Source organism: Cupressus sempervirens, chromosome 9 (genome assembly GCF_028749045.1).
Source record: "Cupressus sempervirens isolate cs-2001-9-10 chromosome 9, ASM2874904v1, whole genome shotgun sequence".
Lineage (NCBI taxonomy): Eukaryota > Viridiplantae > Streptophyta > Pinopsida > Cupressales > Cupressaceae > Cupressus > Cupressus sempervirens.
The window spans coordinates 211,350,823-211,495,001 of NC_143126.1; positions in this window are offsets into that span (position 1 = coordinate 211,350,823).

Consider the following 144,179-nt stretch of genomic DNA (forward strand, 5'->3'; position numbering starts at 1 on the left):
TTCATCTAATTGGTTTATCACAGAACATAGCGATCTATGATCCACATCATAAAATATGTAATAATCTTCGTAACAACCTCTACAATAATTAAATATCTTATATATATCGACCTAAAATGGTTTACCTAAAATTTGGTATCATTCCTAACTTGAATGTCAATTCTATTTTTCTTGAAGCACTTACTATACATGTTGTTGATGCTCAATCTTTACTATGCTCAGAACTTTTTGTGTAACTCAGTATCAATTTACTCAAACTTCTCAGCAATCATTAGATTTAGCTTATGGTGAAAATAATCAGCGACCAAAGACTTGCTCGACTCCTATAGAGCTTGGAATTTACATATTTTATAAATAAATCTTTACATGACTTGGCCTATATAGAGTAGCTTAGTCATAGTGATGACAATCTGACTCTACCTAAGTGTTTGACACTAATAAACAACAATAGTTAGAGATGCCAATAAGAATAGTCTGTGGATTTTTGAAATCCACTTAGAAAGTTCATTTAGGATTGTCCAGAACTCCTTGAATCTCCCTATTAAACCTAGTTACTCAAAATCTAATTCATTGTCAAACCTTTACATTTGTATATCTTCCTCGATATTGTCTATAATTATTTTAATAAATTTCTACTCATTCAAATTACTGCAACTAATACAATGTTATGCTTATGCATTTATCATAGAATATTTACCTAGAAGCTTCCTATATATCTAAAGCTCCACCCATTCTCATCAACAATACCAGGGTCCCATTTATTGTAATAGATGATTATGCTTCCTTACTCATGTTGGGATATCTTAAGATTCCTCCATTCTTCTAAAAAAATTCCTATGAGATGGATTTTGTTCATTTTTGTAGTCAAACATCCCTCTTTGGTTTGATCTTCCACCATTGAAGACTATGTATGCCACACTAGGAGATCTTATCACTATCTTTAGAGATCCATTTCATCCATTAAATACCCCAAATTAACAATCCTAAGGTGAAAATGCCCTAAAAGTGGGAGGTACATGCATTTAAAATAGGGTGACCCTACAATAGTGGGTTACACTTTTTTGAAGATCTTCATTTTTGTTGAAATCACACATTTTAAATAAAATATGATGTTCTAAGCCTTGATTGATCATATTTGAAGAAACTAATTAAAAATCGCTACATCAAATTGTTTGTATGTCTAACTATTGTTGTCTATTAGTGTCAAACACTTAGTCCTTTAAAAGGAAGAATTAGACAACCATCACTACAACAGAGCTACTCTATAGAGGTGGAGTCATGTACATAATTTGGTATGTACCGAGCTCTATAGGAGTTAAGTAAGTGTATGGCCACTAAGTATTTTCTATACAAGTTGAGCTCAACATCGACCAAGCAATTTCAAGAATACAAGTGTTGAGTCACATAATACGTGTTGAGCACACTACATACTGAGAAACAAAAATGGTGAGTATCAAAAAATAGTAAAGGCTAAGAAATGTAGAGTTTACATGAAAGTCATGAATGATATAGATTTTGAGGTAAATCATTTTCAAGATGACATCAAAGGAACATTTAATATATGTAGAGGTTGTTACTGAGGGTTTTGTGCATTAATGACTTGGATCATAGATCCCTATGTTTTGTGATGAATAATTTAAATAAGAAGAACTTATTCTAGATTGTATGATGAATGGTGTGGTGATGAGATGAGATGAGAAGAGAAAAGTGTGTATGTGAACAAGGAGAAAAATGTGAATGTTGAAGTGAAAGATCAAGATCGGATCAGAAGTTAGTGAAAGTGTTATGTTATATCTTAACAAAGAAAGTGACTTAATCATAGTAGTGAAAAAAAATAAAAGTATTATCAGATCAGAAGAGAGGATCAATTAGCAAGGAGAAGACTCAAAATTAGCCTATAGAGCATACCGAGAGTCAAGTACTGAATCAATTCTAACCAACTTGAATTAGAGTAAATCTCTTACCAGAGTGGTCTTATTAGATCTTTCCAAATATTCTAATAGGGTCCTTACTTTATTGTAAGTGTTAAATCCTCTAAAAAGGTGAGACCTAGCAGTCTTAAACACTTTTAATAGGGTAGACCCCTCATAGGGTAGATCATATATTATGATCAAACATTGTAACCCTAACAAGCTAATTTTATTACAGTAGTGAAGATTTGTGGGTGTCATTATTGGAAGCATGAATTTTGATGATATTATTATGGGGGAGAATTTTGGATATGTTATCATGATGATATGTTAGTATGATGATATGTTACATCCATGATAGAGTTTCTCATTGATGTCAACATAGTAGTCTTTTATGGCATCTAATAGAAGAATAGCAGACATATCAAGTTGGTACAAATGGATAGATGGGTATTCTCACTATCCAAGGCTATAAGAGATACTTCTGAGTATCTAGTATATTTAGTCAATGTTGGGTGAAGAAATATTAAGTCTAGAAGAAGTTATGTAAGTTTTGGTAATGTCTATTCTAAGATAGAGTTTACAGAGGCATGTTTTGGTAAACTTGTTGCAACTCTTAGCAAAATTGTTATTTTGAGAATCAAGGTTGAGGATGGAAGAAGACATGTTGATGATGTTGTAATGAATCTCACTCATCATAATATTGCACATACAAAAAGTTATTCAAGTTGCAAGCCAAAATATTAATGTTATCGCTAAGTGTAACGTGTTCTTAATGTGGTCCTATAATAATTAATTGAGAAGGTGTAACAGTCAACTCAAGGAATTGTTTTATGGATTTAGTATAAAGGAAGGACATTTTCCTTTATCTTAGTAGTATTATATGAAATTATTGTAAGCAACAAAAAGAGTAGAATGCAAAGTTGACCAGAGCAAAGTAGAAGGGAAGGAAACTTCATTGTTGAGGTTTTATTGTGTGATCCGAAGTTGGATACTTGGATCTGAGGTTTGTGACTTCTTCTACAAGGTATGATGGTGATTGGTTTATTTGACAGAATAGAGGAAAGAGAAACTTAATAGTAAGTTACTTGTTTGGTAGTGAGCTCTTCTTGTAACTAAAATTGCATGTTTGGGCAGCAGACTCTTCTTGCATACATTGTACTACTACTCCTAACAGGGTTAGTATCTCATAACAAGGATTCATAGCCTCCTAACAAGGAGTCTATGTACTAAATGTTGTAATAGTCTCCTAACAAGGTACATCCTCTAACAAGGAATATTTCTATTAGTATATCATCTTTTGGGCATCATTCCCATTGGGGTTTTCCCTCTGATCAAGGGTTTCCCTAGTTAACATATCTAGTGTAATTGTCTTTGTGCATCTTGTTATTGTTTTTTTCTACTTTGGTTGAATGGATAAGATTGATTAAGGTTAATAAATATTTTAATTATTGGATAACTAATTCACCCCCCCTATGTTATCTTGGTGGATTATTGTTTCTAACAATTGGTATCAAAGCATCAAGTCCTTGAAGATAAAGTTTAATAATTTTGGGAGATCCATTGCAAGCATGTTCAAGAAAGATAATCTAAAGTTTGATGGAGCAAATTATGAGAGATGGAAGGAAAAGATGAAGACACATCTATTGTGTATGGGTCTAGGATATTGGATCTTGATAAAAACATCAAAGACAATCATTGCTGAAAAAGATTTGGAAACATGTACTGAGGAAGAAAGAGATCTTTTTATATGCAACGTGAGAGCTAGAGAAGCACTATTGATTAAACTTCCTAAAATTGAATAAAATAAGGTAAAATCACTTGTTACTTCACATTTGATTTGGAAAGATTTAGAAACTAGTTTTAAATGATGGAAGATGAATCTCTAAGATCATATGTAGGTAGAATATCAGAAATCACTACATGTATTAAATCCCAAGGAGGAACTAAAGAAGATGATGAGGTTATATGGAAGAGATTGAAGACTTTAACACCACCATTTAAGTCAACAATTCAAATGATATAGTTTTTGATATCTTCTACCAAGAATTTCACAAAGGAGACATTTCTTGGAAGACTTGAATTAGTTGAGAATGAGCTTAGACAGTCTGAAGAATCGACCAAAATAGAAACAAATTTTAGTACCTTGAATAATCAACCTAATATATCAAGGAGCACAAGTGCTGGAGGAGACTTTGCTAGTAGTAGAAGATCTAATAAGGACAAAAGGGTTGAAGAAGGAGTAGCCCTTTCTAGTAAGAAAATCTTTAAATGTTGGACTTGTAATGAATTTGGTCATTATGCATCTAAGTGTCCTAAAAGAGAGAAAAAGTATAAAGAAAATTACAAAATTAGAAGAGATAGAGAGTTTTTGTATGCAAATGAAGAAGATGAATCTAATGAAAAAAGTTGTACATGCTAGTGATAATGAAATATGATTTTTAGCAATCAAAGAAGAAAGCCTAGAGAAAGTAGTTTTGGTATCACAGGTTGAAAAGAAATATGATTGGATAATTGATAGTAGTTGTTCACATCATATGATTGGTGATATGAACAAGTTTGTTGACTTTAAAAATTAGGATGGAGACATTGTTAGAGTTGGAAACAATGCATCATACTAAGTTAACGGTATTGGATCTATAACTCTTGATGGTAAAACTAACATTGAGGATGTATATTTTGTTGATTGTTTGAAGCACAACCTTCTAAGTGTTGGAAAACTAGTGGATAAAGGTTATCAATTGTAGTTCATAGAAAAGACATGCATGATCAGAGACAAAGATGGAAAGGTAACTGGAATAAGAACCAGATCTAGAGGTAATGTATTTCAGTTAAATCCTATTGAAATGACATGTTTGGTTGCAAAGGTAGATGACAGTTGGTTATGGCATAAGAGATTTTGTCATATAAACTTTGAAAACATTATGAAGACTAGTAGTATGTTTGCAGTTAGAGATTTTCCCTAAGATTGTAAAACCTTCTAATACAATTTGCAAGGAGTGTGTTTTGGCAAAGCATAATAGAACATCTTTTCCCTGCATGAAGTTTACTGCTACAGCAAAATTAGAGATTGTACACACAGATCTCATTGATCCTATGAAGACTAAAGGATTTTATGGTGAAAGGTATTTCATGATTTTAGTTGATGACTTTCCTAGAATGATTTGGGTTGAATTTTTTAAAGAAAAATATGAGGCATTTGATAAGCTCAAGATATTCAAGAATAGAGTTGAGAATGAATCAGGCATGCAGATTAAATGGTTAAGATTAGATAGAGGAAGATAGTTTACTTCAAATTAGTTCAACATCTTTTGTGAAGATAATGGAATCAAAAGATAGTTATTGGCTCCGAGAACCCCTAAACGGAATGGTATAGCAGAGAGAAGAAATAGATTAGTAATAAAAGATGCAAGAGTTATGTTAGCAGAAAATAATGTATCCAAGATGTTTTGGAGAGAAGGTGTGAATACAGTAGTCTACACTCTGAATAGAGTACAGATCATGAAAGACACAAATAAGACCCCTTATGAACTATGGTTTGGTCACTCACCTATAGTTAAGTATTTTAGAATTTTTGGCAGTAAGTGTTATATCAAAAGAGATGATGATATTGGCAAGTTTGATGATAAAAGTGATGAAGATATGTTTCTCGGTTAGTCATTGAAAAGCAAGGTGTATAGATGTTGCAATCAGAGAACTAAGACTATTATGGAAAATGCAAATGTGAGACTTGATAAGAAATTCATGATACAAGAAATAATAGTTTATTACAATTCAAATGATGATGTTGTTACTAAACCAAGGAATGATAAATTATTTCTTAAGACTAACAATGATTTGCAAAATCAAGGAAAGCCAAGGCAAGAACAAAGCTTAGAAACTTCAATATAGACACTAGATGAGATAGAAAGTCCTACTTTGAGTAAGAATATGACAAAGAATCATCCACTTGAGTAGATCATTGGAAGTAGAGATAAAGGTGTGATTACAAGAAGTAGAGTCAATGAAAAGCTATGTTTGATATCTCAAGTTGAACTTAAGAGTGCAAATGAAGTATGTAAAGATGACTATTGGAAGCAAGCTATGAAAGAGGAATTGGATCAAATAGTAAAGAATGAGACATGGGAATTGGTCCACAAACTAGTAAACAAGAATGTGATAGGAACTAAATGGGTATTCAGGAACAAGATGAATGAACAAGGTGAAGTTGTAAGAAACAAAGCAAGATTGGTATGTAAAGGTTACTCACAACAAGAAGGGATCAACTATAATGAAACATATGCTCTTGTGGCAAGAATAGTAGTTAGATTATTCTTAGCATATGCAACATACAAGAAATCCAAAGTGTATTAGATGGATGTCAAGTCAACATTTCTGAATGGAGAACTTGAAGAAGAAGTGTACATAGAACAAACTAAAGGTTGTTCTTTAATAGATGATAAGGACATAGTATGAAAATTGAAAAAATCATTGTATGGCTTGAAGCAAGCACCTAGAACCTGGTATGCATGGTTGGAAAAGCATTTGACAAAGCTTGAATATAGCAAAGGTATGGCATATAACAATCTCTATTGGAAAGAAATTGATGAAGGATTGATAATTTTGGTAATATTTGTTAATGATATCATATTTGGAGGAAATGATGATAAAAGTGATAAGTTTGGAAAAGAAATGAAGAAGGAATTATAAATGAGTATGATAGGAGAAATGAAATTTTTTTAGGATTATAGATTCTATAGGATAATGAAGAAATATTTATTTCTAAGACTAAGTATTTGAAGGATCTACTAAAAAGGTTTGGTTTGAAAACATTTAAACCTGTTGGAATACCTATGGTAACTAGACACAAGTTATCTACACAAGATGAGACACCTACTATTGAGAAAAAGAAGTATAAATCTATGATTGGAGGTTTGCAATCTAACTCACAGAAGGTTGGATATAGAAAATGAAGTTGGAGTTATTACAAGATTCCAAGTTGATCCCACAAAAGCACATTATGTAGAACTTAAAAGGATATTTAGATACCTAAAAGGAACACCTGAGTTTGGATTGTGGTATGATAAGTTTAATGATTCCACTCTATATGCTTATACTAATGTTGATTGGGTAGGTAATATGGATGATAGAAAGAGCACTAGTGGTGGAGCCTTCCTTCTTGGAGGAATATTGGTTTCTTGGTTAAGCAAGAAGTAGGATTGTACCTCACAAAGTATAGTAGAAGCTGAATATGTTGCAGTGGCAAACAATTGTAATCAAGTGGTTTGGATGAAGAAGATGTTGAAGGATATAAGGATAGAATTTAGTGAACCTATTGTCATACATTATGACAACACAAGCACAGTAAATATGTATAAGAATCTAGTGTTGCATTAAAAAACAAAACACATTTCTATCAAGTATCACATGTTGAGAGAGAAAGTTGCAAAAAAGGAAATTAGATTGGAGTATGTGAGCACTAAAGAGTAGATTGTAGATATATTTACTAAGCCTCTTCCCAAAGAGACTTTTGAGTATTTGTGAGGTATGCTAGGGGTAATGCCCCTTCCTACATCAGAGTAGAAGATGCAAGTATGCATCAGTCCAATGTAACAGAGCACCATTGTTTATCTAGACTGAATGTTGATGCTTCCTATATAGGGGAGTATCTATGATGGACAGAGTCATCTAGGACTTTTGTTGGATAATTTTTTTTTTTTAAATGTCTTTGGACACTTGAGCTAGTCAGAATCAGTTGTTGCAAAGTTTTCATGGTTGCTAAAACCTTTGGCATTGATGTCAATGGGGGGAAGTTTAGCATGAAAAACAAGCAAGTACATGTATGGCATGTTTGGGAGAAGTACAACATGGAATGACAGTTTGATTTAAAGCACATTGAGGTATATCAATGGAGGAGAATGATTGAAGAAGAGGATTTGAAAAGAATGATTAACAATCTTTTGTAGTTGGTATTCTTGGAACTAGATGTTTTTCATCTATATTGCCATCTATGCCAAAGGAGGAGATTGTTGGAAGTATGAATGCTGATGATATTTCTATGGGGGAGTATTATGGATATGTTATCATGATGATATGTTACATTCATGACTAAGTTTGTCATTGATGTCAACATAGCAATCTTTTGTGGTATCTGATAGAAGAACAATGGAAAGATCAAGTTGGTAGGGATGACTAGTTGAGTCTTCTCACTATCGAAGGTTATGAGAGATACTTCTGAGTATCTAGTATATGTAGTTAATGTCAGGTGAAGAAATGTAAGTTTTTGTGTTGTTTGTTTTGAGATAGAGTTTACGGAGGCATGTTCTAGTAAAATTGTTATATCTCTTAGCAGAGTTTTTATTTTGAGAATCAAGGTTGAGGATATGAAGAATACATGTTGATTATGACATAGCTAAGCTTGTGTGTCATAATATTGCACATACAAAAAGTTATTCAAGTTTCAAGGCAAAAGATTAATTTTATCACTAAGTGTAACATGTTCTTAATGTGGTCCGATAATAATGAATTGAGAAGGTGTAATAGTTGACTCAAAGAATTGTTTTATGGATTTGGTACAAAGGAAGGAAATTTTTCTTTATCTTAGTAGTATTACATGAGATGATTGTAAGTAGCACAAAGAGAAGAATGTGAAGTTGAGCAAAGAAAAGTGAAAGTGAAGGAAACTTTATTGCAGATGTTTTATTATGTGATTTGAAGTTGGCTACTTGGATTCGAGGTTCGTGACCTAGTCTATTGCATGTTTGGGAAATGGGCTCTTCTTGCATACATTGTTCTACAACTCCTAATAGGGTTGGAATCTCCTAACAGGGATTCAAAGTCACCTAACATGGACTCTATGTACTAAATGTTGTAATAGACTCCTAATAGGGTCCATCCTCTAACAAGAAATATTTATATTAGTACATCATCTTGTGGGAATCATTCCCACCAAGGTTTTCCCTCTGATCAAGGGTTTCCCTAGTTAACATATTTGGTGTAATTGTCTATGTGCATCTTGTTATGGTTTTTGTTTTTACTTTGTTTGAATGGATAAGATTTCTTAAGGTTAATAAATGTTTTAATTATTGGATAACTTATTCATGCCCCCCCCCGCCCCCCCCCCCCCCACTCTCTCAATTATCTTGGCAGACTATTATTTCTAACAGTCATCCCCACCCTAGTTTTATCATCACCTTGGAGGGTTTTTGGGTAACAAATATTATGTTTTGTATTTATTTTGATGCATGTGATAGATCAAATTTACATGTTACAAAAATTTTATTATTACAAGTTTTACATGCACAAGTTAATTGGTGGATGTGTAAATGAATTTTTGAAAATTAAAAGTGCTTAAGATTTTGATGCACCCCCCACTCCACCCCTTCTCTCAATATCTTGTTATCCTATTTATACTTCCATCAATAAAAAATAAATCTCTTAATAGAGTAGTCTTAACAGATCTATGTAAATCTCTTAACAAAGTCCTTATTTTATTGTAAGTGTTAAATCCTCTAAGACACTTTTAACATAGTGGACCCCTTACTAGGTAGATCATATAATATGATCAAACATTATAACCCTAGTAGGTTAACTTTATTAATATAGTAGTGAATATTTGTGGGTGTCATCCCCACCCTAATTTTACTTTCACCTTAAAGGGTTTTCGGGTAACAAATAATGTGTTATGTGTTTATTTTCATGCATGTGATAGATCATATTTACATGTTACAACAAGTTTATTATTACATGTTTTACATCCACAAGTTAACTTGTGAATGTGTGAATGAATTGTTGAAAAGTAAAAGCGCTTAAGGTTTTGATTCACCCCTACCCCCCCTCTTAGTATCTTGTTATCTTCTTTATGCTTCCATCAACCAATAATTGGTATCATAACATTGGTTCTTTGAGAGAAGCTTAATTTCTCAGAGATTAGATCTTGGAGATGGAGGCTTTCAAACTAGAAAAAGTTATTGACAATCAAGTGATTGGCATATAACTCATACTAAAAAAACTTGAGAAAGAAAGACAAGATCTAAAGAACTCATCAAAAAAAAGAAAGGAGTTAGCTATCCAAATAAACAATTTTCCTATGAAGAAATTGAGACTGAAAGATTATTTGAATCAATCAATCCAATGACAAAGCATCTACAAATATGCTTAAAAAGAACAAATTCATAAATGAAGAAATAAGAGGACTAAAAAGGGAACATGAAATCTAATTAGTAAGATTTTTTGAAGTGACTAAACAAAAGAAGAAAGATGAAGAGGATAGGACTATAGTTGAAGAAGACAAAAGGGTAATGGTCACTAGACTTGAAGAAAGGATATTAGATGTGCAGAATCTCACGAACACATAATTGGATATGATGAATCAACTAATTCTTGCAAATCAAGAATTGAATCAGAATAATGTAGAAATTCCAAATCTCAAATCACAGAAGGACATACTGAAGAATGAACTAAAATTGATAAGGAATCTATGGAGAGACTAAAAAAACCAAAAGAGGCAATGAAATACTTTGAAGAACTTACGAAGTCATCTAGCAATATTGATGGGTCAAGACATTCATACAGTAAGCAGGGAGAATCATCCTAGAATGGAGAGATGAGGAATGCAATTTCAAAGGAAAAACCTACATGCTATCATTGTGGAAAAAATTATTATACTGAAAAATTTGTTGTAGAAAACATGGTATACAAAATCCTAAACCTAAGTTTATTGGTTACTATTTTGACTGCAAGAAACAAGTACATCAAATATTACACCTATTACACCTAAATTTGAAGGATATTGCTATAACTATCTATCATGACCCCTCCTAAAGATAATCCTATGATTATAAAATATAATAATAATAATTCTATTATCAATCATTCAAAGAAGAAATAATATTGATAAATATTTATGATCTATTCATTTTACTTAATCATTTGTATTATTCATAATAATAATATAAATTATTATCATTCATGATAACAATACTAAGATATAAGAATAAATGTATAATTTTATTATAAATCAATAAGACAATAACATATATAGCTATTATCACATTTGAAAATAGATATTATGAATGATTAACATATTTAAATAATAAACATATTAAGTACTTATTTATAAATATGATGCAATAGTTAATGATAATACAATATAGCGATATACGAGTCTTATAAAACTATGTCTCATAAATTATATTCAAGTATCCCATTGTATAAGAATTTGATATATAATAATAATAAAATAGCATATTTTCCAAAGACACGTCCTTTCACCCGTATTCAGCCTAGTTGGCGGTATTTATAGAGATAGGAAAAGCGCAGAAGCGGCGTTTTTCATACCAGGGTAAAACGAACGGCATTGAATTAGATTGAAATAGGCATGCACGGAGAGAAGAAAATTATCAATTTACACACGGAATCATCGAAGGCAGATCAGATTCCTTATCACAGATCGGCATGGACTCTCATAACAACACAAAGGACATACATCAAAAACCATAGAGCAAGGGAGATAATGTTGTCCATATCGGCATAGAGCAAGGGAAAATTTGAAAGGGGTCACTTTAATAGGGAGACCAATGGGAAGAGGGTATTAAGTTGATGAGATGATTTATCAATGAAGGGCATAAATCTATTAATAAGAAAGGAGTACAAGTAGAAACTTAATTAGAAGAGAACCTACTTCAAATATCCTTTATCTTATACAAAGTTATCATTTATATATATAACTCAAGAATTTGGATATTCTTGAAAATAAATTTTTGAGTATCGAACGAATACTTGGAGTCAGTCATAAGACTTTTTTTAAAATTGGAAACTAATAGCGATTTGAAGGACATATAAAAACGGGTCATTACACTATCAGAAGTATGGGCATAGAGAATATGAATGCAAATCTTAGACAAAACCTCATTGGAAAAATCATATAGAGAATTATGCACCTAGAAATGGATGTTCTAAATGTCATGAGTTTGGAGATATAAGAAAGCATTGTAGGACTCAAGTACATTCAGCAAATCAATCAAGAGACAAAGGAAAAGTAAAAGTAGACATTGAGAAAATTAAGAAGGAATGATTCAAAAATGAAAAAGAAAGAAAAATATGGAAATAGTAGAGCAAATGGAGCTGAGGTTACTCAATCCAATGGAGAAGTTGATCATGTCATCTCAAACTAAGAAAGAAAGGTATGTATGGAATTGTATATTCAATTGATATATCATAGCTCATTTCTTTACATAAAATGTACCAAAGTTTATATTTGCATGTATAAAGATGCATAAGAATAGGTTTATGAAGGCTTGTCAAATGTCAGTAAAATTGTCTATGTTGATTGAGCATTGCAACATGGAACAAGAACTTTAGAAGTGAAATGGTAGAGACTGAGTGATATGGAAGAGACTAAGATGTAAAGAAAAGACCTAGTTTAAAGGCACCAATATCAACTGAGACAACTGACTTACACCTACCTGAGTACACATTATTAATGGAGACCCTAAATCAACTAAAATAACATATATATCAAATTTTGAAGACATTGTCTCATTTCTTATATACATATTTCAAGAGCATAGAGCAATTTGATGATTTGAGCAACTAGTAATAGATTTCAAGAGTGATTTGGATGAGAAGCCTAAACATGTGAAGATGTGAACTATGCCGAGTAATTCAAAAGAGAAAGAAAACACTTCAAACCCTAAAAGAGAATATGGTAGCTCATCTACCACTAGAATGAGCCAAGAGGTTAGTAAAATTCAATTGGTGAAGAGTAGCACTTATCCTCCACTAAAGTTCCATTCTATTCTAGAAATTGTAATGAAAGGAGACTCAATGGGAGTGCTATACTCGATACTGCCCAAAGTTATTATGGTCCATGATGTTAGAATTTGTTATATGTATAAGATCAAAGAAGTGGGAGACTATGAGACTAGAGAAGAATATGAGAAGATATATAATGAAGTAATCTTGAATGATGAATTTAAAGTTGTTGAAAGAAAAAGGTTAACTTGTGCCCTAGAATTTCCAAAGAATTTTAAGATCGAGTGGATTAAAATTGTTTTGATTAGAATCCATGATATGAAGTATTGGTTATAGAATGGACCCATGGAGATCACAAAGATAATAATTAATGAAATTGCAAGCTATCAAATCCTAGAAAATAAGAAAACCATGCAATGCCTAAGTCGAAAGGAAGTTGAGGAAAACACAGGTGTTTAGTGGAATGGACGAAGTTTGTCCATTACAAATATTTTTTATCCACTAATTAAATTTTTTATGAGAATTAAAGCTCACAAATTTTACTAGTCAATTAGATTGAATAGTGTTTTGTGTATGGCAGTGGGTCAAGCATGGAAGATAATGATGTAAGATCATGAATATGATCTTATTGAGCTGCAAAGACTACACTTAGTAAAGAATTTGTCATCTATCATAAAAGAAAAAAATTGAATGTATAATTTTGGATCGCTCATTGTATCTATTTTCATTTATATCCAGAAGTATTTTCCTAGTGTTGGTGAAATTATTGGGAATAGAACAAATTAGTGACTAGATAGATAAGTGAATACATTACTCAATTAGGAGAAAATTTTGAGAATGTCATGGATGCTTACTTTGAGGAATTCAAGCAAAGAATGCAGATGAGGATGAGGGTACTAGAAGAATTGGTTACAAGGTATTACAATGACGTATCTTTTCTTGTAGATACATATAACACATTTGTATAGGTAGTAAAGTTGAGGAAGGCTTGGCTACAAAGTTTTGATTATGAAATTGATAGTGATTTAGTGAGTGCAAATATTGTTGCACTATTGAAAGAAGAAATATGCACTAAGGTTGAACCTTTTGGAAAATATGAGGAAGCTAAGGCTAGAATAACTATAAAATTTGAAGATATCTTCTAAGGAGAAGAAAAGGAAAAGAATTATTGAAGACCTAGAAGAAAAATTGGGTACCCTAGGTAAGGGGAAGGAACCATTGCAGATAACACAAGGTCTTGGAGAGGGTGAAGAAAAAGATAGTGGTGATGAGGAAAAGAAAGAAGAAGAAGGTGACAAGGTTAAAGCCCTAGTTGTTGTCACTCCACTGAGTAAGAAGGCTAAAAGAACTAACAAGAAACCAGTATTGACACACCTCTCTCCTCCACCACCAACTAAGCCAAAAACTAGGGTAGTTGCTAGTGCTGAGTAGATTGCATAGCAAAGAGTAGTAGAGACAACTAAGCCTAGTGTATCTAAACCTAAGAGAAGGAGATTGGTTAGAGGACCACCCAAAGTGCACACAAAGTCTATTGAAGAGGTATGTGAAAATCTAAGAAGATCTTTAGGATTATCCAACTTTAGATTTGTAAAATATGATACACTGGATAATACTAACAAAACAAAATTTGAGGAGGCTATGGTACATATGATTGCTAATCATAAGCTAGCTCATATTCAAATTGAGAAAAATATACCCAAGGACTTATATGAGAGACTGGAAAGAAGATGGAAGCAGGTAATGTAATACCCCAAAATTGGCACATTGCCATCAATTCTAGTCTATTTGAGCAACCCTAAAGTCCTATGTCACTAGGCAATTCTCCTTCTAATTCTCGCTGCTTGACTCAATTGTCAGATGTAGAAAATCCTAATATGCATTAATCACACTATTTTAATTCCTAAAGAATTGACTCGAATTAGCTACATTAAACCTATTGATCAGATTTAATTTGATTTAAAGTGTCTATACTTTGGTTAAACTAAATTATCTCCTAAAGCTAATATACTAAGGAATTAAATTTATTTGATTTAATAATGTCCTTATTTTAATTGTTGGGTTTAATTACTCAATTAATTAAATATGCATATATGAGGTCATATCTCATTTTATTAAATTAAATAACCTTCTAAATCCTTCTCTTCAATTTAGGAGTGGGAATTCTAAGTGATCTATCTCTTGAATTGGAATTCACTTTATCCACTTCTTCTCACACTCAAGTGAATTTTAGTTAACTCTCCATCACACTCAGGATTTGAGTTAGTTAACCTCACCTACACTAGGAATTTTCCATCCTAACTAGATCTCATCTTCAATCCTGGCCATTAATTTGAGTTGATCTCAATAGTTGACTGATTTCACGAATTCTATTTTAGAGGCTTCTAATTCCTCATTATGAAGGTTGGAATTTGAATTGCATCGAATTACTTCCAATTTGCATACTCATTTGCTTAAATATTCTCATAGCTTTCATTGTTTTGTTTTATTATCATATAGATTAAAATGCAATCATATAGTTTAATTTTCGTTATCTATTATTAGATTAATTGCATCTTTCATCTAGATTAATTACATTATCATTTAGCTGCATAAATCCTTCATACTAAAAGGTTTGGTATCCCACTTCTCAGTCTGAAAGCATGGCAAAATCCTTCTAGTTAGAAGGCAACAGGTTGTGCTGATTAGATTGCTTGGATGAACAATTCAATGTTTATTTTAGGATGATCTCTCAGGTAAAGACTATGTTGAAGTGTGTGTGAGAATCCAATGCCCACAATTCACCCATACATTTATGGCACTCACCGTGGGGCTGAGAGAATCAATTTTTCTAGCCTCATCTACTTAGTTTTCTTTTATTTAATTATTTCTATCACACATGTCCATACAGTTTTCCATATTTTCACACGAGAAATCTAATTTTTGCGTGAAGATCTAAGGATTTTGCCCCTTTCTTCACATTTCCTTGCATGAAAAAGTGCATAATTCCATAGTTTCTTGCGTGGTGCACAATTTTTTCTCGCATGGGCATGGTAGGATTTCACGTGAAATTTTACAACAGCATGCAAATTACAATTTTTCCATAATTTAGTTTATCATTTCATTTTCTAACATGTTTTCTCTAAAGCATTTTCCTTTTGATTTTTGGTTTTTCTACAACATAGCAGTGGTTTGCAAGATGCTTTGACAAAGACACCTTTATATAAACATTTCAAACATGTACTGGCTATGTGATTGTAGGACATTGTCAAAGAAACACATGTCGAAGACCAATTTCAATCCCATTTTAAATGTCATGTTTTTTTCTTGCTTTTTCACACAAAGTAAAATTAAGGCTTGTGAACTTCATAGGATGCAAGATAGGGGAATAGGGGACTATGCTCTTTACCATTTGGAAGTCATGACCAAGGGTAAATCAGAAACCTAGAAGCCTCTAAAAGAACACTTCTAAGGGAGGCAAGTAAGTTAGTGGTTCTCTAGTATGAGTCGTCTTCTATGAAGGGATGATGATTTCCTTTTAGGGAATCAAAATCTTGAGAAAGGAGAAGTCTAGATCTATTAATCTAACTTGGTGATTAAAATTTCTTGCATGTTTGGGTGAGGTGATGAGGTAGAGGAGTATGCTCTTTCCCATTGAGGGAAATCAGAAACTCGAACACTTAGATCTGGACCACTAGTCTAAGTCAACCCTTAAAGGGATTGCCAAAGCAATCCAACCTCTGAGAGTGACCCAGGTGAGAACACTCCTTTCATCGAAGATTCCAACTCACTATAATAAAGAAGCTTTGTAGAGAAAAAGAATCCAAACCCATATTAATTTCTTCCTCTTGATTCTTGATATCACATATCAAGAGGAGGCTCTATCTGTTGCATTGGCTAGCACTGGCCCTAGTCTTGCTAGTTAAGTGTGTGCACTTTTAGATGTTGGTGTGGGTAGCATAGTCTCAACTCCACTTGTGGAGCCATAGGGATTAATATGAATGGAAGCTAAGTAAAAACCTTTTAGTTAGTTGCTACATGTCAGTTCACCTTCGAAAGGGGGCATAATCTTTGTGCAAGGAGGGGGGAGAATCTCTCCTATAGAACTCACCATAAGCATGTACTTGGGAATTTGAAAGTTTTATATACATTTGACCCCTAACACAAGGGTGTTCATTCAACATATATGTTATTGAGCCCTTGGAATACACCAAAAACACAAGCACCCTCTAGTGGGGTGACATGATTGTGTGAGGTGAACACATGCACATAAGTTGTGGGACAAAGGTTTCTTCCTCTACTATTTTTGGTTCTATGGATAAAGCATGTTTGTTATCAAGTCTTAAACTTGTCCAAAATTGTCTAAAAAAATTGAAATTCAAGACTCCCCCGTCCCTTTGAGTTGCCTTGTCCTTGGTTGGATTGTATTAGACTACTACTTGATTCCTGTGTCTTTCTAAAAATAACTTGTCTTGTTCAAAACCAAATGTTGTCTAACAACTTGAAAACCAACCTTGCTATCTATCTAAAATCTATCCAAAGAGCCAAAAAATCTGTCTAGAATAGTCTAAAACCTTTAAAATCTCTTCAAAATCAGTCTCTATTATCAGTCTATTCCCTATTTTCACGAACAATTTTGCAAAAAATTTCCTGAGAACCTTTTGGTTAGCACTTCTTTGTGTAGCCTTGTCCAAGTTTTCACATGGCCCTTTGCAAATCTCCATTTGAGATCTTGTAGATTTATCCTTTTGTGTCAAGATCATATTTTCTTGTCAGTTTAGCACATCCTCCCATGGCTTTAAACAAGTCTTCATGCAAGAAACTTTTGCAAAATTTGTTATTCTAAGTCTTTGCCTAGTTCTTTAAACTTTCTCATGCACATCCCTATGAATCTTTGTGCAAGATCTTTCCTTGCAATTTCCAAAACTATCTGTCAAAGCTATCTATGCTCTAGGTCTGGTTTGTATTTGCAACTTGTTACCTCTTTTCTATCTACAAACTATCTCAAACAATAGCATCTTGCTTAGATAACCACTCTTGACCTACACTTAAACTAGTCTCATCTCTCAATTATCTTGTTCTTGTTCTATAATGCTTGTTATACTCTGTTTCATGTTAGTCATAATTTTTGGCTATTCTATCCCTTACTCAAACTACTCGTACCTTAGTATACAACACTCTTATCTTGTTTCCTTGAGACTACATTCTAGTGTGGTCCTTGTTTAGGTTTTTCTTTTTGTCCTTATCTATGACTATGGCAACAAGAAGCAAAAATGTGTTTTATCCCCTTAGACTTAGATGAGGTAGAGCTAGGGTTCATAATTGTGGCAGCAGTTTCTTTATAGTTCATACATGGTCTATGTCTGGTTCATCTAGTGATGACTCTTCATGATATCCTTCACCCATCAGATCACCTTGTGTTCAGAGAACATTCTCTATCAACTTACAACAAACCAGGAACCCCTTGTATCAAGAGGATCCTAAAACCAACAAAGGTCCTACATCTCCAAACAACATGGCTGAATTCTTATTCAGAGGACCTTTCCAACAAAACATACTGAAACTGTTCACATTCCTACGATGGTTGATCATGAACCTAAACATGGCGAACATAGTAGAGACCAAGATCAACATAGGAATGAATGACATAAGGAACCCCTCTTTATTGATGAGAATGAAGAAGAGGTAGACATACTCCTTGATCATATTGAGAAATTTCATAAGGAACAAAATTTCCAAAAGGTCATGGAAATATTTCTTAATGAAGAGAAAGAGAAATACTTTCTCAAGCTTTCCCAAGAGGGAGCCAAGTTGCCTCGTCACTTTAATGTGGAAACCATCATTACACCTGAAGAGGAAACTAAAACTTCAAATTGCAAAAATAGTTGAAGATCATGCAAGACTAACTAGCCCAAATGAGGTGTGATAAAGATAAACCTGCAAGAACATACACCTTAGATGCTCTTTGTCCATTCCCATTTGACAAGAGTATAGACATCCCTCCTTTTCCAAGAGTAGTTGAGTTACCTAAGTATGACAAATAATTTGGAACTACTGATCCCTAAGATCATCTAACCAAAATTTAGGGCATTATCTATGGAATTTATGCATAATCAAACATATCTCATGCATCTATTCCCAAGAAGTCTAGGAGCTCAGGCTATGGAGTGGTTTTCACACTTGCCTCCTAGTATCAAAGAATTTGATGAGATTGCTAACCTTTTTGTCCAATAGTACTCTCACAACATACAACACCTGATTAACATTCGAGATTTTTTAAATCTTAAATAGAGAGTTGGGGAACCTTTCTTCACATTCCTTCAAAGATGGAGACAAATTTACACCAAATATTCATGAAAGATTCTTGAGACCAAAAAGCTTGATATCTTCAATGATAACCTCCTACCTAATTTTGGGTACAGAGTTCAACTTCAAGTTCCACATACCTTCAAAGATATGGTCACACATGCTATCCATATAGAGGAATTAATTGTCAAAAAGGGTGAACTTACCCTTCAAAAGGACACAAAATAAGGATACACCTCTAACAAGGACAAACCCAAGTACATGAACAAAAACCAAGAGGTTTTACATGATGGGGTTGTTGACAATGTTACTCCTAAACCTTCCAAGGAAACATTCAATTTTATAGATAATCTCAAAGCATCTAAGAATGTTGAGAAACCTCTTTTGAAAATAAGGCATCTAGAAACAAACTGAGGAACTCTTGGGTCTCATGGCCAAAATGAGAGTATACACCTCTTGGTGAACCTTTGGATGTGGTTTATCAGACCTTGCTACAAAACAAGCTCATTTCTCCATTGGATAACTCTCAACCTTATGATCCGCAATCATGACCACCATAGTGGAATGAAACTACATTTTACGAATATCACCAAAACAAGGGTCACAAAAGTAGCAACTTCATAAACTTGCATCACAAAGTCTAGGACTTGATTGATAATGGTAACATCATTGTGGATAGACATAATAAGAACTCGGATCACAAGGCTTTCTAGGAACCATTCCTGTCTTATGAAAAAAGGAGAAACCTCAAAATAGAAATATCATAACAAGATCAGCTATATGTACTCTAATGATGAAAATGTGATCAACATGGTTGAACCTATGGGTTTTGAGTACTATGATATTATCACCATCAAGGGCAAGCAAGATAACAATAAACCTAAGACACCATTTGTCTTAAAGGGCCCTACTAGCAACATATTTGACAATGAATCATTGCAATCATGTGCTAACATTGTTATGTGTTCTTGTGCGAGGTTAGTCCTTAAAGGCCTTGCACCTTGTACTTCTAAGTTAGAACAAAACAAAGAGAAACCCCTTGCTAGTCCATCTGGAAAAGGTGCAAAACTTGTAACAACTTCTATGGCTACTAGCTATAGTATCCTCGATTAGTTATAGAGAACTAATGCTCAAATCACAATCTTTGAACTGCTCAAAATCTTTCCTACTCATAGGCAGAATCTTGACAAAGCCCTCACTAAGGAAAATGTACCCCAAGATCTTGATCTTGAGAGGTTCCAATCTATGGTAGGTCATCTAATCTCACCTTACTATATTTCCTTCTTTGAGGAGGATGATAATTCACTAAGTCACTCGCATAATCTACCTCTACACATTGAGGTCATGATACACCAAAAATGTGTATGTCATGTGCTCATTGATAGTGGAGCTGGTTTAAACATTGTCTCTACTACTTTTCTCAAACAACTAGACTATTCTAAAGAGTCCATTAATCCCCATCACAAGATCACTATCAAAGCGTATGATGAAGCCAAGCAAAAATCTTTAGGTTTGGTGGTGTTGCCTCTCCATGTTGGTCCTATAGAAAGGGATGTCACTTGTCAGGTCCTCAACATTCCCTTGGCTTACAATATTATGCTAGGGAGGCCATGGATACATAATATGCAGTTTTGCCATCCACATACCATCAATGCATAAAATTCCCCATTTCATGGCTCTGAAGTCACCACACTTACAAGCACTAGATATACTTGTAACATGTTGAAATCTACTAAAAACTTTGTGCCTACTAATAGGGAATCTATGAACTATCATGATAACAACCTAAAGAAAATTGAGTAGTCACTCAAGCTGAAGGAAATTGGAATGGGTAAATATCACATGGAACTAGTTTTATCTTTAACATCTATTCCTAAGCTTCCCTGTCATTATGGGAGACCATAAAAAATGAAGAGACCTTTTTTGTTGACACCTCAAACTAAGTTTGATGGTACTTTTGTCAAAGCTATTATTCCTCTTGAGGAGGAAGTTGAAAATAGAACCATTGTTCAATGGATCTACAGAGAGGAATTCCCAATTGACCTCACCAAACAAGCTCATAAAATTACTCCTTAGAAATATGGTCCAGGTCTTAGACTCATGAAACACTTTGGCTACAAGGGAACTAGTCTTATTGGATGCAACCAAAATGGTCTAATCGATCCTATCAAAGTGATAGCTAGAAGGAATCAAGACACATCTAGTCTCGGCTTCAAGAAGGTTCCCTTCCATCTAGGGAGTAATAAATTCATACAACCTGAGAGTTCATCTAAACATGAGTCATAACTCAATTTTGATGACCATGAAGACAATGTTGATGATGAGGATCCTTATCCTTATCCAATTCCTAATGATTTGTTGAATTCCTTGCAAAATTGGGTGACTTTGTACCATGTGTCGGTGCCATGGATGGTGATAGTGATTCTTCTGAGGATACTACTTGTTCACATCATACCCAAAAAGAACAAGGAGATTCTACTCATGCTTTACACATTGAGTACCTTTGCAAAAATCTAGATTATGAATGAGAGTTTGTTCCTATTACTATTGGGGAATTCTATAGTCTATCTCCATGCAGTACAGATTCTCAAGAGTATGAATTCAACTCTCTCTCTTTGAAGAAACTACAGAAAAGACATAGATCAAGTTCATGTCTATGAAATCCTCCTCAAAGTAGGAAAATCATCTAGGGTTAGGTCAAATAAGCCCTATCCAACTAGTGTCCTCGAGTCTTCGATTGATGATGTTAGTTTTCAAAGGAATTTGAACACACTTTGTGGACAAAATCGCTCTAGGTCTCTAATTGCTTGTCCAAGAATTTGATGATTATACCATGAATGCACTTGAAATTGCCACATCTCTTTCACTCACCTATTCTAAGCTCATAGAATAGAATTCCAATGCATCTAGTGAAGTCCTCACATTCCAGAATGACTATGCTCTTAACTGCTACTTAAACATTGTTGAACTAGTAATGTCTTCCACGAGCAAACAAAGCATCAATGTGACTAAAGATGACAACAAATATCTCCGTCATACAATCAAAAAGAAAAGAAATAAAAGGTCTGATGGTGAAAACCACATTGTGCCATTTTCAGAACCTAAAAAAGTAAAAATAAAAGACGTATCCAAGCGTGAAAACCTCTCTAAGGTGCCTGTCGATGAGATATTTGATGCACTTCCTAGTCATTTTTAGGAAAGATCATCAATGCTAATAGAGCCAAAATAGCCAATAAACATGGGAATAGAGGAACAACCTCACATGATACATCTTGCATAGTCACTATCTCCTAAAGAGAAAGAGGAATTCATTGCTTTCTTTTAAGAGAAAATGATAAAAGTTTCATGGATATTCTCAAACATGCTAAGATTAGATCCTGATCTCATTATGCAACACTTGTCTATTGCTATAGGAGTTAAACTAGTCAAATAGAAACTTAGGAAAATGCATCCTCATGTTGCATTGCTCATCAAAGCTGAATTAGAAAGACTTTTAAAGGCTAGTTTCATCTGGGCTATTGATAATGCTGAATGTATATCAAATATTGTTCTAATTTCCAAGCATGACAAATCTATCAGAGTCAGTGCAAATTTTTGAGATCTAAACTTAGCATGTCTGATGGATGATTTTCTACTCCCTAACATTGATATGATAGTGGACATGATAGTAGGATATGAAATGTACTCACTCATGGACAATTTTTCTAGTTATAATCAGATCAAAATTGCACCAGAAGATTAGGAAAAGATTTCTTTCACTTGTGCATGGGGAATTTTTTGTTGGAATGTGATGCTATTTGGTCTAAAAAATGCCGGTGCTACATATCAGAGGGCAGTTACTAAAAAATTTCACGACATGATGCATAAGACCATGGAAGACTATGTTAATGATACCTTAGTAAAGAGCACAAAATGCCACACTCACCTTCAAGATTTGGGACCTATCTAGATTGCAAGGAGAAATTCAGTTGCAGAATTAATCCCAAGAAATATAAATTTGGCATAACATCAAGGAAACTACTGGGCTACATTGTGTTTGCAAAAGGAATCGAGGTTGATCTAGAGAAAGTTCAAGCAATCATGGATATGCTTCCACCCCATAATATTAGTTAGAGGAGGGGCTTACAAGGAAGACTCCAATCCATTCATAGATTCATCTCATAGCTAGTGGATACATCACAACCTTTTACCAAGACTTTGCATAAAGGTGTGAAATATAACTAGAGCCAAGATTGTGATCAAATTCTAAAAAAGATAAAGCAATACCTTGCTGATCCACCAATATTGATGCCTCATATTTATGGGAAGCCTCTTATTCTATACATCTTAGTAATAAATGCATCTTTAGGAATCTTTCTAGCTCAAGAGGACAATGATAACAAGGAAAGAGCCATCTACTATCTAAGTCACACATTGATCTCTTATGAAAAAAATTATAGTATCATCAAGAAGGCTTGCTTGGTAGTTGTCTTCACTTCCAAAAACTTGAGACACTACATGCTTGCCCATATTACACTATTGGTTGCTAAAATTGATCCACTAAAGTACTTACTCAACAAAGCAACTCTAATAGGAAGGTTGGCTAAATGGGTCATGATACTAAGCAAGTTTGGCATTCAATATGTTGAATGAAAGGCTATCAAGGGACAAGTGATCGAGTCTTCTCTGAGTGAAGATTGATTTTCCTAATGAATCAATTTTGACACTCACACACCAAACCTAGGTGATGTTCTTTGATGGTTATTTTATATAATAGAGATCTAATGCTCGATTACTATTCATAACACCATAGAGGTATTCACTTCCTAAGGTGTACAAGATTATGTTTCCTTGCATGAAGAATATCATAGAATATGAGGCTCTCATTAATGGCATGAAGATCACAATTGAATGGAGAGTCTATCAGTTGAACATCTTTAGTGATTCACAACTCATAATCAACCAATTCAATGATGTATATTAGAAAAAAGATGACAAAGTGATTCCTTATAAATGCATGGTGGATGATATGAAGAAATATTTTTCTCATATCACTTTTCAACAGGTTCCTCAAGAAAACAACAAAGCGGTTGATGCCATGGCTACTCTTGCTTCCTTGTTGTAGATGTTAGAGAATGATCTCTAACATGAGTTCTTGATGGAAATGTTACTCTACCCTACCTATGATACCTTTGAATCTCGAATGATCTATTCTATTGTAAGACATGATTCATCATGATACCACTACATATGCTTCTATCTATGAGACCAAACCATTCTAGATGGTCTAACTCGGAATGAAAAATGTCGCCTTATCTACAATGCTTCATGGTATGTCATTATTGTTGATGACTTTTTTAGGAGAGGTCTCGACAGAACATTCCATAGGTGTTTAGAACTTGATGAGTCCAAATGCACTTTAATCGATGTCCACGAGGGCATTTGTGAATCTCACTCTAATGGCTTGACACTAGCTCGTAAACTTATTAGAGTTGGTTACGATTGGCTGAATATGGAGCAAGAGGAAATCAAATATACCAAGTTCTAAAAATAATGCTAGCTCCATAGGAATTTGATTCATGATCTAGCTAGGGAGCTAATTCCATCTATCAAACTATGACCATTTCAACAATGGGCCTTCGATTTTGTGGGTCAGATTCACCTGTCTTCTTCAAATGGACACAAGTTCATTATTATAGCCATAGAAGACTTCACTGAGTGGGTAGAGGTAATACCTCTCTCTATAAAAAATGGAAAAACTATAGCTTTGTTCATCACAAATTACATCATATGTAGATATGGTGTACCTTCTTCCATTATTACTGACAATGGAGGATAGTTTAAATACAAGGATCTTAAGGAGTTATGCAAAAAGTTTAGAATTACACAATATTGGTCTTCTATCTATTATCCTCAGGGTAATGGTCAAGGAGAGGCCTCCAACAAGGTGATCCTTAAGATCTTGCATTGCACAGTCAACAAATTTGGAAGTGACCGGCACCTTCACATTAATCCAGCTTTAATGGCTTATAGAACAAGTATTAGAACTCTAATGGGTAAAAAGCCCTTTGCTTTGGTCTATGGAGTGGATTTTGTGCTACCAATTGAGATTGAGATCCCTACTCTGAGAATCTCCATGAAGGGCCTCATTATTGATGATGACTACAAAATATCTCAGCTTCAAGAGCTAGTATTGTTAGATGAATGTTGGTAAGTGACGTGTGATCATCTTCAAGCTTATCAACAACGTATGTCTAGAAGTTATAACAAGAAAGTTAAGCCACATGACTTCCAATTGGGTGATCTTGTTCTTAGAGAAAACCCTAAGAATTAGCAATAAAGGGTAGAAAAGGGGAAGTTTGAACCCAACTGGCTTGGTCCCTACATAATTACTGCAATGTTTGGATCTGTTGCTTACCAACTTTCTACAGCCAAGGGAGAGGTGCTCAAGGAGCCCATCAACACTCTCCACCTAAAGTTGTTCTATAGCTGATCTGGTTTTAAAAGCTCTTTGTATATATCTAAATATCCTTAAAAAAATCTAAAAATTGCAAAAAGCCTTAAAAAAAATCATTACCTTGGTGAAAACCTAGCAATAGGTGTTTTGGTAATACAAAAAAATTAAAAAGCTCAAAAATACAAAAAAAAAAGAAAAAAAAAAGAGAAAAATACAAAAAAAATGAAAAGGGAAAAAAGTGTCATTGATGAAAACCTGGCAAACAGGCATCATGGTAGCAAAAAAGGAATCTTTGCCAAGAAGGTGAAAACCTGGTAAATAGATGCCACTTGTTCCCAATATTACATCTTGTGATGCATCTTCTAACTCATCTATAGTTGCTTTCCTGCTTTACTTTGTTGCTTTCACTCGTATCCATGAATTGAATCTTGTCATAACTTAGGGGCAACACCCTATAGTGTCATAGGAATATCTTGCGACAATCACCAATTGTTCTAACTGCAACCCCCTACTATTGCTATTGTCACTTTTTGAGATTCCTCTCATGGACAATCTCTTTCGTGACAATCACCAGTTGTTGTAACTACATCTGCCTACTGTTGCTAGTTTCACTTTTTGAGATTCCTCTCATGGACAATCTCTTTTGCAGTAGTCACCAGTTGTTCTAACTATGTCTGCCTATTATCACTAATGTCACTTTTCGAGATTCCTCTCTACGAAAATCTCTCGTGATAGTCACTAGTTTTTCTAACTACCTCTACCTACTATCACTAGTGTCACTTTTTGAGATTCTTCTCATAGAATATCTCTCTTGCATCAATCACTAGTTGTCCTAACTATGTCTATCTACTGTTTCTCAGTTTCCTACTAAGGTTCTTCTTATTGAAGATTCTCCTTTGACTTCAGTCATTAGTTGTTCTAACTATGTCTGTCTACTATCCTCACAATACTAAAGAGATTTCTTTCATCCATGTTCTAGACATTGACACTTGACATCAATCCTATAATATAGAAAATGAACTCAAAACAATTAATTTTCTTGGGATATGTTGAACTTTTCTTTTCTTTTTTTCTTTTGCTTTATCATGTCTCTTTGAGCAGCTCAACGATGTCTCTTTCAACTAGAGAAGAAAGGACTGGGAGCATGATCTTTTCTCTATTTTATGTTTGTGGTTTAGTTCAGATGATCTAGAGCATCCATATAAGAGGGGTGTCCACTATAAGAGCCATCCATCTCATATTGGATGGTTGTGAGTACCTCAACTCCTTGTATATGGACTATTCATTGAGGTTGGTTATTTTCCTTACTTGTTTGAGTGAATTCTATATGCTATAGTAAATGCTAATACTCATCCTACTAAGTGAACATATGGGTCACTACGAGTATATCTAGTACATTTTTGTCTTAGGTTATGGATGCAAGGGTCGTTGTGGATAGAAAACTTACTAAATACTTAGCATAAGAAAGATCTCTCATGTGTCTTGTGTGTCTGTACACAAGAAATATTCTGGTCATCCTAGCATTTATGCTTTGATACTTATGTTAACTTGATACATTAAAAGGAGCAAATATTCTAGTCATTTTGGCTTCCTATGCCTCGAATGCTTACATTTAATCCCAACAAAACTAGAATATGTGTCATATTCATATTTCTATGATTGCAACATCAATGGGAATTGTATGACATGTGGGATTTATCTAAATGCTCAGTGATGATAATTGTTGAAGCTTAGAAACCAGATCTAGGTTTGCATCCAGTCTAAGGTTGCATTTAGTAGTGGCTTACATTGCATAAATACATGGTTTGATGACTAATTCACTTACATCCTTTGTGATGAGGGATTGTTTGCTCCTTCAAAGTATCATGTTTCTTCATGGCTACATAAGCGTTTGGTTATTTGATTTTTCATCTCACTCCTCAACAAATCCCTATCACTATCAACAAAAACATGGAATACTACATGAGATGTTAGTCCATTCACATTTTTCATTTCATACATAATCTCTTAATCCATCTCATCTACACTTCATTCATACATCTCATCATATTTGTATCACATAATCATAACATAAAACATCTTATGTACATCAAAATAAAACATAGAACGTGATACATGCAAATGGTACTTAGCTCAAAATCTCATGTGTGTGTGTGTATCAAAAAGAGTACATTAGTGCAAAAAAAGGGCTCTACTCGAGCACTATTGATAAAAAATGGTACAAAATGGTATTGGTACACCAATGGATTCAGAGCCAAATCAAAATCGGAATAAAAAAGAATCTAACTCTCTCCTTCCCCCTCACCTCCCAGTGGTAGAGGAGGAGGAGGAGGAGATAGAGGGGGCATATCTAGTCTCACTGCAGGGTGCACACCTCTTAACTCTCAAGCATATCATGAAAACCAAGGCACCTACTCTGCCTCATCTAGCACAAACATTGAATAAGCCAAAAAATGGTAGGTAACTTGGGCTGACTGTAGCTAGATCTCATCCTACTACTACTCCAATATTTGTACTACTTGCTCTAGCTACTCTCACAGCTCTCAGATCTCACACTCTCGATCTGCGATTTGGGAATCTCTAACAACTACCTAGATATGTAACTCTCCAAGCTATTTATGTTTGACTTGTATCCTCTCTTAGACTCTCCTCAATGTATCCTAGGTCTATACTAGGAGATCTCTGCCCTGAGCTCACATAGTAGGCTGATCTTGCATCTCCTCATTGTTCTCCTCACTTGGCTACTACTCCTCTATGTGAGGTCTCTGTGGTCACCTCTGACCTGTCCTGCTCCAGCTAGAATCTAAGTCTAATCCCATCTATCTTAGTGAAATCTAAACCTATCTAGTATAAGGTCTCACCTATGGTGGTTGCTTTGGTTGTTGTGGTGGTGGGTAGGGAGCTTGCAATGGCTATTTGGGAGCTGCCATCCCCACTAAATCTATTAAGTGTGGAAAGGGATGACTCACAAAATACACCTAGTAAGCTGGCATCATCCCTCTATCCACTACCACTAGTAAGTAGTCCCACTATGTTGCAACCAAGTTGTGCACATCTATCATAGACCTCCTAGGATCCAATCTCTGGGACCATCTACAATCCGAATCTCTCACTATTCATGCATAGGAGTAGTACTCCTATGAGATATCATGTGGCCTCTTATACTATTACCACACACAAGTAAGTAGAAATCTCTCCACTTTCTACACAGATCAACCTATCAGTGGTCACAATGAGAACATATAACTTAGCTCCCAGGGTGCATCATCCCAGTCCTCAATCTCTCTCTAGGGCTACCACAAAATAGATACCAAGTCATCAAGATGGGCCCTCTTTTGCTTAGTCTTCCCTAAAGCTATCCAGGTAAGCTAGCCTCTATATCTACAAATATAGGGCTCCATAGGCTGCCTCTCATTTTTAAAAATGGCCTTGTAACTGGTAGATGCTCCCATGCTCAGATTTAGAGAACATAGACCCCAGTGGCCATGCTTTTTTTCTCATGATAAACTATCTCATGCATCTCATAGTATATATGTGCAAGCATACACTATCGCCACCCATATCTCTCTAGGGTCTCTAACATCATCTAGAGAATCTTGATCCATCCACACTCTAATTCATGTTGGCCTCTGTTAGGCATCATGAAATAACTAATGAAAATCCCCAAAATTGATGCTAACCTGTGAGTGGGACCATAGGTATGTACAAGCTCATCCCATGTGATTTCTCTACCTATAATCAAGTTCTACTAAAAAATGGTCTAGGGTGCCTCTGTGCCTACCTGGGGAACTGTGTCAGACCAATCTTGGCCTGTGGAAAGGGATCCTTAGTATCTAGTAGATGTCTTTTGATGTGGTAGTCATCTCCCCCTGTAGAAGATGAAAGGTGTTTGTCTCTGAATGGAAATGCTCCACCAATGCAATTAGCAAGTTGTGATTCACCAACACTAGTGGAATCCAACATAGATACAATAACTCAAATCTATCAATATGTGCCATATCTACATCATTGAGTTACTGCAACAAAGATCCATATAGCGGGTAATGGGATTGAAATCCTATATCATCAAAGGTAACCTACACACATGAACAAATACAATAGGCAAACAATCAATCTCCACTCAACAGAAAAACATGATGAAAATAAAATCATAAAAAAATGCAACGAAAAAACCAAAATTTCAACTTCAAAATTTGCAAAGAACACCAGGATTTTGCATGAAATCACAGGTCCTCATGTGAGATTGTACATCTTTGCATGAGGAAACAACTATTTACACAAAGAGTGATCAAGCACTCAGCGAAGAATGCCCAATATCTAGGGTTCCTCGTATGACACATGGGCATCTCACATATGATAAAACACACCAAACTAGGAAAAGAAGTTGAAGCTTGGTACTTCTTTGCACAAGAAGAGACTGGCTTCATGCGAGGAGAGACATCCGTGTGCGAGAACTGACATGAAACTTTTTAAAAGCCTAAAAACATGCTAAATGTACATCATAAAGCATGAAAAAGTTAATGCATGGCAACATTATCGACCACTTACTAGAAGCCCATAGTCTGTTGGTTAGTTGTGTCATTGGGAGTGTTCAAATTGATGTGTAGACAATGAGATCACCATCTTTGCCTCAAATGATTTGAAAATGACCTTGTGGGCCCTTATATAGGTTTTGACCTAATTTCTCAAGTACTTCAATTGGCATGAAAATTACCCTTGGCTAACTTGACCATTTTAAATCCTTTTTTGGGATCAAATTCAAAATTTGACACACTTCATCGCTCAAAAATGCATTTTAAAATTTTGGGATCAACATGGTTGAACGCTTGTGTAGCCAAAAAATTTTGATACTTTGCGAATCTTGGAATCTTCTCAAATCACATTTTTTTAATTTCTCTAAATTTTTTGGAAAAAGTCAACTTGAGTCAACTATGGTAAACTATAGTCAACCTTCTGTCAAACTTGGTCTTCTGGACCTCAAAATCACTCCGGATTGACTTCAAATTTTCTCCTAATCATTCTGATCTCTTCTATATTGTTTTCAATATCTAATTTCTTCTATATCTATCAATATACTCCTCTATATGATATTTCTGGTGTGTCATCTTTCAATTTCAATCTCGAAGGGGCAAGATGATTACATCATTGAATCTAAATCTCAAATCAATCTGAATATTATGTCCTCGTCACTCAGAGCATCTCTTCATTTAGGGCATCTTATACCCTTCCTATCTAACATCTACATCATCTATCTCATCTTTTGATTAGCTAATCACATCTTATAATATTCTTTATCAGAGTTTGATGGATAGGTATTGAGACAGTCTAAATCCTAATTTCTAAGGGTCAAGCCTTGTTTTGGGGATGATTCTTTGACTCATGATGGGATCTTGCTATCTTCTAATTTTGGTATTTAGGTGTTCTATCTGGATCTCCTAAGATTAAGCTCCATTCTAGAGAAAATCTTTAAAAGCTTATCAATCTAGGCATTTAGGTGTTTTATCTAGATCCCTTAAGATTAAGCTTCATTTTGGAGATAATCTCTAAAAGCTTATCAATTTAGGTATCTAGATGTTCTATTTGGATCCCTTAAGATTAAGCTCCATTCTGGAGATAATCTTTAAAAGCTTATCAATCTAGGTATCTAGGTGTTCTATCTAGATCCCTTAAGATTAAGCTTCATTCTGGAGATAATCTTTAAAAGATTATCAATTTAGGTATCTAGGTGTTTTATCTGGATCCCCTAAGGTTAAGCTCTGTTCTGGAGATAATATTTAAAATCTTATCAATTTTGATATCTATGTGTTCTATCTGGATCCCCTAAGGTTAAGCTCTATTCTAGAGATAATCTTTAAAAGCTTATCAATCTAGGTATCTAGGTGTTCTATCTAGATCCCTTAAGATTAAGCTCCATTCTAGAGATAATATTTATAAGCTTATCAATTTAGGTATCTAGGTGTTCTATCTAGATCCCTTAAGATTAAGCTCCATTTTGGAGATAATCTTAAAAGCTTATCAATTTAGGTATCTAGGTCTTCTAGGTAGATCCCTTAAGATTAAGCTCCATTCTGGAGATAATCTTTAAAAGCTTATCAATCTAGGTATTTAGGTGTTCTATCTAGATCCCTTAAGATTAAGCTCCATTCTGGAGATAACCTTTAAAGGCTTATTAATTTTAGTATCTATATGTTCTATTTTAATTCGTTAAGAATAAGCTTCATTCTGGAGATAATCTTTAAAAGCTCATCAATCTAGGTATCTAGGTGTTCTATCTAGATCCCTTAAGGTTAAGCTTCATTCTAGAGATAACCTTTAAAAGCTTATCAATTGGTCTTTGTATCATCAATTTCAGAACCAATCTCATTTCTTGATCTTCCCATCATACTTCTAATTTTCTTTGAATTGAATGTGTTGATCACACATTCATTCAAAGAGGGGAAAATGTAATACGCCAAAATTGGCACATTGCCATCAATTCTGGTCTATTTGATCAACCCTAAAGTCCTATGTCACTAGGCAATTCTCCTTTTGATTCTCGCTAGTTGACTCAATTACCAAATGGAGAAAATCCTAATCTGCATTAATCACAATATTTATTTAATTCCTAAAGTATCAACTCGAATTAGCTACATTAAACCTATTAATTAGATTTAATTTAATTTAAAGTGTTTATACTTTGGTTAAATTAAACTATCTCATAAAGCTAATATACTAAGGAATTAAATTTATTTTATTTAATAATATCCTTATTTTAATTGTTGGGTTTAATTACTCAGTTAATTAAATATGCATTTATGAGGTCATATCTCATTTTATTAAATTAAATAACTTTCTAAATCCTTCTCTTCAGTTTAGGAATGGGAATTCTAAGTGATCTATCTCTTGAATTGGAATTCACTTTATCCACTTATTCTCACACTTAGGTGAATTTTAGTTAACTCTCCATCACACTCAGGATTTGAATTAGTTAACCTCGCATACACTGGGAATTTTCCATCCTGACTGGATCTCATCTTCAATCCTAGCCATTGATCTGAGTTGATCTCAATCGTTGATTGATTTTAGGAATCCTACTTAAGGGGCTTCTAATTCCTCATTGCAAAGGTTGAAATTTGAATTGCATCGAATTACTATCAAATTGAGTACTCATTTGCTTAAATATTCTCATAGCTTTCATTGTTTAGTTTTAATATCATATAGATTAAAATGCAATCATATAGTTTAATTTTCTTTATCTGTTATTAGATTAATCACACCTTTCATCTAGATTAATTACATTATCATTTAGCTACATAAATGCTTCATACTAAAAGGTCTGGTTGCCTGCTTCTTGATCTAAGAGAAAGGAAAATTCCTTCTAGTTAGAAGGCAATAGGTCACACTGATTAGATTGCTCGGATGAACAATTCAATGTTTATTCTGGGATGATCTCTTAGGTAAAGACTATGTTGAAGTGTGTGTGAGAATATGAGGCCCACAATTCACCCATACAAGTAGAAGAAGAAGAGAAAAAGATAAGGACTGACACCTTAGTTAGTCATGCCTAATTTGTCCCTGGATCAATAGGAATTTTTTTTGGTGAAATATAGGAGTAGATTTATTCCTAATTATAGAATTTTTTTTATTTTATAGAATAAAATGTAAGTTGTAGCACAACAAGATGAACTGCTTTGGAAAATCATTTTTGGGCTATCAACCAAGGGACTAGAGACAAATAAAGAAACTAAAACTATGACCACTGAAGATGATCACATCAGTTGAAAAAGTTCAGGTGTACCAAGTCCATAAGGAAACATGTCATTAGTATATGATGACACCCATACCACCTTAGAGGCTAAGCAATCAAGGCTCATAGGTATACAGATAAGAACCAAGGTAAAAGACACAAGTATAGATAGTCAAACTATTTTAGCATTAAGGAAAATAAAGAGATAAGTAGATTTTAACTAAGTTTGACCATTTTTTTCTTGAGCATTGATGCACGAACATGACTGAGTGATGAAACCCCCTCACCAACTCCCAAATTAGTGTCGAATAGTAGCACTCCTACACCAAGAAGAGGAAAATCAATAAAGGAAAATTCACCATATATTGAAGTTAGTTTGGATGAAATAATTGAGATGCCACAATTAGATTTGCCAAATCTCACCTTGGAGCAAACAATTTTGTTACAAGAGATTTTGGCAAAAAGGAAATGGAAAGAAGAGTTAAAGAGATAGCTAAACAAAAGTAGATACTTTATGATGTGAAAAACATTTTTGTTGATACTTTTGATATTGAAAATTTTGATGAAGCCCCAATCATTGCCCAACTTGTACATATTGTTGAACAAGTGAATGCTAGTAATATGGAATCAAACAAATTGATGGATTGGTTAGCTAGAAGATTTGAGAATAAGGTTGTGGTTAAATTTTTCATAATCATTGTTGAGAAGAAAGTACAATTGCAAGAGCATTTAGAAGTTATGGTAGAACTTATATAGAAAGTACAAGATTTGTACAACATTCTTTCAATGTACCAAGATTCACAAATGATATTCAAGCACAAATACACTAGATTCAAGATGAGATGAAGAGATCCAACAACATTATTTCATAGTCAGTAGGATCTAGTATTGATCATTATAATAATTTATAGAATTCTCAAGGCACATTGGCTAAGCTTCAAACAACTGATAACAACATGTTATCTAAATTGATATTTATGAACAAGCAATGTTGATACCTCAATTAGAGTTCATGCAAAGGGAGATGCAATTAGTCCAAGATCTTATTAATGAAGATCACAATCTTTCAGTGGATGACAACTTAATTGTTTTAGCTACAAGATTATAGTTGCAAAATCACATTTTGGAGGTGGCAAGAACCACATGGGATCATGCACTATCCATGATCACCCAAGTTCATAAGACATTCATTAATAAATATGGTAGGTTTTGACCCACTCAACCCTAGTAGCCATGACATGAGTCTTCAAAAATAAAAGGGAAATGGATTTGTTGAAGGGGAAAATGAATTTTTTGTCATATTCATTTTATATTATTTATTCATTATTTATTTTGGCATAAGTCATAAGACTTAGGGGGAGATCTCAATATCAAATTACATTTGTAACAATGTACATATCTCAGTATTTTTTCTACTAATGTAAAAGGAAAAGATTATTGGTCAAGATATTGAGATCTCCCCCTCTTAGTCAAGATATTTTTTCATTTACAATAGGAAAAGATGATTTTCTATTAGTGTCAAACTCTTAGTCATTTACAAGGCAGTGCAAGACAATCATCCTTAGGACTGAGCTACTCTTTATAGGTTGAGTCATATACATAAGTATGTATTGAGCTTTATAAGAGCTAAGTAAGTGTATGGTCACTGAGTATTTTCTATACAATTCAAGCTCAACATCGACTAAGTAGTTTCAAGCATACAAGTGTCGAGTTACATAGTACATCTCAAGCACAATATAGACCAAAACAACATTTTTGAGTATCAAAAAATAGTAAAGGTTGAGCAATGTAGAGTTTACATGAAAGTAAGAAATGATACAAATTTTGAGGTAAATCATTTTTAAGCTGACATGGAAGGGACATTTAATATATGTAGATGTTGTTAGAGAGAGTTTTATGCGTTAATGACATGGATCACAAATCCCTATGTTTTGTGATCAATGATTCAGATGGAGAGGCTAATAATGGATGCATCTATAAAAAATTTTTATGAAACTCTTTAAATAGAGAAGATCTTAACCTAGATCGTATGATGAGTGGCATAGCGATGAGATGAGAAGAGAAGAGAAGAGAAGAGTGTGTATGTGAACAAGAAGAAATATGTGGATGATAAAGTGAAAGATTGATATTAGATCAAAAGTCAATGAAAGGTTTTTGTTATCTCTTAACAGAGAAAGTGAACTAATCAAAGTAGTGAAGGGGAGGAAAAGTATTATTAGATCATAAGAGATGATCAGTTAGCAAGGAGAAGACTCAAAATTAGCTTATAGAGGTACTGAATTAGTTCTAACCAACTTGAATCAAGGTAAATCTCTTAATAGAGTGATCTTAATAGATCTTTGTAAATCTCCTAAGAGACTCCTTACTTTATCATAAGTGTTAAATCCTTTAATAAGGTGAGACCTAGTAGTCTAAAACACTTTTAATAGGGAAGACCCTTCATAGGGTAGATCATATATTATGCTCAAACATTGTAACCCTAACAAGTTAACTTTATTACTACGATAGTGAAGATTTAAGGGTGTCGTCCCAACCCTAGTTTTACCTTCACCTTGGAGGATTTCTACGTAACAAATATTGTGTTATGTGCTTATTTTCATGCATGTGATAGATCAGATTTACATGTTACATCAAGTTTATTATTACAAGTTTTACATGCACAAGTTAACTAGTGAATGTGTGAATGAATTGTTGAAAAGTAAAAGTGCTTAAGATTTTCATTCACAACCCCCCCCCCCTCCTAATATCTTGTTATCCTATTTATACTTCCATCAATCAACACAAAGCCTCTTAGATGAAAAATATTTTCTATAACCTCTCTACTCCTTATCCATGATTTCCATAGAGTCTCCCTTATACCTATCAAAATGCTAACAAAAAATATCTTTGAATTTAGCTTTTGGAGGATCAAATGAATTCATTAAAAAAATCTATATGCAGGATGGTACTATCTAAACAAGCCTTTCTAATTATTATAACTTTAGCATATATAGTTTATTTTGAATTTATATTTTTAGTCTTACTTAAAATAGATTTTTCACTATGTTTCAAGTTCTATGTTAAATACTTATGGAAAATAGTATGCTAAGACTATATATATATATATATTTATATATGAACTAGGTATTGATGTCCTCTTTCTAAAACAAAAAAGAAAAGTTGAATTTTGATACACACAAAAAAGTTATGGATTACAAAATGAACCTATGTCTAAATTATGTTTACTGTAACTTAAAATTAAAACATACAAAATGTTAATCATAGTCAAATTAAACCACTTGAAATCACTAGATTTTAGTGTTGAAAATCTAAACTCAAAAGAATCTTTTTTTTTTCCCTTTTACAAAAACTGTTATGAAGTATCAAGAGACTATTACTCCTAAAAAATGTTGATTTCTATTTAAAATTAGTTTTTGAAGGAGATAGAAAAATGGATGAAAATAAATTCTTATTTTTTTCAAAAAAACATGTTTTGAATCTAAACAAAAAATTTCAAAAGTCACTTTTACATTATCCTCATATTACTATTGGTTTTGCAGAAATAGGTATCTAAATGTTAGATTTTTCATCAGAATATTTATTTTAATGTCAAAGTTGGCAAAAGCTTGTAACCAATTATCATGGTACCACCCTTCATCATTGCAACCCAAAGTAGAAAAATCAAGCTTTCAAATAATTATTAAGAAACAAGGACTTAGGAATTTTCAATTCATGTACAAAGGAAATACCATTGAATATGCATGAGTACGACTCTAAAATGTACAATCTTCTTTATAATATTGAAAGACATAAAACTGTATACTCACAATATTTGATCAAGACTTATTAACCTAGGTAATTATAATGTTGTTAGAATGATTAGAATAACTGTGAGGATGAATTGGTTATCCTCAAGTGCAAATGTACCAATTCAACTTTTAACAAATTTAAACCACTCAATCTAATTCATAAATTCACTTGGTCCATATAGAAAATCATCAAGAACTTAACTTATTCATATCAACACATAGCTCTATGTTTCAGTGTTAGCTGAATTGTAGAAACATCTAATAGTAAATAGCATGAAACATGAAAATAACATTCACTCAAGTATGACACTAGGTTTTAACATGGAAACCCAATTTGAGAAAAATCACCAAGTAACATGCTACCACTTTTCACTCTTTTGAAGTGATCTCAGTTAAGAGAAAACCTTGTTAAAGGTTACAAAACACACTATTGGGTGTGACACTATTAAAGGATTTAATGATCACCATGTAAGTAGTGGCCTTGTTAGAGGTCTTTAAAAACATCCCATCAAAATGAAGACCTACCCTAGATCCTTACCCTATGTTCGTAGAGCTTAATTCCATCTTATTGAAAATTTATCCTTCTTCCTTGCTTCAGGCATGTTCTTTCTTCATGTATCAAGTAAAATGTGGTAATTGAATTTTTTGAGGTCCTTGAGATTTCATGGCTTCTCGTGGCCTTAGGGACATCTTCTTGGATCATGGGTGGACCTATCTTTGTGTTTGTGAGTGTTAGTTTTCTTAGTTGTGTGGTTGTTGATTTCCATTTGGGATAGGATCTACATTTTATAAAAATTGTATCTGTTAGGCCAAATTTTGGTCTTGATGGTTATATGTTTGAGAAATAGAATGAGAGTAGATGAGAGTAGAACACTTAGAGGAAAGATAGATGAATCTTGGATCTGTAAGCATGAGCTTCTAAGCTCACTGATTGTAATTCTATTATGTATGTTTGTAGCTAGGAAAGCCTTATGCTTGGCACATTATAATGAATTGTCTTAGCATAGCTACATTGGAATAAAGATATTGTTTTTTGTTCCATCTTCTTGGTTATGCTTCTATATGTAACTCTAGCAAGGTGGTTGGTGAGTGCTTCCTTGGTATCCATCCCCCTACCATCTTTATGTTAGGGGCTATCAGAAAAAAGTTTTTTCCTTGTGGAGTCTTGGGATTGTGGAGAAACCTAACTGGATTGGTTATAAGGTGACAAACCTAGATTCTCACCTATTACTTGTAGAGGGTTATGATTCTTATAGGAACTATTATCAAAATGGTTTGAGGTAGAGGAAATGTAGATAATTCTATTATGGATATGTTGAGGAAAATTGTATCAAGGCTTGAAGTTGTTGAAACAACCCAAAGAAGAGGAGTATATCTTGATGATATAGTGATGAAGAAGAAGTAGTTTTACCTAATCCTAAACCTAAAGTGGAACAAGATGAGGATAGGCTCTTGAGAACTTTGACTAGAAAAAATTCTAAACCTTTGTTTGAACCTTCTAGCTGTTATTATGGAAAGATAGATACATATTCTTTGTTTGATTTAATCTCTGAGATGGAAAAGTAGTTTGATTATAAAAATTCCCTTGATGACAAGAAAGTAAGGGTAGAAACTACTAAATTAAAATGTAGTGCTTCTCTTTGGTGGGAACAATTGAAAACTAATTGACAAAGTAGAGGAAAGGAAAATATAAAGACTTAGGTGAAAATAGTTGAAAACTTGAAAAATAAATTTCTTCCTACTGATTATCAAGTTAATTTGTTGAGGAAAAAGCAAAATTTAAGGCAAAAATACATTATTGTAAGGGATTGCACTGAAGAGTTATAAAAATTGGACATTAGATCTAGACATGTTGATGATGAGGTTGAAAAGATTTCTAGATATCTTAATAGGTTAAGGACTTCAATTCAAGAAGAAATCATTTTTTTGAATATGGAAAGGGTGGAAGAAACATACTTGTATGTCTTAAGAGCCAATTAGATATATGCAAAGAACCAAGAAAAAAGACAAATGACAATAGACAAAATATTTATTCAAAGTAGAGGTTGATCTTATGAAGAAAGTAGAAGATCTGATAGTACATCTCATAACAACAGAAAGTCAAAGGATAATGTTAGTAGAGGAAGAGGTAACTACACTAGAGGAAATTTTATTGGTTACTCTAGGAATAAAAATAATGAAAAAAGGGAAGATAGATCATGGTTTAAGGGAAATTTTTTTAAATATGGAGAAAAAGGGCATATGGCCTTTGAATGTACCTTTTCTAGTAAGAAGATGGAAAATAGTTGTAGACATGCCTTGGTACAAGAAGAAGTTATTGATCCACCTAATGAATCTAAAAATGGAGAGAACTTAATGATCAAAACAACTTTGCGGAATGAAGAACCCATTTTGAGGACAAGTCTTTTCAAGACTAGATGTAAGTTTGTAGGAAAATGTTGAAAAGTAATCATTGATAGTGGTAGTTTAGATAATTTGGTATTAGAATAATTGGTTTCTAAATTAAAATTATAGAGATTGAAGCACCCAAATCCTTATCACATTGCCTAGATCATGGATGAGCACAAGTTATTGGTGAGTGCACAATGCTTTGTGAAATTCAAAATTGGGAATTACTATGGTGAAGTCTTGTGTGATATTATGCCTAAGGATTATTGTCATGTTCTTTTGGGAATACCTTGGCAATATAATGGACAAGAATTTCATCATGGTAGATTGAATGAATATACTATTTGGACTAATGGAAAGAAGCAAGTTTTATTACCTTTGATGGAGAAAACAAAGGAAAATAATTGTAAAAAAGTCAAAGTTTTCTTGGTTGAAGGAAGTTAGTTTGTCAAGTATATGAAGAAACATAATGTATATTTTTCTTTGATTTGTAGGAAAACAGAGAAACAAGATGAACTTGAGCATGCACCTGAGATCAGATCTTTGTTGAAAAAATTTAAGACATTATTTCAAACAATGTACCACATGGGTTTACACTTGTAGAAAGTGGAGATTTAAATAGACAAGTGTAAGAACTATGTAAGAAATATTTTATTAGAGAGTTTGATTCCTTATGCAAGATCTATATTATTGGCACCTAAGAAGAATGGATGGCGAAAAATGTGCACTAATTCCATAGTCATAAATAGAATAATAGGTTTCATCTTCCTAGGATGGATGATATTATGGACATTTTTACTAGGTGGGATATTTTACCAAGATTGATTTGAAAAGTGGGTATCATCATATCAGAATTAGAGAAAGGGATAAACAAAAGACTCCTGTTAAGACTATTGAGGGTTTATATGAGTGGTTGGTTATGCATTTGGGTTTAACTAATGTACCTAACACTTTCATGAGGTTGACAAATGAGGTATTGAAGAAATTCTTGGGAAAATTTGTGATTATGTATGTTGATGACATACTAATACTTAGTAAAACCAAAGAAGAACACCTAATGCATATCAAAAAAGTATTGCAGAGGCTAAAAGAGGAAAAATTGTTGATAAACTTGAAGAAGTATTCTTTCATGAAAGAGGAGATTTCGGACCTTGGTTTTCTGATCTTTGTTTATTGACATAAGATGGATCCTAAAAAGTCAAAAGTTGTACTTGAATGGCCAACACCTAAGAATGCTATAGAATTTAGATCATTTCATGGATTAGAAAGTATGTATATAAAATTAACCAAATATTTTGATTCAATGGGCAATGATATGAAATAGAAAATGAGAGGGGATAAAAAGAATTCAAATGGACATAGGGTGCAAACAAAAGCTTTGAAACATTTAAACAAAAACTCATAGAATTGTTAGGTGTTGATTTACCTAATTTCACTAAAGCTTTCATAGTTAATTGTGATGCTTGTAGGAATGCAATTGGAGCTATTTTGAGTTGAGAAGGTAAACTCATGGCTTTCTATAATGCAATGTTGAATGATTCTAAGAGGAAATATTATATACATGACTAAGAGTTATATGCAATGGTTGAATCTTTGAAGAAGTGGAGATATTGTGTAATGCCTAATGAATTTCTATTGTACACCAACCATAAAACCTTGTAGTACTTGGGTAGTCAAAACAAACTAAATTAGAGACACATGAAATGGGTAGGGTCCATGCAAAAAAAATCTTTTGCATTGAAGCATAGAAGTGGATAGTCAAATAAGGTAGGAGATGCTTTGGGCATAAGGAGAAACTTTTTAACAAAAATGAGGGTTGGAGTACTTATATTTGATGGTTTAAACAACTTGTATGAAATTGATCATTATTTTTCATAACTTTGGAAAGCTTGTAAAAATCACATAACAAATGAGAAGAAAAAATGGGTTGACTATTTCATTTAGGAAGATATATTTTTCAATGGAATTTAGTTATGTATACCAAGAGGATCTATGTAAGATAGCATCATTGAATAGAAACTTAGTGGGGGAGTTGGAGGACATTTTGGGATGGATAAAATAATGAAATTGATTTCTGAAAGATACTTTTGGCCGTAGATGTATAAGGATGTTCAAAATTTGGTAAAGAGTTGTAGAATTTGTTAGATAACTAAGGGAACTAGTCAGAATGTGGGTTTTTATACACCTTTACTTATTTCTAATAAACCTTGGGAAGATATAAGTATGGATTTTTTTCTTGGATTACTTACAACCTAGAGGGGTAATGATTATATTTTTGTGGTAGTTGATCATTTTTTTTAAATGGCCCATTTCATACCATATAAGAAGATATATGAGACTACATGGATTACCAAATACTATTGTTTTAGAAAGAGATATTAAGTTTATAGGTTACTTTTGGAGAACACTTTGGAAGAAGTTGAATACTAATCTTAAATTTAGTTCTACATCTCATTCACAGACAGATGGACAAACTAAAATTCTGAATAGAAGTTTGGGTAACTTGTTGAGATGTTTGATTGGAGATAAGCCTATTGGTTGGGATTTTTTTTGGTACAAGAAGATTTTTTGTATAATAATTCAATAAATAGAAGTGCTAAAAAGACACCTTTTGAGATAGTGAATAGTATTCACCCTAAAGGCGTAATAGAGTTGAGGAACTTGAGTAACAAATATATGATTAGTGTTGAAGTAGAGGATTTTGTGGACTTCATGAAGAATTTACATGAGGAAGTAAAAATTAATCAAGGATATAAAGAAAGGGTAGATAAGAAGGGTAGACATAAAACTTTTGAGGTTGGAGATAAAGTAATGGTACATCTAAAGAAGAATGTATTTCCATTTGGTACATATAGAAAGCTAAATATGAGGAAATTTGGACCTTGTAAGATCTTGATGAAATGTGATAGTGGAAATTATTTTAAAGTAGAGTTACCTAAGGACATGAATATATCACCTATATTCAAAATTTTAGATATATATGAGTATTTTGAAACTAATGAAGAGAAAATTGATAATCTTGATTGTCCTAGGAAGAAGACATGGGAAATTGTATGAATCTTGGATATTATAGAGAGAAAGAGCACCAAAAGAAAAGACTACAAGGAATATCTATTATAGTGGTAGAATAAACCAGTTGAAGACAATTCATGGACATCTCAAGTTAAGTTGGATATTTATGATTTTGTTCATAATATCAACACTTCCCAATGTAGATATCAATCTTTATTTATCCCAAGTGTCTGATGCAAGAGTATCTTGGGTCTTGAGAAATCTTGCATCAACTAAGAATATTTCCTTGTTTCCTGTTGCAGTCTTTTGTTTGAGGGACAACCCTTTTTTTAAAAAAATTCTTTTCCATGTTGTTGGTTACATAATGAATACCTATTTTGGATCCTTTCCCTTTGTTCACAAAACTTAATTCTATCTCACTAAATAATTATCCTTGTTCCTTGCTCAAGGCATGTTATTTCCTAGTGTATCGAGTAACATGTGTTAATTGGATTTTGCAAGGATATTGAGATTTTATGACTTCCCACAAACTTGGGGAAATCTTCTTGGATCATGTGTGGGCTTATTATTGTGTCCAAAGATGTTAGTTTTGAGTTGTCTGGTTAATGATTCCCCTTTGGGGTAGGACCTAGCAAAATTTGGTCTTAATGACTATATATTTGAGATCTACAATAAGAGTGCATAATATTAGGATAGTTGGAGCAAAAATAGTGGAATTTTGGATGTGCAATAAAAATCTTCTAAGATTTATGATTGTAATTTTATTTTTTATGGTTGCAACTAGGTAGGCCTTGGGCCTAGCACATTGTAATGAATTGTCTAAGCATAATTGCATTAGAATAAAGGTATTGTTTATTTTTCCATATTTTTTGTTCTTATTCTATGTGTAACTCTAGAAGGGTGGTTGGTGAGTTCTTCCATGGATTCCATTCCTGTAACATTCTTGTGTCATGGGCCCCTTTCAAGAAAGTGGCATTTGGAGTCTCAATAAGAGAAAGCAAAGAGAAATCATAGAATTTTTGTATTCCCAAGGATGAGCATATACCTTAATGATGTATACAATAAATAATATTTTTTGAAACATTGTAAAGTATCTAAACCCTTTCAACTTGTTGCATACAAAATTTAGACCCATAAATGATAGATTTAAATAATTGTACCCCTCAATAACATTGCATGTAGTTTAAGAAAAGACTTATATGAGATCATTTGGACTTCTTTTACCTCTCTTAATGCAAGGAAATCACTCTTGATACCCACAAAAGGGCCTCACTTTTCATAAATGTACTATTTGAACCATTAGAATGTCTCCTCCAAATAAGATATCCCACTAGAACATAAATCAATATAACATCCAGAGAAATAAGTACACTTTAACATGAATCACTCTAACATCTACAAAAGGGCCATGACATATTTTGCTAGAGGGCTACCTTATTTAAAAGTAAACATAGATTCTATGCAAATGGGGATTAAATTTATTGAAACATGTCTAAATTTTTTGATAGATTTGGAAATGATAAAAGTTTAATCTTTCAAGAAATCTGTCAAAAATAATTTACAGATTGGTATCTAGAAAAAATATCATCATATTAAGGATCAAAATCACTTTGGAAAACCTTTGTTAAACAAAAATCTTGCTCAAAACCTTATCCAAATTTCAACATGATAAATACATATCTATCCACCAAGTTCAATGAGTTGAAGGAAATAACCTTCACAAACAAATGTATGGAATGCAATAATCCAACTCCCAATGATAGAAGTGGGTGACAAATATTGCTATGATATCTTTGAAGGATCAAGTTTTTCCTCGAAGGAACAATTATAATTCAAGGTCAATTTATATATAGGTTCTTATCCAAAGGAATCCCCTTCCCACAATAATTTTCCTTTCTTTATTGTTTGCAATAATATGTGGTGCATTTGCATATACTATTTTTTTAAGGTTTTGAAGTAGTGGACTAAGTTCTTCCTCTAAAGTTTTTTCCTCCTCTCTTAGCCTTCAAGGTGAGTTCATTCTCATCATTTCCCTCTTTTTCTTAATTTTATGCTTTAGTAATAATATTATATCTTTCTAGTAATCATCTCTTTAGTCATGGAATAAGTGTCTTTCTTTCTTGTACATATCATAACCAAACACTCTATTTGTATAGGGATACCCAAATCTGCATTTTCCTAAATTGAGTACCCCTTTATCCTTTTGGGTATGCTTATCAGATTTGGCCTAAGGGAGGGTTGTGTGTATGTGTGTGTGTACACACACACACACACACACACACACACACACATATATATATATATATACATACATTAATATATACATATATATATATGATATGTATATATATACATATGTGTGTGTGTGTGTATATATATGTATGTATGTATATACACATACATATATATATTGTTGGAAATATAAGAAGAGTAACTAAGAGGGTAGGGGTGAATTAGTTGCCACTAAAATAAATATTAGATCCCTTTAGATGTCAGTACAAAATAAACTCTAAAAATTGAATATTGTTGATGTTCGACAAACACACATAAAATGTTGTAACTCGGTAAATATCGAATATGCTTGGTAATACTTAACATACAAATCTTAGATGTTATATTTGATTATCATTACTTTAACTTAGATGAAAAAATATAAAAGAAAATATCATGAACACATTTGATACTGAAACCTAATTTGGAAAAACTACCAATTGCAACTAGTTACTATTTTCACTCTTCTAAGGTGAGCCCTATTAGAAGCCAACACACACACACACACACACACACACACACACACATGTATGTATGTATGTATGTATATATGTATGTATGTGTATATATATGTATGTATATACATACATATATATATACATAAATATATATACATATATATATATATATGCATATATACATACATATATATACATATATACATATATACATATATATGTATAGATATATATGTATATATATGTATATATGTATGTATATATATACATATATACATACATATACATACATACATATATACATGTATGTATATGTATGTATATATACATACATATATATACATATATATGTATATATATGTATATATATGTATGTATATATGTATATATATGTATGTATATATATACACATACATATATAAATATCATGAAGACATTTGACACATCTAATTTGAAAAAACTACCAATTGCAACTAGTTATTATTTTCACTCTTTTGAGGTGAGCCCTGTTAGGAGCCAATACACACACACACACACACACGTATATATATATATATATATATATATATATATATATATATATATATATATATATATATATATATATATATATATATATATATATATATATATATATATATATATATATATATATATATATATATATATATATATACACACATATATGTATGTGTATATATACATACATATATGCATACATATATACATATATATGTGTATATATATATGTATGTATATATATACACATACATATATATTGTTAGAAATATAAGAAGAGTAACTAAGAGGGTAGGGGTGAATCGGTTGCCACTAAAATAAATTTTAGATTCTTTTAAATGTTAGTACAAAATAAACTCTAAAAATTTAATATATGTGATGTTCGACAAATACACATAAAATATTGTAACTCGGTAACTACTGAATATGTTCGATAAGTACTTAACATAGAAATCTTAGATGTTAGCTTTGATTATCATTACTTTAACTTAGATGCAAAAATATAAAAGAAAATATCATGAACACATTTGACACCAAGATTTAATTTGGAAACCTAATTTGGGAAAACCACCAATTGCAACTAGTTACTATTTTCACTCTTCTGAGGTGAGACCTGTTAGGAGAAAACCCTATTAAAGGTTACAAAACAAAATTTTAGGTGTGAGACTATTAAAGGATTTAATCACCTTATTAAGAGTGGCCTGGTTAGAGGTCTTTAGACAATTCAATAGAACTACCACCTTGTTAAATTTTTAACAAATAGCTATTAAGCCAACTATGTTAACAAATTTAGATCACTACTACAATGGTTGGAGAACAATAATGAGATGACCTAATTTATGATGCAACTGAATTATTGATTATAGATCTTTGTTATGGCTTGTACTTGATTCTTCATAATCAAATATATCTTCTTAGCTTCATGAGGATATTCTACTTATTCTTCTGATTCACTTCCTTTCTACATCATTAGATCTTAAAACTCTTCCATGCATTCACACACTTTCACATTTTTAAATTCTCAACTTGACCTTATACTTATATCATTCATATTGTCAAGTCAGCTCATATATAACTTAGAATAACTAATATTCATCACCTCAATCAGCTAGAACCAATAGATAAATTAATTAAACTCAATATGAAAAAATAAGAAAATCCTTTGTTAGTCAACCCTACTTGATAGACACTAACTTAGAAACAATTTTCTTGTGTTAACCAAGTGAACTCAATCAACACTGTATATTCGCAAAGATCCTTTGGTAATTGAGTGAGATTATTTAACATTGGTTCCATCCAAAATTGTCTTCATTAATTGAGTGAGCTCGGTTAACATTCATCTTCTATAAAATTTCCTTTGATGCCTGAGTGAACTTGATAGACACTACCTTCTGAACTAGGCAAACATAGGAATGCTCAGTAGACACAAAAAACTATCTTCACTACTTGAGTGAGCTTAGCATGCACTAATTGGTAATGTTATGATATTTGTATAACATCAAAGATAATGCACAATTAATCAATCATATCCAACAATCTCCCTCTTTGGCATTGATGACAACACAACATGTCTTAACACAATCAAATTTTGGAACAAGAATAAAGTAAGGAACATATCCTTAGTTTCATTTTGATTCACATCTATAAGAACTTTTTCTATCAGTAAATGAAATCTTTTTTCCTTTAGTTTCTCCCTCTATCTACAACTTTTTCCAAGTTCATTTTCCCTCATAGACATCTCTATGATAGAATACTTCTCCCTCTTACAATAAATTTCTGCTTCTAGTTAAAATTTCTTATGAGATATGATAGTAAACTTCTCCCTCTTTGACAACACATGACAAAGACATCAACTTTGTTAATATCAATGTACCTTAAGTACAAATTCATTTGCAATATACTCTTGTCAATATTGCACCAACTAATTGATCTTCAACAAGTTCTAGTTGATGCATCACTAAACTTCATTTAGTCAGCTTCAGATAGGTGAATGACCCCTACCTTACCTCTTAGATATAGAAATGCATCCTTAGGGAATGGCTTGGTAAATATGTCTGCAATCTTTTCTTTTGTATTTACATATTCCAATTTGACTTCTTTATCTTACATCAATTCTCTTAAGAAGTGATATTTTATAGCAATGTGCTTTGTTTTGGTATGCATTAATAGATTCTTTGATATATTGATTGCATTAGTGTTATCATAGTATATGACTACTAGATCTTTGATCTCTATCTTTATTCCTTCCAACAGTTGTTTGAACCAAACAATATTAGAGCAATTAATTGTTGCTACTACATATTCTACCTCTACTATCGATTGAGAGATGCAATTTTGTTTCTTGCTTGTCCAAGAAACTAATCCTTTACCAAGAAAGAATGCTCCACCACTAGTGCTCTTCCTGTCATCAATACTTCCTGCCCAATCAACATCAGTGAACACCTTTAAGTCCAAATTGCCTCCAAATTCGTACCATAAGCCGTAATTCTTTAGTGCCTTGTAGATATCTCATGATTCTCTTGACTGTCATCATGTGATTTTCTCTAAGATTTGCTAAGAATCTTGCCACCATACTAATTGCTAATGCAATATCATGCCTTGTGTGCACTACATACTACAATTTTCCATTCATTGATCTATATGTGTAAAGTAGAGATAAACTCAATGGAAGCAAAAACAAAAGGAACCAGCACCAAAAAGAGATAGATAATAATATTTTTCTAATTGATTCATCAAATGAACAATGTGTACACTTGCTCTCCTACAAATTCCTTCTACCCATAACTTTGTATCCAAAAACTTGACTTAACCTAAACCTAAATACTCTATTTATACTTGTTAGGATGTTCTATGGAACATTCTAGATTATTACAAAATAGGAAAACTGACCCAAAGAGATCTCTTGCCAAAATGGCTTACAGAATGTTCTAAATCTTGCCAAAACAGTTTATAGAATATTCTAGATTATTACATAATAGGAAAACTGACCCCACAATGGTCTAGGCACATCCCAAGAATAGATCTTTATGTGCTTGTTCCTACACCATACACTCAAGGACAATAGAATCCAAGTCCCTTGGATTTTCCTTCCTCTTTCTTTTCTTCCAATTCCTTGGTATTTGTTGTTTGTACTCTTGCCAAGTACCCAAGTAAACTTTCATATTTTCATAAAACTCTTCCACATAAGAATTCAGGTAAAACTCTTGCAAACCTACAATAAACGGATTAGAAAAAGAAAATGGGACCTCATAATATATGAATTCATCAATTTGGTTCATTCTAGGAACCTTTGCATTTGTTTTTCCGATGTCTTTATGCTGCAATATCTCCATGATTGGAGACAAATTCATCACTATTTGATCCTTTTCTATCCTCTTAGCTCCATCATAAGTCTTCTTCCTTGCTACAACTATTATCCTTTTGATAGGCCATACCACTTTCTTTCTTAACTTCAAATGCCATCTTTTGGTTCCATCAAGAACAAGCACATCCACCTCTTTTCCATCTTTATGAACCTTTTCATCACAAGGCTCATCAAAAATTACCACTTCAACCTCTTTCCTATCTTCAAGAACCTTTTTATAAGGTTCATCAACAACTATTTGCTACAAAAAATTTATATCGGCATCAATTTGTTCACCTTGTCCTTCCAATGGACAAGTCTTCTCTTCATTGGCAACTAAGTTCTCTATTCCATCTTCAAAAGCTTCAATAATCTAAATGGATTGTTATTCCAAATCACTATTTTCTTTTTCTATATTTTTCTTCAACTCCTCTTTTAGTCTCACTAAATTTTCTTTGCCTTTTTTAAGTTCCTTCGTTAGGAATCTCATTTTCTCTTCTATTTCTTGATTCATTCTAGCTTCCTCTTCTCTTTTCTTTTCTTTTTTTCTTCCTCTCTTTTCTTTTTTTGAAAATCACAATATGAAACCCATGCATCTAAAAGTATCCTCTTATCATGAGATAAATCTCCTCTTGTGACCATTTTTTCCTATATAGGTTCTCTCCACTCAACCTAGTCTTTTGGCCACTCTACAAGTTCTCTTCCCAACAAAGACAACCGCACAATTCACCTTTGCCCAGACCTTTTGCTGAGCTCTGATACTAAAAATGATGTAGAGATAATCTCACCAAAAGGAACCAGCACCAGAAAGAGATAGATAATAATATTCTTTTAATTGATTCATCAAATGAACAATATGTACACTTGCTCTCCTACAAATTTCTTCTCTCGTAACATTGTATCCAAAAACTTGACTTAACCTAAACCTAAAAACTCTATTTATACTTTCTAAGGTGGTCTATAGAACATTCTAGATTATTAAAAAATAGGAAAACTGACCCAAAGAGATCTCTTTCCAAAATGTCTTACAGAATGTTCTAGATCATTACAGAATAGAAAAATTGACCCCACAATGGTCTGGGCACATCCCAAGAAAAGATCTTTATGTGGGTGCTCCAGCACCAATGTGGTTTGATCTACTTCCTTTGAATCATTATTTTTGGAAAGCTTATGTCTAGTAGACATAGGGGTTCCAACTAGTCTTGAGTCTTCCATTCCAAATTTCTTTAGTATCTCCTTGATATATTTGGATTGAGTAATGTATAAACCATTTTTGTTCAGTTGAATTTGCAATCCAACAAAGAATTTTATCTCTCCAAACATAGACATCTCAAATTCTTTCTCATTTCTTTTGAAAATGCTTTGCATAAGTCATCATTTCTTGTGAATAAGGTATCATCAAAAAATATTTATACCAACAGAATCTTCTTGTCTAGTCCTTCTTTGATATAAAGAATATTGTTATCATTTCAATCGGTATCAAGTAATTATGAAGTCTTTCATACCAAGCTCTAGGAGCTTGCTTGAGGATATGTAATGCTTTATGTAATTTTTAGACCATGTCTCTTTTGTTAGGATCTACAAAATCATTTGGTTGTTCAATGTAGACTTCTTCATCAATAATTCTATTTAAAAATGCAAATTTAATATCCATTTGATACACTTTAAATACTTTGTGTGTTGCATATGCTAGTGGAGTTCTAACACCTAATCTTGCTATAGGAGCAAAGTCTCACCGTAATCAACACCTTCTTCTTGAGAATAACCTTTGCACACCAATCTTGCTTTATTTTTGGAAACTTTTCCATCTTCATTAAACTTGTTTTTAAACACCCATTTTGTGCCAATTATATTTTTATCGGTCTAGGAATGAGGGTCTAGGTTTTGTTCTTCTCTATTTTTTCTATTTCTTCATTCATTGCTTCAACCCGACTTTCATTATCCAAAGCATCTTTAACATTTCTAGATTCAAATTCAAAAAGTAAACATGTACCTTTTAATTTTATTCTTGTCATTGTTCCATCAGATTTGTCTCATTTTGCATGATGCCTTCTGACATATCTTGCTAACATAGGTTCTTTGGATTTGGAATGAGTTCCACTATCTTCATCATGAACTTTAGTATCAAGATTTGGTTCCACTATTTGGGACTCGAGTCCATCAAACTTGGTTTAAACTAGCTTAGTAGCTTCTAACTACGACACGGGTCCTTCAGACTATGAATCAAGTTGCACTAATTGCAACTCAGTAACTGTTGGAGATTTTGGAAACTTGGGGGATGAAACTTCCTTAGATAGATTTCATAGGGTATCAGGTTCATAGTAAACAAATCTTATGTAATCCTCTAGCTCTTTGCTACTTTCTTCTTCTATGATTTTATGAGTGGAAAAATTCAAACATTTGTATAGTTTACTTCTATAGGAGTATCCTAAGAATATGCCTTTATCACCCTTGACATCAAATTTTCCTTTTATAGATTCTTTCAAGATATTACATTTTCTACCAAATACTTTCAAGTAACTTACATTAGGTTTGTAGCCATACCATAGTTGATAAGGAGTTTGATTTGAATCTTTCTTCAACTATACTCTGTTCAAGGTATGAACTACAGGGCTAATAGCTTCCTTCTAGTATTTGATTGCAACATTCTTTTCAATCATTAGTGTTTTTGCACAATCCATGATGGATCTATTTCTTCTTTTAGCTATACCATTCTACTGAGGAGTACCAGGGGTTGATACTTGTCTTTTGATCCCTCTTTCAATGCAAAAATTATTGAATTCATTGGACATGAATTCCCACCTCTTTCTGATCTTAAACATTTCAATCTCTTTCCAATTTCTTTTTCTACTCTTGGTAGATAACACTTGAATTTTTTAAAAGCCTCAGATTTTTCATTTAGATACATCATACTCATCATTCTAGAATAATCATCAACAAAGAGAATGAAAAAAAATTCTACACTATGACACTCTATTCTAGTAGGTCCATATAAGTTGGTATGCACAAGTTATAAGACTTCTCTTGGTTGATAATTCTTGCTAATAATATTTCATGTGCTCAAATTTTGATTTGTCTCTAGTCATATGATGTGAATAGATACTATCAATAATCCATGTATCATTTTTGCTAACATGAGAGATAAGTTCCATTTTATCTTCTTCATAATTAGATTCATCTTTTACTACAATATATACCATTTCATCTTCACTACTATCAAAATCTTTAGCCATAAAACAAGATTTCTTACCTTTGTCCTCGTAGTTCTTGTAGTTCTTAGAATCCTTCTTGCCTTTGTGCTTATTGTTTTTCTTTTCATCATTGTTTTCTCTATTTGGACACCTTGTAGTAATGTGACCAACTTCTTCACAAGAAAATCAGATTAGAGGAACTTTACCTTTGTACTTTCCTCTGACTTTGGAATACTTTCTTACAAGTAGGGGTTCAAAAACTTCAAGATCACTATCTGAGCTTTTTTTTTATTCTTCTTCTTTACTTCCTAATTGACTGGACTTTGGTTTCTTACTCTTTTTCTTGAGCGAGAGTCTTTCTTGCAAGTAGGTGTTCAACAACTTCAAGATCACTGTCAGAGCTTTTTTCTGATTCTTCTTCTTTACTTCCTAATTGACTGGACTTTGGTTTCTTACTCTTTTTCTTGAGTGAGAGTTTAGCTTCAAATGCAAACTCAATACCTTTAGAGCTAGGAACATAGTTATCAAAGTTATCTAACTCAGAAGTTGTCAATCTTCCAACTAGAGCATCCAAAAATATTTTATTATTTGGATCACATCTCATTTCTTGAATAGTAGATAGTCTAATTGCATAAATAGGAAGAAGAGTTCTAAGTACCTTTCTTACAACTATTTTTTCTTGAATGTCTCCTCTAGATGCTTTGATTGCACTCACACTTGTTTTGATTATTTTCACATATTTTGCAATGTTCTCATCTTCTCTCATTTTCATCTAATCAAAATGACCTCTAAGACTTTCATTCTTAGCTCTTCTTACACTGTCATCTCTTCCATAAATTTCTTTTAGTTTGGTCCACATTTCATGAGCTATTTTACAATCTTTTACTTCATCAAATTCAGCATAACTGAGAGTAGGTGCAATATCAATCATCATGATGTTATGATTCTTCTTATCAAAAATATCTTCAACTAATAATGTTCCAGTGGGAGTCTTGTATTCAACATCAAGATATTTACAACCTGAATAATTGATGGTAGCCAAATGTAACCTCATAAGTCCATGCCATGCTACAAAATTGTCTGTACTCAACTTGGGAATCTCTCTTCTGTAAGACATCCTAATCTATAGCTTATGTCCTTGAAACCTTCTCTACAAGCACCAAGAGCTCTGATACCAATTTTTGGAAATATAAGAGGAGTAACTAAGAGGTGAGGGGTGAATCAATTACCACTAAAATAAATCCTAGATCCCTTTATATGTCAGTACAAAATAAACTCTAAAATTTGAATATTGTTGGTGCTTGGAAAACACACATAAAATGTTGTAACTCAATAAATATTGAATATTCTCGCTAAGTACTTAACATGAAAATCTTAGATGTTATCTATGATTATCATTACTTTAACTTAGATGCAAACACATAAAATAAAATAGAATGAACACATTTGACACTAGGATTTAATGTGGAAACTCAATTTGGGAAAACCACCAATTGCAACTAGTTATTGTTTTCACTCTTCTCAAGTGAGCTCTGTTAGGAGTCAACCCTGTTAAAGGTTACAAACACATTGTTAGGTGTGACCTTGTTAAAAGATTTAATCACTATGTTAGGAGTGGCCTAGTTAGAGGTCTTTAGAAATTCAATAGAACTACCACCTTGTTAGAGGTTTTACAAATAGCTATTAAGCCAACTCTGTTAAGAGATTTAGATCACTACTAAAAAGGTTAAAGAGTAGCAATGAGATGACCTAATTTATGATGCAATTGAACTACTAATTACAAATATTTGTTCTGGCTTGTACTTGATCCTTCCTAATTAAATATATCTTTTTAGCTTCATAAGGATATTTTGCTTATCCTTCTAATTCACTTCATTATTGCATCATTAGATCTTCAAACTCTTCCATGCATTCACACACTTTCACACTTTCAAATTATCAACTTGACCTTATACTTATATCATTAATATTGTTAAGTCAACTTATATACAACTTAGAATAATTAATATTCATCACCTCAATCAGCTAGAACCAATAGATGAATTAATTAAACTCAATATGCCAAAATAAGAAAATCCTTCGTTAGCTGACCCTGCTCAGTAGGCACTAACTCAGAAATAATTTCCCTATGTTAACCAAGTGAACTTAGTTAACACTATATATTCAAGAAGATCCTTTGATAACTGAGTGATCTTGGTTAACATTGGTTCCATCCAACATTTCCTTCATTAATCGAGTGAGCTCAGTTAACACTCATCGTCTATAAACTTTCCTTTGATGCTCGAGTGAACTCGGTAGAAACTACCTTTTGAACTAGGAAAATACAAGAACACTCGATAGACACAGAAAACTATCTTCACTACCCAAGTGAGCTCGACATGCACTAACTAATAATGATATGACATTTGTGTAACATCAAAGATAATACACAATTAATCAATTGTATCCAACTTATATAAAGTGGAGGTTTATCATTGATTGCTATTTTATATATCAATTTTTGGTGAACCTAACATATAAAATTTCCATTGTGATTTTGGTGTTATACCCTCTTTCTATGCATCTATATCTACTATGTATACATTTACATCATATTTCTTCAATTTATGCATTTGGATATTTTGTTGGTTCAATCCTCATTGTCTATATTTACTTTATATGTTGTATTCATATGTTCCTTGTATTCTTTTATTTCATGTTTACATTCTTCAAAAATAAATAAAATATTTCAATAGTGAAATAGATCATTTCAATTCTTCATTGCGCATTTTCATCAAAAAATAAGCATATAATTTCATACAGTTTGAATATGCCATCATGAATTTTTTTGTAGGTTAATCTCATTTTGTTCTCCTAAGGATCCTCCTTCTCACGAGGGTATCTTAATTCAAGATAATAATCTATATCTTCATGATATCCTTATTTGGCATGATCCATACAAGAAAACAATGGTTATTCTCTTAATATGCATCTTCTTGGTGATGATTTATCTCATCCCCTTAGGGACACTTTACCTTTAATTCATCTCAATCATTTTCTCTCTATTGTTTATTACTTTATGGATAATGATAGTTTTCCTATGATATAACCAATTTATGAGATATCTTATCACAAGAGGACATCATAAATACTTTTCTTAATATCACGTTGCATTTATTTTATACTCTTTACTAAGATGTTCTCATTAAATAAAATCTATAATCCCTATTATAAGGACATCTTGGAAGAAGATGATCCTATTATTACTAATTTCCTTGGTTCTTTCCCTTGTAGGTAGAAGCCCATGAATAATTAAGAGCTTAATCAAGTTAATATTGTCAATATTCATGCTAACCATATGGTAGTCAACAAGCTTGTGATAACTGTCAAAGAATGCACTTAATAAACTTCCCCTCAAATGCACAATAGGCCACATTATTGTTAAGGGTTGTCCTAAAAAATCTACTCCTTAAAATTTTAGTACACTTTTGATTATGGTTAGAGCATATTGTAATGTCCCCACTATTGAGGACAATAATTCTTAAAAAACCAATGTTAGAATTTATTCAATAATAAAATATATTTTACTATTCTACCTCTTATCATAACCCAAACTTAAAAACTTCCCTAGATCAAGTTTCCTAACCCTTAGTCATTTAACCTTCTTTTCTAGATTGCAACCCTTAAGGCTCACATATGCATATGTTGACACCATCTAAATATTCTTATCATAATATTTCCTTGGGCATGTTAGTCAAATAGAGATAAAATTTCTTGCATACAAACATTGTTGAGGTCATATCCTTTTAGGTAGTGTTTAGCCAAATGAGAATTTCACCCATCTCTGATACCAACACTATATGCCCTTCTCTATTGTGCCAGCCAAATGGATAGTTATACCCATTTCTGATACTAACACTATTACCTTGTGATCTACTTCATTGTGTTAGCCAAATGGGAGGTTACACCCATCTCTGATACTGCCACTATAGAAATTATGATCAAATTTTCTCCCCATAAGAGATTTCATTGATCAAGTAACCTTTAATGAACATTAAGATTATTTATTAATCTTAAAAGGGACTATCTTGATATTAAACCATTAACCGTTAAGTCATGTGCGTTACCCATTTCTAATTTCACCTTTACATAAATTTTATGCAAGTATGATTCATTAATATAAATAAATTCATAAACATAATTAAACAAATATAACCATTACTATACCTTTATTACCTTAATAAATATAAATAAATTCATTAATATACCTTTCTTACCTTCCTCTTTGCTTGGTTCATGTGGCTTTATCCTTAGTTAGCCCTTCAATGAATTATTTCTTCTGGATGATCACAACTCTATATTTAATCTCTAAAATTGTTCCTTTCAAATTATAAGGAAATGATAAAATGTACTTTTTTTGTTTCTTCTTTTCCAAGAATCACAACCTTTCATAATACAAATCTTTTAGGAAGCCACAACACTTCATGGTTATAATCCTTTTGAAAAGTAACAACACTTCATAACTAAAATAATTTGAAAAAGTCTTTATACTTTATAATTACAATATTTTTGAAGAGTCTCAACTATTCATAATTATGACCAAGGTTCACATCCTTTCAATATCATTGATACCTTTTTCAAAATGTAACTTCCTTATTTTCTTCATATTACTTTTCTCTTCCATTTTCCCTTTATCTTATCCTCTCTTTTTTTCCCCTCTCTAAACTCTCCTCCCTTTTATATCTTAATGTTAAGGAATCGTGTCTATTTGTTAAACACCTCTTTACTTTTCATTAGATTTAGTTCATTTGTAGTATTCCATTTTATATTATTTATTTACTTACTTATTTATGTTTATTATTATTTGTTATTAAATTCTATTTAGAATGTTAACATACTTTCTACAACATTGTTTCTTGTACTTAATTTTATTTCTTTATTTACTCATTAAAATTTAATAATTATTTTTAATTATTTAAAATATTATACTATATATTATTTCAATGATAATAGAGATTAAATAATTATATTTTAGTATTAGTTTCAATATAACTTTATTATCATTATTTATTTGGTAATATTGCATTATCCAATTATTATTAAAATTCTATCTTAAAATGTGGATATGACAGTCCACTCTTCCTCAAATTGCTTGTCCTCAAGCAATTAGATAATTTCTTCTTTTGAGTTGAAATATATATTTCTTTTAGTCCAAATTCTTAGGTTGCTATCATAAATATGTTTAAATTATTTCTAATAGTCATTAACTTTCTACATTAGTCTTTCATATAAATTATTTTTCTAAATCCTCTTTTACCCTACACGATGACAAGATCATGCTCTAGTACAACTGTAATATTCCCATTATTGAGGATATTAATTCTTGCAAAACCAATGTTAGAGTTTATACAATAATAAAATATATTTTACTATTCTACCTTCTATCCTAACCCAACCTTAAAGACATCTCTAGATTAGGTTTCCTAACCCTTAGTTATTCAACCATCTCTTCTAAAGTGCACCCCTTAAGGTTCACATATGCATATTGTAATGCCCCACCAAGGGATCCAAAGAATTAACCTAACGTTTCACTAAGTTGGGTAACATTTTTTTATATTTTATTTTGAAACATGAAAGTAAAACCATTCATAACATAGTAGTGAAAGCAATAACGTCATTCAACTATAAGTAAACATAAACATACATATCAAGTTTCATTCATCATGGATCCCTTAACATTGAATTACATATAAATCAACTAATATTAATGATTCCATCTATTACTACATCCTCATAAAATAATAATGAAAAGTCCAATGTTCATACATTACATTTCTGAATGCTCAATCATCCACTGTACATGCTACAGGGTATGAAAGGCTTAAAAGAATATACATGATACATCATCATAAAAGATATAAACATCCATCATAACAGATAACCATAAATCACAAACATAACTAACTAAGTGCATGGTTCCTCCCAGCTGTAAATAGCATCATTAGACCATTGTGGGCCCTAGCCATCCCTCTATGCATAACATTCCAAATTACCGAAGAGATCATTGGTATTAACATAGTAGGAATGTCACTCCTAATTCATACTACATCATATGCAGAAAAGAAATCTAACATGCAAAGTAAAGCATAAGATAACATCATCTAACATATGCAAATCATCAATGTAAGGATACGTGTCCACCATCATAATCCATGAAAAGAATGAAAATATATGCCAACAAAGAATGTATCCACAACGGTGTCTCAAATGGATCTCAAATGATAAGAGTGAAAAAGCACTACCACCCGACCACGTGAAACCTAAACAGTCCACTCCCACCACACTGAGGAGATAATCTCAAGTCCCAAACAGGTTATCAAATCACATAGCACAAATACTCTCTAAGTCCATGAATCCTAAAAGTATACTAACTCAAAAGTTCCAATCACAAATCAACATCTAATCCCAGAGACACACAAAGACATGTAGGAAACCTACTATGCAAGCAAGAAATTGTCATCGCACGGATCATGCTAGAGTTACCCTGGTAGTCTCTCTATAGAACCTGACCCTCTAGTGATCCCTATGTGGCCACTAGTATCCTCTCATTAAGATGAGGCATACTACAGAATACAAGGTCACAACCAAGCATTCTCTCTACTCCCATCCTAGTCTGTACTAGCACTTGAGGCATGGGCAAGAACAAACAATTATCTTATTAGGTTCATTAAGTCAGTATTTAGGTGTAATGTTTTCACTTATTAAAATAACTTACAATGAGTTAACCTGGCAGCCTCTTAGGGCCCCGGCCCCCATTGCAAGCCACTTCTCAACACTACAAGTAGATAACCTACCCTAAGCTCATGGAATCATAAATCACAAAATCACTACAGTCCTATATGAGTGACTGAAAAAATACCAAAAGATAATCCACAATAAGAGCATTGAATCTCCATGAGCAAAAAGAAAAGCATCCATAGATAATCATGACCACAACACTTCTCTATTCGCAACTGAAGGTATCACTGATAATCACAATAATCATTGGTTCTTAATAAGCAACCAAAAAGCATCTTAAAATAATACTGATTGAAGACTCCAAAATGGTTGAGTCAAAACATGTCACAACATGATATCATCAAGATCAAAACAAACACTTTAGTCCCATTAAGGTGACTAGAAAGTAATCCAAGTATAACTGATCGATGACTCAAAAATGGTTAAGCCAAGTGTCTCAGATACATATAACTCAGCTTCACTCAAGAAGACTGATGAGCAATAACAATCAGTAAATACAAACATCTCATAGAGCATACCATCACATTACCATGGTTGGGTTTAGAAAGATCGAAATCAAAAGACATCATCATGACATCACAATCATAACTCCCAAGCCTCTGGTAGACGTCTTATAACTGGTCAACAACTAGTCAACCCAAAATAAGAAGCATAGAGAAAACACAATGCAAGCACATGTTTGGGTTCATTAAAAACTTATAATTGAATTAAGTGTGGGGCTCCAATTTTCAAATGAGGGAATGTTTATATGTTTTACTCTAACTCATATATTTGTTTTGGTAAAAGTTTTTCCCATAACTCTTAGAATCAATTTTCTAAATGTTCTAAGAATGTTTACATAATCACTATGCTGAGAAAGATCCCTCCTTCCATATTTTGAAACAATTTTTCTAAAATATATTTAGAAGATAATTATCTACTTATTTAATTGATTGAACTAACCCCCTTTGCCTTAAAACTATTCACTTTATTTTACTAAAATCAATGTTGCTAACTAAATAAAATTTCCTTAGTATTTAATTCAATTCTTCTGGAAACAATAAAAGAACGAGTAACCATCTATTATATAAATTATTAAAATAATGCTCTATGACTTTTCAAGAAATTCATCTTGACTCTTATTAACTCAATACTATAATAATTTTAGAACTAGAATTAAACAACTTCCCTTATTAATTAATCTTAATTAAATAATATTTAATTATGTTAATTAATAAAATATATAATTCACGATCTACAATTCTAAATCATTTAATAATAATTGAAATCACTTAATCACTATAACTAATGATCTCTTAATGGATTAAATTCCAAATTTATTAAGACTCATTATTATTATAAATAAATTAATACCCTTCAACTATTAACTAATCTTAACTAAATCAAATTAGTTAATAATGTATTTAACTAAAAGTAAAACTTGATAAATATTATCAAAATATTGTTACTAGATATTATTAATTTAAAATAACAATATAAAACTTTATCACCAAAAATTATTAATAGAATGATAATTTTAAAACTTCATAACAATTTATATAACATTTAATAATTATAAATTATTAATATGTAATATTAATAAATATTATAATTAATAATTATTAATAATATTTAATATTAAAATTTATTAATATTAAATAATGAAAGTCAAAATATTAAAAATTGATTTCATATATATCATAAAATATTTTTTTTATTAAACACATAACATAATAATAAAATTTTTAAAAAAACACAACTCATATAATAACAACGTTGTCACGGCACGCAGAGACCTATTGTTGCAGGGCCTACAATGGCAATGGGTACATAATACCTGCTGACATCACAGTACCTGCGACAACAGGTACTCTGCACATAGCAGAGCGCGTGGGCACGGGATTCCGTCCCTCCATTGCGCATTAGTATTTTTTTTTTTAATTCTTTTTTTTTTTTAATGTTTTTAATAAATGTTCGGCCATTATGCGATTCGTAAATTTTTTACAAAGAATTTCATTAACATTTTTCCATTGCAATTATAAAAGAATAGCATTTTTTTAATTATATGTATATGTATATGTATATATATATATATATATATATATATATATATATATATATATATATATATATATATATATATATACATGTATGCAGATTCGTAATATATATGTATTTTTAAACAAGGAAAATATTTACAATAACGCTTGCAAATATAACATATTTTTTTTAAACAAATAGGGCTTTTCAATTATATAAATTTAGAACTCTCCCTATAATGATTGATCTCTAGATTTACCTATTAGTCCATCTAATAGGTTCGCCTATAAACTCTTAAGCTCTAGTCCATAGAATTCTTAGATCTACGCATGTGAAGTTTTCTCAACTATAATTTAACTACCCATGACAAAATGCATACAACCAAGATATTCAATATATGAAAATCCTCAAAAAGCATTCAGAAGACACGAAGAAGGAAAGAAGTGCAAGAAGCGAAATATCACATGCAAAAATCACAAGTGTCTACCTAGATACTGATGCTAAATCACTTCTCCTTAGAATTTCCATAGAGCAAGCTCATTCCTTCTCCAATGTTCTCGGGTCCTCCAAAAATGCTCCCTAAGCTTCTCAGAGTGCCTGAATATAAAAAACTCTCAAGAAGCACCTAGAATGTCTCTAGAAACAACCAGAAGGTGTTGACAACTAAGCATGAGTCTTTTCCAACCTTCTAGATGAGTCACAAGGTTGTAGATACCATGTGCTTAATTTGTGCACTAACTCCTGTGTTGTTGACATATGTGCAATCAAGAGGTGCATTTACTCCTAGTCAAGCTTGTAACTTTTATTTTAATTCTTTTATTATTTCTATTATTATTATTTATTTATTATTTTTATTATTATTAATTTTAATTTCTTTTATTTAATTCTTTTTTCTTAATTAATTCTCATTTAATTAATTAAAATCAAAATATTTAAAGATCATGATATTATATTAATTTTTCCCAAAATAATTAAATTATTAATTAAATCTTTTAATTTAAGACTTAATTAATAGAAAATTCACCATAGACCTCCAAGATAAAATATGAAAACCCATCATAGAACAATCCATACAAAATCAGTCTAAAGGGTTAAAATCATGAATTATGTCATCTGACACATTCGAAAGGTAAAATATCTTAGATACTTGTCCTACCTCTCTAAGACAAAAAGGTTTAAGGGTTTAGGATTTGGACTTGAAAATTTATCTCCCCTCTCTTACCATTGAGATAGTGTGATAGGGTACGCTCATCTTGGCAATTCAGGGAAGTCGATACCCGGCACCTTCAACCTGCATAAAATTCATGCATGTACATACAATATATATGCTAAGCTAAACAGGCAATGTCAAGAAGTGGTGCATCGTGTAGATCCTAACTAGCAGGTGACTACAACTCCCTTCCTTAACCACATTAGAAACACCATACATAAGAACAAACATGCACACCATACACAATTCTAAATCATTTAATAATAATTGAAATCACTTAATCACTATAACTAATGATCTCTTAACGGATTAAATTCCAAATTTATTAAGACTCATTATCATTATAAATAAATTAATACCCTTCAACTATTAACTAATCTTAACTAAATTAAATTAGTTAATAATGTATTTAACTAAAAGTAAAACTTGATAAATATTATCAAAATATTGTTACTAGATATTATTAATTTAAAATAACAATATAAAACTTTATCACCAAACATTATTAATAAAATGATAATTTTACAACTTCATAACAATTTATATAACATTTAATAATTATAAATTATTAATATGTAATATTAATAAATATTATAATTAATAATTATTATTAATATTTAATATTTAATATTAAAATTTATTAATATTAAATAATGAAAATCGAAATATTAAAAATCGATTTCATATATATCATAAAACAATTTTTTTTTATTAAACACATAACATAATAATAAATTTTTTTTTAAAAAAACTCATATAATAACACTGTTGTTGTGGTGCGTAGAGCCCTGCTGTCGTAGAGCCTGCGGCAGTAGCAGGTACATAGTACCTGCTGACATTGTAGTACTTGTGATGGTAGGTACTTTACACATAGTAGAGCGCGTGGGCACGAGATTCTGTCCCTCCACTGTGCATTAGTATTTTTTTTTTTTTAAATCTTTTTTTAAAAATGTTTTTAATAAACGTTCGGCCATTATCTGATTCACAATTTTTTTTACAAAGAATTTCATTAACATTTTTCCATTGCGATTATAAAAAAATAGCATTTTTTTAATTGTGTGTGTGTGTGTGTGTGTGTGTGTGTGTGTGTGTGTGTGTGTGTATATATATATATACATACATACATATATATGTATATGTATATATATATATATATATATATATATATGTATGTATATATATATATATATGTGTATGTATATATATATGTATATATATATATGTATATATATGTATATGTATATATATATATGTATATATATGTATATGTATATATATATGTATATATATATGTATATGTATATATATGTATATATATATGTATGCAAATTCATAATATATATGTATTTTCAAATAAAGAAAACATTTACAACAACGCTTGCAAATATAACATAATTTTTTTAAACAAATAGGGCTTTTCAATTATATAAATTTAGAACTCTCCCTATAATGATTGATCTCTAGATTTACCTATTAGTCCATCTAATAGGTTCGCCTATAAACTCTTAAACTCTAGTTCATAGAATTCTCAGATCTACGCATGTGAGGTTTTCTCAAATAGAATTTAACTACCCATGATAAAATGCATACAACCAAGATATTCAATATATGAAAATCCTCAAAAAGCATTCAGAAGACACAAAGAAAACAGGAAGTGCAAGAAGCAAAATATCACATACAAAAATCACAAGTGTCTACCTAGACACTGATGCTAAATCACTTCTCATCAGAATTTCCACAGAGCAAGCTCCTTCCTTCTCCAACGTTCCTGGGTCCTCCAAAAATGCTCTCTAAGCTTCTAGGAGTGCTTAAATATAAAGAACTCTCAGGAAGCACCTAGAATGTCTCTAGAAACAACCAAAAGGTGTTGACAACTAAGCATGAGTCTTTTCCAACCTTCTAGATGAGTCACAAGGTTGTAGACACCATGTGCTTAATTTGTGTGCTAACTCCTATGTTGTTGACATATGTGCAATCAAGAGGTGCATTTACTCCTAGGCAAGCTTATAACTTTCATTTTAATTCTTTTATTATTTCTATTATTATTATTTATTCATTATTTATTATTATTTTTATTATTATTAATAATTTTAATTTCTTTTATTTAATTCTTTTTTCTCAATTAATTCCCATTTAGTTAATTAAAATCAAAATATCTAAAGATCATGATATATTAATTTTTCCCAAAATAATTAAATTATTAATTAAATCTTTTAATTTAAGACTTAATTAATAGAAAATTCACCATAGACCTCTAAGATAAAATATGAAAACCCATCATAGAACAATCCATACAAAATCAGTCTAAAGGGTTAAAATCATGAATTATGTCATCCAACACATTTGAAAGGTAAAATATCTCATATACTTGTCCTACCTCTCTAGGACAAAAAGGTTTAAGGGTTTAGGATTTGGACTTGAGAATTTATCTCCCCTCTCTTACCATTGAGATAGTGTGATAGGGTACACTCATCCTGGTAATTCAGGGAAGTCGATACCTAATACCTGTAACCTACATAAAATTCATGCATGTACATACAATATATATATGCTAAGCTAAAGAGGCAATGGTAGGAAGTGGTGCATCATGTAGATCTCAACTAGCAGGTGACTACGACTCCCTTCCTTAACCACATCAAAAATGCCATATATAAGAAAAAATAGGCACACCATACACATGCAAGTATGGGGTAAGTATCCATAATAAAACACATGTGATAATAAACCATCTAACTAATCATCATCAATAATTGAAAATAATGTAATAATCATCATGCATCCATAAAATGTAGAGTCTAAATAATCTCATCACATATTAACTGAATCCATAGCACAATATTTGATAATCTCAAAATAATGTTATTAATAATCATCAACATAAAACTAGCCCTAAAAGAGTTTGATAATGATAACAAAAAATGCGACCTAGGGGCAGGCACTACACATATGTTGATACCATCCAAATATTCTTACCATTATATTTCCTCAAGCATGTTGGTCAGATGGACATAAAAGTTCTCAGATACCAACATTGTTGAGGTCATATCCTCTTAGGTATTGTTTGGCCAAATGGACATTTCACCCATTTTTGATACCAACACTATATGTCCATCTCTATTGTGTCATCCAAATAGGTACTTATACCCATCTTTGATAATGACATTATTACCTTGTGATCTACTTCATCGTGTCATCCAAATGAGAGGATACACCCATCTCTGATACTGTCACTATAGAACATTAAGAATATTTGCATTAATGAGCATTAAAATTATTTATTAATCTAAAAAGGAACTATCTTGATATTAAACCATTAACCATTAAGTCATGTGTGTTACCCATTTCTAATTCCACCTTTACATAAATTATCTGCAAGTATGATTCATTAATATAAATAAATTCATAAACATAATTAAACAAATATAATCATTAATATATCATTCTTACCTTAATAAACATAAATAAATTTATTAATATGCGTTTCTTACCTTCCTCTTTTATTGGTTCATGTGGCTCTATTCTTAGTCAGCCCTTCAATAAATTATTCCTTCTAGATGATCTCAACTCTATATTTATTTTTTTAAATTCTTCTTTTCCAATTATAAGGAAATGATAAAATGCACTTTTTTGTTTCTTTTTTTCCAAGAGTCACAACCTTTCATAATATAAATCATTTGAAAAGTCACAACACTTCATGGTTATAATCCTTTCGAAAAGTCACAACACTTCATAACTAAAATCATTTGGAAAAGTCTTTGTACTTTATAATCACAATATTTTTGAAGAGTCGCAACTATTTATAATTATGACCCTTTCGAATGTTCATATCCTTTCAATATCATTGATACCTTTTTCAGAAAGTCACTTCCTTATTTTCTTCATATTACTTTTCTCTTTCATTTTTCCTTTTTGAACTCCTATCTTCTCTTCTTCTTTTTTTCCCTCTCTAAAATAAACTCTCCTCCCCTTTATATCTTAATTTTAAGGAGTCATATTTATTTGTTAAGCATCTCTTGACTTTTCATTAGATTTATTTAATTTATATTTTTCCATGTTATATTATGTATTTACTTATTTATGTTTGTTATTATTTTTTATTAAATTCTATTTAGAAAGTTAACATATTTTGTACAACATTGTTTCTTGTATTTAATTTTATTTCTTTATTTACTCATTGAAATTTTATTATTATTTTTTATTATTTAAAATATCATACTGTATATTATTTCATTGATAATATAGATTAAATAATTATTATTTCCTATTTTTATATTTTAGTATTAGTTTTAATATAACTTTATTATCATTATTTATTTGATAACATTGTATTATCTAATTATTATTAAAAAATTATCTTAAAATGGGGATATGATAGATATACTCAACAAATTCCTTTTAAAACTTTAAATAAGCCAATTATAAAAATGAAAGGAAAATCTTTAATTCATTTTTAGTTTATAGAGGATTGTCACAAAGTGGCTCACACCTATCGTACAAGAAATAATCCTCAACATACTAGAATCTAGTTCTTCATACTTCTCTTCCACCTTTTGAATTTGTGCTTACTCTTCTGCCTCATCTTCCTCAAAATCTTGAAAAGGAGTATGATTTGATACAATAACTACATAATACCCCTTTTAATATTTCTCATTGGGAACCTCTTTAAAGTTCTCCCACTTATCATGAATTCTTACAAAAGGATTAATTGTTATTCCCACTCCACCCCCTAATCAAGACAACAATAATTCATTTTTGTTATGCATGCATGCTACTCTTGTTGCACCTCAAATTGTGTTTACTTAAGATGATTTACCCTCTAAAGAAGTTCAAGATTGCTATGATTCCCTTATGGTAGAAATCCATATCATTAATAATCTCATTCAATATAGGACTTCAATTCATAATGGGTTTGGCCTAAAAAGATTCATATAGACATGCTAAAATAAATCTAAGATAATGTTCAACCAGAAAACCTTATTACACTCCTATTTGTAGCTTTGACAATAATTCTAAGAAGATGTTGGGAATTATCATGTTACCTATTAAATAGGCTCAATCACTCTATAAACTACTATTCATGTGACACATATATACCTCTTAATTATAACCCTATTTTTTAGTAGACCTTTGTTACATACTATGAATGGTGTTCCTTCCACTTCCCATAAAAAATTCAAGACACTTATGATAGATGATAAACTAAATAGATGTTTGAATATAGAATCAAGTAATAAATCTACATTTATTGAAGAAAAATAGGATCAAGAATCTATGATAATGTCCTTTCATATGATGATTGTGGTTCCTTAGACTTTAACCTAGCTTATATTGGAGAATACAAAGTCTCAACATTGAACCTTAAATAACCTAAATCTTAAAAATAATCCAACACAACTCCTCTTTCTAATGATATTAGGAATAATTTTTTTACTACTTCCACTCTTAATAAATATTTAGAAACCATCAAACCTAATTTCATTACGTAGTGACTTATGAGACTCCATTAACTCTTTCTAATATGGCTTCTCATTATGGCCTTACTTATAATTTATTAGTGAAATAAGGGTTAAATGGGAATGACATGAAAATTTGTAACAAGGAATTCAAGTTCCCTTAGGAAACATGGGGCATGAAAATTCTTATGGATTAGAATTTAATCCTTACAAATAGCTACGAATAGTTACTTTTAACAACATCATGAATCACAATTCCAAACATCATTTATGATGTGTACAACAAAGTGTAGTGATGAACCCATTGAATATTTGGTTTTGAGTATCCTTCTTTTTTCACATCCTCTACTAAATCATCTAACATCCCTTATAAATATACCTTTAATCAAGAAATAGTTTTTCCTAAAATTATTCATGCTATGGTGGTTACTACAATTAAATGACAAAATAAGTCTATTAAACATCTTATGACTCTTCCTACATGTATCATCAATATCATGATCACTCTATTAATGAATATCAAGATTTACATTACAAAAATTAAAAATTCATTAATAATTTTTTTATTTACATGTATGTAACAATGAGTTATTTTTCAATACTAATATCTTCAAATAACATCTCTATTATGTTTTTTCATACTATGTAACATTGTTATCCTATTCCTTAGGGTTTCATTATCATGCATAATGTCACATATTTTACTAGTAGCATGATAAGTCCTCTTTCTCTTTATCCTTATATTTTGGGAAAGGGAATTCTATTAATCTATCGCATCCACTTCAACTCAGTCCACCTTTACTTTGGTTAAGTGCTATCTATTTTCCAAGTGATATCAAATATACGTAAAAAAATTTCTTTACATCAAGGATTCTCTTATATACAAGGGATATACATCCTTGATCATAACCTTCTCCATTTTTCTCAATTGGGTTTCTATGGTAAAAAAATTATTTACGTCAGAGATTAAAAAATGTTGTATCTTTCTCAAGAATCTCTTTTACATTTCCTACATGGTATCTTTTTGTATTTGTTCCTTTCATGGCCTCATAGAAATTGTGCCCTCTTTGATTTGAACTTAGTATTTCTTTTGGATATTATCTTGGTGTCAAAGGTTCTTTATCCTTGTTCTTTTCTTCCTTAAGAAGACAAAATATTACTTGTTTTCTCATATTAAGGGGGTGATTACATATATCCCTTATTGCATAAACTTTATTGTCTTTGATCATGGTAGGAAGAGCACACTATGATAACACAATTTTCTAGGGCCAATTTACTCTCTTTTTTGACATATTTAGGATTGTTCAACTAGAATAACATAATTGGCTATACCATTTGACCTTTCATTTTTAGTAAGAGTGCACTAGCATAATATAGTTTTGTAATGTTGGATCTTTCTCCTTCATACATTCCTATCATATTTCCTTTGATGTGATATTTTCCCTAGGAATCCATGAGAATCATTGAACTAGAATAATACAATTTGCTAGATCATTTGACCTATGTTGACAATATAATTATGTTAGTAGGCACAAAGAAAATTTCAAACTAGCATTTATGAAGTTGCAACACACACAAAACCACTGGTAGATGCATAATAGTCAAATTTAATGGTAGGGGCAACCCTCTCAAGATAGAGTTGACTAGGATAACATAATTTGCTAGACTATCAATTATTCTTCCTATGTCTCCTATTTCTCATGGATAATCTAATGCAACATAAATTTCCTAACCCAACTCATCCATGACCATCTTGATATCTCCTCAATTGTTCCATAGCATAATTAAAATTTCTAATAGATCAAATCATGGAGTCTCATCTTATCCTTGATGTTTGCTCTTTCTCTTTTAAAGTGACCACTTGTACTCTTTTAATAGCTTCCTTTGTTTCATATTAATGGTTGATAAATTTTCTCTAGTAAGGTCTCTTCAACTTGCTGACTTGGAATCTTAGTAAGCTCTAGGCATTTTTTGTTATTTTATATATTATTGTATATTGTTATTTGCTATATTCTAAATTTGATTTAAAATATGTTATATTGTGTGTGTGTGTGTGTGTGTGTGTGTGTGTGTGTGTGTGTGTGTGTGTGTGTGTGTGTGTGTGTGTGTGTGTGTGTGTGTGTATTTATTTATTTATTTATAAATATAAATATTTTCGTGCTAGAGGACAACTATTGCTTATTGAAACTATTATTTCTTGATGAAGTCAAATATGAAGTTTTCTCATTACTAGTAGATAAGGCCCCCTGTCTTTATAGTTTTACTACTTTTTTCTTTCAATGAGCTTCTGAGCTCATTGGATTTGATTTATTTCTTGCAATGGAGGATTCTTGAAAAAATTCCTTCATTTTTCTCACTTTGATCCAACTAACATGGCACACATCCTAAAAATTAAACAAACAAATACATTTGCAAACTTTAGATTGATCTCTTTATACAACCCTATCTACAAATTTTTCTCCAAATCCATTTACTTAAGACTTCAAGGCATGCTATCTAAACTCATCTTAGTGGAACAAGGTGGCTTTTTATCAAGTAGAGAAAGTATGGGTGGTGCTCTTGTTGCTCATGAAGTGTTGCACTCTATTAATAGGCATAATATCCCTTCATGTGTAATTAAATATAATATGATAAAGGTGTGTGATAGACTAAGATGGAACTTTACAAAGTGTACTAATCAAGTTTGTATTTTCTAATAAGTGGTGTAAATGGATCATGGCATTCTTGAAAGGGGTTCAATTTTTAGTTATTGTTAATGGCTCCATAAAAAGTTCATTTTATGCCTCTCAAGGAGATAGGCAAGGGGACCTACCATCTCCATTCATATTCATCATTGTGGTAGAGGTATTAAGTTGGTTGTTGTTAGCTTCACTTATTCAAGCCTTTGGAAAGGAATTATGATTCCACATATAGATATCACATCAATTCTCTCCCTCTTTGTAGATGACACTAGGGCATATGCACCGAGTTGTGGTGCCAAAAAGATGACAAGTTTTTTTTTTTTCCTAATTTTCAATAGCGTGTACGCGCTATTCTGATGTCCAAAAAGTTATATGATGGGCTGCAAACCTGCGGCCCATCATTTGCAATTTTTTTTTTGGCTCTCCAATAGCGCGTATGTGGGTTTGACAGCAAAAATTCACCACCATTTGCCAAAATGCCTCCTCACCGATGAAATCCAAGACAACAAGCACACCCACGATGATGAAGTAAGTGATATAAACTTAACTTTGTATTGTTTAATATGTTTTCCATATTGTTTTATTGGTTTTTGATATTCTTTTGTAGGGTTTTTACAAATTTCATTTAGATTTATTTATTTAGTTGGATTTCAATTGATTTTTTATCAAGAAATTTCCATAATCAACCGAAAAATCCACAAAACCCTCAAGAACCTCAAAATCAAAACCCTCCTCAAGAAGAACAAAAAATTCCACAACCCGAACCAATTGCAAGACCTCCGCCAGGCACACAAGAAAATATAAGAAATGAAATACAGAGAGGCAAAATTGAATTAGAAAGACTCATTGCTCGGTTGAAAGACTCTGGACAAACCAATCCAATGAGGGCTCAATTGGCATCATCCCTCAAATCCATCAACACTCAGATAGCCTCAGTTAGTGGTCAGTTAGATATTTGGCAAGCTAAGAGGGATGAACACAAAAGATTTTATGCAAATAAATTGTCATATGAAGATGTTAAAAAAAAAGAAATATCAAAAGGTAGTATATGTGCATTATTTAGAAAACTCAATGAGCCAAATACTGTTAGAGAGGGTACTAAACGATTCCCCATCCATTGGTGCATACACGATGCTATTAGAAATAATTTTTGGGATAGATGGTGGATGGTTTTTGATGCCCCTCCTTGCAACAATCACGAGGTCCCCATGTATTTTTTGAAGAAATTATATTGTGATTTTTTCCTTGAGGAGATCTCCAATTATTTTGATATGTTAGACTCCCAGGGTAGAGGTGGGGGGTCATCATTTGAGAGGCCAGGAGCACGTCGTGACCCTAATGCAGTTAGGGCACCTGTGGTCCATCCACAGCATGAGCATGTGATTATTCCTTCAGTTGTGAAGGAACCTGTAGAGGCCAGCACTCTATGGACCATTAATTCTTTGACACAGACCCTCATCCATTCCACGAGCCCATTAGTTCAAGGGGAGCCTTCTAGGTGTTGTGGTCACATGTACACTTCATGCGGATCCCTATGCACATTTGGCACTCATGCCAGAGATGCTGCGGATGATGGGCTTGTCACCGATGAGTTCCTAAATGAGACATTTGGCATTGACACATAGGTAAATTACTAATTTGATCACATTTCATATGTATAGTGAATGATTAATTAATTAGCATTTATTGAAATTGTTCAAAATTTAGGGTCAAAGTGTTGCTGGGCCTAGCAGTGATCCTCCAGGCCCATTTTTTGTCCCTTCGACGAGTCCTGAGGTATGTATCAATTTAATCATTTTAATTAATACATATATTTATTACGTAATCATATTAAGGATTGACAAAAAAAATTATGCATGTGCATCAGTTCTCCATAGGACCCTCAACCTTTACCACAGACACAGAGCAGAGACATCATACGAGCTTCACACAAGTAAAGTTGTTTCATGTTAATTTAATTCATTTGATTATATTTATTCCATGTTTCATGTTAGATATAATGTGTATTGTATGACATGTAGCTCATGATGTCGGACACACCTCCTCATCTGTGATAGTCTGTTGATAGTGGAGTGGCCACAGTTGTGGCTAGCTCACAGCTGTAATACCCCAAAATTGGCTCATTGCCATTATACCAATTCTGGTCTATTTCTGATAATTTCGAAGTCCTATTCTAATAGGCAATTCTCATTCTGCTATTCGCTACTTGACTTAATTGTCAGATGCAGAAAACCTAAATCTACATTCATCATGCTTATTATTTAATTCCTATAGTATTTACTCATATTAGTCACATTAAACCTATTGATTAATATTTAATTTAATTATTAAGTATTTATACTTTAATTAAATTAAATTATATCCTAAGGCTAATGTACTATGGAATTAAATTTATTTAATTTAATAAATATGCCTATTTTAATTAATTAAATGTAATTATTTAATTAAATGGGAAAGGTATTTCTAATTAATTAAAAGAAATTATTTAATTAAATGGAGTACTTACTTCTAAATAATTAAACAAAGTTATTTAATTAAATGGGAAGCCATTCCTAATTAATTAAATGAAGTTATTTAATTAAACAAAAGTGTCTCTAATTAATTAAAGATTATTTAATTAAATAGAAAAAGTAATTATGAGAGCATATCTCATTTTATTAAATTAAATATCTCAACAAAATCTCTCTTCAATTCAAAAAGGGAAATTTCCAGTTCACTATTGATGAAAAATGAGTTAAATCGGTTAACTCCTTTTTCTACTCAAATTAAAATAGTTAACTCCTTATTTTACTCAAATTAAGTTTGTTAACTCCCTTTAATTTGGGAATCTCCCTTTATGACTGAACCTCATCTTCAATCTTGATCGTTGATCTGAACCAATCTCAACTGTTGATGGATTCCAAGAGAGTCTATTTAAGAGACCCTCATCTCTTCATTTTGAGAGGAATGAATTTTGGAGAATTTGCATTGAATTGCTGCTGGAATTCATACTCACGTTTGCTTACATTTCTTGCATACATTCTCATTCTTAGTTTAATCATGCATATGCTTAATCTAGTTTGCCTTATTTGTTCTTAGATTACATTGCATCTTTCATTTTAGATTAATCTGCATACTCATTCTTAGCTTAATTTCATTGTCAAATCCTTCGTTCTTAGAGGGTCTAGTTGCCTGCACCTTGATTCTGAGGATATTAACAGGAAAAATCACTTCAGATAGAAGGCAACAAGTTGCTTTGCAGGTCAATTTTCGGATGAACAATCCAATGTTCATTCCGAGATGAATTCGCATGCAATGACTATGTTGAAGTGTGTGTGTTAGCATAGGCTGCATTTTCACATATACATTTCTGGCGCCCACCGTAGGGCTCGAAAATCAATTTTTCTAGCCTCTTTTTGTATTTTTTAAATCTTTTTTTTGTTCTTTGACCGTACTATTTCGTACAGATTCAAGAATCTTCATGCGAAACTGTTCATTTTCGCGTGAGGATCTAGAATCTTCATGTGAAGATTCTTTTAGCATCGCGCGAGAAAGTTCTTTGGCGCACGAAACTTCGCACGAGACCTATTTCTTCATGCGAGCTGAATTTAATTTCGTGCAAGCAAAATTTTATTTCACGCGGGCTGTAAAATTTCTTCATGTGGACTGCCAGGAATTTCGCGCGAAACTCTACTGACAGAGGCATTTTTTTGGCATTGATTTGTGTGTTTTCTAATTTTTTTGCTGACTGTTCGAGGTTTCTAGTGTTTCTGTGTTTTTTGATTTTTTTGAACAGCATAGCAGCGATTTGTGAGACAATGGGAAAAGTGTGCTAAAGTTGCCAAAAATAGGTAAAAATCTACTAAGTGCATTACGAGGATCACCAGGTAATCTTCCTCAGCTGATAACACTTCATTTGGATCTAAAACAAACATCTTTCGTGTTGAGCTTGTGTGTTTCCTTCTGTATTTTCATTTTACAACACATGCATAAATTGATACTAGGGTGTGATCTCTGTTAGTATTCATTTAGTAGGCTTAGTCTTTAGTGATAGATCTAATTAGCTATCTTAGGTTATTGGACTCGCTAATCTGTCGGCCCCTCGTTCCACCCTGTGGTTGCAAGCTTAGCACCACGTTAAATAGGGGAGGGGCCTATAGGACATAAGCGTTAAAGGCTCCACAAGGTGACCCTTTTGTGCTTTCTAGAACTCACTAATTTCTGAGTTGTGGACTCGTTTTGGCTTGTGTGAGGGGTTAAATGTTCCACATCTTTAGACTCACCTCACATTAGTTAAAACGTTAAGTGTACCACCTTGTGCTTTTTGATTACTTTTAGATAGATTTGTTTTCAAGAATTAACATCTGTACACACATAGTAATTAAGCCCCCATGAACCCTATTCGTGGATCTTGAGGGAGTGGGTTCCTAGTGAAACTCCTCTCTAAGATAGATTCCTTATGGGTGGGGAGGATACTTTGAGCATCTTGTAGATAGATGAATCTTCAACTTGTTGATTAAGGCATCATTTCTCCGGAGAGGATGAATCTTCGACTTGTTGATTAAGGCATCATTTCTCCGGAGAGGTTGATAGATCACAGGAAGATGATATCATAGATCTTTAAGAGATAATCTTAGTCTAGCGTGTTGGATTAATCTATTTTTTTTGATTGGGCTAAAGGTGAAAAGGTGTCAAAACCTTGAATCTGGAAGCTAAGTCCCCTTGTCATATACTATTGTGAGTCAGTCACCTTTAGAGAGGGTTAACCATAGCAGACAATCCCTCTACAGGGAAAACTGCATTGACGGAACCTCGAGCGGTAATAGCCATTTTCGCCATGGTAGTGACAACCGCTATATAAATGTCCTTGTGGAAGAAATCTCCATGGGTGTGGTTCATTGTGGATTGTCAGATCTCCCTAGCAGCTCTTGAAGATTAAGTTCTCAGACTGTGTCAAAACTTCGGTGCGCCAGGATTGGAGGTCACCCCTGTGAGTCATAAAAGTTGTAGAGTCAAACCATTACTAAATACCTTAGAGAAGCCAACTTTTATTTTTTAGGAATGTGTGCAATGATTGCAAAACTCTTTGCAAACGTACACAAATAGCTCTCTTAGGGATTAGCACAAACTAAGTCACTTGATTGTTCATGCGCAAGGTTGCTTTTTCCCTTGCTCATTATTTTTAGACGTGCTTGAAATCACTTGCTTATTGTTCTACGTGCCTGTTTATCTGCCTGGTTATTGGAACGATTGAAAATTTTGTCAAAATCAGTCGTTGTTGTGAAATTGTTCTGTCCTTTCGCGCGAAATCATTTTAGTCTCGCGCGAAATCATTTGGCTCTCGCGCAAAGCCATTTTTCCTCGTGCAAAATTAAAATTCTATTGCGCATCTTCGCGCGATCCAGAAAACATTCTCACGCAAAATTAAAAACTGTTACTGACCTTCGCACGAGATAGAAACATCTTCACATGGCCCGTAAAACTTCTTCGTGCGACCCGTAAAGGTTTTTCGCGCGAGACTTTGTATCAACATTTACAATCTGGGTCTGTTCTAGCTATCTGTGGCCTGCACGCTATCCTTTTCTACATTTTTTTATCACTCTTTGTTTGCAAATAGTCCTGAAATAGTGACACTTTGCTTAACTAAAAACTTGTGTCTTATACTTTGACTAGTCTTGTCTCATACGTAATCTTGGTCCTCGTCTTAATGCTTGTCATACTTTGTGCCGCAGTGGTCATAATCTCTGGCTATTCTAGTCTTTAAATCAGACCATTTGCGCCTTAGTGAATAGCATTCTTGCTACTATCTTGTTCTTTTTGAGACTCAGTCTTAGTATAGTCCTTGTCTAGGTTCTAGCTTCTTGTCCTTGCCTATGACTATCACAACCAGAAGCGGCAACGTATTTTATCCTAATAACATTAGACATGGTCGTGCTAGGGGTCATAATCACGGTAGAGGTAGCTTACCTTTTGCTACGCAATCTATATCTAGTTTGGCTAGTGAGGCGTCTTCACGGTCTTCCTCACCTGCAAGGTCACCTCAAGTTCAACGAACATTTTTCAATTTGCAACAAATTAGAAATCCTTTTTACCAAAAGGATACTGAGACAGGTAGGACTCCTGCATTCTCAAACACAATGTATGATCCTTTCTCCATGGACCCTTTTGAAACACAACATACGGAAACTAAACAAGTTCCTATAATGACTAATTGTGAACCTAAATGGGGTAGTCATAGTCAATATCAAGAACAACCTAGGGATGACAAGGAGAAAGAGAAAGAAAATGACACTGATGAAGAACAAGAAGAGGTGGAAATCCTTCCTGAACACATAGAAAGATGTCGAAGAGACAAAAACTTTCAGAAGGTCATGGGAATCCTACTCAATGAAGAGAAAGAAAAGTACTTCCTCAAACTTGCCCAAGAGGGAGCTAAACTGCCCACACATTTTGATGTGGAGACCATTATCACACGTGAAGAAGAAACTGAGACCACTAAACTCCAAAAAAAATTGAAAATTATGCAAGACCAATTGGCTCAGATGATGCATGAGAAAGAGAAACCCAAAAAGACATACACATTGGATGCTCTTTGTTCATTTCCATTTGACAAAAGTATAAACATGCCGCCTTTCCCAAGAGGCATAGAACTACCCAAATATGACAAGTACTTTGGTACTACTGATCCCCAAGATCACTTGCGAGAATTTGGTGCTTTGTCTATGGAGTTTATACACAATCAAATGTACCTCATGCATTTATTCCCTAAAACCCTAGGTGGTCAAGCTTTGGAGTGGTTCTCACATTTACCTCCTGGTATCAAGACGTTTGACGAAATTGCTAATTCATTTGTTCAGCAATATTCTCATAACATTCAACATCCTATAAATATCCAAGATCTATGCAACCTTAAACAAAAGGTTGGTGAGCCTTTTCTCACTTTCCTCCAACGGTGGAGACAACTTTATACTAAGTACTCCCATAAAATCCTAGAAATGGAGAAGCTCGACATTTTCACTGATAACCTCTTACCTGATTTTGGGTATAGAGTCCAACTACAAGGTCCACGTACCTTTGAAGACATGATTACGCAGGCTATCCGTATTGAAGAATTTATGGTTAAGAAAGGTGAGCTCACTCTTCAAAGAGACTCAAAACAAGGTTCTACTTCCAATAGGGATAAAACCAAACATATCAACAAGAACCGAGAAATTGTACATGATGGGGTTGTTGATAATGTCACACAAAAACCTACTAAAGCAGCATTTAATCTCACAAATTGCTTCAAAGCAGCCAAAAGTGCTGAGAAGCCTCCTCTTGACAATACGACGTCTGGGAACAAATCGAAAAACTCATGGGCAACACAACCCAAGTGAGAGTATACGCCTTTAGGAGAACCTTTGGATGTGGTTTATAAAACATTGCTACAACACAAGCTTATCTCACCAATGGATAACCCTCATCCCTATGATCCACAACCACATCCACCATGGTGGAATGAGACCTCATTCTGTGAGTATCACCAAAACAAGGGACACAAAACCAGCAACTGTATAAACTTGCGTCATAAAGTCCAAGACATGATTGATGCTAGTGAACTTGTGATAGATGGGCATAACAAAAACTTGGATCACAAGGCGTTCAAAGAGCCTTTCCCAACTTATGAAAAAGGAGAGACTTCGAAACCAGAACCCTACAATAAGGTCAACTATACGTATTCCAATGATGACAATGTCATTCACATGGTTGAACCTGTAGATTCTGAATACTGTGATGTTATTACTATAAAGGGGAAGCAAGATAACGATAAACCCAAGACACCATTTGTCTTGAGAGGCCCTATTTCCAATAACATGGATAATGTGTCTTCACAACACTGTGCTAACGTTGTTACTCACTCTCATGCAAAATTGGTGCTTAAAGGCCCTACACCTCCTACTTCAAATCTTGAACAACACAAGGACAAAGCCCTTGCTGGTCCATCCAGTAAAGGTGCAAAACACACGACGAACTTGACTGCAATCAGTTATAGTGTTCTAGATCAATTGAAATGAACCAATGCTCACATTTCCATATTTGAGCTGCTTAAAATCTCACCTGCTCATAGGAAAATTTTGGACAAAGCCCTCACTGAGGCAAACATTCCTTAAGATCTTGATCTTGAGTGATTTCAATCCATGGTAGGTCACTTGACCTCACCTCATCTTATGACCTTCTTTGAGGAGGATGACAACTCACTGAATCACCCACACAATCAGCCTCTACACATTGAGTTTATGATCCACTAGACACGTGTTCATCGGGTACTCATTAACAATGGCACTGGCCTAAACATTGTTTTTGCTACTCTACTTAGACAATTGGATTATTCTGAGGACTCTGTTGATCCTCGATGAAAGATCACTATTAAAGCGTACGATGAAGTAGAACGAAAGTCACTAGGTCTTGTGACTTTACCAATTTGCATCGGTCCTGTTGAAAGGGATGTCACCTGTTAGGTACTTGACATTCCCTTAGCCTACAACATTCTGTCGGGACGGCCATGGATACATGAGATGCGCGTTGTGCCATCCACATACTACCAATTCATTAAATTCTCATTTCATGGCTCCGAAGTTACTATTCCTGCTACTACTAGCTACACTTGCAATATGCTCAAAGCTGCTGATTCTTTCATCCCTGCTAACCGTGAGTCTACTGATTGTCACAACAATAAGCTGAAACAAATTGATGAGTCATTTAAATTGAAAGAAACTGGTATGGGAGAGTACCACATGGAACCAGTGATGTCATTAACATCTATTCTAGAGTCCCCTCGACATTTTGGGAGACCCTCAGTAGAAAAGAAGCCATTCGTGTTGACACCTCAGACCAAGTTTAATGGCTCTTTTGTCAAAGCTACAGTTCCCTTAGAAGATGAAAGCAAAAATAGAGCCATTGCTGTATGGCTTTACAAAGAAGAGTCTCCAATAGACCTAACAGAACAAGCTCAAGAAATCACTCCTAAGAAGTATGGACCTGGTCTTAAGCTTATGAAGTGTTTTGGCTACAAGGGAACCATCCCTATTGGGTGCAATAACAATGGTTTAATAGATCCTATCAAAGAAACGGCTCAAAGCAATAGTGACACAACTAGCCTAGGGTTCAAGAAGGTCCCTTTCTATTTGGGATCCAATAAATTCATACCCGTACCTGAGAGTTCATCTAAAAATGAGTCACAATCTGAGTTAGGTACTCGAGAGGAGGAATTTGATGATGAGGATTCTTACCCTCATCCTATTCCTTATGACCTTGCTAAATTCTTTGCTGAGTCAGATGACTTTGTGCCATGTGTTAGCACTGTGGATGATACTAGTGATTCTTCTGAGGAAAATGCTGAGGACTTAAATATCATTCAGAAAAGGGAGAATCTAGTCAGTCATGCCATATTGAATATTTGTGTAAGAATCCAGAGGCTGAAGGAGAGTATGTCCCTATCACTGTTGGGGAGTTCTATAGTCTCTCACCATGTAGCACCGATTCTCATGAATATGAATTTGACAATCTTTCATAAGCGACTACTGATAAAGACATTGACCAAGTGCATGTCTATGAAAATCAAATCGAAGTGAGTGAAACGTCTAGGGATAGGTCACAGGGGTCTGATCCAACTAGTGTCCTAGAGTCATCAATTACTAACATTCATACTCTGAGACATTTGAATACACCTGTGGGTGAGGTCATTGTAGGTCTCAAATTGTTGGTCCACGCATTTAATGACTATACTGTGAATGCAATTAAACCAGCCACTACTCTTTCACTCGCACATCCCGAGCTTATAGATTGGAACCCTAATGCATCTAACAAAGTCCCCACATTCCAAAATGACTATGCTCTTGCCTGTTACCTAAATGCTATCGAACCTATAATGTCTTCCACCAATGAACAGAGCATCAACATGACTGAGGCCAAAATCAAATATCTCAATCACAAGATTAAAAAGAAAAAATGCAAGAGGTCTGATGGTGAAAACCACATTGTGGCAGTGTCGGATCCAAAAAAAGTAAAAACAAAAGATGTATCCAAGGGTGAAAACCTCTCTGAGGCACCCGCGGATGAGATATTTGATGTCCTTCCCAATCACTTTCAGGAGAGATCATCAATGTTAATAGAGCCAGCACAGCCAATTAACCTAGGCACAGAAGAACATCCTCATGTGATACATCTGGCTCAGTCATTGTCAACTAAAGAAAAGGAACAATTCAGTGCCTTTTTCAAGGAGAAGAAAATAAATTTTGCCTGGACATATTCTGACATGCCAGGATTGGATCCTGATCTTATCATGCATCACTCGTCCATAGCACCAAGCATCAAACTAGTTAAATAGAAGCTTCAAAAAATGCATCCTCATGTTGCATTTCTAGTTAAAGCTGAATTGGAGAAACTTCTGAAGGTTGGTTTCATCCATGCAATTGATTATGCTGAATGGATATCCAATATTCTCCCTGTGTCCAAGCATGATAAGTCTATCAGAGTTTGTACAGACTTCTGTGATCTTAACTTGGCATGTCCTAAAGATGATTTTCTGCTCCCTAATATTGATATGATCATGGACATGATGGTTGGTTATGAGATGTACTCACTTATGGATGGTTTTTCTGGATACAATCAGATATAAATTGTGCCAGAAGATCAAGATAAAATAGCTTTCACATGTGCATGGGGAACCTTTTGTTGGAATGTGATGCCATTTGGTTTAAAGAATGCTAGAGCTACATATCAGCGGGCTGTTACTACAATTTTCCATGACATGATGCATAGAACTATGGAGGACTATGTTGATGATACTTTGGTCAAAAGCACTAAACACAGTACTCATTTGCATGATTTGGGACCAATCCTAGATCGTATGGAAAATTTTAGTCTTCGGCTCAATCCTAAAAAATGCGCATTTGGTGTCACATCAGGAAAATTGTTAGGATATATTGTTTCTGCAAAGGGAATCGAAGTAGATCCAGAAAAAGTACAAGAAATAATGGACATGCCACCACCTAGAAACATTAGTCAAATGAGAGGACTACAGGGAAGGCTTCAATCTATTTGCAGGTTTATTTCACAATTAGTAGATAAATCACAACCCTTCACAAAGACCTTACATAAGGGTGTGAAATTCAATTGGAGCCAAGATTGTGAGCAAAGTTTAACACAGATTAAACAATATCTTGTCAATCCACCAATCCTAATGCCTCCTATGCATGGGAAGCCTTTGCTTTTATACATTTCAGCCACTGAAACATCTTTGGGAATCCTGTTGGCTCAGGAAGACAATGACAACAAAGAAAGAGCTATTTATTACTTAAGCCAAACATTGGTCTCTTATGAGAAAAACTACAGCATTATTGAGAAAGCTTGCTTGGCAGTTGTCTTTGCTTCCCAAAAGTTGAGACACTACATGCTTGCCCACACTACACGGCTTGTGGCTAAAATAGATCCATTAAAGTACTTGCTCAGTAAGGCAGCTCTCACAGGAAGATTGGCTAAATGGGTCATGATACTAAGTGAGTTTGACATCCAATATGTTGAACGCAAAGCCATGAAGGGATAGGCAATTGTAGACCAGCTGGCCGAGGCACCCATACAGAGTCTTCTACCAATAAACATTGATTTTCTAGATGAGTCAATTCTAACACTCACTCATCATACATGGGTTATGTTCTTCGATGGGTCCTTCACATAACAAGGATCAAGTGCTGGATTACTTTTCATCACACCATAGAAATACTCATTGTCCAAAGCATACAAGATTATATTTCCTTGTACAAATAACATTGCTGAATATGAAGCTTTGATCAATGGTATAAAAATTGTAGCTGAATGGAGAGTAGATCAGTTGGATATCTTCAGTGACTCTCAGCTTGTCATCAACCAAGTAAATGATGTGTATCAAACAAAGGATGAAAAACTGATTCCTTACAAATGCATGGTTGATGACTTGACAAAATATTTTTCACACATCACCTTCCAACAGGTTCCACGCATAGATAATAAAGCGGCTGATGCCATGGCCACTCTGGCCTCCCTTCTACAAATGCCAAAAAATGATCTCCAGCATGAGTTCTTGGTGGAAGTGTTACACTACCCAGCCTATGACACACCTGATTCCAAGATGATTTGTTCTATTATAGGACAAGAATCATCCTGCTACCATCACATCTATTCCTACCTTTGTAATCAAACCATTCAGGAAGGTCTAACCTGGAATGAGAAACGTTACCTAATTTGTAACGCTTCACATTATGTCATTATTGCTGACGATCTGTATAGGAGAGGTCTCAACGGAGCACTCCTTAGGTGTTTAGAACCTGACGAGTCCAAACGTGCACTAATTGATGTTCACGAAGGCATTTGCGCATCTCATTCCAATGGCCTAACACTAGCTCACAAACTCCTTCGTGCTGGTTACTACTGGCCTAAAATGGAGCAAGAAGCTATTAAATATGCTAGGTCCTGCAAATAGTGTCAGCTACATGGGAATCTCATTCACGCTTCAGCTAGAGAGTTGATTCCCTCTACTACAACATGGCCATTTCAACAATGGGCCTTTGACTTGGTGGGACAGATTCACCCAACCTCTTCTAATGGACATAAGTTCATTATCACTGCTACAGATTATTTCACGAAATGGGTAGAGGCAGTCCCTCTCACAATTGCTAATGGCAAAACTGTAGCACTTTTTATCACAAACTACATCATCTATAGATATGGTATACCATCCTCAATCATTACTGACAATAAAGACCTTAAGGAACTATGCAAGAAATTCAAGATTACACAAAATTGGTCTTCCATTTATTACCCCCAAGGTAATGGCCAAGCTAAGGCATCCAATAAGGCGATCCTCAAAATTCTTCATCGCACAGTTAGTAAGTCAGGGAGAGACTGGCATCTCTAGATCAATCCAGCCCTGTGGGCATATAGAACAAGCATTAGAACTCCAACAGGCATGACTCCTTTTGCATTGGTATATAGGGCGGATGTTGTACTTCCAATAGAGGTCGAGATTCCTACCTTGAGAATCTCTATGAAAGGTCTTATCACAGATGATGACTATAGGATAGCCTGGATTCAAGAGCTTGTGTTGTTGGATGAACGACAACAAGTGGCATGTGATCATCTACGAGCATATCAACAAAGAATGGCATGAAGCTACAATAGGAGAATTAGGCCACGTGACTTCCAGCTGGGTGGTCTTGTCCTGAGAGAGAATCCTAAGAATCAACAACAATGAATGCAAAAGGGAAAGTTTGAACCAAACTGGCTAGGTCCTTACATCATTACTGCAGTATATGGATCTGGTGCCTATCAACTTTCCACAACCAAAGGAGAAGTGCTTAAAGAGCCTATGAACACTCTCCACCTGAAGCAGTTTTACAATTGATTCAGTCTCAGCAAGCTCTCTATACATATCTAAATGTCTTGGAAAAAATTCTAAAAATCAGAAAAAAGTCCTAAAAAATTGTTACCCTGGTGAAAACCTAGCAATAGGTGCCTTCGTAACACCAAAAAAATTGAAAAATCTCAAAAATACCAAAAAAATGAAAAAGAGAAAAATACAAAAAAATTGAAAAACAAAAAAAAGTGCCATTGATGAAAACCTATAAATAGGCATCATGGTAGCAAAAAAAAAAAAAAAGGAAAATCCTACCAAGAAGGTGAAAACCTGGTAAACAGGCACCTCTTGTTCCCAATGCTCTGTCTTGTAGCGCATCTTCTGGCTACTCTGTATAGTCGCTTTCATGCTTTCACTTTCTCACTTTTCCTGCTCATGTATCCATGGATTGAGTCTTGTCATAGCTCAAGGGAATTCCCCCCTTAGTGTCACTTTTTTTTGAGATTCTCCTCATGGAATCTCCTTCATAAAAATCACCAGTCATTCTGACTACATCTGCCTACTGTCACCAGTGTCACTCTTTTTGAGATTCTCCTCATAGAATCTCCTTCGTGATAGTCACCAGTCATTCTGACTGCATCTGCCTACTATCGCCAGTGTCACTCTTTTCGAGATTCTCCTCAAAATTTCCTTCGTGAAAGTCACCAATCATTCTAACTACGTCTGCCTACTGTCACTAGTGTCACTCTTTTCAAGATTCTCCTTATAGAATCTCTTTCACAACGGTCCCTAGTTGTTACAGCTGTGTCTGCCTACCATTGCTCGGGTCATGTCTCAAGATTCCTTTATGGAAGATCTCTTTTGCGTCAATCACCAGTCATCCTGGTTGTGTCTGTCTACTATCGCTTAGTCCTTTTCTTAGGTTCTTCATCGTGAAGATTCCTCTTTGACCTCAGTCACCAGTCATTTTGACTGTGTCTGCCTACTGTTGTCACCCTACTGAAGAGATTTCTTTCTTACATGTTCTGGACATTGACACTTGACATCAATCCCAAAAACATTGAACTCAAAAAAAAGAATGATATACTTGTTTGGATAGGATGAGCATTTTCTTTGTTTTCTTTGTTTTACTTTATCATATCTCCTCGAGCAACTCGATGATGTCATCTTCGACTAGAGAAGTAATGACTGGGGGGATGATCTTTTTCTTTGCTTTCTGTTTGTGATTTAGTTCTAATAAGTTGATCTATTCCTATAAGAGGGGTGTCCACTATAAGAGCCTCCATCTCGTATTGGATGGCTAGGTGTACCTTGACTCCTTTTATACAGATACGTCAATGACATTGGTTCTTCTCCTTGTTTGTTGGAGTGAACTCTTCATGCTATAGTGCATACTGATAAACATCCTATTAAGTGAATGTACGGGTCACTGCGAGTATATCTAGCACACTTCTGTCTCAGGTTACGAACGCAAGGGTCATTGCGGATAGAATGAATACTGAATACTTAGCATAAGAGGAATCTCTCATGTGTTTGGTGTGTCTATCATGCAAGCAACATTTAGGTCATCCTAGCATTCATGCTTTGATGCTTATGTTAACTTGCTACATTAAAAGGGACAAATGTTCTAGTCATTCTAGCTTCTTGTGCCTCGAATGCTTACATTTAATCCTGACATCCCAATAACGTATGTTATATTCATATTTTCATGATTGCAATGTCAGTGGAAATTGTATAACATACGAGCTTTATTTTATATCCAATGATGATAAATCATCGAGGCTTGGTAACCAGACCTAGGGTTGCATTTAACATAGTCTTGCATACTTCATTTGCATTAGCACGTGATTCGATGGTAATCCTATTCATACTCCACATGCATCAGATTCCTCCATGGCTGCACAAGCATTTGGTTCATTGATTCTCATTCCTCAATGGAATACCTGTGACTGTCAAACAAAAACACACAACACTATGTCAGATGTCAGTTCATACATATGCATTCTATCTAAATACAACATGCATCTCATATACATCAAAGCAAAACAAAAAAATAGACAATGACATGTACATAGGAATACTCGGCTCAAAATCTCGTATATATATATCAAAGAATGGGTCAATACAAAAATGGGTGCTACTCGAGCACAATCGATCAAAAAAATGATACATGTGGTGCTGGTACACCAATCGATACATAGCCAGGGCTCAAAATCAAAAATCAAGCACAGAGCGTCTAACTCTATCCTGAACTCTCACCTCCAAGAGGAGCAGAAGGAGTAGGGGCAGCAGGTGGCGGAGGCAGTGGTGGCATATTTGGCCTGATAGGAGGTCGTGCACCTCTGGACTCTCGTGCATACTGCGAAAATTGCTACACCTACAATGTCTCATCTGGCATGGCACTGGTGTATGCAGGATAATAATATGCAGCCTGAGAAGACTGGAAGTAGATCTCATCCTTTGCCAGCTCTAGCCTCTGCTCTACAATCTTCGCGCACTCTCTCTGACGATTTGTCTCTCGTTGTCACTCTACCAGCTGTGCATCCCTGATTGCCAATGCAATCTGCAACTCTCCCAACTGTCAGGAGGCCGCACAAACTTGCTCTCAGTACCGATGTACCGCATCCTGTACCCCACTTGCTAGCTGATCCAGCATATCCTCATCAACCATCTCTGATAGAGGTACCTGTGGCTATGGGGGCACCTCCTGCTGAGGGGCCTGCTCCTCTGTCCTCTGCCTCCTTCGCTGACTATGTCCTGCCCCACTCCCCCTAGCACCTAGGTCTAATCCCATTTGATGTGGAGGAATAGGTATCTGTTGTACCTGGTGTCAGACCTATGGTGGCACCTGTGGCTATGCCTGCTGCTACTAGGGCACCTATCCCTGCCATCCCTAGTGGATCTGTGAAGTGTGCAAATGGATGGCTCATCAAAAATGACTGATATGTAGGCATCATCCCTACATCTACTACCTCTAGCAGGTAGTTCCACTGAACAATAGCCAAACTACAGATATATATCATGGATCATCCTGGATCCATCCATGGCGGCCATCCACGCTCAATATCCCTCTGCACCCTGGCATAGGCATAGTACTTAGCTAAAATGTCCTATGGTCGGTCGTACTACCACCACACTCGTGAGATCACGAATCTCTCTATGACTGATGTCGTCCTACCTGCCAGCGGTCGAGAACTAAACATCCAGGGCAGCTCTCTCGGGGCATCATCCCAGTCCTCTATCTCTCTCCAGGGTCACCATATAATAGACACCAGGTCATCGAGATGTGTCCACCAGTGCTCAATCTTACCCAGGTGGGCCTAGGTAATATGCCCTTGATATCTGTAGATGTAGGGCTCCATGGGCTCTCGGGAATCCTCAAAAATCAGCCTACATATAGGGAGATGCTCCTAGGCCCAGATCTGTAGAACATAAACACCCACTGCCATGGTCTTCTTCTTGTGGAAGACGACCTCATGCATCTCATGAAAAAGATGGGCCAACATGCACTAACCCCACCCAAAGATCTCAAGTGCCTCAACCATCCTACGGAGCATGACACCCCATCTACACTCCAATCCATGTTGTCCCCTGTTAGGACATAGGAAGCAGCTCAAGAAAATACCCAGGACGGATGCCAACTTGTGTGTGGGTCCATAAGTATGCATCAACTCATCCCAGCTGATGGCTCTACCTCTCAATAGCTCTCTCCCGAATACAATGGAAAGTGCCTCTGTCCCTAATCGAGGCATTGTATCATAGATGACTCGGGCACCGTGAAATGGGATCCTCAGTATCCTGCATATATCCTCTGGGGTAATCATCATCTCACCCATCAACAAATGAAATGTGTTTGTCTCTGAATGGAAATGCTCTACCAATGCAGTGAGAAGGTTGTGATTCACCATCACGGCTGGAATTTGGCATAGTGAAGACAAATCCAATCGGGCAATGTGTGCCCAATCTATGTCATCCAAACTTCGCAATAACTCTCCATACGGCGGATAATGAGATCTGAATGACACGTCTCCAAAAACCTCTTGCATGCACAACAAAAAAATGACAAAAAAACGCTCAGTATCAAGTCAAAATGATGCATCAAAATGAAATAAAATGCAATTTCTAAATGCGAAAATCACAAAACTAGCACAGAATTTCGCGCGAGATTTGTGAAATCTCGTGTGAAGACATACAGTTTCGCATGAAGAATCTAGCCTTTGCGTGAAGAATCTAGCCTTCGTGTGAAAAAAGATCTCCTCATGTGAAGATAGATCTTCTCACACGAGAAAAGAGGTTCTCGCGCGAAACACGAATTGCCTCGCACGAAGAATCTCCACTTTTGCGCTAAACCAAAATTGCCCCGCTCGAAGATCCTCCGGCCTCGCACAAAGAAACAGCGCATCTTGTTTCTTCGCGTGAAGAAAGAATATCTTCACACGAGAAGAGATCGGTCTCGCGCGAAGAAAGATTTCACAAACCTAAAACATGCTAAAAATGTGCATAAATGAACTCGAAATGCGTGAAAATGAAAGTACGAAGATGGGAAATCGATGACTCACAGGTGGTCCGTAGTCTGCTAGCCAGCTGTGTCATCTGGAGCACTCAAAATGATGATATCTCATGTTCACTGCCATGTCTCTATCAGAGCTCAAAATCACTACAAGACAAAAGCAAAAATGAATTGAAAATGACCCTTCGAGCCCTTATATAGGTGTTGACCAAATTTTTCAAAGTGCTCGAATTTGCACAAAAATTGTACCCCTGGCTAATTGGACCATTCTGGATCCATTTTCGAGATCAAATTCAAAATCTGACACACTTAAGAGCCTTAAAAATGAATTTTAAAATTTTGGGGACTGACATAATCGAACACTTGTGTAGCCCAAATCTTTTTGATACTTTATGATTCTCGAAATCCTTTCAACTTTACATTCTCCATATTTTCATAATTCATTTTGAAAATAGTCAAACTTAAGTCAACTATGGCTAAATCTAGTCAACTTTTGGTCAAACTTGGTTTTTGCGACTTCGCAATCATTTCAAATCAACCCTAAATTTCTTTAGATCATTCTGATCTCTTCTAGCTTCTGTTGAATCTCAAATTTCTTCTATATCTCATGATGTACTGCTTCAATCATATTTTTGGTGTGTCATCTTTCGATTTCGTTCCTGAGGGGGCAGGATGATTACATCATTAAATACTTATTGCTCGGGGCATCTAGTTCCCATCTTATGTCCTAGTCACTTGGGGCATCTCATCACTTGGGGCTTTTTGTTCCCTTCTATCTGGCATCTCTACTATCTATCTTATCTTTTCAGCAATTGATCAGCCTTATAACAACTCTTCTCAGAGTTCGATAGACAGGTATTGGGATAGTCTAAACCCCTTCTCCTGAGGATCAAGCCTCGTTCTGAGGATGATTCTACGACTCATGATTGAACCTTGTTATCTTTCTTTTATCAATTTTGAGTATCTAGGTGTTCTATCTGGATCCTTGAAGGTTAAGCTTCATTTTGGAGATAGTCTTCTAAATTCTTTCAATCTCAGGTATCTAGGTGTTCTATCTGGATCCTTGAAGATTACGCTCTATTCTAGAGATAGTCTTCTAAATGCTATTATTCTTGGGTATCTAGGTGTTCTATCTGGATCCTTGAAGATTACGCTCTATTCTGGAGATAATCTTCTAAATGCTATTATTCTCGGTATCTAGGTGTTCTATCTGGATCCTTGAAGATTATGCTCTATTCTAGAGATAATCTTCTAAATGCTATCAATTTCAGGTATCTAGACGTTCTATCTGGATCCTTAAAGATTACGCTTCATTCTGGAGGTAGTCTTTTAAATGCTATCACTATTAGGTATCTAAGTGTTCTACTCAAATCCCTTAGGATTAAGCTCTATTCTAGAGATGGTCCTTAAAAAGCTTATCAATTGGTCTCTATATCATCACCTTCGGAACCAATCTCATCTTTGCATCATGTTTTTTGATTTTCTTTGAATTGAACGTGTTGCTCGCACATTCATTCAAAGAGGGGCAAAATGTAATACCCTAAAATTGGCTCATTGCCATTATACCAATTCTGGTCTATTTCTGATAATTTCAAAGTCCTATTCTAATAGGCAATTCTCATTCTGCTATTCGCTACTTGACTTAATTGTCAGATGTAGAAAACCTAAATCTACATTCATCATGCTTATTATTTAATTCCTATAGTATTTACTCATATTAGTCACATTAAACCTATTGATTAATATTTAATTTAATTATTAAGTATTTATACTTTAATTAAATTAAATTATATCCTAAGGCTAATGTACTATGGAATTAAATTTATTTAATTTAATAAATACGCCTATTTTAATTAATTAAATGGGAAAGGTATTTCTAATTAATTAAAAGAAATTATTTAATTAAATGGAGTACTTACTTCTAAATAATTAAACAAAGTTATTTAATTAAATGGGAATCCATTCCTAATTAATTAAATGAAGTTATTTAATTAAACAAAAGTGTCTCTAATTAATTAAAGATTATTTAATTAAATAGAAAAAGTAATTATGAGAGCATATCTCATTTTATTAAATTAAATATCTCAACAAAATCTCTCTTCAGTTCAAAAAGGGAAATTTCTAGTTCACTATTGATCAAAAATGAGTTAAATCAGTTAACTCCTTTTTCTACTCAAATTAAAATAGTTAACTCCTTATTTTACTTAAATTAAGTCTGTTAACTCCCTTTAATTTGGGAATCTGCCTTTATGACTTAACCTCATCTTCAATCCTGACCGTTGATCTGAACCAATCTCAACCATTGATGGAATCCAAGAGAGTCTATTTAAGAGACCCTCATCTCTTCATTTTGAGAGAAATGAATTTTGGAGAATTTGCATTGAATTGTTGCTGGAATTCATACTCACGTTTGCTTACATTTCTTGCATATATTCTCATTCTTAGTTTAATCTCATTTTAGTTTAATCATGCATATGCTTAATCTAGTTTGCTTTATTTGTTCTTAGATTACATTGCATCTTTCGTTTTAGATTAATCTGCATACTCATTCTTAGCTTAATTTCATTGTCAAATCCTTCGTTCTTAGAGGGTCTGGTTGCCTGCACCTTGATTCTAAGGATATTAATGGGCAAAATCCCTTTAGATAGAAGGCAATAGGTCACTTTGTAGGTCGATTTTTGGATGAACAATCCAATGTTCATTCCAAGATGAATCTACATGCAATGACCATGTTGAAGTGTGTGTGTGTTAGCATAGGCCGCATTTTCACATATACAACAGCCACTGACGGAGGTATGAAAGAATTTTCTTCATTTAGTTGTTGTTTATAATAGTTAATCTCAAAATTTCTAATGTTATTTATAAGTGATTATATTTATTGAATTGTTGTAGGGTCTTGTCACACCTGATCATCCACGAGCATTTGAGGTGGACTTACAAAGTGACTATTTGTTGGCGGTAAGAAAATAATTGATTTTGTGTGTACATATATTTGATTTCAACATATAATAAATATTGATTCATATCTACTTTCTTTGTATCAGTTGGACCTGGAGAAGAGCCTCAACAAGAGGTCAAGTGAGCGTGTCAGGAGGGCCCCATCATCTCCACTGTCTCCCTCCACACGACGGAAGAGGATGTCAAGAGACTTGTTTCCTTCCCCTCGTGGGAAGGAAAAGATGTAGTTGAGATATTCGATACACACACACACACACACACACACAAATATATATATATATATATATATATATATATATATATATATATATATATATATATATATATATATATATATATATATATATATATAGAGAGAGAGAGAGAGAGAGAGAGAGAGAGACTTGTTTCCTTCCCCATGTATATATATAGGCATCAGAGAGACATATTCGACATACATTTGATGTACATATGACATTCTATATTTGATGTATGACATTATTGGTTAATATATGATATTTTTGTTCATATACGACATTATTGGTTATCATAATATATTATGTGTTTGTTAATGTATATGACATTATTGGTTATCATTTTATATTATATGTTTCTTCATGTATGACATTAAATTAGATATGTTTGTGTATGACATTAAATTAGATATGTGCATGTACGAAATTAAATTCAATTGCTAGAGAGTTGCCATTATGTCTACCAACTAGTAGATGTTATTTTTTGCTTTATTAGTATTTCTCAAAAACTGCAAAGAAGTTATTTCTGGTGAATAGTTGTAAATAATTGTGATCATCGACTTCATGTACTCATGGCTTTGGTTGCGAACACTCGTAACTTTGGCTATAAGCATCCATGGCTTTGGCTATGTGCACTAGTGGCTTTGGCTGTGAGCATTTATGGCTTTGGTTGTAGGCACAATATAGCCTTGGCTGTAGGTTATCTTTCTTGCTGCATGTCAAAGTTACCTTCAAGAATATCATTAGTCTGAGATCATTACAATTAAAATACTATGACATAATACCTTGGAAATAATAGTCTTTAACCCATTACTTTATTTGTTAAAACATCATGTAGTATCTACTATAGTGCTTCTACTCAAATATGTTTTCAAAAATACTTAGTATGGCAAAGAAATGTCTATGGAAAGCTTGTCAAATAGGATATTGAAGAACTAAATGTGGATAGTCATTAGTACCCATCAATAAGAACATGGACATCTTTCTCAAGCAAGCCATATGACATTAGCTTAATTTATAAATTTCCTTTGCAAATAACTAGAAGATGTTATGAATCTTAATGCAGAGTTAATCACGAACTCATTATTCCATCCAAGAAGCATATATCACCCTAAGCCAATTAACCAACAGGATAAAAATTAATTCAATTTCAACAAAATTTTGAGTATAACAAGCATCATTGGGATTCTTACAAGAATTAACATGATGTTCGCAAGAGCATTACAAGTTCTTGTAATGCTATTTCACATATTGTAATCATATTCAATTTTGAATGGCCATTTGTGTTACAAGCATAAATTTTCTTTAAGGTCTTTTAATTCTAGACATGAATTTTATTCTAAAGCTTTTCTATGACAACCCACTCAATGCATATATTGTTGTTTCACATTATGCTGATTTGACTTTCATTGGTTGATTTGGGTCTAGACATGACGTTATTCACTACCTTTTTTATATATTATTTTTTTGTAGTGAGGTTCTAGCCTGAATGAATGTATTAATCATCGAAGTTGTGAACCTTGGTCGAGATCCTTACAAATATATTTTCAAATTGGACCTCAAATAGTTTTCTTGGTCACCCCCTGTACACAGATACTGAAATTGTAGTTAATTACAAAATTAATACTAAATTAACACAAGTTTAATTGAGAAGTATTATGTACCTCAATAGGCTAGATTATTATTGACCAGGAACCTTTATCTTAGATCAGTTGGTTTCCTAAATCTTTAGCGCAATGACACTCTTATGGAATGTGGAATTAGCTATGCTAGCTAAGGAACGTTCTTTAAAAGGCAGAGGAAACTCAAAACTCACATATTTCCAATCAATATAAATGTTTAAATTGCTTCTCTAATTTTTTCTATTTATGATCTTCTTAAAACTTAACTTTCTAAATGCATTGATCGGGAAATAAAGATCTTCTAGGAACTAAAGGCTAATCATGTTTAATACTTACAATTCTTTGTTTTTATCTAATAATTTAAAAAAGATTATACAAGTGTTTTCAAAGAGCAACACTTGTCACTAACATCATAAGAAGGAATATCCAAGGAGAATTACCACTGATCCCCCACCACCAAATTCAAGAGAAAACAAAAATCCACCACTAAAGAGATAGTAACAATGATCATCCCTAGTCTCTCCCTTATCACAAAATGATTACCATCAAAATTTGCATTTCCAATTGTGTCATGTGCGTTGAAGCGATAGTAAAATTTTTGCTCTCTTACCTAATGTCTCCAATTTTTGAAACTCCTGGGGATGGGCAAGGCCATCTTCTCAGTACTTCAAAATACAACGAGTTCCATTTTTTCCCATATTGATAATCGTTGACATAAAGTATAGTCAAAGTATTGACAGCCCATAGGAACTCAACCTTTGAACATCCCATTTGTAAATGACCTCATAAAGAAAGTTAAATAAACCCACAAGAAATAGTGAAACAAAAGTTACATACTTGTGAAGATGATCAGACTGCAGGTGATCAATATGTCTCAAATCTATATTCAATTCTTTTACTATGCATATAAATGGTTTGTTATATAAAAGACTTATATCCACCAGATAAATAATCATTTTCTTACTATGTTATCCTTATCCTTGTCTAATTTGTGGTCTCTACAACATGGTCCTATAGGAACTGGAATCTCATCCATATCTCGCACGAGCTCCGAGATATGCCCAGTCAAAGATTGCAGCCTTGTGGGATTTAGTGACCCTTAGGGACATTCTGATTTAGCATGCCTAAGAACGTTTGAGCACTAAAGGGGACAAGACAAGGTTGTGGATAGGGTTTACCTGACCACCCAGAGCTAATGGAGCAGACAGTTTGATCCCACGACGAAAGATGAGAGAGATTTGGCAGTTGACAACTTTGTACTAGCCAATACTGCAAGTTTCAGCATCACCCGAGATGGCGTTGTAGAATGAAAATAGAATGTGATCTCCAAAAAGTGAGAGAGGTTATTGTAGGTCTCTACAACACAGTCTTGTAGGAACTAGAATCTCATCCATATCTCACACGAGCTCCAAGATATGCCCCGTCAAATATTACAGCCCTGTGGCATTTAGTGACCCTAAGGGACATTCCGGTTGAGTGTGCCTGAGAAAGTTTGAGCACTAAAGGTGACAAGAAGAGATTGGGGATAGGGTTTACCCAGCCACCCAAAGCTAATGGAGCAGATAGTTTGATCCCACGATGAAAGATGAGAGAGATTTGGCAGTTGGAACCTTTGTACTGGCCAACACTCCAAGTTTCAGCATCACCCGAGATGGCATTGTAGAATGAAAATGGAATGCGATCACCAAAAAGTGAGAGAGGTTATTGTAGGTCTTTGCAACATGGTCCTATAAGAATTAGAATCTCATCCATATCTCACTCGAGCTTTGAGATATGCCCCATCAAAGATTGTATCCCTGTGGCATTTAGTGACCCGTAGGGACATTCCGGTTTAGCATGCCTGAGAATGTTTGAGCACTGAAGGGGACAAGACAAGGTTGGGGATAGGGTTTACTTGGCCACCTAGAGCTAATGGAGTAGAAAGTCTAATTCCATGACGAAAGATGAGAGAGATTTAGCAGTTGGCAACTTTGTACTGGCCAACACTGCAAGTTTCAACATCACCCGAGATGGCGTTGTAGAATGAAAATGGAATGCAATATCTAAAAAGCGAGAGAGGTTATTGTAGGTCTCTATAACATGATCCTGTAGGAACTAGAATCTCATCCATATCTCACATGAGCTCCGAGATATGCCCTGTCAAAGATTGCAGCCCTGTGGGATTTAGTGACCCTTAGGGACATTCTAGTTCAGCGTGCCTGAGAATTTTCGAACACTGAAGGGGACAAGATGAGGTTGGGGATGGGGTTTACCCAGCCACCTGAAGCTAATGGAGTAGACAGTTTGATCCCACGACGAAAGATGAGAGAGATGTGGCAGTTGGCAACTTTGTACTGGCCAACACTACAAGTTTCAACATCACCCTAGATGGCATTGTAGAATGAAAATGAAATGAAATTTCCAAAAAATGAGAGATTTTATTGTAGCTCTCTACAACACAGTCCTATAGGAATTGGAATCTCATCCATATCTCGCACGAGCTCTGAGATATGCCTTGTTAAAGATTGCAGCCCTGTGGCATTTAGTGGCCCTTAGGGACATTCCCGTTCAGCATACCTGAGAATGTTCGAGCACTGAAGGGGACAAGATGAGGTTGGGGATAGGGTTTACCCAGCCACCCGGAGCTAATGGAGTAGACAGTTTGATCCCACGATGAAAGATGAGAGAGATTTGGCAATTGGCAACTTTGTACTGGCCAACACTGCAAGTTTCAACATCACTCAAGATGGCGTTGTAGAATGAAAATAGAATGCGATCTCCAAAAAGTGAGAGAGGTTATTGTAGGTCTCTGCAACATGGTCCTATAGGAACTAGAATCTCATCCATATCTTGCACGAGCTCCGAGATATGCCCCATCAAAGATTGCAGCCCTATGGCATTTAGTGACCCTGAGGGACATTCCAGTTCAACATGCTTGAGAACATTCAAGCACTGAAAGGGACAAGATGAGGTTGGGGATAGAGTTTACCTGGCCACTCAGAGCTAATGGAGCAGACAGTTTGATCCCACGATGAAAGATGAGAGAGATTTGGCAGTTGGCAACTTTGTACTGGCCAACACTGCAAGTTTCAACATCACTTGAGATGGCATTGCAGAATGAAAATGGAATGCGATCTCCAAAAAGTGAGAGAGGTTATTGTAGGTCTCTACAACACGGTCCTGTAGGAACTAGAATCTCATCCATATCTTGCACGACCTTTGAGATATGCCCCGTCAAAGGTTGCAGCCCTGTGGGATTTAGTGACCCTTAGGGACATTCCAGTTCAGCGTGCCTGAGAACGTTCGAGCACTGAAGGGGACAATACGAGGTTGGGGATAGGGTTTACCCGACCACCTGGAGCTAATGGAGCAAATAGTTTGATCCCATGATGAAAGATGAGAGAGATTTGGCAGTTGGCAACTTTGTACTAGCCAACACTATAAGTTTCAGCATCACCCGAGATGGCATTGTAGAATGAAAATGGAATGCGATCTCCAAAAAGTGAGAGAGGTTATTGTAGGTATCTTTAACACAATCCTATAGGAACTAGAATCTCATCCATATCTTGCATGAGCTTTGAGATATGCCCCATCAAAGATTGTAGCCCTATGGCATTTAGTGACCCTTAGGGACATTCTGGTTCAGCGTGCCTGAGAACATTTGAGCACTGAATGGGAAAAGATGAGATTGGGGATAGGGTTTACCCGGACACTCGGAGCTGATGGAGCAGATAGTTTGATCCCACGAAGAAAGATGAGAGAGATTTGGCAGTTGGCAACTTTGTACTAGCCAACACTGCAAGTTTTAGCATCACCCGAGATGGTGTTGTAGAATGAAAATGGAATGCAATCTCCAAAAAGAGAGAGAGATTATTATAGGTCTCTATAACATGGTCCTGTAGGAACTAGAATCACATCCATATCTCGCACGAGCTCTAAGATATGCCCCATCAAACATTGCAGCCCTGTGGCATTTAGTGAGCCTTAGGGACATTTCGGTTCAACGTGCCTGAGAAGGTTTGAGCACTAAAGGGGACAAGATGAGGTTGGGGATAGGTTTTACCCAGCCACCCAAAGCTAATGGAGCAGACAGTTTGATCCCACGACGAAAGATGAGAGAGATTTGGCAGTTGGCAACTTTGTACTAGCCAACACTCCAAGTTTCAGCATCACCCGAGATGGCATTGTAGAATGAAAATGGAATGCAATCTCCAAAATGTGAGAGAGGTTATTGTATGTCTCTGCAACATAGTTCTGTAGGAACTCGAATCTCATCCATATCTCACACAAGCTCTGAGATATACCCCGTCAAAGATTGCAGCCCTGTTGCATTTAGTGACCCTTAGGGACATTCCGGTTCAGCATGCTTGAGAACTTTTGAGCACTGAAGGGGAAAAGACAAGGTTGGGGATAGGGTTTACCCGGCCACCCAGAGCTAATGGAGTAGACAGTTCAATCCCACGACGAAATATGAGAGAGATTTGGCAGTTGGCAACTTTGTACTGGCCAACACTGCAAGTTTCAACATCACCCGAGATGGCGTTGTAGAATGAAAACAAAATGCGATCTCCAAAAAGTGAGAGATTTTATTGTAGGTCTCTGCAACATGGTCCTGTAGGAACTGGAATCTCATCCATATCTCACATGAGCTCTGAGATATGCCCCGTCAAAGATTGCAGCCCTGTGGGATTTAGTGACCCTTAGGGACATTCCAGTTCAGCGTGCTTGAGAACGTTCAAGCATTGAAGGGGACAAAACAAGGTTGGGGATAGGGTTTACTCAACCACCCAGAGCTAATGAAGTAGACAGTTTGATCCCACGACGAAAGATGAGAGAGATTTGGCAGTTGGCAACTTTGTACTGGCCAACACTGCAAGTTTCAACATCACCCGAGATGGCATTTTAGAATGAAAATGAAATGCGATCTCCAAAAAGTGAGAGAGGTTATTGTAGGTCTCTGCAACATAGTCCTGTAGGAATTGGAATCTCTTCCATATCTCGCACGAGCTCCGAGATATACCCTATCAAAGATTGCAGCCATGTGGCATTTAGTGACCCTTAGGGACATTCTGATTCAGCGTGCCTAAGAACGTTTGAGCACTGAAGGGGACAAGATGAGGTTGGGGATAGGCTTTACCTAGCCACTCAGAGCTAATGGAGTAGATAGTTTGATCCCATGATGAAAGATGAGAGAGATTTGGCAGTTGGCAACTTTGTATTGGCTAACACTGCAAGTTTCAACATCACCCGAGATGGCATTGTAGAATGAAAACGGAATGCGATCTCCAAAAAGAGAGAGAGGTTATTGTAGGTATCTGCAACACAGTCCTGTAGGAACTTGAATCTCATCCATATTTCACATGAGCTCCGAGATATGCCCTATCAAAGATTGCAGCCCTATGGGATTTAGTGACCCTTAGGGACATTCTAGTTCAGCGTGCCTGAGAATGTTCGAGCACTGAAGGGGACAAGACAAGGTTGGGGATAGGGTTTACCCAGCCACCCAGAGCTAATGGAGCAGACAGTTTGATCCCACAATGAAAGATGAGAGAGATTTGGTAGTTGGCAACTTTGTACTAGCCAACACTGCAAGTTTCAATATCACCCGAGATGGCATTGTAGAATGAAAACAAAATGCGATCTCCAAAAAGTGAGAGAGGTTATTGTAGGTCTCTACAACACAGTTCTGTAGGAACTAGAGTCTCATCCATATCTTGCACAAGCTCCAAGATATGCCCTGTCAAAGATTGCAGCCCTGTGGCATTTAGTGACCCTTAGGGACATTCCAGTTCAGCGTGCCTGAGAACGTTCAAGCACTGAAGGGGATAATACGAGGTTGGGGATAGGGTTTACTTGGCCACCCGGAGCTAATGGAGTAGATAGTTTGATCCCATGACGAAAGATGAGAGAGATTTGGCAGTTGGCAACTTTGTACTGGCCAACACTGCAAGTTTCAGCATCACCCGAGATGGAGTTGTAGAATGAAAATGGAATGCGATCTCCAAAAAGAGAGAGAGGTTATTGTAGTTCTCTATAACATAGTCCTATAGGAATTGGAATCTCATCCATATCTCACACGAGCTCTAAGATATGCCCCGTCAAATATTGCAACCCTGTGGCATTTAGTAACCCTGAGGGACATTCTGGTTCAGCGTGCCTGAGAACGTTTGAGCACTGAAGGGGACAAGATGAGGTTGGGGATAGGGTTTACTCAGCCACTCAGAGCTAATGGAGTAGACATTTTGATCCCACGACGAAAGATGAGAGAGATTTGGCAGTTGGCAACTTTGTACTAGCCAACACTGCAAGTTTCAACATCACCCGAGATGGCATTGTAGAATGAAAACGGAATGCAATCTCCAAAAAGAAAGAGAGGTTATTGTATGTCTCTATAACATGGTTCTATAGGAATTGGAATCTCATCCATATCTCACATGAGCTTTGAGATATGCCCCGTCAAAGATTCCAGCCCTGTCGCATTTAGTGACCCTTAGGGACATTCTAGTTCAGCGTGCCTGAGAATGTTCGAGCACTGAAGGGGACAAGACAAGGTTGGGGATAGGGTTTACCCGGCCACTTGGAGCTGATGGAGTAGACAGTTTGATCCCACAACAAAAGATGAGAGAGATTTGGCAGTTGGCAACTTTGTAGTTGCCAACACTGCAAGTTTCAACATCACCCGAGATGGCGTTGTAAAATTAAAATGGAATGCGATCTCCAAAAAGTGAGAGAGGCTATTGTAGGTCTCTACAACACAGTCTTGTAGGAGCTATAACCTCATCCATATCTTGCACGAGCTCTGAGATATGCCCAGTCAAAGATATTTGAATTCACAGTGTTTAATGAGAATATAGTTTAGGCTTGCTTTACTTTTCTATGTTAAGTTTGGCTTTCAATTTTGGTTTCCCTACTTATCTATGTGAAAGTTCCACTTTCATAAGTAACATGGATGCAATAATACTAAATTAAGTATAGGTCCATGGTTCTAGAAGCTTCACATAGCTTCTCTTCAACGATGGATCTTGTAAGCATTGTACCATGACTATTGGTGTTGTGAGAATATACAAAGCATATATATTGTTTGACCAAATGTCTTCAATGAACATGAATTATATGGAAGAAGAGAAGACATGTTGCAAATTCTTTGAAACTTTTCTTCAAGAAATGTAAGGAGCCATGGGTGATTCATCCAAATTATTTGGTAAAATAAGAGGAGGAATGAATCAACCTTGATGATAGAGGTAAATGCTGAATAATATTTATTTAATCACATTGTTTGAAAAAACTTTAATGACCTTTAAATACAATTGAAAGAAATGGAATTGATCTCCCTTACTCATGTAGATGAATAAAATTGGAATTTAAAAAAGAGAGGGACATCCACCATAAAACCATGCAATCATGCACTTCTTGATGGGAGTATCATAAGTTCATTGTTAGATGGATATGCCAAATGTAGAAAAATTAAAAGGAAAATATGTTGATTGATTGAATACAAGCATCAAACCAATGCGATAAAAAAAATTAAAGTTGATTCCATAAGGTCTAACAATATCATATAATTCATTTATCAATAATTCGAAACATCATAAGCATATGTCTAATAATGTCATACATGAAATATATGTAAAAAATGACATACATAGAAAAAATTATACAAAAAATATGCCCAATAATGCCATATAGGTGTAAAATGTACATCATTAGATATATACTCTTTCCAACTAGGGGAACAAAATAAATCCCTAATTGTCTTTAATTGCCAACAAGTGGGAGATGACCAGTGTATATAATGAGGTCTTCCTAACATGCTCACTAGTCCATTAGTCTAGAATCTTCTGTAGTCTAGAATCTTCTGTAACTCGACATGTTACAATCAAAATTATATATGAATAAATAACTATTTTATATAAAAAATAAAATATATTTACACATAAAACTTAATACTTTCTTACAGCTAGCTGATAATTCCTCTATATATACACCTCAGGGATACACTGATGGTCAGGAATAATAAGACTCTACAAAAACCATCAAAGTTACCACTCAATTGTGCCTATGAATTTTATATTGAATTTTAGTACTAATGAAATTTTAATGTAAACTCTTTCATACCTTAGTCATTGGCTTAGAACTAGTGAATGCAATAAGGACTCATTGATCAATACAATGATGAAGATGTAAAGGTATCTCTGATGTCAATAGCTGAAAATGATAATACATGAGACTCAAATGCAGTTATGAAGAATACACATTTTCTTTTGTCTCCGTATCAAATAAAATATTTTGGTACCTCTATGAATGTAGTATGACATCCTTCATTTTATAGTGTTGATCCCAAAGCTACAACACTTATTATTTATTACACATGTATTTAAATCTATTAAGCATCAAATTCAACACCTTTGTCTACAAAATAATGTACTAAATGTTAGAGTAATAAATTCATTTCCTTAGTAGTTAAATTATATTGATATAATTACTAAGTTACTTATTATATTGATATAGTTTACTTATAATTCCTTTCAATTTACAACTAATTGAAATGGAGGGTCATGGGAAGGAGGGTCATGGGGGCAATGGATTCAAACCCACAACCAAGCTTTTATACCATTATACAAATTACAAATTATAAGACTATGCCTTTCATGATAGTCGCATTTTCATATTGGCAAATGAAGAATGACTTTTGGAACAAACATAATAAATACTTCCAAATACAAATGAAGCCAATGTATTGTATTATAAGCTCGAATGGTAAAGACCAAGCCCAAACATTTATTAAGGTGTAGCATTTATAATTGTCAGGTTCATGTGAAGAAGTCATCGTTCATATTCTCATTGTTGTGTAATTTGATGATAAGAAGAATACAATGATATAGAGGTTGATAGTGACTTAAAACTTTACAAAATGCAATCAATGAGAATTTTACATTGAGGAGGGAGTAATAATCAATGTTTCATTCTCATTGTTTGACAAACTCTTATATAAAGAGGGAGTAGATAGATGATATGGTTTAGTCTTCTTCCGAGAATCTTAGTCATATTGGTTCAGAAGGATTCATGATACAACTAATATACTTAGCATGACCAATTGATGCTAAAAACCTTAGTATTGATGCTATAAACCTTAGTATTGACATACTTTAACTCTGCAATTCCAAGCATAAGATGATTAGCATAAAATGGTACTTGAACAAAGAACACTAATAAATATTGAGGATGTGAATTGATAATACCATTTCGCAAATGATTTTGGCATCTCACCCTTTATCACTTGTGCGTCAACTTTATTAGCCCTCTTCTTTGGTGACCTACAAATAAAGAATTAGCACAGTAACAAATCTAAGATAAGATTAAAAAAATGGGTCCTATTAAAGAATATAATATAAATTCAAATAATGTAATATATTCTAAACAAATCAAAACTAAATCTCATCACTTGCACATCATAACAATACGGTCCACCTTGGTCATCTAATAGTCTTGGGGAAGAGGTTGTAACATTGTATTTGGATCCAATTGATCACTTTTTCTCTCTCTCCCAATTCAATCTAATGAGCCAACTAGATCTGCTTGACATTTTAATGTCTCAAGTATTGCCTCATGGTCTAACTCGTGAACTTTCCAAAGAATCTTATTATGTGGTTTTCCACCATATTTTATCAAGTGGACATTTGATGCAACAACAAGGTTTGAATAATGAAGAATATTCCTCTCTATTTGCCAATCCTTGAATAACCACAAGTTAGGATTCTTCACAGGATATTGTCTAAGCCATGTGCATGTTACAACCACCGCACCGACAGGGTACTCTAAACCTTCACCATCTATAACCGAGTGATACAATTTTTGTTTGGCTTCAACACAACAACACAAATAATAATCTATCCCTTCTTCATTGTCTTCATGTGCAATAACAACAAAAACATGGCCTGCAGTGACAAATGTACAAAATGCAGTCATTAATTCAAAAAATTGGGTAAAAGTTATAGAGTTACATATTGAAATTACAAAGATATATATATATATATATATATATATATATATATATATATATATATATATATATATATATATTACCAGGTTGCACTAAATCTAACAAGCAGTCAAAGTCAATAGATGAATCCATCTCTACCATTTCCAGTGCTTGTGGGGGACGATAGGTGTCAATTGGGTCCAAAACCTATATATCCTATTTGTCCACCCATTCAGTTGACTTATAGTCATCCCAAATTTCCTTTGCACATGATGGACAATAGCATGCCATTTTTCATGTGTGGATACTCCATGAACCTGCATTAGAGCTTCTAAAAGAGTGTAACTCACTAGATCCTATTAGTGTGCAACAATCTTGATATGGTGCAATGTTAGTATTATCTATCAACCAAAAAAATCTATGAACTATAGACTCACCTTCCTTACCTGAACCCATTGTAGTGTTACACCATTGGACGATGGATTTTGCATCTATCAATATTGCTCCATCTTTGTACTTTAGTTCTTCACGAGCCAAGGCTCTTTTAATGCATGCGCCTGCACCATCGTGCTCTCCCTTACCATGACCAGCCTCTGTGAAATTCCACATATATTGAATTCTACACAACTTGTGCATCATGCTCAACCAATAGAACATCCGTGCATTCTTGAATTGAGATGCACAATTGTCTAACCAAATAATGTGTTGACGATATGATATGCCCCTGTTAGCCAAATCTCCATAAAATAGTTGAAAACAACCATGTACAAACTCCGTAGAATGTGATCGATCATCGCTGATGTAAAAATGGTACTCCCTCAAAATCTTCTTGTCATCCTCTGTACTTGTAGGTGAATGCATGAATGTTATGTGAACAAATATGGAAACCTGTTGAGAAGTATAATACTTTGCTTGCACCTCATTTTGTGGTTATAGTGTGTAGTTCTCTGCAAAATCTACAACTAAAACAATGGTACCCAATGGAAATGTATCCTTGCACAACTTGAATTGCAAATCCAACCATCAAGCTCTATGGGTATGCCTTGCATACTTGTACATAATCTTTTCACAAAAAATCTTCATGAACTCATACACTAGAATCTTTTCAATAACTAGATCACATCTTTTACCATGTTTCCCATCTTTTAGAGCATATGTCACTGTCTTGAATTTTCCGTAATCTACTATTTCATTTCCAATTGCATGTGTACTATCCATATGTTGACAAGTTGATAAAAGTTGCAAAGAACCACAAAATAAGCACGTACCATCCAAGCATGATGTCTTGTAAAATTTTTGGCCATCCCCTATTTCACGTAAAATGTTGGATATGAATTCCCTTGAATATCTTGGTAGCTCTTTTATGTCACAATCTTGCAAAACAAACTGAGAATGCAAAACCACGCATATGTTCCTAAAAACATCAAAATGGTTAGAAAATTCAATATGTATCCTACAACAACAAGTTGTGCATGTGTGATTTATTTTCACATAAAAAGGTTTACCCATCTCAAAAAATCTTTGACTTATTTGAATTTGAGGATACATACCAATAAATTTTGCAAAAAATTGTGTCTGAGTTGAGTCAAAAAAATGTTTTGCATGTGGCTTGCGATTTCGGCTACCAATCCTTCTTCTTACAACATCTCTTTGATTAGGAGAAACATGTGTGTTATTTTTCCAAAAATCTTTGATCAATGATTTCAAGGCTTCACTAATTTCTTTATCCTTTCGTGGTAGTCTATCGCTAAATGTCCATAACTCATTTTTTGTTGGATATTCTAATCTCTCATGCCTTAGCATGGCTCTCCTTAAGGTACCTCTACCAATTTTTAATGTTTTTCTTTCTTATGAGTCAAGCTTTCTTCATTTGGCTACTTACTATTGTCGATGTGAGTACTCGTCTTGTGATATTACTATCTTTGGTGCGTGATTTAGAACCCACTTTGTCATAAGCACTCATTAGATTCTTTACAATATTTCTTTCATTTGAATCATCCATCGTTCTTAGCCCAAGAATCTTCATGATAGGCCTAAATTTCAAATTCTTCATCATTTCAACAAATAATTGGCATTGACCTATAATATTTAATTCTTCAAAAAATAATCTCCACATATGATTAACTTTTCTTTGACAAGTACACTTGCTAATCTTGTCAGGCATTGATTTCAAAATGTTAGTATCAATATCAATCAAATATTTTGGTTTTCTAAAACAAATTCTAGAAGGTGTTCTAATCTCTTCAATTCTCTCAATATTTTGAACATCAATATAAGGTTGAGTGTATTGCGTACCTTGAACTGAAGATGATGTGCCCTGGCAATAAGATGTAAAAGATGGTATATCACCTACTTGATGTGTTGATGTTGTGCTTTCAACATGACATGATGGAGTGTGTATATCATCGGATCTATAGATCAGTGTCTCTTCAACATGAGAGGATGATATGACTTCAACATTGGAAGATGGTGTAGTGGATGATATGACTCCAACATTCAAAGATGGTGTGGAGGACGATATGGCTCCAACATTCGAGGATGGTGTAGCTTCACAATTCAATTGTCTCCTTGAGTGTAACAATCTCATTCATTCTCTTTGTCTTTCTAATTCTTCCTCCTTGTTTCTTTGTACTGGTGGTTCTTGATCCTCTTCGAAAGTTAATTCTTCATCATTGCTTTGCAATTTTCTTTTTTCATGTAGTAATTTCATTTTATCTCTTTTAATTGTCAAATCTCTCTCCCTATCTGCATTTGTTTGAATCTTTGGTTTCTTCCTTGGCATGATGATGATTTCTACATGTCAAATTATTCAAACATCCAAATTACTTAAAATGTGTAAATTATAAATTATTCAATTACATATATAAATTATAATTATTTGAATGAATACACAATATATATCAAACGACTTGTCAAATTTCTAACCATTTCAAAATAACATTTCATTTAAACATACAATTTTTAATGAATTCACTATATATTACATAACATATCAAATTATAATCAAATTTGTATCTATATATCGACAAAAAATATTTAAAATGGATTGCACTAACCTTTTCTATTAAAAGAATATTCAAAAATTCTTCAAATCATGTATCCAATGATTGAATTTGGTGTTTGCTAGCTTCCAAAAGTGTTGAAATAGTGTTTGCTAGATGTTGAAACCCGTGTTTTCTATTGAAATAACAGAGAGCATAACAAACCAAAAGTTTAAAATGGATGAAATGGGCCCCAAGGTTGGTTTTTGACCATTTTTTGGTGATTTGAGATAGTGCGTACGCACTATAGCATGTATGCACTATAAAGTGCGTACGCAGTATAGTGCGTATGCACTATCTCAAAACACATCACTCCCCATCCTCCCTACTCTCTCCCATCCCCTCCCTCTCTCTCTTCCTACTCTCTCCCATCCTTTACTCTCTCTCACCCTCCCTCTCCCACCACCTACTCTCTCTACCTCTCTCACCCCCTCTCCTCTCCCATCCTTGACTCTTTAGATCTCTCACACACACTCTTATCCCCCCTATCTCTCTCCCTCTCCCTCTCCTACCACCTAATTTCTCTCCCCCATCCCATACTCTCTCTCTTCTCTCCCATCCCCTACTTTGTCTCTCTTACACACATTCCCATTCCCCCTCTCTCTCCCTCTCTCGCCACCTACTTTCTCTCCCCCATCGTCGTACTCTCTCTACCACCCCCTACTCTCTCTCACCCTCACATTACTACTACCTACTATCTCTCTCTCAAGTTCTCTCTCTCCCTCTCTACTCTCTCTCCCCCATCTTGTACAAGCTCTCTCTGCCTCTCCCACTCTCTCTCCCATCGCCTACTTTCTCTCCCCCATCTCTTGCTCTCTCTCTCTCTCATCTCCCATCCCCTAGTCTCTCACACTCTCAAACTCTCCCCCATCCCCTACTCTCTCACACTCTCACTCTCTCCCATCCCCTACTCTATCTCTCTTACACATACACCCCCATCCCCCCTCTCTCTTTCCCTCTCCCACTGCCTACTTTCTCTCCCCCATCATCGTACTCTCTCTCTCATCCACCCCCTACTCTCACACTCTCACACTCTCTCCCATCCTCTGCTCTATATCTCTTACACACACACACTCCCATTCCCCCTCTCTCTTTTCCTCTCCCATCACCTACTTTCTCTCCCCCATCATCATACTCTCTCTTCCACCCCCTACTTTCACACTTTCACACTCTCTCCCATCCCCTACTCTCTCACTTTCATAGATACACACACTCTTATCCCCCCACTCTTCTTCTTCTCTCCCATCCCCTACTCTCTACATCTGTCACACACACTCCCATCCCCCCTATTTCTCTCCCTCTCCTTCTCCCTCTCCTTCTCCCTCTCCTACTCCCTCTCCTATTGCCTACTATCTATCTCTCTCAAGTTCTCTTTCTTCCTCTCTCTCTCTCTCTCTCTCTCTCTCTCTCTCTCTCTCTCTCTCTCTCTCTCTCTCTCTCTCTCTCTCTCTCTCTCTCTCCATCCCTTACTCTCACTCTCTCTCCCATCCCCTACTACTTTCTCTCAAACTCTCACACTCTCTCCCATCCTTTACTCTATCTCTCTTATAAATAAATACACATTCCCATTCCCCCCCCCCCTCTCTCTCTCTCTCGCAGTCCTTGTCCCACTGCCTACTCTCTCCCATCCCCTACTCTATCTCTCTTAAATGCTTCCATTCCACCTCTCTCTCCCTCCCACTCCCTCTCCCACCGCCTACTATCTCTCTCTCTCTCTCTCTCTCTCTCTCTCTCTCTCTCTCTCTCTCTCTCTCTCTCTCTCTCACACACACACACACACACACTCACTCACTCTCTCCCTCTCTCTCCCATCCCTCTACCATTGCCTACTCTCTCTATCTCTCTCTCCCCTCTCTCATTCTTGACTCTCTTTCTTTGACACACACACACCCATCCCTCCTCTCTCCTCTTCCATCCCCTACTTTTTCTCTCACTTTCTCTCCCTCTCCCACTCCCTCTCCCACTGCCTACTCTCTCTCTCACTCTCACTCTTACTCTCTCCCTCTCCACTCTCTCTCTCTGCTACCCTCTAGTCTCTCTTAAATTTTCACACTCTCTCCTATCCCCTACTCTCTTACTCTCTCTCTCTCTCTCTCTCTCTCTCTCTCTCTCTCTCTCTCTCTCTCACACACACACACACACACACACACACACACACACACACACACATTTCTATTCCCCCCTGTCTCCCCCTCTCCCACTCCCTCTCCCATCGCCTACTCTCTCTTCCATCCCCTACTCTCTCTTGAGCTACTTTGTCTTCCCCCTCTCCCATTCCATACTCTCTCTCTTTCACACACATGCACTCCCATCCTCCTCTCTCTCAAGTTCTTCCTCTCCCACTCTATCTCCCATCACCTACTCTCTCTCTCCTCCATCCCCTACTCTTAATCTCTCTCTCCCAACCTGTACTCTCTCACACTTCCTCTCTCTCCCATCCCCTACTTTAAATCTCATTCCCCCATCTCGCACTCTCTCTTTTCCACCCATACTCTCTCTCACACTTCCTCTCTTTGCCACCCCTACTCTCTCTCTCTCTCATCCTATACTCTCTTTGCCACCCCTACACTTTCTCACTTTCTCTCTCCCATTCTGTACTCTCTCCCCTCTCCTATCCCCTACTTTCTCTCTATCTCTTTCATGCACATACATAGCCATTCCCCTATCCCCCCCCCACCTAGTTCTCGTTAAAAAAAAATAGACATTATAAAATTATTCGAAAAATTTGGGATAAACTAAATAGTGTTAAGTAACTTTTGACTAGAGCAATTAAAAATTTTCAAAAAAAAAGTTAAAATTTTAGGGGGGGCACACTTTGTACTGTGCTATGTTTTTTTGGAATAAACAATACCACTTTTTGTGGCCCCCTTTTTTGAGGACCCAAAACTAAACCATTTTGAAAAAAAATTAGTAGTTTAGAAACTAGATTCAAAGGACTACGACTTTTTTTTTTGTCATATCTGAAAATTTTGAGTGTAACTATCTTCAAATTCTTGTTGAAGTTCAAAATTTGCAGATTTTAGGAAAAAGGTGTCCACTTATACCCCCCTTTTGGCACCACAACTTTGTGCACTTACCCACTATTCTTTTCTATTAAGCCACAAATTTTGAGGTTACTAAAGTGAAGAGTGTTGACTTTATATGAAAATATTTCTAATCAGAAGATTAATTTAAATAAATCATCAAATTTTCCTCTTTTACACAAGATCAAAGGCTAAAAATAAAATATTATAAGCGCTAGGGTTTTCTGAGGCTCAAATGACAAGCTCTTCTCTTGGCATTCCCTTGTTTATGGGAACCAACAAGAAACAATATTGGACCTACATTATTGAGAGGATTAAATCTAGGACAACCAACTAGAAAGTCAATTAGTTTTCCTTTGCAGGTAGGCTAACCGTTGTTGAAATTGTGCTAGCCTCAATTCCAAATTATTATTTAGTTGTCCTAACAGAACCAAATTCACCTATAAAATAGATTGAAAGGAAAATAATGAATTTAATATAGACTAATAACATGGATGAAAAGAAAGAGATATCCATGGATTCAATTCGGGGTATGTTGATTGAAAAGTGATGGGGAGGGATGGGCATGCATGATTTGATGTACATGAACTCATCTTTTGTAGCTAAATTAGTGTGGCAACCATATAGTAAATTGAACTTTCCTTGGGGCAAGTTGATGAGAGATAAATATATAAACTCCATGAATTCAACTAGAATTTTTTTTAATTACCAAGCCCCCAAGTTCCCTTGAGATGTGAAAATTTATGATCTTTTCATGCAATAATATGACCAAATATATCTCATGGGAAGTTCATAATGGGGATGGGGTCTTTTTCTAGGTAGATTCAAGGAATGGATACCCACCATTGATCTCACTTGTTTCTCTTCATGAGATCCATCAAGTTGTCATTTCTCTTGGGGTGTGAGGATTATTCATTATGTGGATGTTACCAACATTATCTTAGGGAGAGTATTTTGGAAAGTTCACCTCTTCATCTTCATATTACTAAGAATTGCAAGAAACTCTTCAAAGAAACACTAGAAAGTAGAATAGTTTTTTTATCACACCATTGTGACACAATTATTAGGTTTCTTTCATCCTCAGGTTGATATACAATAAAAATGGGTATAAATAAATGCAATCATGTGATCAACATAACATTCCACCAAGCCTACATTTTTTGCTAGAATAATATCATCCCTCTACAAGCTCAAAATTTCACTTGGTTAGCCTTGAAATGAAGAATATTGACAAGAAATAGGGTGGAGAAGCTAAGGATTAGTGATATATTCAAATTTTTTTATGTGGCCTAGAGTAAACAAATGTGTTGTTGGGATCTACCATTCACACTCAAGGATATTTTGTAATCTTGGCCAATTATGTATTCAAACTCATTGTTTAAAAGATCATAGATAATCATACCTGCTATAATCATATGGGCTATATGGCCAGAGAAAAATAAACTCATTTTTTTGTCAAACTAAATCAATCTCTGAAGCATTATAAGATAGAATTGGTTCATTAGTATGTGATAGAGCTAATTTGTATATTACTAAAACTACAAAAACTATTTATCACTTTATTTCATGGGATAATGAGATCCTTAAACTATGGCTTGATCTATGAATTCCCTTAACGTTGCACCATTTGGCACAAAAAAAGGTCAAAATTAATTTAAAAAGAGGTTAAATGGTGTAAACTCACTCACACATTATATAAGTTGAATTTTTAAGGTGTAATCCTCTAGTAATTAGAGAGTCTCTATTTATATGATTTTTATTGGAGATTATTGTGGAGAATTGATTATTGCAGAAGGTGTCACACTCATTGATGAGACAAATAACACTTAAGAAGTTATGGCATTATATTATGGTTTACTACTAGTTGTCTCCATGTTTATTACTAACCTACATATTGAGGGGGACTCTATCATGTTTACAAATGGATTTAAAATTATCTAATCTTCATGTTTCATTCTCAATATTGGATAATTTAGATCTCATTATCTAGCATATCACTAATGGGGATGTAGGAAAGTGTTTCTATTTATATTGTCTAATTTATAAACATGTAGTGCATTCCATTATTGGTGAATAAATCCTCTCCCACATATCTCATCATGTTCTTTATCCTTGGAAATTGATTTCAATTTTTTCTTCAAATGTTTATGATTTGACACAAACCCATTGATGAAGCCCAAACCCCTTTCAAAATAATACTTCAAAAATAATAACACAGCACAAATTTTCAAAATATTAGATTCTTCATTCAACTTCTCCAACTCTATTCTACCTTACAATGAAAGAAAACACCTACTTATTACAATTCTAAAAATTACCATATTTGGCAATTTTTGGAAAAAAAATAGAATTTTCCATTTTTGGTAATTTCTAAAATCCATCCTTCGAATCTCGATTTTTCCCAAGAAAAGCCCCCAACTAAGGAAAGATGAATTGCCAACTAATCTACAAAATCAAGAGTATGATTTTGGATTTATTAAAAAAACAACTTTCTAAATAACTGGAAAAAAACACAAAAACTCAATTTTGAAGCTCAAGACAAAATTTCAGGCTCCCAAAAAAATGTTGAAATGGCCACCTATCAAGCTAAGCTTTGTTAATGATCCAAATAACTCCTTCTCATGTGACTACCTATAAAATTTCAGCCAAAACCCATATCTGAGTCAAAAGTTATGACTCCCAAAAGTTGATGCATCACCCATGCCCATGTTGTGATTCTTTGTACCAAACTTATTCTTAGGGCTTATGGATGGTATTTTTTCATTTGCATTATCTGAAGTGCAATTTATGGTTAGGGAATGGGTTTGTGGGTCATATTTTTTCATTTGGATTTAATGAATTACAATTTATGGTCAAGGGTGTTGGAATATTCAAATATGGAAAGAGTACTTATGAGAGGGGGGGTGAATCATAAGTATCAAACTTTAGCCAATAAAATTTTCAACTGAAATTAAATTGCATGCATGTAAATATAACAAATAATCTTGTAGCAAAACACATGCATCACTAACACTTAACACGGGAATTTGGTAACTCAAAAACCCTCCAAGAATAAGAAGGTAAAACTGGGGTGGGGATGATACCCACAAAAATTACTGCAGCAATATTGTTCAACCAATTCTGATGGTTTTCCCTGTTAAAGGCTTTACACTGTGTCAATAGTGACCTAGTTAGAGGATTTCAAACACTTAACATGAAGTGTTACCCTATTAAAGGATTTCATCACCTAGTTAAAGGATTTATTGAAATAGCTGTTAAGCTAACCTATCACCATAGGATTTTCATTCTAATACAATTGCTAGAGAGTATTAGGTGCAATAAACCTGACTGATTACAATCCTTGATTGCTGATTGCAGGCACTTGTTATACTTTCTCTGATCTGGATCCTTTTTGCGATCTGAATAATCCTCACTTCTGAAAATATAACTCCTTGTGAACCCTTGTATGTCTTCTCACACCTCTTATCTTATTCCTCATTGCACTTTACAATGAAGTTTTGTCTTGCTTATAAAAACATTTGAAAATTTAGGGTTGGGTATGGATCTACGATCCACATTGAATCTCAATTTCTCGCTCAATACTTATCTTTTGTTGATTGGTTGCATGCCTTTTGCATTTTTCTTGTTGGCCGCATGCAAATTGCATAGGAAAATTAAAAGATTCGAACTTATCATTCAATCCTTATAGATTTACCTTCTATCGGTTGCAAAAACTGTTTGTATCATAATTTGTGCAATTCCAAACTTTTATGCTATTCTACTGAGTTACTCGGCTCCTGAAGTATTTCTGATACTACTCGGCACATACTATTTTTTGGATAGCTCGACACTTGAACAAAAACTATATCACTCGGCACATGTTGCGCTCGACACTTATTATCACTCGGCACATGTTGTCACTCGGCACTTGTTATATCACTCGGCACATGTTGCGCTCGGCACTTATTATCACTCAGCAACTGTTGTCACTCGGCACTTGTTATCACTTGGCACCTGTTGTCACTTGGTACTTGTTATCACTCGGCACTTGTTCTTGATCTTGATTAAGTGTATTGACTCTCAGTTGTCAAATTTATTCTTTAAGCTAACAAAGGGAGTGGGTTTGTGGGTAGTATTTTTTCCCATAGTCTCCTTCTAGAAAAGCTCATCTTTGTTTCTACCTTAGATAACATTATATGACTTCATATTTACCACAAACTTCCCTAATTATCAACATGAGATAATTATTCGGTCATTTTCCAACAAAATTAGGGCTAAAGTCTCTTCAATATTCTTGTTGTTATTATTATTTCAACATGAGAATGATTTTGTTCTTCCATTAGTACTAGTTATTTGAATCCCTAACTTGAATTCTTCAATGGAGCCTATTGGATTCTATGAGTTTGAGATTTGTGCAAGAGGATGATAAAATGGAGAGTTTAGATGGAAATGTGACTTTCACTTCATGTTTTATTGTGCAAGGTTGTCCATTGGAGATTTTACCCGGTCTTCTCCTACAGTCTCAATAGGGTTCACTACATGTGACAAGAGCTATAGATGAAGGCACTGCCATATTTGATGAATAGGCTTTCAGTCTTTGAACCAAGGTTCAATATTTTTTTGATGTGTGTTATCATAGGAAGATCATGATCATAGGTCTCTAGTCTATAAGATTTCATATGCTTGGTACTTAGGGTTTTTGTTACTCTTGATTTGAAGTCCCCCAAACTTATAATAGTCCATTATTTTATTGTATGCTATATTAGAGTTTTTGTTTAGATATGTTAGTTGAAGTTGATAGGTCAATGTTAGAATGTATGGTTAAATGGTGTATTCACTTAGAAAGCACATATTTTGTCGACTTTTTTCATACATGGTCATAAAAGGGCCTTTATCCAAATCTAATTGTAATCTTTGTTATGTCTTTATTAAATAAATCAATCAATATATATATATATATATATATATATATATATATATATTTGTTTTTTAGATTTAAAATTTTATTTATTTTTCTAAACAAAACTATACCCTAAATTTAGGATATTAAGGATAAATGGATAAAGGACCTTTTGAGAACCAAGCATCCTTTCTTTAGTGGTTTTGGTACAAGGTATGATGCAGAGGGTTGACTTGTAGAACTAGATAGGTTCTTTTTCATGCAAAACTTTGATACCAACATGAAAGAAAGGTTTGTTATTATGCACCTGGATATTTTGCATGAAACTAGTGGAAGATTGAAGAGGAAAAGATTAGGCTAAATGTGTAGAATGTCACTTGGGTCTTGATAATTTCCATGAGTGGTTCTTATTCATATCATTGGAACCAATAATGAGTAGATGAGTTCCACAATATGTGATGACTAATTGTGTCTATCTTGGAGTACAAGTGCAAATTCTTTGAGCCCAAACCATATGAAGGATGTAATGATATATCACTTTTGAAGGGTCAACACTTTATTCATGGGATTAATAATTATATTATTGTGGGATTAAAGGTAACTCAACCTAAGATCTTCAAGGATTTTGTTCTTAGGATAAGACTAGTAAAGTCAAATATTAATTTGGGATATGGTGGATTTGTGGGTACTCCAATTAGTAGACTTAAACCTTCAAGATCTAGATAAAATTAGAATTTTTAATTGGTAGTAGTAAGGAGCCTCCTTTCTTCAAGGGAGATTAAGGATATTCTTCCCTCCATCTCCAAGTAGACATGGTGGTTTTCATTCCAAGAACATTTGCAACTTCTAGTGTGTCCAACCCAATTAGTCTAGAAAGAGCACATATTTAATTGCTAATACAAGTGAATTTCAACATTTTAGTGTACTACATATAGGGAAGGTTTTGGTAGAGGTAATGGTTAATGGTTTCTTCTCATGTGGTCATTTTCATCATATTGCAACAAATTTCCCTCAACATACTTCATAAATTTTAGGAAAGAGGCCTAAAACGTCTAAGCCTATAGTAGGGGATTTCAACATATCACATAGAGTACTAGTAAACCATTTCCAAATAAGGAACAAGGTATAGTTATAGAGACTTTGGGAGCTATTAGAGGTACGTCTCTTAAATATTTTTTTCTTATTTAACTGAGGTGCTACATACTCCTTTATATCTCAATTCATACTAGATAAATATGGCCTAGTGGTAGTAAACCAAGACATTGATTGGCAAGTAGAATTAGTCTTAGGGTAAAGGTGTCAATAGATTCTCCAATACATAACTATGATTTTAATCTACAAAGTCATCAATATAGTTGATCTTCATCTTATTCCTCTTGAATTTATATGGCATTTTCATGGGTATGGATTGGCTAGGATCTCATGGAGCTAGCATTTATTATAAGGAAATATTAGTAAGCTCAAGGATGATGAGGGTAGGGAAATTGAGATTGTGGACATTCAATGACCTATATCTCTTTGCATGACCTATATAATTCAACTTAAGTGAAGCATGTGAAGAGGTTGTTAGATATTTTCTATATCTATGAATGAACTCGATGAAGAAGAACCTAAGGAAAAGGCCCTTGGCCATCCCATACTTTAGGATTATGTCGATGTCTTTCTTAGTGAGATTATGGCCTTACCACCAAAGCATAACATGGACTTCTTTATTGATCTTATTCTAGGAGTAGAGCCCATTTCTATATCTCCCTACTAGATGACAACTTAGGATTTGAGTGAGTTGTGGATTTATCTAGATGATCTTTTGGCTAATGCTTTCATTAGACCAATTATTCCCCTTGGAGAGTTCATGTATGTTTCATTTGCAAAACGATGGATATTTTAACTTGTGCATTGATTATGGATATTTGAACTAGGTAAAAACTAAGAACATGTACCTTTTGGTAAGAATCGATGATTTATTTGGTCAAATTAAGGGAGCCAAAGTGTTCTTGGAGATAGATCAATAGTTAGGGTATCATCAATTGAACATTCATGATACCTATATTGATAAGAAAACCTCTTGCACTTGGTATGGTCATTATGAGTTCACAGTAGTCCCCTTAGGTTTGATGAATGCTCCATCCATTTTCATGACTCTTATGAATGGAGTGTTCCACTCTTACCTTGATCACTTTGTACTCATGTTCTTTGATAATATTATTATATATTTTAGATCCTAGGAAGATAATAAGGAACACCTATGATTGGTTTTGCAGTACCTTAGAGACAAATAGTTGTATGTCATTATGAAAAAAGTATGACTTTTATTTTTAGTCAAAGGTTCAATACTTGAGGCATGTGATTTTAGGTGAGGGTGCACCTCAGTAGATCCCCTATAGATTCAAACTATTATGAAGTTGATAATACCCACTAGTGTGTTTGAATTTTGCATTTTCATGGGTTTATCCAAAAACAACTATAGGTTTGTTTAGAGTTTCTCTAGAGTTGCATATAATATCACATATCTCTAGAGAAAGGGTAAGAATTTTATTTGGATAGAGAAGCATGGAATTCCAAAGGCTCAAGGATATTTTTGACCAGTACACATATACTAGTATTACTTGATCCATTGGGTGATTTCATGGTGCATCCAAAATAGTTCTTTGGAAGGGATTGGGGTAGTCCTTATGCAAGAAGGACATGTGGTCACTTATGAGTCTCACAAGCTCAAGGATGATGAGCTGGATTATCCTTGTCCATATGAGATGATTAAAAATACTACATTGGGTCAAAGGGATTCAGGCTACAAAGAGACTATGAGGGTAACCAAAGATTTGGCTCATGTGATGACACTTCACAATAAACATGTTAGGTTTCCTATGTGTGTTAGTTGCCTCTAAGATTATTTGTATTATCTTGTTGTGCATATAGTACCTATGTGATAGAGAGATACTAGGATTGCATTTCTTAAATTCCTTCTTGTGATTTATAGATTGTTGTATGAGTGGGACATTATGTGATCTCCTTGGCATGGTTAGAGTGGTTCATGTAGGTTACACATGATTGAGTGATAGTGCTTCTATTACCATTGAGATCCTGATGCACTTACACCAATGTTGGATGCTCCATTATTGTAGTTAAACCATTCTTATTCATGCCACTTAGAGGCTTTCTCTTATCACTAGTTGATTTTTATATGTATTTATGTATCGTGTATCTTTGAGATCCCTATGGAATGACATGTATTGTAGTATGTTGTATTTTTATTATCATTACATACCCTACAATATGTGCAATGTATGTTATATTGTTGGATATACATTATGGTATTATTTGTACATTTTGTATTTAGGTATGAGATCATGTATATGTTATTCCTTTATGGATATGGGCATTGTATTGCTTTTGCATTGTTATCTTAATGTTGCATAATTTATTTATTTTAATTTCAATAAGAATAGTACCATATTAGATTGAATTCTCTCTATTTCTTCTACTTTTCCATTAGCATGTGGAATCATACTCTCACTAAAGTAGGGGCTAAATGTACCCTCTTAAAAATTAAGCAACCTTTTTAGGTACTCAATTTTAGCCCCATATACCATATTAATGGGTTCCCACATTGATATCATATCTTTCTATCCCTTTTGTTCCCTCCAAGTCAACATTATTTGTTTAAAAATCAAGAATGTATCTAACATTTATGCACCATTTCCCATTTTTCATCTCATTGCATAATTAATCTTCCACTTAGGTCCTTTACATGCATTTTTGGATCTCATAATTTACTCTAATATCCTAGCATGATATGAATTTTAATACCCTTTTTATCACATAACCCTAAGACAACTTCAAAATTAGCCTCTCTAGAATAAGGCCAAAATCAACCTAGTCCTAGAGAACGCCAAATTTCTCCTAGTCATGGATAAGGCTGACCCAACTTATTCTTATCCTAGGGTTTTATTTTTAGTGGGGTTTAGGCTTGATGCAAGGTTATTTCTCCTAGGTGATTAATTGGGATTGACCTCACAAATTATGGTCCCCAAAACATGTATAAAAAGAGACCTCTTCCCCTAATTTTCGCATCCATCAATTGCATGGTCACATCCATAAGAAAGCTATTGTGCATCCAAGGAGTTCAATTACAAGGAAAAAGGAAAGAATATGTTAGTAAAGGCATCCATTATCAAGTATTATAGTGTAAGGGATCCATTCAATCATTTCAAGTCTACATTTCATCATATCCATCATGTATTTAAGGAATTTTCTTCCATAGATCTAGCTTATGTCCCCCATTGGACACCAATAAAATGAGTTTGCAATAAAGGGAGTAGAACTACATTCATTCATCAAGTATTTTTCATCTCTTTCTCCTCAATCCAATATTATGGATAACTACAACATTTATCATTGCAGGGTTTGTTTTCATGATTGCCTATTAGGTTTTTTGTGGATTCCAAGATATTGCATCAATACTTGTGATAATCTCCAAAGAGGCATTGCGTCATTGAGGTACAAGGTAATCTAGGCTTTAGATCTAGATTACATTTCCTCATGAAATCTCAATCACATTTCAAGGTTAATTCCTATACATGGATTTACCAAGGCAAGCTCTTCCCATCACAATTTCCCCTTCTTTTCTGTGTTTAAAAACATGTGGCATGGCTCCACTTCTTATTTTTTAAGGGTTTCAAAACTTGGGATTGACCCTCTATAGGTTCTACCAACTTTTAAACCTCATAGAATAGGCTTTTTTTTGGGACCATGCTAGTTTGGGAACTTGGTTTACTTTGGCCAACATTGTACTTTAAATTTTCAAATTTCATAGCCATGATTTACAAGTGTCATAGTTTTAGATCCATAATGGTTTTTTGGTTCAACCTTTTTTACAATCAATTCTAGATCTAAAGTTTGTTCCCTATCCCCCTTTTAGGTGAGTTTATTATTCTTATTTCCCTCTTGTCTTACTTCCACAAATCAAATCTAGTATTATATTATGATAGTAATAATCTCTTTACTCATAGTATATGTTAGAGTAATAAGGCATTGTCTTATTATTTTATTTTACTTAAGCTAAACTTTAAGCATATAATAATTGATTCCTTGATTAATTATTATCATGCAACCTAGGTTTTTCCTTTTAGGGGTTTTGATCTCCTTTATAAGGATTGATCTCTCTTTGTAATTAAAAAAAAACAACACTTTTTTATTAATATCAATTTCTCTTTTTGCTCATCAAGAATGTCTCCTCAATGGATCTGTGAATTCCATCCTCCATAACTTTGCTCTTCTCTTGATGTAACATGTCTTTGTATGCAGTGATAATTGGGAGATGTGGGGTTGAGTTTTCCTCAACCTCAACATGGTATCAGATCTCCATACTTTCATGCCCTTGTTCTCTTCATGAGAGATTTGGCCATGGTTTTTAGGTTTGTTTTTTGTAAAGGATTTTCTATTGGATGTAGTAGGGACCTTTATTTTAGGTCACTTTTAACCCAAATAGGCATTATTGTTGAGCTCAAAGTGCCCAAAATCTCCCTTTTCCATATTAAATGTATCCATTTAGGACATAGTCAAAATTTGAGGCAATTTTTTTGGCGCAAGATCATATGACCTTGGGCACAGATTTTGAGGTGGTGATATTGTGGTTTTATTTCAAAAAATAAATCTATTTTTTAATATATATCATGGTTTATATAAAAAAATATGATTTTTTAAATTAAAAATGATGTATATTATTTAGAAAAAGCAAGGGATATTTTGGGGCCCTTTCCCATGCAAATAGATACCCTACAAAAGATGTATACATTAGCCTTATTAGCTTCTGTACCACCCATTCACATGGAGTCAACGAGGGCCCCTCTACCTTCTTTAGTACTATTCATTCCAAATCATGCCCTCACACCTTTTTGTGGACCAAAAGCATCTTTTGGCAGACCATCGCCTAAAGCGACCACCCTCTCACATGTCATCCTTGGTCCCTATGCAAGTTTGGTGAGCTAACAATTATCTTTTTGCTCGCTCATTTTTTGTGCTCAACACTGTTGTAAAGAGGTGTTTCTCCCTTTTTTTTGACTACATACCCACACAAGTACTTATCATAGATGCAACCACTTTTGGGCTTCTGTCAATGTTTTTTATTGGTCTAGTGATTTGATTTTGAGACATTTCTTATTGGATGCAGCTATCCTCCCTACAAATTGCACCATAGACTCAATTTCAAAAAAAAATGAAAAACATAATGAAATTTTTTGAAATCTTCAATATTTGATCTTCATGATCTATATGTTTTGTGATAAAAAATAACAAAAATTTTAAGAAAATTTTGTTTTGTTTTCATGAATCTGAAAAAGGATAATGTTTGATTTCTTCTTTTTTTGTCTTTGGTGCATTTTGTTTGGAGATTAGCCAAGCGCCTTTCTTATTTGATAAAATCAATTTTATATAGACCCCAAGACGATGTCGAATCATGCCCATGTTAGTTGGTGACTCAGTATTTTGATTGATGAGTATTTCTTTAACTAGTTGTAACTTTTTTTGGTGGGCCCCCACACTATTCTAGTTGGCTCGCATGCATGGTATAGGCTTTGTTGTCAGTGCTTGCATCTTTTTTGAGCACTACATTGATATCGACAGCTTGAAACCCATGCTAAGTCATGGGAGGAGTCTTGGGCCTCTTTTTTGGATCTTTTGTGGCCCTACATCCACAACTTTGGCCTCTAAATTTTTGACTCCACCCCGCCACATGGTGACCAGGTGACGTCCTATTAGCAAACCCTAGCCAAAAACACTTATTCTTCTTCCCACCAATATTTTTCTACTTATTGACATTTTTTGCTAATTTTAAACTAATATTTTTTGCCATGATTTAAAGCAGTTTACCTATAACAAAGTGGTTTTTAAATTTTTTTATGGTGGTTTCTTGAATGATATGTTGTGATTTTTGGAAGGCATTTTTTCCCTTTGCATAGGTGGTTTTGGCCAAATATTTTTTCGCATATGAGGAAACTTGAAGCCACCTATTTTTTTGCCAATTCTGACTTATATTTCCTATTGAAGGAGGATTTTTTCAACAATTGGATTATTAGTTTTTGGCTAATAGGTCCTTTTCCAAATATTTTTTTCCAAAAATCCTAACTGTCAAATTTGTGCTCAGCACTTGCTGACATCAACACATGCATCATCACACCTGATTGCCCTTTTGGCTCTATTTGGACCTACCTTTTCATTTTTGCTCATATCTCTAGCATATAGACTCCATTTTATATAAACAAGATATCATCAAAAAGCTAGTTCCAAGTCTGTCATAGTGGTACAAGTATTTTAGTGTTTAGATGCTTTTTTATAGCTATTTTTGCTATCAAAATTGGGAGTTATGTTTTGCACTCTAGGATACATAGCTTGAACATTTAGTCTCCAATTTGGGAATTCTTTATATTATTTGAAAGGTTTTATGTACTCTTTCCAATGATACTACTTGTTTTTCTAACTTCTACTCTAGGAAAATTCTATTCAGTTCTTTGTATTTTTGCATTTTGTTAGATATCTTGGTTGTTTTAGGTCTGGGTATCAATTTCGTTACTTTAGATAATTTTTCATGAGTTGTACTACCTTTTGTATCATTCTTATATCTCTTCTAGTCTTTGTAGATATCTATTGATGCATTTTTGCAAATGTACTGAGATAAAGTGTCATATTCCTACTATATTTTTGTCCTAGCTATTTTCCCTTGTTCAACCTTCCGATTTGAGTAATGTCATATGAGGACACTCATGTAGATTATTGTATTCTTGGGAGTCACCATATCTTGTGTTTAATTATACATACACTACTCGGGTTAAAGTTTCATGGGGGGTTGATTTTTTTCCTTTATTTACCATCTTCCTTTGATAGTGATTTTTTCTTCTATGACATTAGCCTCATGACATGTTTCAAAACCTCAGTACACACATATGCATTATTTTGTGCATCTTGGTCTTGGTTCCTTGGCATGCAATTCTATTGGCTTTCTTTTCAAGTTTCCTATCACCTCACTCTTATCTGCATTAGGGGGGTAGTTCTTTCTATAAGAATTTTCCTTAGGGCAAGATTCACCCAAGATCAAGGAACTCAAACACAAGCACAATAATAGATCAACAAGGTATGATCTAAATAACAATATCCACAATTGATTTATTTCTATTCAATTCAATGTAAGTACACTAGGAGTTCCTATATATAAAGGCCTTTGGAATGCTTCTAGAATGCATAGGAATCAACAACATGATAAGTCATACAATTAGGCACATGTCCATTAGGTGTGGGTTATCCTTCATTAAGCATAGAAGTAAGTGTGATGATGAGAGGATAAGCCTACAAAGTTGTAGCACACAAAATTATGTTGTAGACACCATGTGCTAAAATAAGATGCTAATAATAGTGTTGCCTACATGATAACTCAGATTATTATGCATACTCCAGTGTTGCAGACACCATGTGCTGAATTAGAGTTGCTTACTCCAGTGTTGTCAACATGACAACTCATAAGAGTAAGAAAACTCCTAAGTGTCTCACCTAAGAAATAATAAAATAATGCAATATAATAAAATAATGTATTAACCTAAGTAAACTTAAGTAAAGTGTAAATAGTAAATACATATTTACACCAACACCCCCCCTTAAGTGCAACTTAGGGGAATGCACTTAAGCTTACAAAAGCTAGGATGAAAATGCATGATGGGTCTCAGCTACTAGGCCATGTTAGGTATCCATGTAAATAATGATATGAAATCTCTCATAAAGTGGAGAAAGAGGGAAAACCTCATGGGAAAAATCCTCCCCCAAAAAGAGAGATGAAAAGACAAGATGCATGGATGGATGGAGTAATCAAGACCTCCCCATTACGACATACATCAAGTATATACAAAAGAGAAGTAGGAAAAAATCCCATAAGAGGAAAAAGTTCCACACCCCCCCGCCCCCCCTCCATAAAAATGAAGAAAAAAGAGACAAGGTAGTCCCCCTCCCTCCCCAAATGTAGCGTGCTATGTAGTGATAGTTGCTCCAACGTAGAAGTTGATCCATGACTGCTAAATGATGTTCCTCCCCTTTGGAAGAAACAATGGAAGAGGTATAGGTGAGATGATTTCCCTATGTGTAGAAAGAACCTCAATAATAAAAGGGGTCTCTAAAACCTGCTCAATTATCCCTATGTGATACTGATGTTGGCTCCTTCCAAGACTGTTGAAAAGAATGAGTGTAGATTTGACAAGGATGGATGTAGAACCTATCCAAAAGAACCATCTATCTCCTGAAATGATAAAGAGACCTCCTACAACTACTACACATAATAATACACAATCATATCAACCTCTGAAGTCTGATCATGTAGAGAATGGACATGATGATTAGAGTACAACAATTGGAGAAGGGTCATCTTTAGCAAAGAGAAGATATAAATCATGGAAGATGTCTCCCAAATTTGCTATGTGTGACTCCATGAACAAACTTGAAATATCTATCAAGAATTCATCCATTGATGCTAGAAGACAAGGTGTACCTTGTGCTAAAGTACATGAACCTATCACTGTGGCAATAGATGAAGTATTTTCCTCAACAATAAGAAGATGAATATCGTCGAGGATGTCTCCCACATCTTCAATGTGAGACTCCACAAAAAAACTTGCAATGTCTAGAAGGAAGTCGTCCCATGAAGCTGAAGTGGGAAGATAATGTAAACTTGTTGTAGACACCCAAAAAATTGGCAAAGACATAAATCATGCAATTCCAATCAATTAGTGCAAATTAAAGAGATAATTAGAAGAAACACAATAGACTTTCAAATCGAAAATCACATCAGGTCATTAATCATCTATCGAATCAACAAGACCTAAATCAACTTTAAAAGAGGAGAAAAATAATTCAAATTCATAAAATGAAATTCAAAAAAGGAGGAGGAAAAAGAAAAAAGTGTTGAAAATAAATAAGACATTTATTAAATCAACAAAATCATTTATCCTCACAAAATTGGAAATCTCCCTTTTTCATTTTAAAAGAATCAGAAATATCCTCAATTATCCTTAATATCAAGTCTGTTGGACTCTTCGTCCTGGTCTCTTATGAGATATTTTTAGTTTCACTTTCACTCACCAATCAAAGGTGAAAATCCGGATTCTTACCGCAACCCCTTTCAAAATCCTATAAATAGGAGGGAAATCCAAGAGTAAAAGGACCCAAGTTTTAGGCATCTGCACTATACGCACATTTTGATTCATCATTTTAACATCATCATTTTAGCAAGTTCATAGCATTTTAGTATTTCTTTTATGTTATTTAGCATCATTTATTGCATGTTAACTTGTTGCATATCCATTTTGATAGCATATAATTTGCATTGTAGTCATAGATCTTGCATGCATTCTTGTAGATCTGCATTTTTAGCATACTGCTATTCTAGAACTAATGTTTCAAAAAAAATTGATCCTATATCATTTCGTTCATTTGACACTTCATTCCATTTCATTACCTATTTCATTTTATTCCTTATTTCATTTCATTACCTATTACAATCCATTCCCTGTTGCATTTCATTCCATTTCATTATCTATTGCATTTCATTTCATTTAATTACCTATCATGTCATCACATATCATCTCATTCATTAGACATTTCACTTCATTTCATTACCAATTTTATTTTATTTCATTTCATAACCCATGACATTTCATTTCATTTCCTATCATGTCATCACATATCATTTCATTCATTAGACATTTCATTACCTATTTCATTTCATTTCATTTTGTTACCTATTACAATCCATTTCCTATTGCATTTCATTACCTATTGTATTTCATTTCATTTCATTACCTATCATGTCACCACATATCATTTCATTCATTAGACATTTCATTACCTATTTCATTTTACTTCATTTCATTACCTATCATGTCACCAAATATCATTTCATTCATTAGACATTTCATTCCATTTCATTACCTATTTCATTTTACTTCATTTCATTACCTCACATGGTATTACAACACATATCATTTCATTTTATCAAATTTTCATTACATTAGGATTCATTTTTCATGATTCATTCCATTACATTACCTTATAACTCATTTTATTACATCACATTGCATCATGTTACATTTCATTATATTCCATTTTATTACATTCCATTACGATCAATTTCATTATATCACATTTCATTTTACCACATTTCATTTCATGCCATTACATCATTAGTGACATACCATTTATTTTAATCATTATCCATTTTGTCATACTACATTAATCATTCACATATATATACACATTCGCATCTACTACTACCATATCCATCAAATCAACTCATCACATGCATACATAAGTTCATGACATAACAAGTGCACAAGTCCAAACATCAACAAGCTTGAATATCTCATAAATCAAAAAGATCAAATCATCAACATAAAAGGCTCCTAATCATAAATGCAATACTTGCTATGCCAATAAAATAAACACAAAAGCTCCACAAATCAACCATGTGTCACACTACATACATCATCTATCTATGTCTGATCCAAAGGTCCCTGCTCACTTGGGGCACTCATCCCATCTTGAATAATCAAACACCAAACAATGACATCAGTTTTTCATTGCAAATGATCATCCTACATCAATCAAACCTCAACATCTACCTATTCAACTAATGATTCTATCTTGAACTAGTTATTTGTCCTACTTTGTATCCTGTGATGGACATGTTAGTTTTCCCTACTCTATATCCTGAGGGGGGTTCTTCTTCTATCTACCAAAATTACATGATTGATCCTACACATCACTTTTGTCACTACAAAATCCCTATCAACTGTTCTCATCAAACATTTTCAAAAATAAAATTGGAACATCCCTATTTCACACATCCTTTTTCCAATTTCATTTCTAAGGGGGTAGTATACCAAGGCATCAAAATTTTTTGAAATATCAAAACATCCCACGACAACCAAATTTTAAACATCAAATCAACTTGGGACATCCAAACTAGGGCAATCAAATTTTTTTGAAATATCAAAAATGTTCTACCCCAGCCAAAATTTCAAACATCAAATCTATGAAAACTAGGGTATCCAAGCAAAAATATCGCCACACCAAATCAACACCACAATCAAATCATCAAATCAATTACAATCAAAACATTAAATCATCAATGACTATATATCAAACCATCAACAGATAGACACCACAACAATAGTGAAATGTCAAAATATCATCAAAAAAATATCCAATCATCAGAAGTTGACCTAAAATCAAAAAATCAAGACAATCTTTGAACTAATATGCTTCGCATATTAGCTCAAAGAGGGACATTTGTAGACACCCAAAAATTGGCAAAGACCTAAATCACACAATTCTGATCAATCTGTGCAAATTAAAGAGAAAATTAGAAGAAACACAATAGACTTTCAAATCAAAAATCACATCAAATCATTAATCATCTATCAAATTAACAAGACCTAAATCAACTTTAAAAGAGGAGAAAAACAATTCAAATTCATAAAATGAAATTCAAAAAAGGAGGAGGAAAAAGATAAAAGTGTTGAAAATAAATAGGACATTTATTAAATCAACAAAATCATTTATCCTCACAAAATTGGAAATCTCCCTTTTTCATTTTAAAAGAATTAGAAATATCTTCAATTATCCTCAAAATCAAGTCTGTTGGACTCTTCCTCATAGTCTCTTATGAGATATTTTTAGTTTCACTTTCACCCACCAGTCAAAGGTGAAAATCTTGATTCTTATCCCAACCCCTTTCGAAATCCTATAAATAGGAGGGAAATCCAAGAGCAAAAAGACCCAAGTTTTAAGCATCTGCACTATACACACATTTTGATTCATCATTTTAGAAAGTTCATAGCATTTTAATATTGCTTTTATGTTATTTAGCATCATTTATTGCATGTTAACTTGTTGCATATCCATTTTGATAGCATATAATCTATATTATAGTCATGGATCTTGCATGCATTCTTGTAGATCTGCATTTTTAGCATACTACTATTCTAGAAATGTCACCCAGATGCTAGTCTAAGAGCTATTTTAGCAGTTGTAGTTAGGGAAACATGAGATGCTTATAGAGATTAAATTCTGATGATGATATCTTGAGTTTAATTTAGTTCTTCATTAGCCTATTTGCATTCTACATCAAAGTTTCATGAATACATGTTGACACCATGTACACCTATTGCACTGAATCAGAAGCATCTATGGTTGAAACTAGATTAGTAGCCACAATGGGAGCATCAAGAGGTGTAATCTCATCTAGAGAGGATGCAGCTACAACTAAAGGTAAAAGATCTTTTGGGAATTGAGGAATGTGTGAATCTCTAGACAACATCCAAAGATGAATCTAAAAATCATATGGATCAGTTGACTTAATGTCATCAAGTGAATCCATAACCTCCATATCCATTAATAGAAAGAAAGTATGACAAATGATGGAAAAAGTGTCACCATTGTATGAAAGTCCTTTCACATTTAGCAATGCATTGTGCTGACTAAGATATTTGATAACCAATTGACTCCATTCTTGATAGTTTTTTGGTGTTAAGATAATTAAATCTTCCTCTTCCATGATGGACTAGTCAATGTACCCCCCAAAAATGCAAGAAAAATGAATCAACCACCCCTAATGTATGATTTGGTGCTTTATAGGTAGTGCATGTACAAAAGGCCACTTGTCAAAATGTACTCAGTGGCTGTCTGATTTTGTTGGTTACAATTTCCTTGCAAGGCTAAAATCTAACACTAAGCACTATAGCTTAGATGTACAACAATTTTGAATAGTAATCAAAGAAATACAATGCAAAAAAGGCCCTAATGCTAAAAATGATATTTATGCCCACACAACCCTATAATCTGATTGCAGAACTGGAAAGTAGACAAAAAATAAAACACTTTCAAAAAAGTAGAACCTAAAAATGTGTCTAAATGAGTCGTACAAAGCGTTTCAAGTTGTAAAATGTAGGATTGGATAGGTACAATCACCAATAGTCATAATTTCTGACAAATCCATGCACCAAAACTAGAGAAGAATAGCACCAATGAAGAGTTCAAGAAATCCTACCCAAAATCGAAAAAGATTGCACCTGATTTGGAGTATGAATGACTGAGTTATGGCCTCCCAAAGTTGGACTGTCAAATCAAAACTGAATCTAGAGAGGGGTCTGGGTAGCAAACTATTGTGTTAAATTTGACAGTCAAATAGTTGTCACATCAATTCAAAATTTCCTGGGAATGACAGTCAGACGTCCATCAAACTTAACACTGTGAAATGATGATTTCAATAGAGAAAAGGTTGTTGGGTGACATGGCAAATGATGCCAGCTTACAGTTGGTTCACTTGGCATGTCTGTACTATACAGAATGTATGGTTAGTCCATGTCATGAAATTATAGTCCACATGGCAAGTGTATAGCTATCATATGCATATCAGCTAAGCTTGCAAGTATGGAAGTCCAACATGGCATGGTATGGTGCTTACATGGCTAGTACACATGTACTATTGAGGTGATAGTGTACAATGTCACTGACAGGGCTAGCTAAGTTAGTCCTACATGGTAGGTACACATGTCAGCATGACTATGTTGTCACCGAGATGGAAAAGCTACTGACTGTACTCATCAGACTAACAAAATGTGGTGTTGGAGAAGGATGCTAGATGAGTTTTATAGGCACTGAAAAAGTCTATGGCTACTATGTTTGAAATGTCAGTGAGGTGGGGTCACAACCGATGATCGACATCGGGTACTGGAGGGTCAGCAAAAAAAGGGTGTTGGAGATGTTGAACATCCATTTGTAGGGATTACAATTAATCCAGCATGCAAGAGGATAACACCCTACAAGGTGTTTAAAAGACAAATGTCACTGCTTGTAAACCAAACACAAGCTGCCAGAGTGTTGGGCTTGCCACTAGGTGCCTTGCCATCCAGTGAGTGTGTTGGCCAATAGTTTGAAATTTGGCTATCAGTGTCTGGGTTGGAATGAATAGTGTTGTAGTCGGTTGCCAAAAAATTTAGAGTTGCCCATTGTACTCTAATAAATGTTGCCAAATACCTGTAGGGGCCAGGGTTTCACTGCCCAATTCCTACAAAAAAAATTCTCTACTACTCAAAGGGCAAAAAGAATTTCAAAATATTTTAAAAATAGCAAGAAAATACTGACAAAAATATAGAGAAAATTAAATAACTAATCTAAATTAAATTGAATTACAGATCTAATAGATCATACCCGAACTTGCAAATCGGGCCTTCAGGTGTTGATTTGAGAAAAAACATTTTCCTCAAAATCAACTTTGGCCTAGGGTGGGTGAATTTATAGTCAATTTTCATCGGATCAACGTTCTAGACACAATGGCGAGGTTTGTTCTAGCTCTAGATACTCCCAATGATTGTGATACTCTGAATCTGGGCTGAGGTGTTGAAGCAACAAGATGGTCTTGAATGGCTATGTGAAGAGAAATTCTCCAAGCTCTGATACCATGTAAGAATTTGCCTTAGGGCAAGATTCACCCAAGATCAAGGAAATCAAACGCAAGCATAATAGTAGACCAACAAGGTATGATTAGAATAACAATATCCACAATTTATTTATTGTTATTAATTCAATGTAAGTACACTAGGAGTGCCTATATATAAAGGCCTTCAGAATGCTTCTAGAATTCATAGGAATCAGCAACATGATAAGTCATGCAACTAGGCACATGTCCAAAAGGTGTGGGTTATCCTCCATTAAGCACAAGAGTAAGTGTGATGATGAGAGGATAAGCGTACAAAGGTGTAGCATGCAAAATTATGTTGTAGACACCATGTGCTAAAATAAGAGTGCTAATAACTATGTTGTCTACATGAAAACTCAATTATGGATACTCCAGTGTTGTAGACAGATGATCCCACAATAATGGGTTCCACTTTTTGACCAATTTTGACTCTGAAATCAATATTTTTGCAACAAACGTCACGTTCAAGTGACTATATCTCCAAAACTATAAATAATTTCAAGATGACATAAACTAGTGATTTTGAGTACTTTGTTCCTACTTTGTAACCATATTTTTTAATCTAAAAAAAAAATTTATTTATGTCAATTTTTTTTATCTCCTCCAAAAAGTGGTACATAATAAAATTCAATATTTTAAAAAGTGACAGTCCGTTTGACACACATAACTTTTTTCTAGAAATGATAATGAAGTAATTCTTTCTGCGTTGGATTTGTAGCATCAATATCTAGTGTCTGCATTTGGTTTGATTTATTTTTGTTGAATATTGTATAGTTTATGAAGTTTTGAAGTGACATGAACCGTAATTCAGACATACGTTTCGTTTGACACAGATAATTTGAAGTCAATTTATCATAAACCATTTTTTTTTTTTTTTTGAATAGAAAGGTATCTCAATAAGCCAGTGCCTCCATTTTTTCAAAAAAAATTTGACCTAATTTACTAATTTTCCCGAGGTGTCAAAGTCGGTTGATGTTCAATCAGTAATGAACCTATAATGAGTTAAACTCATATTTGAAAGTCTTAATGATTAAATTATGTAATAAAGTTATAGTCGTTGGAAAGCTTGCTCCGAGAAGCACATTTTGACATTTTTTATTTTACAATAGGAGATCATTCTCCTACAATTATGGCAGTCAAAAGAGCAAAAAAAAGAAAAAAAGAAAAAAGGTTAAAATTTTTGTGATTTTGCATGTTTGTGCGAACATGGCATTCGCGCGAACACGTTTACCATGTTCGCGTGAACCCATGTTCGTGCGAACATGAAAATCATGTTTGCGTGAACATATATATCACATATGTTCGCGCGAACATGATTAAAAAAAAATGCGCGAACATATGGTAAACTCAATTTCTCATTTTGGAATTTTTTTCATTTTTGTTCGTCCCACTAAAGTGGAACCCATTATTGTGGGTTCACCCAGACACCATGTGTTGAATTAGAGTTGCTTACTCTAGTGTAGTCAACATGACAACTCATAAGATTAGGCAAACTTCTAAGTGTCTTACCTAAGAAATAATAAAATAATGCATTAACCTAAGTAAACTTAAGTGAAGTGTAAATAGTAAATACTTATTTACGCCAACACTTTTTTTGGTTCCTTGGTTTAATAAAATGAGCTATATATTTAGTAATTGTTCCAGGGTACTAATAAGATTAAATGGTTGGGTATCTATGCATTTCAGTGAGATGAATGATTTACCATATAGACACTCTTCTTTTCATTCCTATCTTGGATGCAACCTTCCATGTTTTATTGATCATCTCTTCAAGCTTTGGTGTTTCATGCTATATGTATCTTCAAGTTTATTTGCTTTCCTTTGTTTGCCTCCTAATTTGAGTAGTGTCTTCTGAGGGCACTCATGTAGATTATAGTCTTCTCCACATAGTTAGGTTCTATTGCAATAGAGGTTCTTTTGATTAGTAGTTATTTTTCGACAAAACTTTGCAACTTCTACATGCTTTAGTGGCATTCTTCATGATCATCCTTTATTCCTATCTTCTGCAAAATTCTTTAGTTTGGAGACTTTTTTAGTCCTTCACTAGTTTTTTCAACATTATTTGCATCTCTTCTTGGAGTAGCATATTTCCCAGGTGTTTTCTTTATTTCTCATCATTTATGTTCGTGAGATCTAATATTTCTTTGATAACATCTAGCTCTCGCTGCTTATTTTGTAGTGTTGAAATAAAGGATGATGTATTTCTTACGACATCATTTGTGGATTCTCCTTCACTTTCTACTTCTATTTGATCATTCGTAAAGTCATTGGTTGTTCTAATGGTATGAAGGGCATTCAAGATGTCAGTTCTTCTCTCAAGAAATTGTGCTAGGTGGTTAGTATTGATATGTACATCTTGGTACAATGGATCATTTTTAATTTTATATTCCAATGCTGCTTGGACATGATTCCTGCTTACATAACACTCATAGGAGTGCCCTTTCCCATCAGACCTATGGACTATGAGGACATCTAAATCTTGAATCTAGTGTAGGAGCTCTTTTGTTATGTTGTTGATATCTTGGGGGAAACTTATTGTATGGCCATGGTACTTATATTGCCCTCTGGTAGCATGTGTAACCTGTAAGATTGGGTTGACCCTAGCGATGAACATTTCTTCTACTTGGGTCAACCTTGCTAGAATAGCTAGCTGCCATCCTAGATCCACGTTATTTAGTTGTGTAAACTAATGTGTACCACTTTCACTTTGGCATCTACTGCACGTGACTGTTGAGTTTCTAGACTAGATACCCATTCTTGGGTATGATTCTTTGCAGATGGTGTACATTTTCAAGGTACCCAAGGCATCTATTCTATGTTAAAAAATTTGTAGTGCCTCTTTAAACTTAGGATTGTTGGTAAAGATGTTTGATGAGCTTTGTACACTTTGAGGTTCATTTTAATGTATAGTCCTTTGTTGTTGTTTGAGTTTTTTATGTGGACATATGTCTTCTTTATGTCATGCATAGTATTCTCTACTTCATACTCGGCATTGTTGTCACTTGAGGTCAATGTTGTCTTTTGGATCCATTCTATCATCTGCATGCAAAATTTTGGATGTAGCATTATTACTGTAACAATAAAGATATTGTTCAATTTTAACATGCATAATTATAAGCAAGCATGATGGTTTGCAGCAGTAATATAGTTGAGGTTAAGTTAACAGTGAACCTTGTTAGGAAAGATGGATAAAATTGCCTCTTTTTGAGTGACAAGTTTATTTTAATTTGTATATTATGAGTATCATCTATTCAATAGTTAGAGTGTGAAAATATAGAAAGTTCTATATGCTTTAACTGTAGCTTCAAGATTATATATGACTATGGCACCCACAATGTTACTAATATATGTTATATTTGCTTAAATTACTTTAGTTCTATTATAATGGACTAAGCGTACAAGTGTTTCTTTAACAACCACATTTATTAATGTAACGTGAGTAACTTAGCTCTCATTTGTATAAATATTATCATATTGACATAGTAGTACAATAGTTAGGTTACTACGACAGATTGATTGTATAGTTACATTAACATTTGATGTGTGTAGCAAGATTAAGGTAGTGGAATAATTACAAACATTACATTGTCAGAGCTTGTATTGAAGAATTGGAATAATTGTATAGGTAGCTTCTTCTTTAGGAAATTGTACAACAAAGCCAATTTTTCTATAAGTTGGCATCATTCTCAATTTGTGGTTGTACAAATTCTTTTGACATTGGGTATATCTCATCAAACTAATAGACATGCTCAAATCTACGATGTTGTAGTCCCAAGGTGCCCAAAATAGGATGTGATGTTCAAGAAAATAAACAATCTGTTTGTGTCCATGTCAGTATTTTCTCTGTGGTGATTGTTCTTATCATCTCTTCTATTGGTAGGGCCAAGTAGACTCCTTCTAGACCCCATCTTTGTACTAGTTGTTGATTCCACATTGTGTTCAAAGCAGAGCCAAGTTGCAACCTGAATATCTCACCATGGTAGTGCAAACTACTTAATCCCAAAGTATTGATTTGGGGTCCCTACAACATTTTTTCTACCTACATTTCATCAGTTCCAACTAGTAAATAATCATACTCTAATTCACTTAGTATGCATGTTGATCAAAACCATATCTCAATTGAAACATACTGTATGTTTATTAGATTTCAGGTACTATAGGTAAGCAATTTTGGAATGCTTGGGTCGGTAAACATATGGTCTACATTGCATTCTGATGGCAGTCTATACATAATCAAATGTCTTTGTGCCATTGCTTGTTGTTTAAGTATGGAGTTGTATCTTTTTTCACTATACATACTGTATGGATCCGTGCATTCGATGAAGTCAACTATTAGATGAGTCCTACGTCATAGCATGTCTAGGGAGAAAGTCAACAATATTGTTTTATTCTATATTTTGTGCACATTTAATCAACTTATGTAATCACTTTTTTCTTGGAACAATGAACCAATTAAAAATGTAGAAACATAATTGAGTTCATTTCATGAAATTAATGAAGGTAAGTTCCAAGGATTTACCATAGTTGAAAACATGGAAAGCAAAAAACATAAATCTAATTTCTAGATTAGAGGATCCATTAGTGCAACTCCTTCATTTTTGGATGTCAAGAGAGAGTATATTAGATGCATATTTAGCAAAATGGTACATGCTATATGTGCTCAATTTTATATATTCTCTTAAAGTTTCTATTGGGTGTCAAAATAATTTGCAGTGTGTTTCTTCAAATTCATGATGGGGGTTCAGTGGTATTCATTAGTTAAGCACATCTATATCAATGGTAATCATTAGTTAACCACATCTATACCATTCTACAAAGCTGGTTTATTTAGCTAATAGAGTGACAACTAATTCTTGTACCCATGTTAAGCAATCTCCTCTATTAGGGATAGATCATAGAGTGGAGTTACATAACTAATTTTTTTTGCCTTCCTTCTTGTGTTGTTGATAAAACCTTCAAAGGATATCTTCTTATATTGTCATTCCTGATATCTAATCTAGTTTTATGGATGTCACAACCTAAAAGTCTAAGTAATCAGAACTTATATCATTGTCCAAACTAATACATAGCATTTACACTATGGTGTACCACTATGTTTAGAAACTCTTCAGTAGGGTATGCTGCAGTTGTACACTTTTCAAAGGTTATGAACAACACAAATATATATGTTTGTCTCAACGAAAAAAGGCAGTTTGTTCAAACTGATACATAGCATTTACACCATGTTGTACCACTATGTTTAGAAGCTCTTTAGTAGGGTATGTTGCAGTTGTACACTTTTCAAAGGTTATGAACAACACAAATATATATATATACACTTGTCTCAATGAAAAGAGTCAATTTGATTGGTGACGCAGTTGTCCATTATAACTTATAGTCCCTTAAGAAAAGGTGAAGCAATTCCTATAAACATAATCTTGCCAATGATAATGTCTAAATACATGAAAAATCTAATATAAATCAGTGGTTTTATATCCATCAACATTTGACTCGAGTAGGGGCTAGGGAAAATGATCAACTTTAGAATATGGTGTACCAAGCATGGTTCTTTCAACTATTATTCTGTACGTTGTAAATCTCAAAGTTCTACATTTTATTTTAAATTACCACAATTGGAATAATACCACAGTCCACAAAGATTTACATTTTATTACAAATTTAGAAGCTCAGTATAGCTCATTATGTTGTTGCAAAAACCATACATACAACAATGTCAAATTTTTGCTGCATTTTGGTTGTGATTGCAAAATAGAATGGAGTATTCCAATATATTATTTTTCTAGGTTGTACAATCATAAGCACATACTCAGTTGCAACATGAAGATTTTCATAATAGATTGCAATATGTCAACTTCTATGGAATGAAAGTGAATTTTGTCTCGTCAAAATGCATGATTCAATTACAATGTTGTGACATGCTATACATTGCACATAAAATATCAGAACAAAGTATAGATGGAATACATTTCTTTTTAACATCCATTTGATATTGTTCATGCTGGTGGGATAGTTTCTAGTTCAACATTGATTTCACAAATCTATTCTAGGATTTTTTTACTCTTAGCTACAAAGTCTAGGGATTTCACCTAAATGATGCAAACCTTCAGTCATTCTTTACTATTATATGTTTCCATCTGACATGTTTTTGATTAAGAAAAATAGGTTTTAAAGGGTGCCTAAAACCCTGTACAAGCCTAAAGATTTTCAATAAACATAGAGGAAAAAGTACAATAGACAAAAGAGGAACTGGTCACCCCCCTAACACAAGGTACCCATGGTGATAAAAAAGCCTATCACTAGCCAAAACCAAACATCCAGCTAGGAGGCTAGAAACCAAATAGAGATCAACCTCCAAATAAACCAGACACTACAAGGGAGCTCACAATTTTCCCTTTGATTTAGAGCCTCCCTTGCATGATCAGAGGTTCTATTCTAAAGGAGGAGTAGAGAGCTTACTTTTCTTTCTTTTTATCGCAATCCAACCATCCTCCACCTTTTTTGCCTCAGCAACCCAGTTCCCCAAAGAAACTGAATAGTGGAACCCAGGGGAAGCAGAAGTAACAACATTCTCCCTAGGAGAGCTTGTAGATGACTGGCCCCCAATAGGACCAAGAAGAGCATCCGATATAGGGGTAGGGACAGGAGAGGGAATAGGGTCCAAACCTGAAGTCTAGAATTCCTCCACTACCACTGGCACCGAATGATTGCCAGCAACATTCACATGGGGTGCATCCATGGACTTAGGCATCGTATAGTGCTTAGAAGAGGCACCTGACCACCAGGAAGGTGGTCGCCTTGACTTGGTCTTCACAGCAACACAACGAGAAACTATGTGACCTATCATGTGACATTTTCTGTAGTAAAAAGGGATATCTTCGTAATCCAACATTTGGATCCATGAACCCCTCAAGGATTCCAAACAAGTCTTCTTTGGAAGGCCCTTTGAAACATCCATCTCTACAAGAATTCGTGCACACATCGAATGGAAAATATTTGAAGTGTTTGAGTCCACATATAAAAAATCACTAATATCATCCCCAATAGTTTCGAAAACAAAATCTAGCTAGGAATGCATCGGGAGATTCGAAAGTCGGACCCAAATAGGAACCCTATTAAAGGATTCTATAAGCAGATCAAAATCCATATGCCACGGTTTGGGCATAAGTGGATATATGTCCTACCATGAAAAATTATTATCACACATAATGGTCTTCCTATTTTTAGCACTTTCAAACTTTACTATGAAGAATCCTTTTGCATTCAGAAAGATGTGGACATCATTTTCTAAAATTGGTTCCCAATGCTTGAAAATCCAAGCATGAAGATTAGCAAGAGAGGGCCAAAAGCCCCAAAAGTGAAAAATAGCAGGAAAAGAAGAGAACTTTTCTGTCGTATTAAAAATATCATCAACTATTTCTGGGTCTAAAGAAACCCTTATAAGGTTTGAGACACTTACAAGGGAAACTTCACGAGGACAAGAAGGCCCAAAAAAAATACCAGCATGAGGGACATCACCATACAAGCCAGCTTCAAAGGTAGCCACGTTAGCAAAAGTCCTTCCCCTAGAAGACACAAGAGAGGCCAGGCCAGGAGCACTTGGACAAGCACCTAGTGGAAAAGGGATAGACAGAAAAGAGTGGGTGGCTGAACAAACCCTACCCCCCCTAGAAACTGATGTTGCAAATGAAGAATCTGTAACATCCTTTACAACAGTAGTAGATTTGGTTGGATCATGCCCACCAATAGAAAGATCACCATCGATCTTACAAGCATCACCCCCATCGGTAGTAGGAGGAGAACTATGGGCGGATTTAGCATTTTGAAATGCAGTGTGGGTAGGAGCAGTGGGAGACATGTTCACAAACCTTCTTTATGTAGCATGTTACAATAAATATGAATTTCTTATTTAATGTGCCCCTGATAACTTATTGTGCTCTATCTTCTACATCATCTATGTCTTCTAGTTCTAGTAATTCATTTGCAGGCATTCCTATCAGTTTTGTTGCTCCTTCATCGAATGTTATTGCCCATAGCTCACCAACATGGTCTTGTAATTGCATACGGGCCATGTAGCTATAGTTGCATTCTGTAAGGTGTTTATCACATTTCCTATAGTACCATTTGTCACCCTGATTTTCAGACATTTTTTTCTTGCATTGCTTTCCTCTTACTTGGTTGGGGCAAGCTGGGTAGGAGAGCTTGTTTGTGTTGATCTCTAGAGTGGTTGCTCTTAAAATGCACCTTATAGCATGAGGTGTGTTCTTGGTGTGTTTGTGTATGTCAACAATTGTCATCCTCATTACTAGAGGAGGCACCAAAGTGTATCTAACTGATGTTTAACCATCATCCTTCACATTTCATCAAACCATAATTTCAATTGCTCTATTGCTAGTGTTTGAATGTTGAGCATTAGATGCGTATTACTTGTAGTGCTAATTAGTTTGCCATTGAATTTTGTAACACAACCACCTTTGATTACTAGAATCATGGTTTCCTATAAATAGTACCTTTGTTGCATTTCACTGCCTACTTGTTCACCTGTTGGTCCCCAGAGTGTTACATCAATTGGTGTATGAGTCATATCAAGTAACTGTATAGTACATCCTAGAACTCTTGTTTTGTTCACTCTTCTTATTGTGGAGGTTGGTTGTACACATATAACAACCCCAATGACATCAACCACAGAGTTTTCTAGCATGCTTGAAATGGCGTCGAGTGGTTTGAAGCAAAATTGATGGCTTGGGATGGTGTGGTTGTCTTCACATGGTACTAGTTTTGAGTTTTCTTGCAATGTCACTTCCAATCCACTATTCAATTTGTTGTACAATCAATTAGCAAGTTTTATTGTACCTCTAGATAGGATGTATGTGCAACCAACCTATACTTTCTCATAGTAGTTGTTTGCTAAATTGTTAATGCAACACGCGCGAGTTTCTTTGCCATCATTGTCTATTACATCGAAGTTGAACATTTGGCCTACTCCTCTTTGGGTTTTTAGTGATGCATTTCCTTCTTCATAGTTACACGGACCTTGATGTTCCACTATGGTTGGTATGGATTTATGTTCTTTATCGGTGTAATTGCATCTGAAATGTCTTCAAGTAGTCATGGCAGCATGAGGCCGAAGCGGTGTTTTTGTTGTTCATGGGTATCTAGTTGATCTTCAATTGTACCTTTTTGTTTTTTCTTTTTCCAGTGGGAGCTTCAATGGTGTTCCAATTATATCATGGGTTGCATGTACCACTTCTAACGCAAGAATAATTATCACCCTCACATTGACACAATATGAGAATAACAATGTTATATTTTGCATTGTGCTAAGTGTGTGAGGCAAGCATACCATTTGTATGATTTCTCATCTTACCTGGTTGTATTTGTTGCCGAAAAGGTGTATTTTGATAGTTGTATGATTGAGCCAACTATGATTTATCCAAGAATAATTTTCTCATTGTACTTTGTAGGCAGTGAAGCTTGGTGCACATGTGTACCATCTGAAATGTCTAAGGTATGGCATTTCACTTTGATTAGGCCTTCTTGAAGTTTATTGGTTGAAAATACTTGCATGGTATGTGATGCAATTTTGTGTCTAGCAATCAATTGACCTATGGCATCTAGTGTTAGCATGTCCATGACGCCTTGTTATTTGGTTGGCCCAATTGTTATGAAATGTGGCGTGGATATCAGTAAGTAGTCACACTTATGCTAGAAACCACTCTGATTATGAAATCATAATGAATACAATATATAAATATATTACAACAATTTCTATTCATGTGGATCTAGTTATCTTTGTCTATGTCAGAAGGATCAAGATAGCTTTGTTTGTGTTAGATATTGCATATGGGTGTCCTATGGACATATATACCTCTAACATTGGTGTCCTATGAACATATATACCTCAAAATGGTGAAATTATGCTTAGGTAGTTACTTGTGGTAATCCTAATATCAATAATTGATACTATGCTTTGGTAGGCCATACATTTGAATTATTTCTCTCACTTTTAGACTGTCATTTTTATCTAGCATGTCACCCACATAAAATGTTTAATCAAATGCCCAGGCTATATAGTTTACTTACAGAGTCCAATTCCATGTGTCTCATTATTGTGTACTCTAGATTCTGACTTTGCTATGCAATACTCTTAGATCAAGATGCAATAAGATATTTGACTTGACTAACACTAATATGGAGCCCTACCCTTTTACCATATGACCTGCAGCTTACATAATCTTATCCAACTTCAGACTAGAAGCAGATGCAATAAGATATTTGACTCGACTAACACTTATATGGAGCCCTACCCTTTTACCATATGACCTATAGCTTACATAATCTGATCTCACTTTAGACTAAATGCTTCTAACCTTACTCAATTGAAATCTTTTGGGAATAAATAACACTTGACGTCTGCAGGAACATTCACTAAAATGTTAAAAGTATATCATTCTAATGAATTTTTAACATAAAAGAATGAAGATAAGTCTGCATCAAATTTGATATTTTTAGTACTAAGACTTAAACCTAAAATAAGATTTTTGGCTGCATTAATACTAGTAAGAATATAATTACGCCCAAAGATTCATATCTCATATTAAACAAACTTAAAATTTAAAGTGTTTAATACTATAGAAAAAACAGTGAAATATTAAGAATCCCAAATCATATCAAATAATTAGAAAACAAAAAAATATAACTTATATCAAAACTAATTTAAATAACTTAAAATCTTCAATGTAAAAAATATAAACCATACCTTGTGGGTAGACAACCCATACCCATATCTTAAAAGTAAAAGATATGTACCAAAAATCAACAGGCAACTCAAATCTATATCTCTAAAGTGAAAAGTACAAACCATATCAAAAAGCCAAAAACAACCAAATTTTGAAAATTAATAGCTTCATAACAAATTTGATCAACACATGCAAAAGTTGGCTAAACCATGTTAAAACTATGAATAGAAGAGAGAGCATACTTTACATAGAGTTGGAGGAGTGGGATATTTGGGCCATAAGTATCCTTCATATATCACATATTCTAACACAAATGAAATGAATCACTCTCACTAAATGATCACACACAGATCATATGATCAACAAAAAGGGAACTGTCTCAGACATATAATTATACATGTTGATATAAATGCATAAATATGCTAGAGAAATTGTGAGAAGTCTCTAAGGAATTAAACAACACATGTTTTGCATATAGAATCCTTCATATATTGCAAATACTAACACAAATTAAATGAATCACTCTCACTGAATGGTCAGACACAGATCATATGTTCAGCAAAAAGGGAACTATCTCAGACACAGAATTATATAGCATACTTTAAAACTAAAAACTTAAAGCTTAAAGCCACAGACTTCCTGTACTTCAAACATTAATCTTACATTACCTTTGGATGACATACAATTTACTTTACAACACTAGCTCGACAAATTACTTGTTGATTGCCTAAATTTGGTATAAAATATTTTCAGAGTCTCCTTCCAAAGTATTTATTTGTAATTTTTAAAGGACTCAAAAGTATCAGAAACAAAGTAGAAATTACAGCTCATACTCTTTATTGGGTTGATGCCAATATTTTTACAGACATCTATATTGCTGCAAATTTCAAACGTAGAGTAAATGTTGTAAAAAACTTATTTGATAGATAATCTTGGGTCTTAAATTTTAGAGGCTTAATAGAAAACTACATTCAAGTGCAAGCCTAAATTACTAAGGATCTTTGAAGACAATAATTTATAAAAGTCATTACTCTCATTTGATAGATTGTACAATACAAAACTTTGTACAGATGTGTTAATGTCATGACCCCAAATTTAAGGATATATGAATATTTGAATAAACATATTATATAATGATAATAATTAAGAATAACAATAAATAGATAATAATAAATATTATAATTACATTATGAAACCAAAAAACATTATAATGTATTCACATTTGAATATATATAATATTAATAACTAATGATTAAAATAATAAATTGATTAATAGACTGATCAATATAATATATATTAATAATACAAGAATTAATATAAACAATAATACAATATGATATTATATTTATAACAACATATATTTGAGTATGTTAGTATAAACATACAATGTTATATAACATATTTAATCCTTATATCTTATAAAAAAATATAAATTAATATAGTTATATTAATTAGTTAATCAAAAATTTATTAATATAAATATATAATTAATATAATGTAACTATATTATTATTATTATAATGAAAAGATGTGACTCTTATAGTAAAATTATATATATATTGAATCAACTTTGGTGAAGAAGGATCATATGGGAAGATTATCAAAATAATACAAATGAAAATGGGAAAATATGTGAATGTTCCAAAATGGGGACATCACAGTTAACTTCAAGGTGAGCATGTACTCATATGCAATAAGATGAGCTAAAGATATGCATGAAAATTATCCTAAGATTTGTTTTGTGAGATATATCTGTAATTGTACAGGAACTTAGATTAGCCGGCCCAAGAGGAGAGGAAAAAAACACAGCAGGGAGCAAAAGTGGGAAGCAGACGAGCAATTGATAAACTATAGACAACAATATAAATACCCATTGGTACATGTAAAGCACATGACCAATGCGTAAATGGAATTAATGGAAACCAAAAATACCATTGAGAAGTTTATCAGTTGGAGTATTTATAGAAGTTGAAGCCAACAACTTAAGTACAGAATCATTTTCCAAAGAATATCATTTCAAAATCATTTGCAAATAGAAGCAACTAATATATATAATAGAGCTATACATTACTATTCATACATCTTACTGATGTTGCTATGTATTTACATACTTGCTTGTATGTCATATGGATATTTAGCTTACACTTGCTACCACTTTTTATTTCAAGGATTTAGCCATACAAGATGAGATAAAAGTTATTTTTACATTTCTCATAGATTTGTAGAGGGTTGGTCTTGACTACATTTGTACAACTATCCGTACATCGATATACAATTATGTTCATAGGCGATCAAATATGGGGGTGCCAACATTTTGGGGTATAGTATCCTACCCATCATTAGGTGGCCATTTTCTATTTGCATAATGCTTAAATGCTTGTTTCCATATGCGGGAGACATCCATGTTATACAACTTTGCATGTACAATTTGACACGATGACTTATTGAATGCATCCACCACATTACACATTGCTTCTGCTATATCTACAACATGTTCCATTCTTTCGACACTAATGGTGGTAGCGGTTTCCATTATGCTGGACACGTGCCTTATGTCCCGAACAATGTCTTCACAATATCACAGAATGTTGCAGCAGACTTCATCGATTTCATCATTGCTCTGTGGGCATTTGTGTATGGGTGCAGAGCCCACCTCCGATTCTGCATCATTATCGTTTGCTTGTGCCTTGTTGTCACTCTCTAGACTGGTGTTGGAGATGGTCATGACATCATTTGGATCTTCTGACACCATGACGTGACTAGATTATTGCAGGCACCAAAATAGATTAGGCCACTAAATGTAATATATGTATATTATGCAAATAATTCATTTACAGTCACTTTCATTTAAAATAAGGTTCCTGGAAGGTCCACATGACTTCAATGCCCTTAATTTGGTCCTAGCCCCTTGACTCCCCTAGGGATTTTTTTTCACTCATTTGTTTGTTTTATAATAACCCTTGTAGTATTTCATAGATTAATTCAATATCATACTCAGTCCCAACTCTTTAATCTAGGGTTAACTACTTGTCATTACATATTAGCTTTAATATGCCTTACATTTTATGTGAGGATGTCATTTTCCCTTGCTAAAAACATAAACAAATAGATACTACTCCTTGTAGAGTCAGAGGCATGGCATTCTACCCCTCTTTGGATGGAAAAGAGAGAGCAAGGAGAGAGCAAATTTCCTAGTCATACATGTGTTTTGAATCAATGAAAACTGACCAAAAACATGTCTCTCTCTTCCAAAGTTTTGAGAGTTCAACAAAGACAGATTTTCAATCCAAGGAGGGAAAAACCATGAAGTCAAAATGCTCCCTGCTAATGAATTCTTCCACGTTAGGCTAGGGGCACAACCCAACCCATTTAGAGAAATGAGAGGCAAAAAAAACAATTTAAATTCCTCAGCCTGTTCTCTGGTCATAATCCTTATTGAGGCATAGCTATTCATCAGAGTAAAACTCATATTATGCTTCTAATAATGGTTGCAAGTAGTAAATGATAACTCTAGGATGTCATAAAGAGATGTTTGGATCAGGTATGCCTTCAATGAAACAGAGTTAGTCCTTCAATAAAACACCATGGATCAAATTAATTTCTTTTGTTCCTAGAGTTGGCACATGGCAATCAAAAAGATTGGTAAAGTCAGCATATTAGAATTAGAATTTGAAAAACAAAGGGATTGTTTCCCTAGGTGTGAAAGTGGTTGAGACACCTTCATGACTACATATCTGATCCAAGGGAGGAAATGGGTAAAATTGAGGATCATGATTGGTCCTTGGGAAAAAATGCAAATAGGAATGTACAAGGTTTGAGTTGCATGTCCCCTTGGAGTTGAAAGTATTATTCATACACTTGTCACTGCAATTTCTTAAATGTCCCTCTAATTGAAGTAGGTTCAACACACAAGGGAAAAAAACATGGATATGCAATTTTCATTAGTACAACTATATAAGTTATGATGTTTCGTTGTCAAGTATTCTTTGGTCTTTGCTTTTTTAAGTTTTTGGTAACCTTTTTTTCTTTACAAATTCCCACATATGTATTAGACTGTTAGTGTGACATCTTAACAACATGGCTTGTCCAAAACATGACTGGTGCTCCATAGTTTCTTGCTTTCTCGTCTGCAGGTCATGATGTAGCCTGCATGGTTCTATCA